Source organism: Triplophysa rosa, linkage group LG22 (genome assembly GCF_024868665.1).
Source record: "Triplophysa rosa linkage group LG22, Trosa_1v2, whole genome shotgun sequence".
NCBI classification, from domain to species: Eukaryota; Metazoa; Chordata; class Actinopteri; order Cypriniformes; family Nemacheilidae; genus Triplophysa; species Triplophysa rosa.
In genome coordinates, this window is record NC_079911.1 from 2,426,784 (window position 1) to 2,544,537 (window position 117,754).

The 117,754-nt window shown below is 39.4% G+C and overlaps 3 protein-coding genes across 5 annotated transcripts in view; 1 reads left to right on the plus strand and 2 right to left on the minus strand.

Moving 5' to 3' along the window:
• Positions 1 to 3,315: 3,315 nt before the first annotated feature.
• Positions 3,316 to 7,721, plus strand: tmem267 (transmembrane protein 267). The gene is made up of 3 exons (XM_057321130.1): positions 3,316 to 3,398; positions 5,049 to 5,459; positions 5,826 to 7,721. The coding sequence occupies exons 2-3, from the start codon at positions 5,088 to 5,090 to the stop codon at positions 6,159 to 6,161; spliced, it is 708 nt and encodes a 235-aa protein (XP_057177113.1). The 5' UTR covers positions 3,316 to 3,398; positions 5,049 to 5,087; the 3' UTR covers positions 6,162 to 7,721.
• A 2,358-nt stretch (positions 7,722 to 10,079) lies between these two features.
• il11ra (interleukin 11 receptor, alpha) lies at positions 10,080 to 61,482 on the minus strand. 3 transcript variants are annotated; one of them, XM_057321132.1, is made up of 13 exons: positions 61,377 to 61,478; positions 27,269 to 27,385; positions 26,213 to 26,309; positions 23,942 to 24,008; positions 23,340 to 23,506; positions 21,180 to 21,294; positions 20,570 to 20,736; positions 19,957 to 20,126; positions 14,660 to 14,807; positions 14,412 to 14,495; positions 13,805 to 13,907; positions 13,423 to 13,502; positions 10,080 to 12,642 (listed from the first exon to the last, which is right to left on the minus strand). In XM_057321132.1, the coding sequence occupies exons 3-12, from the start codon at positions 26,307 to 26,309 to the stop codon at positions 13,424 to 13,426; spliced, it is 1,197 nt and encodes a 398-aa protein (XP_057177115.1). In that variant the 5' UTR covers positions 27,269 to 27,385; positions 61,377 to 61,478; the 3' UTR covers positions 10,080 to 12,642; position 13,423. The 3 variants fall into 3 exon arrangements, 2 of the variants coding, with proteins under 2 accessions (XP_057177115.1, XP_057177114.1); XR_008961740.1 differs by lacking the exon at positions 27,269 to 27,385 and having other exon boundaries at positions 13,423 to 13,546; positions 61,377 to 61,482; XM_057321131.1 differs by lacking the exon at positions 27,269 to 27,385 and having other exon boundaries at positions 61,377 to 61,482.
• Positions 61,483 to 82,758: 21,276 nt separating this feature from the next.
• Positions 82,759 to 117,754, minus strand: part of cntfr (ciliary neurotrophic factor receptor) — a 167,040-nt gene continuing 132,044 nt past the window's right edge. The window contains exons 8-10 of the mRNA XM_057320539.1: positions 88,201 to 88,390; positions 86,144 to 86,261; positions 82,759 to 83,836 (exon numbers count right to left, since the gene is read on the minus strand). Coding sequence (XP_057176522.1) covers position 83,836; positions 86,144 to 86,261; positions 88,201 to 88,390 — 309 coding nt within the window. The 3' untranslated portion in view covers positions 82,759 to 83,835. The remainder of the gene's footprint in view (positions 83,837 to 86,143; positions 86,262 to 88,200; positions 88,391 to 117,754) is intronic.

A 117,754-nucleotide genomic window follows, 5' to 3' on the forward strand; every position in this document is an offset into this window, starting at 1 on the left:
AAAGGTGAATGAATGAGCACGCCGGCTTCCCTCTTATACCCGGACATCCGGGGAGGAGCCCGGCATGCAAATTTCATTCGCCAATTTTCATTGGCCTTTTCTAAATACTCAGAAGATGATAGGTTCTCAAGACAAACCCCATTCTGTCGGTTCGACACAACGTCTCGTTCCCTCCATCAGGGAACCGAGGTTACATCCGTAACCAAGACGTTTTTCAGTGTATCAGTGTGTGGGCCAGATCGGGGCCGGGGACCCAGCCGCTACTGAGCCAGACACTAACATGTTGTGGCCCACAAGTGAGCCAGAAGAACTTTGCTACTTGGGGCAGTATTATTTTTTTAATGTGGTGGTTATTCTATTTCCCGTTCTTTGACCATAAGCGGTTCTTGTAAATAATAACTGCAATATAAATAAAAAACACTGGTAAATCCACCCATCCATCCATGTAAATAAAAGATAAAAACATTCTGCCAACTAAACAAAATGTAAACATTCGAACTACGGGACGCGTGAAGGGACAAACTGATCCCAGCAAACACAGAACGTTCCCCTAACGTTAGTTTTTGGTTCCCTTTTGCTTATTTTTTGGGAATTAAAAAATAACGTTCTAAGAACGTTCTTTTCAGGTTTTATTTTTTTGAAACCAGAAAATAACGTTCCCAGAACGTTGCAGGCTGGTTTTTTTTTAATAACCAGAAAATAACCAGAAAATAACATTCTCTGATGGTTCTTTTTTGGTTCTTTTTTTGCAACCAGAAAATAACCAGAAAGTAACGTTCCCTGATGGTTATTTTCTGGTTATTTTTTTTGCAACCAGAAAATAACCAGAAAGTAACGTTCCCTGATGGTTATTTTCTGGTTATTTTTTTGCAACCAGAAAATAACCAGAAAGTAACGTTCTCTGATGGTTATTTTCTGGTTATTTTTTTGCAACCAGAAAATAACCAGAAAGTAACGTTCCCTGATGGTTCTTTTTTTGGCTATTTTTTATGGTAAAAATAGTCAGAACTGGTAAACGTCAGTGACATGTGCAATACATAAATTATAAGATCACATTGAAAACCAAATGAAATTAATAAATGTGCCCTTTAATGGCTGAAAATAATAAACTAGTTAAGCTATATGAAAATACAATCATCTATATCCATGTGTATTTCTTTAGTGTGGTTTTCTGTTACTGTATGTGTGTGCGCTCGAGCACGTGCATTCTCCGCTCTGCCGCGCACTCCCGTCATATAATAATTAACGGTCATTTCGTTTTACCTCACCGACTAACACATTAGTTTAGCGGTTTATTTATTTTAATTTTTTATTTAAAACCGTGCAGATTTGAGAGTAGACTTGTATTTTCGTGATTTTCGATTGATTTGACACATCTAAATCAACAGACCATGATGAAAGGACTGAAACTCAGGGCTTTTGATTGTTATATCTAAAGACGGAGCCGCGCTATACTTCTGTGGTGAGACAAGAATATTGTTAGCCTGAAGATAATTAAATGTTTATTCTTCTGTCAATAAAAATTTGCTTTAAATATTGTGTTGAAGTCATTGGTTATTTTATTTCGATATCTATAATGTCTGATGTTGAGGTAGGCCTACACACAGTGTGGTTTTATTAGAAATGATATACTGTGCTGTTTAAATCGAAAATTAGGCTACTTCAGTGATGAAAAAGGAATTATTAGGTTAAAAGAATAATCTAATGCATTGATTTCATCCTCCATATTGTGTGGTATGATGTATTTTACTTATTTTAATTAGATTAACGTTAGACAAGTGATGGATAAAAACACAGCATGGATGTATTCATTACTGACGTGTAAACGGACCGAGAAAAATATTTTAGGCTAACGTTCTGGGAACGTTCCCCTAACGTTAGTTTCTGGTTCCCAGAAAGTTTTTTAAGGTTTGTTTTTGGTTTTTGGATCTTTACGGAAATAAAACGTTAGTTTCATGGTTTCTATAACGTTAGGGTAACGTTCCCCTAACGTTAGTTTTTGGTTCCCAGAACGTTATGGGAACCAGGGCCCGGTTTCATAAAGCACCTTAAGTTTTTCCCTTAAGTATGACACTTAAGGGGTGATTTTCCTTTAGCAAAGACAATAGGAGAATAACTTAAGTAAAACTTATAAGGTATACTTAAGGACACACTTAAGGGAAAATTACACTTACGGTGCCTTATGCAACCGGGCCCAGAAACTAACGTTGTATTAACGTAAAGAAAACTTTATTGGAGAACCAAAAACGAACCTTAGAAAATAACGTTCTGGGAACCAAAAACTAACGTTAGGGGAACGTTCTGGGAACCAAAAATTGTTAGCTGGGATCGTACTTTTTTAAACAGCGTTTAGATGTATTCCATTTTTGACTTGTAAATAGTAATTTAAAATTATACCTTGTAGATATACCATTCATAGATTCATGGCCCTGTGAGCTTCATTACAGTCTGTCTTATGTCTTATTATTCTGAATAAACATATTGATTTATATTTAAGAATTTGACATGTAAATTATGTTATGTAAGATACGAAATAATTAAAAGATTTATAACAGAGGGGTACTTACAAATATTTGGTTGGACCACCTGACATTTTGGGGGATTGTCAAAATACCTTTAAATGCATTGAAATATTATTTAACAAATAAGCACATTGTTCCTTTCCCAAAACATTAATGCAATCCATTTTGAAAAGATAAAAAATACATTTGAACCGTTTCTGTCATTCACCCATATAACAGCACTATGCTACATTACCAGCAGAGGGCACTGGAAACCAAATAGCTGTAGTTTCTCGTCTCAAAATTGGTTGTTGTAAAAGCTAAAAGTTATTAATGGTTCCTGGCATGGATCCTCCTCAGACAACAAATACGCTGCTTGTAAATCATGATTACAGTCATAACAATTATTCATTGTATGAATTATTCTTTAATTCTTTAAATTGTTTGCATTATATGTACATACATATTGCATATGTATTGTATACATGTATTTAACACTACTGAAGTGATTTACACTCCTTTATTACAATGCAATACCGTATGTATTGTTTGAGTAAAATATCTAGATAACATATGAATGAACAACCAAAAAGATATGTGCATCAGTATAAATGCCATTATTTTTATTTTAGTTATGTATTTTTTTTGACATGCCATATAAGCCACCGTTTGACATGCCACCGTTTAAGGTGAAAAGATCTAAATAAACGTGAATCCTATGAATAAAGTTTATAAATGTTGAAAAGTTCATGTTGCATGCATACTACGTACAGTTCTCAAGGAAGGCATCGAATCTCACTTCCGACTTGGTTCAAAAGAGTCATTCATTCGTGAATCAAATAGTGGTTCGTAAACGGAACAAACAGTCCGTCAGACCGGTGAGGTGAATGAAATGAGGTGAGCCTAAGATATTTGTGTTTATTATTTGTTGAGTATATTACGCCGTGCATATATCAGAACTGTGTAAATAGTGGTGTATTATTTCATGTCGTTTTGTTTGCTAATAAATATAACGTTAGTCATTTACCATCAGCTGTGGATTAGCAGATGAGCTAGTCAGCAGCTAAGCTAAAGTTAATTTTATTAAATTGAGGCCCTCCAGTAATAAATATTTGATTATAGTATTCACATACTCAAATTATTATAATGTTAAAACTATAGCAGTGCATTTCACAAAATAAAAACCGGTAAAAGTGGAAAAGGACAATGTTCCTTCATGGAGAAACGTAACGTTAACTGTTTTCTAGACTTGTATTGTTTTACTTCGTTGTTGTTTTAACCGTTCACGTATGAATTTGTGGTGTTAAAATGCCTGTATTATTAAAGCAGATGGGTCATTCCGTGTAGAAACTCCACCTGCTCAAGTCCTCATTTAACAAAATCCCTTCTTCCAAATGTCACTGAAACAGATTCAAATAAAAGCCTGTGAATGAATCCTATGTTCATTGCGGTTGATTTGATAGACGGAAAGAAGATACAATTCTAGTTTGAACAGTATTTGTTTTTTAAATGCAATGAGTATCGGCTGTGTAAATTGACCTACATTTGGTTTTCGGCCTTTAAAAGTGGGAAACTGTCTGTGCGTTCCAAACGGGATATATCGCCCTACGAAGGGCCCTTCAGGAAGGGGACAGCATACGAAACGTTACGTCACTCCAAATAAAGAGAAAATGACGTTGTTTTTATTGCTCCCTTTGCCAAGTAAAATTTAATCGGACACTTTAAAAGATACACTTGCGTTTTCCCTCTAGAGTCAAGAGACGGGGAAGGGAGTAGGGCATAGTGATGACCACTTCTGAAGGGAACACAGGGCCTATTGAGATCTTTACTTCTGGGGTTGTACTATACAGGACCTGCGTAATACATGTGGGTACCAAAATATAAGCTTATTAAGAACCAGAATATAAAATGACATATCTTGAATACTTTTTGAAACTTCTGGAAAAATAATAAAAAGGTGCTTTATTAGGTCACCCCATGTAATTTGGCTTTGAATCTGAAATGGTTGGTTTACACCCTGGATTACTTGGTAAATATGCATCCATGGTATTTAATGTTTTTGTCCTTTTGCATTAAGTATTATTTATCCTTTGTCTGTGTGTGTGACAGTTTATTCTCTTAGTATTTTTTTTAGGTCACCCTGCCTCCTATGAACTAGATTCCAGTATATAATTGTATATAATTTTTTTTCCAATCAGATTTTCACATATTTAAGTTTTACTATTTTTTTATGACCAATTTCTTTGGGTGAAAGGTTTGGGCTGAATCTATGTGCAGCAAAACTTGTCTTACTCTGAGGACATGAATGATAGGCCTACTTTAAATAGTGCTAAGATGTTCCTAACTGATCAGATTTGTCATGCTCTTCTGGCAGATGATGAAATAGATAATCATCTCATAGGCTTTCACTGAAGGAGGGATCTAGAGCCCACAATGTCTTAGAGATTAGTCTTTTCTTTTTTTGCAAGAATGACTTACGTTACAATTATGCTGTATACAAGTGAAAGATAATGTGTGATCTTTTTTCTGTCTGCATGTTTCTTCCAGCAAATACAGTTGCTGACCCCCCCATGGAACAGGCCAGCGATGAGGGGCTTTTATTCAAAGCTGGACTCCTCATCTTTGGGCATGGCTATGCCCCTGAACCTGGCCGTAGAGACAGAGAAAGCTCAGGCCCTGCTCCAGACCTTCAGCACTGCCTCTCTGCTGGCCAGCACATGCCTGGGAGCTTTCTGTTTTCTCGCTGATCACTTTCTGTCCCTGCCTTTCATCCAGCAGCATCTATGGCTCAGGGCTGTGCTGGATAATGCGGTCCACAGCGTAGTCGGGCTCTGGTCCTGGGCCATTGTGATTGGTTTGAGGAAGAAAAGTGACTTCTATGAAGTCGTTTTGGCTGGGTTCCTGGCCTCTGTCATTGACCTGGACCACTTCTACATGGCTGGATCACTGTCGCTTAAAGTAAGATTGTGTCCTTGTTCCGCCCTTTAAATATGAATGTATTGCATAACTGCAACTATTTAGTGAAGTTAATTATGTGATCAGCAGTCACAGAACAGAAAACATAAGCTTACATTAGTGTGATTTCAAAGAGCCTCCTTGGAGGCAGCTGTTACTATGGAAACAAGAACGGCCAGCAGCAACCCCATACTCCCACAAAGCATTGCAAGTGACGTAAAACCAGTCCCCCCTATACTCTCAAACAACTTGAAACTCTAAGAGGTTTTTTTAAATGATTGTAAACAATGTTCTTGCTGTACCCTGGTTAAGCCTTTAATAACACATAGATTGTTTAAAATGTGTGCTCTTTCTTTGAACTCCCCACAGGCTGCTTTGAATCTGCCCCACCGGCCGCCCCTGCACTGCTCCACACTGATCCCAGCGCTGTGCTTCTCTCTGCGCTTCCTTATGTGGGCGTGCCGGCTGAAGGACTCGTGGTGCTCCCTGCCCTGGATGCTCTTCATCTCACTGGCCTCGCACCACATCCGGGACGGCGTTCGTCACGGCCTCTGGGTCTGTCCGTTTGGAAACACGGCACCCATCTCCTACTGGCTCTACGTCACCATCACGGCCACGCTGCCCCACCTGTGCTCTGTGCTAATGTATCTGACCGGTACAAGAGACATGATATCCACCAAACACGGTGTCACCATTGACGTCTGATACACTTTGACGGGTTTTTAGTAAAGTTTAACACTTCAAACATTTCCATTCTAGCTCATCCCCACATACAATAATGGCTTTTTATTGTTCCTGCAGTATGTTTGATACTTTTAACTAGTCAGTTAATACAACCTCATTTCACACCTTACCGTGACTGTGAATATTGACTGGGGCTGGGTGAAATAACTAATGATTACATGAACTTATTTTTCAGCTTCAATTTGGCTCTGTTTTTTTGTATTGTTTTTGTATTTGCTCTGAAATGCATTTTTGTTTTTAATCAGAGGAATCAAATAGCTATTGCTGACTACTACTGTAAGTCCGTTTGTAATGTTTGATCTAAGTACTAAAACAGCTTGTTTTAAGCAGCAACAGTGCATATTTTTACTAAAACATTTTACTATGTTAAAAGCAACATTTAAACAGTAACTGTGAGCAGCTTGGAGTGAAGTTAATCAGTTTTGTATTTCAGCAGACAGTTTAACTCATATAAATTAATTTACCTTACACTTGTTTTCGTTTCCAGCGGTAGAATCAGAGATGCTGTAACTAGTCTAGACACATGGTTTTTAAGGAAACTTAAGGGCCAGTCATAAAGGTTTCAATGCATAATTCACTCAAAGCATATTTTATTCACAATGTTGCCTAATATTATATTGGCAACAAAATCATTGTAAGTGTGTAATGAGTATTTGGTATGTCGGCCTAGTGTAGATGGTCTCTTGTCAACTAACATATTTTAAGGCTTCAACACGGTGTTGTCATTTTTAGCTTAGTGGCGTATGTTTTGAACTCGTCTACTTAATTATTGCCATTTGATTTTTTTCCAGATGAAATGACACGAGTCATTGTAAAACTCATATTGTGAAGAATGAAAAGAATGGGTGTATATTGATGCATTGTGAGAGGTGATGCTGTGTTGTATATTTGTGGTTGAAAAATTGCTGCAGGTGTACTTGAAGGATGTTTTCTACTTGTATTTGTTTAACCTTATACAACAGTATGAAGATCTAATCAAATTACTGGACTCTGAGATATTTGCTGCCTTTTTTAAATCCAGGGAATGATTCAATCCGATCACTTTTGTTTTATTTAAACCGCTTGCTAATTCTTACACCATTGTGATACTGCTCTTCACTGTCTTTATACACACTGTAGGTTTTACCGCACAAGGGTTTTTGTGCCATTATAATTATTGCAATGCTTTTAAATGGAAAGAATATTATTGGAGCACGTGCAAGCCATGTTGTTGAAAGCAGACTGAAAAACCAAAAACTGTTGTCATAGACTGCTGATGGGCTGACGTTCTTAAACTATACTCATCTTGGCATTTTCTTAGGTTAAATCAGTTAAGACTGTAAAGCATTAGTATGTATAGGACATGTAGTTGCAGTGCTCACTGTGTGCATATATGACATTATTTATTATTGACATTGTGTTTTTGGAAGCAAGGATCAGGATTGAACAGCCCTGTCAAAAAGGGCTTAAACAATTGAAACTTGTGTGTTAATGTGGATACACAAAACGCCCTTCGCTTTAATTAAACTGCACATTTATTTATCTTACGTGATGTGTGTTTTATTTAGCTGCTACTGTTTTTTTTACAGTTATTTGTTTACGGTGTAAGATTTGTACATATTCTTTTTGTGCATTTTTGCACAATCTAATTTATATTTGCCCGTGCTTATGTTGTCATTTGATGCATTGTCATAAAATAAAAGTCGTTATTTATGCAGTTATCACAAAGCGCCCTTTAGGTTACTCCTGTCATTATTGCTCCCTTGAAAAAGAGATGCAAATACACACGGATCCCATTCGGTAATTACCATGTTTTTACCATAGTTCTTTTATTTAAAGTCTAGTGGACATGTTTTTATTATTATGTAATATTAGTAATGCATCCCACTAACTTAGGTGTGTGTTCAAAGTCCATTGATAAATTACACCATACTTGTCAACACTACCTGGGCTTCAAGGTTGCCCCATCCAATTTGGTTCAGAGAAAAAATGAAAAATGTTTATTTATGTTATATATATGGTCCTATAGCCTATACAATGTCTCTTTGACAAGGCTCTTCATATATGAGGGCCCCCTGGCACTCCAGTTTAGTAACTGTGGGTTCCGTGAATACGTTGTAAAATACATTGTAAAAAACAAATATGATCAACAAGTCATCATGGCAACTTTAACTTATAAAATGATGTTGAAACATGGTTGACTAAATTATACAAGATTAAGAGTTATGTTTTAAGTCAGATTAATGTAATGTAAATTGAAATGACTTGTTAATTTGTCAATAGTCTGTTTTAGCGTGGATGACTAATTTTAACTGTCAAATCTTAGAACAGTTGGTTGAATGTCTAAAGACCTTCCTTCAAGGATAAAAGCATAGCCATTTCAATAGTGTCTATATTTGAAAATACAGATATTCTTTCTTTATAGGGTCCAATCAGATTTTATAGCTAAGGCACTTGAAATTGACGGTCCAATTAGATTATTTTTATCTAATTGTTTTTAATTATTATATATAAATGTATATATATTTGAGAATGCAAAAGATAACAATAGTGCATCTTTTCAAAGACTTGGTTATCTCAAGGCGAGGGAAAGGTGCTTATTTTCCAAACGGTCTCGAGCTAAAAACGAACTGAGAACTGTCGCTTATGGCTTTTGAGTCCGAACTCTTAAAAGAACTCTGTTTTGATGAAGTGGTGCATAACTTCGCAAGCAGTAAGACAAGAAAGAGACTCATGTAAAGAAAGATTTTTATATGCTGGGTTGGATATTTGTCAGGGCACTAATCTGTATTTCACATCACATATCACACCGTACAGGCATTTATTTTCATCAAAATGAAGAAAATATTTAAAAATGGCTTACAGGCGTTTAATAATAAAGTGTATGGAAAAATTGGGGTGTATGGTAAGTTAAGGAGGTCTTTTGTCTTAAGGCTGGACTTAAAAAAGTCTGCAAGTGTATGATGTCTAGTTTTTTTTTAAAGTTTGCAGAGAAAAATGTAAAATAGAGAAAAACTTCATTGTGCATTAACATCCTTTAATGCACGGCTAGCCATGGATTATCCCTTACATAATGCATCACTCGTTGACACTTCATGATTAAAGTTAAAGCCTTAAATCTGTTATTAAAAGTCTAGGATTTTTTATACCCTCGCATGATTTTCATGTCATCAGTCGGCCTGCTGAAACTTTTGCATGATATCGCAATCCGCCGCAAGGTGTCAGTGTAATATAACAGCAACTTCTAAATCAAAGCAACATGGATTTACGTTTTACCAATGATCGTACACATGACCCCTCCATTATGAGCTCATCCAGATTGCAAAAATGATTGATTTAATGTTGAATCAATGTTGAAAAAACGATTTAACTCCGATTCAACAATATATCCAATCATCTATTAAATAAAGGTACATCCACTTATTGCTTTGTTTGGTGATGGGCTTTAAATGATTTCACTGGTTTTCCAGACTTCTAAAGACTTGCCAAAACTACTGATTAGACGCTAACAAAATTCAGACTGGCCTTACTTGACCCAAACCATTAAAACACAGTCTGAAACAGGACAATCACTGGCTTGATTCATATCAAACATTATTCAGACAAACATTTAGCTGAGCCAATATTATTACCTCAAGGAATATACCTGTAAAGCCATAGCTGAATCCCCACAAGCTCTTTACAGGCTTGGATGAGTAACACTACTTTTGCCGTTTAAATTCCTCTTGCATTTAAATAGCAAATTGGCCGATTTTCATGATTAAATATTTGTGGTACGAGTGATTGAATAAACTCTTGAATTTTTACCAAGAAACAAAGTGGCCATATTGATGAAGAGGGTCCTATCACAACCCTGTTTCTATTAGAACTTTATAAAATCATATTTCAATCATTCTTCTGATAAAATACCTTTTATTTCACAAAAATATGGACAGGATAACAAAACAGCTTATGTTGTACAGGAAAATTGCATATAAAAGTTTATTTCCAAAATAACTCACAAATCATGTTTTTTTATTGTGCATTCCAAATTATATCAATCAAACTGCAGTTGGTTTGCCATGATAACGCAAAAAATACAGCTAACGAATACAATAAAAACACGATAATAAAAAACATGATTTTTGAAAAAATTGAAAAACAGAGTTTTCTCATTTTGGAAACAAACTCTTCATATATGTATATACATACAATGGACATGCTTTTTAAACAGGCAACAGTAGTCCAATGTTTCTAATATGCCCTATTTTACATCCTGCATGCAACACGAAATGGAAAAAGCTCACTGTAATAAACTCTTTTATGACCAAAAGTATCTATTGTCTCTCCAGCCAACAGTAGATTATATGTAAATGTTTCTTGTAATTTGGGGCTTGTGATACATACAGTATTTATATTGAACGAAAAGTCTGCTGTACTTCTCCATAAGCAGACACAAATTTCTGTTTCTCACAAACCACAAACTGCTGTCATGACATCATCCATTAACCAACCCAAAACTTTACAAAACCCAGTTCTGAGAGAGGGAACACATATATGACCAAATACACTACAAACTAATACACTGACCACCTGTATAACTTCTGAATTATTGACAAAAGCTTCTTTGCATATTTGCAAGGAAAGTTGCTGGTGATTGAATGTCTAATATTTTAAAGGGTAACATCATTAGAGCACCAATCTTTCTGGCCAGTATTAGCATAAATACTGTAGTCCCATAATACGCTGGTGGGATAGAAATGAGTGAGGAAGGCACAAATACGTGCCAATGGTGCAAATATGCATTGAGAAACAATAACACTAAGCAACAAGTTTTTTTTTATGCTGGTTAAAAGTCTCTTCACATCCTGATTGTAATCGCTGAGTAAAGTGGTCTAAATAAGTCTGTATAAATAAATATTTTCTGTGGAAGGCGCAGCATCAATGATGTTCAGTCATTGCACTCGGTCCTTAAAAGAAGGTGCGATCTTACGCTAAATGTTAGGTTGCTAGATTGTTAGCAAGTTGTTGCAACAACTTCTTAAATTAAAATCCTAATGAAACTATAAAAAAAGAAATAAATGCATAACATTTTGGCTTTTGCCCACGGTTGCTGACACTGCCAGAAAATAAAAAAATTGATGAAGTCAGATCTATTAAAAACAAACTACTTACAGTAACTACAGTATGTTTTAGCAAGAACCAAGAGCCTCATTTTAATTTTTAGAAAACAAAAGAAGCCAAATTCAATAGCTAACATTGTGCAAACATTGGGAAACTTGAACCATCACGATGAGATAATGACCGATGGTTACTGATATGCATCTCCTTTTATACATGTCAACCATAAAGGTGCATAATGTATTTGAATGAACAATAGTAGCAATGTGTTTGTAATTACAGTTCAAATAATATATTTTGTCATTTATAAAAAATTACATAATGCATGCATTTGAGCTTTATATTACTGGGGAGAATGCACACCAGAAAAACATATGCATAGAAATCTACAGAAGATATTAACTGCATGAATTTATAACAATATAAATGTGTAGATAAGCTTCAATAGCATTTCTTATCGTGAATATGTATTAGCTTCAACAAAGAAATCAGATTTCACCTCACAAATGCGTACATATGACATTGTAAGACGGATTTACATTCATGTCTTGATTCGATGCACTGACAATGGCAGTTTTTTTCTGTTGAAGTCATCTGTGCTTTGCTTTGAAGGTCTTTGCCAGCTCACCAACGGTTGTGGTGAATTTGCGCGTCTTCTGTATTGATAATCATGCTGGAATACAACTAGATAACTAGCACATGAAATGCCACGTCTGAGAAAAATGATCAATGAAGATATGTCCACCTGTTATGAAATAGTTCTTCTTGTGAAGACCTCTGCTGGACAAGATACAAAGCAGTCTTGTGTCTCTAAAGCAACGAGGGAAAGAACGTTGTGTCCATCATGGAGTGCCAAGACAGCAAACATTCTGTCATCCAAACATAGCTGCTGTCCGAATGTTACAGAGTCCCGTGTTCAGCCAATGAGGGAGTTTGTCTTACACAGACAAAACTGTTTGCTCCATAATGCCCTATGTGCTCCACAAATCCAACCAACTGCAAAGCCTTTTCACAGCATTCCAAGAGTCACAAATTGAGTACTGTATAAGAAGGCAAGAGTGATAAAAAAATATACTATGCGAAATATAATTTTTCACTGTCCCAAGAATTTGCTTTCAACAGAAAGAAATAAGAAAAAAAGAAAGACAGAAATTGTCATGTTTTTCTATTGCATTGTGCTACATTATCGAGCTGTACGCATTCACAGTTCACGCGACTCGTGGCTCCGCTGAAAGGAGCCCATCCCTTGAGCAGCGAGAGGAGAGGTGGATTGTGGGTACTGTAGTCTGTTTGTGTTGTGGTGACTCCCTATCGTGGTGCCCTATGAGAGCTGAATCGCAGAATTCATGCCAACTTCTCAAATCTGGAAAGAAATGAAGACAAAGTAAAGAAAAATAGTCCATGAGAGTCAAACAACTCCTGACAGTTTTGTGTGACAAACAGATTTTTTTTTCGAATGAAAAATGCTGTTAAAATGCTACAATATGGAAATAAGTCCAATTTTGGCCTTAGTCCTTTTACGGACAAGAGCTACATAAAGATTCCTCAAAATTCTTTTGTTCTTCACAAAAAGCAATAATTAAACATTCAAGTTTGGAACATGAGAATAAGTATTTTCTGAATTGTAAGAGACTCTGAAAGATTCAAAGCTAGCAGGCTAATGAAAAACAGACGGCTGTCATTTAAATCATCATGTTTATATCTTGCGATTCTCCCACTTGAAACACAAATATAGATCTAAAGATAATGACATCGCACTGCACATTCAAAGGAACACATGCTTCTACTAAAAAAAGACCATAAACTAGATTTGACTGTAACTCGACTGGGTACAAACTATGCTATGCTATTAACAATGACCTGTTGTTCTGCTTTGTTGTCACTCCAAAAGTTCTGCAGTGTGTATGCGACCTATAAATGACATCCAATCAGAGTGGACTTCCTTACAGCTAACGTGAAAATACAACACACATTTAGTTGGTTTTGTCATCTTGGGCAGAGAGCAGGTATCGCCATGTGAAATATCAGAAGGTTCTCCGAGTATCAACATTGACAGTAGTCTCTCCATAAATAGAGCGTTTAGCGTGCATTCTCGTTCACAGCGTATAAACAGCGCAGACGCCAGACCTCTGCTCTCACTCACTTTAGATCGGTACGGACTTCATCTTCACCATGGAGGTCAGTTCCTGATTCTTCACAATGTCTTGTTTCTTTTGTCTCACCCTTTAAAAGAACAGTCAAGAAAACGGCAGGTGTCTTATCCAGATCTAAAAAAAACAAAGGTGTTCTTTACGAAATACAGATGAATCGCTGCCCTGGAATTAAAAGGTTCTATCTGCGAGAACGAGCTTCAACGTTTTTGCGTTCTATTTGACTTTGTAGAGAAAAGTCCCACAACAAAGAAAAAAACATCACATGTAAATAAGTTATCACAGAATATGTGAATTACTCAATTTTGACAAAAGTCGCAGATAGAACCTTATCATTCCAAGGCGACGAAATATAAAATGATGCACAGTATTCACCATAGAAGGGCTATGATGGTCAGTAAAACAGCCACCGTGATTGCCGCAAACAGCCCCAGCAAAACCAACAGCCCAAGATTTCCGTTCTGGTCTGCTGATGAATCTGAGGAACAGAAGAATGGAAAAGTGACCAAAAAAACCCAACGTTTTATTGGATCTGTGTTTTTGTAAGTATTGAAAATGTAGTGCTCTTCTGCCAAACTGCTGATATAAAGAAATGTGTCAAGAAAACAGACAACTTATTGAAAAGAAGTTGTAGATGTAATTGATGTTTGTTGAGGCACTTTGAATACAATGTCTCAGTTAGCTAATAAAGAACACAGCAAGTCATGATGTTACATATTGGCAGTTACATATCGATTGGTCAAAGCAGGATGATGGGAAAAGCTCCGCCCCCTACACAAGTCCAAACCATCTGGATAACGTTTAGAAGGAGATTTGGATAAAATCTCAAAGACGGTAGCGCAGTATCAGATGCGTGCAAGTTTGCCCGACCAAGACTTCTCAGTTATTATGGGGAAAAACAAGATCGTATAAGGGAAAATGAAAGCAAAACCTTGACTCGGATTAGTTATTTACAGTGAATGAAATTTCGAGTGGTCTATACCTGGAGACTTATCGGTTGCTCTGACTGGAAATGATTCGACAAATGGAATATCAAAAGGTTCCGCTGTTGGCTCATCCCAGGAGTCTAAAATGACAAAAAAAGTATTTTGAATATAATTTGTTTTGATTAAATATTCAAAATATAATGAAATGCATAATAATTGAATAACTTGTGAATTATTCATGACCAGCTCCCATCTATAATGATGTCAGCATATATTTGTCTGTTTTCTGTGTGGGGTCACTCACCGGTCCACGGGCGAGCTTCTACAACATGACTCCACTCGCTCCACTGGCTGTAGTTGTTTAGAGCATCTTGAGCTTTGACCTGGATCTGATGCAGATGACCCGCCAGAGCGTCCATAATCCTTAGACTGCTGTTCTCCTCTGTTTCCAGCTGAGAAAACACCAATAGACAGATTCACTGAAAACGAACATCACTGTCAGACCTGCTGGAGGTATTGATGGTCTGCTCATGTGGAAACTCTCCCTTGAGGGATTTTAGTGCATAGTAAAGAGTGAAAAATGGTACTTTTTATTCAGAAGAATCACACTGGAACAATAACCTCTGTTAGGCTGTGTTCATATATGACTTCTTTTTTGACAAGCAAAATAGCTTGCAGTGTTGTGGTTACAAATAGCAGCCGGCAATGGTCAGAGGCAGTATTTGTGCATGAAGGCAGCTCAGAGAGACAGGCTTCATATGCAGCGTAACATAATTCTATTTGAATTATCAACGGAGAGCGTCTTTGCAATAACTTATCACATATTTCATTTTCTCTCTAGAAATGCAATCAAAAGTTATTGAAAGTGAATATTAAACATTACATTTATACAAAACTATGCTCCAACCGGCGTTTCGGCCGCCATTTCATTTCTTCGAGCTTAATCCTGCTCAAACCAATCACCTTCCTCGCATGTTGTTATGGAAACGACAGGTCTCGCTACTCGATTGTCATTGGTTAGCTGTGAAAAAGTTGCTTGATGTAGGGCGGTTTTTTTGTTTAGAAAAGTTTAACTTTTTTCAACTTCAAAAGGTGCTCTGAGCTGTAGATAAAGACGCCGGCGCTGGCGTTTAAAGGGGTCATATGGCGCGAACACGTGTTTTTCTGTGTCTTTGGTGTGTTATAAGTTGCCCATGCATGTATTAGACACATAAAATTGCAAAAATTTAAGTGTGGGAACAGAAGATGCATTCTATCTAAAAGCGAAAGTCAGAAGTAAAAAGTCAGTAAAACACATTACTGTATATAAGACATTTAAGACTCCTACAAGCTAAAAACATTATAATATGTTGCCACATTATACTTCATTACAGCACACGAATTGAAAACAAACGAAAACATGTTTTTATGGCTTTCTTGTTCAATCGTCAGCTGAAACTTAAACAAAGATACACACACACAGGTCTGGAGACAGCAACAACTGGTTCTCTGATGTAAGCAGCCTCGTGAAAGAAGATAAGATCAGTCCACACAGGGATCGAGAGAACTCAAGATAAGTGGTGTGAGTGTGCGTGTTACGGTGAATACATCACTGTTTATTAGACTCACATAAGAAAATAAAGAGACTTTATGATGTCTTAGAGACACTACGTTGATTTTAAATCACTTTTGGAACATTAAAGAGATCAAAGTATAGAAAACAGAATTTGATGTACCATGCAGAAAAACACAACATCAGACGTACTTTTTAACTTGAAGTACATAAAACTTCCCCATGAGTCCAATGGGGCTCAACTGGTCTTTTTACATTCTATTAACATAAATGAGGTTGGATGCTGATGGCCACACATATGCCCCATTAAAGTCTTCCACAAGACTTCTGAAGTCACTATTCTTCAAGTGTATTTGCAGTTGTGATGTTCACATAAACTGTGTGAAGAGAAGATGCATGAATGTCAAAGATGCCAAACGTGTCGGCTGTCGTGTGTCTTTTAACAGACTGTTCTGAATATAAAGAAGTGGGAAGAGATATTTAGAGAGATACTAGAGCACTTTACAATAACTCTTTTAGCATTTCTCAGAAGTCTAACTCTAAATACAATTCTTTTGAAGTCATGGTTCTTCATGTTTCAACACCTAATACTAAGGATAAAACATTTTTTAATTTGATTCTAGCTATTGTATATAGGCCTCCAGGGCACCACTCAGTTTTTATTAAAGAATTTGGTGTGTTCTTATCAGAACTAGTACTGGCCGCAGATAGAGTCCTTGTCATTGGTGACTTTAACATCCATGTAGATAACGTTACAGATGCCTTAGGAATGGCTTTCAAAGACACTCTTAACTCCATGGGCTTTAGTCAACATGTGTCAGGACCCACTCACCTTCGTAATCATACTTTAGATTTAATACTGTCTTACGGTATAAATGTGGACGACGTTAAAATCCTTCAGCAGAGTGAAGACATTTCGGATCATTATCTGGTATTATGTTTGCTTCACTGGCCTACGGCTGCAAATAAAACTCATTGTTACAAATATGGTAGAACAATAACTTCAACTACCAAAGATGCGTTTCTCGATAATCTGCCCGAATTGTCTCAAATCATGAGAAATAACGTTGAAGATCTTGACATTACCACTGAAAATTTTAATTCCACCTTCTCGGTAACGCTAGACAAAGTTGCTCCACTACGTTTAAAGAAGATTAAAAATGGCAGCCCCACACCGTGGTATAATGAACACACTCAGGCTCTAAAGAAAGCGGCCCGAAAAATGGAGCGCAACTTTAAGAAAACTAAATTAGAGGTATTTCGTACAGCATGGAAGGATAGTATTCGAAAATACAGGAAAGCCCTAAAAACTTCTAGATCCGCCTACTTTTCATCACTAATAGAAGAAAACCAGCACAACCCTAGGTTTTTATTTAACACGGTGGCTAAATTAACAAAAAATAAATCGTCAGTGACTTCTGATCCTGTATATCAGCATAGCAGTGATGAATTTATGAACTACTTCACATATAAAATCCAAGATATTAGAGAAAAAATTATAACAATGCAATCAGAAGTGAAACCCGCTGAACAAACTAACTACAGCGCCCTTAAGGAGAAAATGCAATTATTTTATACCGTAGATCAAGATGAGCTGTCTAAAATTATTAGATCATCTAAATCAACAACATGCATACTAGACCCTATACCTACAAATCTACTGAAAGAGATGCTCCCAGAAATTATAGATCCTCTTCTTGGTATTATTAACTCATCTCTGACATTAGGACATGTGCCTAAAGCATATAAGGTGGCTGTTATAAGGCCCCTTGTCAAAAAACCCCAACTCGACCCTAGAGAACTAAGGAACTACAGGCCTATATCGAATCTACCTTTCATATCTAAAGTTCTGGAAAAAGTAGTTTCAACTCAATTATGCTCCTTCCTCCAAAGGAATGACATCAATGAAGAATTCCAGTCTGGATTTAGAGCATGTCACAGTACAGAGACTGCTTTGATCAGAGTTACAAATGATCTGCTATTGGCGTCTGACCGAGGTTGTATCTCGTTATTGGTGCTGCTAGACCTTAGTGCTGCATTCGATACCATTGACCACAGCACACTCCTACATAGACTCGAAAATTATGTCGGCATTAAGGGAATAGCTTTGAAATGGTTTAAATCTTATTTATCCGACCGTTTTTAATTTGTAGCAATAAATAATGAGGTGTCACGCAAATCTCAAGTCCAGTACGGTGTACCACAGGGCTCAGTCTTAGGGCCTCTGCTCTTCGCATTATACATGCTACCTCTAGGAGATATAATAAAGCGACACTGAGTTAGCTTTCACTGTTATGCTGATGTTACTCAACTTTATTCTTCCTCGAAGCCTCATGAAACACAGCAGTTCCATCGAATGCATAGTCGATATAAAAAAACTGGATGAGTAACAACTTTTTATTACTGAACTCGGACAAAACAGAAGTGCTACTTATTGGACCGAAAACTGCTATACGTAACAACCAAGAATACTGCTATAATACTATTGACGGATGTTCCATAAAACCCTCGTCGTCAGCAAAGAATCTTGCCGTTCTATTTGATAGTAATCTGTCATTTGAGAGCCACGTCACCAACACCTGTAAAATTGCATTTTTCCATTTTAAGAATATATCTTAAATATACATCAATGTCAGATGCAGAGAAGTTAATTCATGCATTCATGACATCAAGACTAGATTACTGTAATGCAGTTAGGTGGTTCCCCTGCTGGCTTATTACAAAAACTCCAACTGGTCCAAAACGCGGCAGCTCGAGTTCTTACACGTACAAAAAAGTATGAACATATTAGCCCGGTTCTGTCAACCTTGCACTGGTTACCTATAAAGCATCGCGTTAACTTTAAAATCTTGCTTATTACCTATAAAGTCCTACATGGTTTAGCTCCTCAGTAGTTTAATGAACTCCTCTTTTATTACAGTCCTTCACGTGCATTACACACTCAGGCTTCCTGTCAGTTGGTAATACCTAGAATTTCAAAATCAAGTGCAGGTGGTAGATCCTTTTCCTATCTAGCGCCTAAACTTTGGAATAGTCTTCCCTGCACTGTCCGGGAGGCAGACACACTCTGTCAGTTTAAATCTAGACTAAAGACGCATCTTTTTAATCTTGCATACACTACACTTCCATAATATAAATCCTCTGAGGGCTTAGGCTGCATTAGTTAGATCAACCGGAACCAAAAACACAACTGATGTACTTGTTGCATCAAAAAGTGCAGAACAATACTCTACTCTCAGCCAGTCTTGTCTCATTGTTCCAAGGTTACCACAGTGAGCAGGATCCAGTTCATGGCCTGACCTGATGGTAGAGCGGAGAATGGGAAGCGGCTTCTCCTGAGGTTTTTTTTCTCAATTGGAGTTTTGGGTTCCTCGCCACCGTTTGCATACTTTTTTTTGCACTATTTGCTTGGCCGGGGGGGCTGCTTTAGAATTAGAATTTTAAAGTTTTACTTAATTAATATTGCATATAGGAATTTATAGTCTGTTATATTTGACCTGTGCTTCTCTGTCCTTTATCTTAAATGTGTGCTCTCACTGTGCGTGTGTGTGTGCGTGCGTGTGTGTGCATGCGTGTCTGTGTGTGTGCGTAATAACTGATAACAAATATATATTTTTTTACTGCTGAAGATAGAAACAACACGAGGAATAAATAATTGAGTATCACTGGCTTTTCTGTCACATTACTGCAAACACGCAGGTCTCTCGCTCTCACTCACTCACACCCACCCACCACGTGGCTCAAGCGCAGAGTCTGTTCGCTCTAACGGAAATGAGCGCAAGAAAGTAGTCCTACATTAAAAGCATTTTAAACATGATAACATGTGAAATTAAACATTTGAACAATGTCCTGTGGTGTGGTAAATGTGGTATAAGCGGAATAATTGACTCTGGTCCGTTCAATTATTCAAAAGTTAATGCACTGCGGTTCGCGTCGTGGCCGCATTACCACCTCGGGGTGTCCATTAACTTTCGAATACTTGAACGGCCGTCGTCAATTATTCTTTATGTATTTCACTACAGTTATAGATGCTGGTAGAAGTTTCTTACCGATGACCAGAAGCTGGAGCCAATTGGCCGGTATCGCAGTAAGAATTTTAATGGAAAGGCACCCGTCATTTCGTCAGGCCAGGACTCAGGATATTTCCACTGGACCAGTAACTGGGTGGGCAGACCATCCACCTGCACAACTTTAACATCTTCTGGAGGATCTGGTTTTACTAAAGTCACATAAATAGGGAAGTAAAAAGAAAAGTAATAAATAAAATAATTCTGAGAAAGCTACTTTAAATTACAAATTAAAAAAATTAAAAAGTGAAAGTGACCAAATAACCTTTAAAATTATAGCTTACCCAAAAATAAAAAGTTCTGTCATTATTTATTCAATCTCATATGGTCGAACCCCTTTATATGACTGCAGAACACAAAATATATCATGAAAACTTCTCGTACAAAGGAAGTGTTCTGCAGACAAAAAAATAAGTCATACAGGCTTGAAATGATATGAAGGTGAAAAAAAAGTTTTTTAACTGAACTATCCCTCCCTTCGAGTGTTTTCTGGAAGATGGAGTATTCCTAAATCATAATAAGCATTCAAAAACATCCTAATGACATTTTATAGACATGATTGGATTTGTAAACAGCTTGATTGATGTACACGTACAGAGTTTGAGAACGTCTCCTTTGAAGATGGTGGAATTGGATCCCAGCGGGTTGATCTCAGTGACGTTCACCAGGAGTTTTGCAGCCCAGAATGGAGGGTTAGTGATGGAACATTCATTCTCCCCATTGTTGTCCTGCTCGCAGGATTCAACCACTCCTATTTTTGTGCTAAACAGAACAACAGAAGTATGTAAGAGATGTGTTCCCTTCTGGAAATCAACAAAATACATTTTGCCTTGCTAGTGTGTATATTAATTTTAAATAATGAAATATAAGTAAAACAATAATGCAGTTGCTCGATTTAAGAAAAGACTACTAAAAGATCAGAAACTAGTTCTGTTTTGTCTCTATAAACATATTTATCCTTGGTCACAGGGAAATGATACACAAAAGACAATAATAAAATCATTTAATGTTTTTAGTTTTAATGCGCTTAGTGTTTTCCTACTTACAGTACATTTATTTGTCCCTTTAAATTTTATGCATTAATGTCAAAATATTAATTTACTTGCTTATTTTTTGTGAAGCTTGGAGATCATCATCTTTCAGTGGGGAAAATAATAAAAATGTGTATACTAGAATTTTACATTTAAACAATGCATTGACTGTACCTGTAGGAGGAGATGTACCGTGTTGGCAGGTGTGTTGTCTTAGTCTGAGTCCAGGAAAAGTAAATTTTATTATGATTTGGTACACGGCAAGAAATATGGACAAAATGAGGCTGATCTAAAAGAGAGAAAAAAAATCACAAAACCTTAGACACAATTCACTTATATTTACAAATCCAACCAAAACACTGTCTGCACAATTGAGCTGTTTAAGTTTGGCACTTTGTTCAAGGGCATGAGGGTACGTGTGGTAGACTAAACTTAAACACACTCCAGAGTTGACAATCTCACTCTTCCTATCAGGAAACTGTGGAGCAGTGATGTAGTGACTTCCTGTTAGAGGAAGTGGCCTGAGTTAAACAGAAAGGGCGTACAACTACACGCATACCCCGTTTCGCTGCTCCCCGGGCACAATGGTCAAGTGTTTCCTTTTAACTAGTAAATTTCCTGACAATCTGTTCTAGTAAAAGTGCCATTTCAGAAGCCTCAAGCTATTACGAGTATACACTAGGAGACAGGGTTGCCAGGATACCAAAAGTATCAATAACAGCCCATAACAACAGCAGTGAAGTTTTGACACATCAGCAAAATTTTGTTTCATTTAAAAAAAATTAAACAACAAACAAATATATAAATTGAAATGCTGCCTTCAAGTATTTCTCCATTTAGATAGACAGTCAGAAGAGGCAATTGCCAATATAAACATTTATACATATAGCAGATTTATCCGACTGCTTCATAACAAATACAATACAGTTGCCTAATAAACCTAATGAACAGTGTCTCATGATTTTTTTTACCAGTTTACATTTATTTAGGACAAAACCAACTCTTGCCGAAACAGGCATTTTACCAAAGACTTGTACAAATACAGCTTTGTTTGCTGTCAAATGCATCTCTCTTTTATTTTATTTTTTTGCACGGTACTGTTGTACAGTAGTTTTGATACCCCAATTTTCAGCATTATGTCTTGGCATAGTGGTTCTCAACTGAGTTTAGGCAACCTGGGGAGGAGGGTCTTGTATCACAATAAAGGGACAACCGGCTGGCTTTACATTATCCCTCTTATTACATGGCGGATTGCGTCATAAGTAAATTATTACACATGAAATATTGATTTGAAATATATATTAGCTCATTTGTAACCAATGCAGACCTATCGCTAGGTAAACCTTTTGGTTTTAAAGTCACCATGAAATCAAACAGGAAAATTCTAAGTGTTTTACACAGTGTTGAAGTGATTATTATAAATGACTTATCCATGCACACCATCATTTTTAAAAAATTAATTTACACTTGTAATCTTTAATCAAAAACATTAAGCTTCCTTCCCCCTGTCCAATGATCAGGCATTTTTAGCCCTCCCCTCCACAACAGACAGTAAACTGCCATTCAAATCTGCCATCATTTTGTTAGCAACACCCAACTTAGAACAAACCAATCAAAAAGGGAAGGGCAAAATAAAGCCCCGCCCATATTTTCTCATTTCAGAAGCCGTTGCACTCGGACTCGTCATGATACGGAAAAGAAGTCTATCGCAACTTCTGTTTCATGGTGACTTTAAGCTAAGACACAAAGTTCAAACAAGACAAACATATGCAATTTGGTTTCATCCTTTGCAAATATAATATCAATGTTGTTAATTAGCCCTATTTCTATTTAATATTAAACTGCACTGGTCAAGATAACCTTAATACCTGGAAGAGTCTGTGTTGTTAGTTTTGAGCAGCTGTTATCGAGGAATAACAGACTTTGGAATGTCGTGACTGGCCAATCAGAAAAAGCCTATTGAAACAGACTTGTGACCTATGACGCAGAAGAATTACTGTCCCTTTAGAAACACCCAACGGCATGATTTAAAGTGTATTGGATCTGTTGTGACTGTGTTGCTATGACACGTATTTGTGTAAGTTTACAAAAACAATAGCTTTAGTCAGAGTAGATGTCATATTTAGTTTAATGCAGAAGAAACCAAGTTCATAAGGGATATGATAGTGTCTGATTTTTTAAACTAATTTCACTCATTTTGCAAAGACATTAGCTGACAAACTCGACATACCATAACGTTAATTGTTTAAACATCCTACATATTTTATCAAATGAATCACGCTTTTGAGTCAAAACAAAAAACAAGGGACTCTTGTATGGCTGAAGTTGACTTACGTCCCAGCCGTAGTTTGATGGTCTGCAGTAAAGTCCCTCTATCATCGTGGCAGCTGTAGTTGCCCTCCATGGAGTGCGTGGCGTTCAGGAGCGTAAGCGAACCCTCTGAGATCTGTGCTTGCCACGGCTGTACTGAGCTTCCATTGAGCCTCCATTCCACTGGAGACCTGTCGAGCCCATCCAAAACTCACAATCAACATCTCAGTCGAGAACCTTCACCTACTTTCAGTGCAAGCTTGCTACAATCAAAGAAACCCCAGATATACCTGCGACAAAACAACGCACATCTGCGCCAACTGAACCAGGTATCGTTTTACTCACGCAAATCTTATTTTTGGCAGTCGGATTCTCTTGGATAGCATGTGTATTGGCAAGAGATATGGATATTTAACAAGTGCCCTTGCACAAAACACAGACCTGCCAAAATATGAGGCTTGGGAATCAAACCCACTTTACTCTCAGTAAATAGGTTCAATGTGTCCGAACCCTGCAAGGACTGGCCTCGTGCCCCTTCTGCACACTATTATTCCTCCTTACAGGAAAGCTTTGCTTTAGAGTTTACCGGACTTCTAGTATGGCCTTGTGTAGACTAGAGTACATACCCGCCGTGGGAGCCTCTGCATGTGAGGGTGACCCTGGAGCCCAGTCTGCCAAATTGGACATCTGAAACTGAAGACAAGGATCATGTGACCACTGTATTACAGGGATTATTCCAAATGTGATTACGTTATCAAGGCTACAATCATATCAACAATCGAATATTATATAACAGATGAGGTTTTCCATGGACAAAAATATACAATATATAAAAAAGAATACATTACATTTTAAATGTTTACATTTAAAAGATGTTTTTCTGATTCTTTAAATAGCTAACTAAAAAATATCCTGCCCAGGTCAGATAGCAAATTGTAACTTAAATTGTAAACAAAATTCAGTTTACGAAATCAGTAGTATGTCCAAAACCTCAGTATTTTTTGGTTGCTCACTAGGAGACCGTTGACATTTTTCTTCAGGTTATTTTCCATCAATGCAAAACTCTGAAAAGCACTATATAAATAAATTCGATACAAAACTAGCCCAAAAGAAATATACATATGTCGAAAACTGGATAGCAGTTGAAACATCAATCAAAAACATCTTCAGAACAAATACTAAGAAATATAAAACTATTCTGTGTCAGAATTGGAGTCTGAGATATTGTCTTTTCCAAATGTTTGAAGAAGAGAATTAAACCCATTTAGGACCCTATGAAATCTATTTTCCCCAAATCCATTTTTTTTATTTTAATCAAGTATTTATTTACTACAGTTGATCAATTTACTATAGTGCTGAATATTAAAGTATATTTACTGTAATATACCACAGAATACTCCCCCATTTTTAAAGCGGCCCAGCAAAGGATGAATGCCCTGGTGTTATAATGTAGCCGGGTTTCCACCACCAGTTTTTTTGCACATTTTGAAGTTTTGTATCAGAAAGGAATTATGGCCATTTTAGGACTTTTTCAGATGTGGAGATTTTTTCAGATTGCGGTGGATTCGCAAATAAAAAAAAAGTGGCGGGGCAGCTTTAAAAAAATGTTTTAATTGATACTAAGAAATGTACCCCTAATGCTTGTATGTGTTTAACAAGTAAATCATTTTTGCAGTGGTTGTTAGTCTGTCATATAAAAACAAACAGATCACACGACAACGTCAAACAGATCTGATTTGTGTTCAAATCAATACGCTATTGTTGGTGTGACATAAATACAATAAGGTGCTATTTGTTAACAATTAGTTAATGCATTAGCTAACATAAACTAACAATGAAAAATACTTCGACAGCAATTATTCATATTAATTCATGTTAATTTCAGCATTTACTAATACATTATTAAAATCAAATGTTGTCACTGTTAACATTAGTTAATGCACCATGAACTAACATGAATAACTGTATTGACATGAAAGAACATTAACAAGGATTAATAAATGCTAAAAAACGAAATTGTTCATTGTTAGCTAATGTTAGCTAATGCATTTAACAAATAGCACTTTATTGTAAAGTATTACCAATAAATCAAATCTGATCTTCAATTTAAGAGGTATATCAGCTACATGATTATTATATCATCGTGGTTAGCCATTCTAAAATTGCTAACTACTTTTTCATGAGAAGAAAAACAACTTGAACTGAGAATCTCGTAGACTGGAAAGCAACAGTTTTGAAGTAGCTTCTGCGCAGAGATGCAGAATCTGTCTGCAAAAGAATTTGCGTTACTATACTTTTCTGCCTTGTCAGATTTTAGTTTTTATATCAGGAGAGAATAACAGGCAATTACTGCCAAGTGTGGAACAAAGAGTGGCAAACACACACACACACACACGCACACACACACACACACACACACACACATGCACACACACACACACACACACATACAGTGGGCGTGGCTTCCCTGCATCGCCCAGGGTCTAAGTGTACTCCAGAAATGGTCGTGCTCAATGTCTGCTTTCAGGAACTATTGGCAAAAGCATATTATTTGAAAACCCACCACATTACTCAGATTTCTCCCCTCCAGCCAGCAAAACTGGAGCCACCGCACACATACGGACTGTACTCGCTTGCAATAATTGTGCAATCTATATGCAAGGCTGTAGAGACCGCACTCGACTTGAGTTTTAAACAGAGACGTTTAATGTTCTACGAAACCGTGGATGCGTTCCCAGTATGGATTAACAGAAATTCTGGCCTGTAAATCATAAAATCATAAATCAAAAACTGGTTCATTTTACCATGCTTTGTCTAAACCAAAACACGCTACAGACATTTTGAAGTAGTCCCATATGCTGGTCTGAAAATAGATTAGGCAACAAAAAAAACAGTACCTTCATTGGTCCATATCTCCGATTTGATGTTGACAGAGAAGAGATAGATGACACCAATGACTATTAGACCACCAGGACATGACAATAAACTGGGCATCTGTAAGAGACAAACATCAATAAAGGCTGTTAGAGTTGCTAGAGTGGATGTTCCATTTCAAGTCTAAGAGGGTATGTGATTCGGTGGGTATCTGACATTCCCACCTGCCTAGCAACCAATCAGGCTGTCAGGCAACAGAACGATTAACCACTCGAATTTCCATAAAGACAAATAAGACACCGTGACATACGTGTGCTATAGTCGGACACTTCCATATAAACCGACCAACAGTGCATACAGTTGTTTCCATGAATCACTGTGGGCTGCCCCACAGGATTATGGGAAGTCAGTATTCTGATACATCCTCATTAATTTGCCGATTGTGGAAAACAGCACTGACGTCAAATGAACATGGTCTGCTATCTGAAATATGACCCGGAGGAGCCTCGTATCAACACGCTGTAAATATTATAAACAAACAACTGACAGGAGACGTCTGTCATGTGAGCTTCTGGGACCTGTAGCTTCTGTAGCTTCTTGCTTTAAAGGCTTCTGTATAGCTTCAGGCGTAGTTAGGTGCAGGAAATATCTGGATGACTCAGGAAGAGTCATTTATCAACTTGTGTATGCAATGTTACGTATACACATGAAAGTGAAATAGCATCAGATTCAACTAATTAGCTAGATTTAGTTTAGTTTGTTCATTATAAACAGTAGGGATGGGCGATATGGCCCTAAAACTCTATCACGATAATTCCTGGTATTTCTTGCGATAACGATAAAAATGACGATATATCCATAACGCCATCCACCGCTGTTTTTTGCATCAAGTGATAGTAGCTGCATGTAGTCTAGACCCTCAGAAAAACAAAGTAAAACTTACCCCAAATCAAACAGCTCCTAAAATATACCTACAGTATTTTTGTAAATATAAAATATAATAGTGAGATTCGACTTCAAAAGGTTGTAGTAAAGAAAAGTTAAATGAACTAAAGCTCAATAAACACATCATGTCATACCTAAAACTGTATATATTCTATTGTTGGGAGGAAACGATCGATCGCATCACGCTGTCAATCACTCTCTCTTGAACTGTGTGAACCTTCTCTTCTCACAGCAACATACACTGAATCTGTCTACAGAAAGAGAACAGAAAAATGCAGATAAAAGAAATCTAATAGAATAATCCATGCTTTTATACTCTCATAAACGTATTTTAAATAACATAATACAAACTCGCATTTGTACTGTATGTAAACAGGCAGCAGTGCTGTGCACGCTGTGTCGCTATGAAAGCGCATGTGGGCGTGAGCTGCGCACGGGACGCTCCATTCATCCTGTATAGAACAGGCAAGAAATCATATTAAACAATTTGCGCACGCGCGCATAACATCTAACGAATGTTTAAATAAATACTTTTAGCCAAACTAAATGTTGTGGTGTAACTTATTATGACTATCAACGAATACTTAAACTAATTAAATAAAACTAAAGTGAAACTAAACATTAACTCGGATGCATCTACAGTGCCAACCTAAACAAGATTTAGAGCTCGTCTTTTAGTGCAAACTCTTTCTCAGCTTCACGTCCGCCCTCCGCTATACCCGTTTTCGCTTCACATATGAACTGTGAATGGGTCTCACAAAGAAATACGTCATCAACTAGAATTTATCGTTTATATCGGAAAGACTAATTCCTATCGTGTGGGGAATTTCTACCGGTATATCGCAAACAATATAATATAGCCCATCCCTAATAAACAGCATCATGAAACATTTTTGTTGATGACTTCCATTACAATGATGCTTTAAGAAGTGTCGGTCTGGCCATTTGATGTTTTAAAGAATCACAGATTATGTCCAAAATAATAAAAAAATACAAATGATAACATTCAATCTGATTTTCAACCATACATAAAAACCACCCTAGATATGCACCAATATCACTTCAGTGTAAATCAGGTTCTTGCAGCGAGTATTGTGCGATTTCCAATATTTAAGATGTAAACAAGATAAAAATGTAAAAAATATCATTCGGATCAAGCTAAATCACATCAATGAAGGTGTTTTTTAAAGGCTGATTAAAGTCCTATTCGCACAGGATTAGTATTATCTGGGGACCTCTGGTCATTTGTAATAATCGCAGAGATTGTCTGTGATCTTAATCCCGTGCGAAACGGCCATGTCTGTAATTTGTCAAGTAAAAATTCCCCCACAAATTACCTACCATATTTTGACGAACACCGAGGTCCTGTGATAATATTAGTCCAGTGAGAATCGGCATGTCTGCGATTTGAAATTTTGAACAGTTAGCCTTAATATACATCCCATGAAAACTTTGATACACAGCGCTTACTAGCATTATGAATAGAACGGTCAGAATACAAATTTAGACAATTTAAAGGAACTTTCAATATTTTACATTGTATTGAGAAAACGGCAATAATAGCATGTAATTCCGTACAATTACATCTTCTCTTTTGTTACTACTGTCTATGTAAAACTGATTTCTCTCTAGCTCTATAAAAATCAATTTGAACTGAATTGAACTAAATATTTATTGCATGTAAACAGATAATGGGGTCTTACATTAGCATTCATTTTGGACACCAATGTGTTTAACTGCAAAATGAAAAAAAAAGACAATTAAACATCATTTTGAAATTTAAATGGAATAAATTGTTATATTATTTGTTGTTTTTATTTCACATCTATATTTGTATTATTTATCTTTTAGTTGTTTTTGTGAAAATTAGCTTTATTTTTAGACTTATCTGACTGTGATCAAGGAGGATCCCTGTAAGCATCCAAAAAGTGTAAGACTGCATTGATATTCTGGGATGTTTTACATGCAAACCAGGAAGTCAGTTTAAATATGTTGAATGACTTTGTCTTACCTTTTGCTTACCAGCATAGATTTTAGGGATGCACCGATACCATTTTCTGGTACTCGCCGATACTGATACCTATAACCGATGCCTGTATAATGTACAATAATGTTAATAAACCAGTATCTTACTGGTACATTTTCTTTTTTTCTTTTGTTTTTAGGTCTACTTAAATTTAAGTACTATTTTTTAATCAAGTTCTATTTTTTATGATAAGTAGTTTTACTAGCACATTTACTTCAGTTTACTAAAGTAAACAATATACTCTGTGGTCAAATTATAAAAAATTTAAGGGGGGTGGTATGGTAAAATGTGGGTGTATTATAACTTGTTCAAGTCAACCGGACTTTTATTTTGACGGGACGCCGCAAAGAGCATTTGTTTAAGTTAACCGGACTTTTATTTTGACGGATCGCCGCAAATGGTGTTTGTTTATGTGTTCGTGTCCTCGTGCAGTTAAACGCCGGCACGGAAAGCTCCACAAGCACAATGCGTTCAGTACACGCAACTGCACCACTCTTACACACTCTACACACGGTAACGCAAAACAAGCAGAATACATATTTAAATAGTATCTGAATATTTCGTTAACGGTACATTAGCTGTTCAGCGCTAATTTCTTGTTAGGAAATGCCTGGATTCCTCGATTCCGTCCACGTTTTCCGCATTGCGGAAATCATAGGGCTCTATGTATGTCACGTGAGGTATCGGTCTTTGGTATCGGTGTGTCATTACAAGTACGAGTACGAGTACATGAGCTTGGTATCGGTGTGTCATTACGAGTACAAGTACGAGTACATGAGCTTGGTATTGGGCCGATACCGATACTGGTATCGGTGCATCCGTAATAGATTTAAACTTATGGTAACTATCACCCCAGCTGTGGTCATATTAAAGGGACACTTCACCCAAAAAAGAAAATTCTGTCATCATTTACTCACCCTTAGATTGTTCCGAACCTGTATACATTTCTTTGTTTTGATGAACACAGGAAGAATTTTGGAAGAATGTCAGATTTTATCCACCATTTACTGCCTTAGTAAGGAAAATAAATACTATGGTCGTCAATGGGGGATGAGATTTGACAATCTTCCAGGTATCTTCCTGTGTGTTCAGCAGAACACAGAAATTCATACAGGTTTGGAAAAATCTGAGCGTGAGTAAATGATGACAGAATTTTCATTTTTGGGTGAAGTATCACTTTAACTTAATTCCCACATGTATTAATCTCAATGACATTGTGTGGAGATAGAAAGACCCAGAGAATCTTGTGTACATGTATAGGACCAGTGGTCAGAGGACAGTGTTGGGTAAGTTACTCTGAAAAAGTAATTAATTACTAGTTACTAATTACATATTCAATAGTGTAATTAGATTGCTGTACAAATTACTCTCTCCAAAAAGTATTTAGTTACTTATTACTAATTACTTTCTATATCCTATATCAACCTTGATTAGTTAAGTGAGTCAAGGATATGCATGAAAGGGCTCTTTTAATTCATTCAAATAAATAATATTAAACTACATAAAGTACTCTTATTAACTGACCAAAGTATTACAAATGTGAGAATTATACATTAAAGCACTGATTTTAAAGTTAGACTTTGAATTTTAATGTCAATTCCACTATTGCACACACATATTACACAAAGTATTTAGTTTAATTACATCAGAAGTAACTAATTAAATTACAGAAAAAATAACAGTAATCCCTTACTTTACTTTTTCAAGGGGAAAGTAATTAAATTACAGTAACTAATTACTTTGTAACTAGTTACACCCAACACTGTCAGAGGATGGTTATCAACATTAACAATAGAAAGTTCAGTGTAAAACAGTAAGGGAAACATGGTACATATAACTATCAATTTATCGGTTCTCCGCAGTAAATCAGTTTTTCTGGAAAAAAGTCAGAATGAAGCAGAATACTTCATTTTCATTTCCATGTGGTTTAGATGTATTATTAGCAGACATTTCTTATACATTGGAAACATTCTTCAACACATCAGACTGTCTGAACAGTTTGACTTCTCAAAACCGCAGATTTCAGTGGGTATGAGATGTTATTGCTATCGCAAGGTTGTGACAAGCAGAATATCTAATTCCTTAAAATTCTTATAATGTAATTTTTCAGGCACACTATATGTAATAAACCTTGCGAAGTGTGCAGCTCACACCTAAAGGTGAGCAGCTGTTTTTTGACGTCATTATTTTGGATGCCCTCCATGTTCTCCGCTCTCAAGTGACTGTCAAATTCAGCAGTGAGGTGCAGCCCCTCACGTGTCTCATAAAGACTTTCTGTGTGTTATCATCCAGAATCTGCGACAGTTTCACCCCCTTAAAAGTCAGCTATGTCATGAGAGGCACTTATAGACGCAATTATGAAGATTACAATAACTGTGTTTTGGACTTCAGCGGCCTACAGTAGATTGTTTCAGGGATGCACTGAAAAACCGTCTAAAACAGATAGACTGCCAAAAAGAACATAAAAAAACTCACTAAGGCCAATACAATCAGGTCACTGAAAACTTGTGCATATGGGTTTTGTTTTGAAGTGACACACAAATGTCATAAGACGCAATGGACTGCTTTTGTAAAAAGATGAATTTGGGTCTGTTTGGGGTTTTAGGTTTATATATAGGCTACATAAAACTCAAAATGGCTTTCTTGGGTCTACTCAAAATCATGGAGCATGTCACGTTTAAACATACACAATGGATTTATGTGTGACTTTAGTCAGTTCTCTATTGTAAGCTTATGTGACTGCACCAGCCAGTCTTCTCGCATAAATGTTCGTCTTTTGGAATGTTTAGAAAGTGGATGCACCTGTGGTTCTTTGCAATGGAGCCAGGCGGGGTAAAACTTCATCAACCCCCACCCAAAGGAATGCTCCTAACCACAAAAATGCATCTCCTCACAAGCCCTCAACCTACCAAACCCACAGCGATAAAAAAAACAGAGCGGATTTTGACCGCAAGCTAGTAAATTACATATCAGGACCATATAGCCATATATATTATTTTGATTGTTTGGGATCGGCTGCATGGCTCTAATACACCAGAACAATGGAGCATCTGGCGAAGATAAACGCAGAGCTGTTAATCCATGTGAAAAAAAAAACCTTCCATCCCCATAACACTCTATATTGCCCCCAACAACATGAGCAGTCTGACAGATCTAAATTGTGTCTAAAAGCCTTTAAATAAAAAACTTATGAAAGTTACTACTGGAAAATTGCACCAAATTAATACAAATTGCTGCCATAAAATACTCTATTAGGAGCATACCGCTGGCGCTTTATTTACATATTTAAATTTAGGTTTGCAACTAACAAAAATCACTAATGTTTCACATTTGCACAATGCATTAAATGTATTCATAATACAGGTTGTGTCATAATAATAATACTATAAATTGTGCCTACATACTACATGTTCAATATCAATACTACTATATCTATATTACATTTTCTATGTCACTTCTAAAAAATAATCGAATTTATTTAACATTTGTGCTTATATGGCATCGCAAGACACCCTATTGCACAAAGGATGCAAATGTTCCTAATATTACCATTTATGAAAATTCGATGGCTTTGGGAAGACTTTTCCGACCACAAGACTTCATATTTGAATATTCCACGCCTAAACACACACGCTGTACATATGCCAACCAGATGTTGAGCTTGCACATTCAAGCCCGAGTAAAAATGAAAATTTACAAGCGAGATGCACGAGCAGAACTCAAGATTAATGGCAACTATCAGGTTGTGGAACACACACACACACGTGGAGAACCTTCCAAAACACTGACTCATCAAAGAGTCGCTATGTGCAAGTGTAGTGCTACTCATCTGCCAGAAATCAACCTCAGCAACTGAACTATAAAAAACTATAGTCTGTATAGTTTCAGTTAGGGAAAATCACTGCACTCTACCAGCGCAAGAACATTGTTTTACTTCATTGTTATTTTTTATAAATTTTTCACAGATAAAAACACACAGGCGACCACATGAACATTGTCACATTTTATTTATTGTGATACCTTAAAGCAGTGGTTCTCAATGGGGGGCCCCAGCTGACTTTCAAGGGGACCTCAGAATAACTAATAATTTAAAATTAGACAAAATTAGCACTAAAAACTAAAAACCAATATATTTCTTATTATTTGTCATTTTTTATATTGAATGGAACACTTCTTCCAGTTAATATCAGCTCCTGAATGTTTTATTGGGTAGAAAGTTTTAGTTTTTGTGAGCAGGAGGGGGGCCTTTAAATATTATTGAAGTACGGGGGGGGGGGATGGGGGGTGTGGGAAGGTGGACTGAAAATGGTTGAGAACCCCTGCTTTGGGTGCCGTTTACATTACCTCGTTGTCATACGAAAACGGTGTTTTAAATCTAAAACAATTAAGGGTGGGAGAAAAAAATTCACAATGAATATCGATTCAATCTGTTAGCGATTTGAATCTATTCACAAATTTCAAAAATCTATTTTAAACTTTACTAAATATAATAACGTGACGTCTTTGGAACAAATAAGGCAGAAGTCAACTGCAAGAGCGGTGCAGCACCCGGACCTTTTACAGAGTGCACACCTCACGCACAAACACAGCAGAGCATATAGGAGCAGTAGAGAAAGAGAGAAAACCAAATACATTCAGCCCTGTAGGAATAAACTGCAAGATAAACTAAATACATTTTAAGGATGGTCTTTCTCTGCATCTGCTCTGTGCAGCGAGTGAGTGGCAGGGAGAAACAGTGCATTCAATTTACTAAACCGCAGCTGACTTGTCAGTAAGTGCAAAATAGTATTTCCCAAAACCTGTCACTGTTTAGACTTAAAAACATGAATATACTTCTGTAATGTAAATATGTACAGTTTGTTAGCCAGACGGATGCGCTGGGTGCTCTGCACGGGACTAATACACTAATATTGGTAAAATAACTGCTCTTTTAATGTATGTGTATGATGATTTTGTCATACCATGTGGCAATGCATGGAAGTGACTGTCGTTTAACATACAGCACTAATGAGTCGTGTTTAATTACTATTATGTACTTGTTTTAATGTCTGACAGCAGAATATGTCAATGAGAATGGCTTTACTGAGCACTCAGTTGCATTAAAATACACACTAGTCTGACTTTGAGCGCAAACGTGACGCGATGACATCTTAAAGAGTACATAACTAGGGATTTTTAAGGTTCTACTTTGGTTTATGGAGTGTCCAACAACAAGTTTATGAACATAGAAGGTGTAAAAACACTATTACTTCGTAATAATAGGTAATTTTTCTTACCTTACTTCTTGACTAACTCGCAAATGGTTCGTTGCGCGATTCATCTGTCTAATCCCGTCCTTTCCGCTGGTCTAGTCTGCTGTGATTGGTCTACCGGCTCACGAGGCTCACGAGCTACAGTGTTTGGGGGAGAAGAGTGAAGTTTTCGCGGGCAGTCCTAGCAAAACGTAGGTGGGGACTATATGTAGTGACGTAAATCCACGGCGGTTCGCGAATCGAACTAGAGACGACTCGTTTGCATGATTCAGAGTCGACTCCCTTTTTTCCAAGCCAATAACTTTGTTATTCATTCACCTTCGAATTTACAACTTGGCAGACTGCTTACTTTCAAACACGGAAACATTACACACTGCATGAAATGTCATTTTCATGATCTCATGTTATGTACTCTTTAAATATGCCAATTAGTACATTAAGAATTGATTCTAAATCAAATCGTAACCCTAAGAATCGTTTCTGAATCGAATCGTGACTGAGCGTTCCCACCAAACGCGACTTACGCGAATGAATGCTTGAACATTTTGAGTTTATTTTGAGCTTCATTCGCGTGTGAAATTCACTTCATTCGCACGTGAAATTCACTTCAGAACAGACGCGAAATCGCGTCATGGGAAGGGCTTCTGCCAGGCAGCTCCAGTCTCATATTTATATAGCTCAAATTGAGTAAAGATAGTTTTTAACAATTTACCAGATTGTCCGACCTCACTCACTTTCTTCCAAGCAAGATCCTTTTTATTCCCTTTTCGATAAAAGTAAGATGTATCGTACAACTCCTGGTATCCACATACAGCAACGATGATTTTGTCCTCCATTGTTCTTTCAGATTTCTGCCTCTGCTCGCTACGTCATAAACACGTCACTATTAGAGCAAGCTCCTGATTGGTTAGCGCGGAGCGAATTTTCGCCAAAGTTCAGATTTTTCGATTCGCAAATCGCGTCATTCGCGCCACAGGATGTACTATCGCGTCTTTGCATTGACTTAACATTTAAATCACTCGTGCTTAATGCTTCATTCGCGTTTGGTGGGAACGCAGCTTTTGGGGGTCCAAACGATTCCCACCCCTAAAAACGAACCTCGCTTATACTGCCGTTTCAACATGCATTTCAGAAAAAAAATCTGCGTTTACACTACACTACCGAAAACGCATGTCACATGACCATTCAGACATGCTGGGCATGTGCACACAAATGTAAACAGTTTTTATGCGCATACATACAAGTTGGTTGTTGATGACAGTTGGTTGATAGTCACAGACCGTCCAGTACAAAATGTACATGATGGCGAAGAAAAGCAAGGACATCTTTGTGGGGATAGATGAGGAAATCCATGTTATTAGGCTTATTTAATTTCATCCGGTGCCACGCAGACCTCTTAGTACTGAGTGAGCTATTTAAAAGCATACGGCTCTCGATTCTCCATTGTGGTGCTGTAATGTCTCCGTGTCGATCAGTGTACGCATCGCTGCTTGAAGTCAAACAAGCCTGTTGTTTACACGGTCCTTTCGAGGCTGGTCATATTGTCACCTTCAGGTAGCGTAATGGCTCATATGTAGGCTTGTGCCGGTGTTCTTTAATACATTATACCACGTTAGAAAAAAATTCACGGTAGTGTTACCGCAGGCACTTCAAATCACCGTGAAGAAGAACGTCCCTTATTTTTTCCTTTGATTGGTTAAAATAACACTGCATGCGTTTATGCTGTGGCGTCATACGCACGCGCACTCTGATGTAAACAGCCTCATACTGTGTTCACACCAAACGCGAGCAATCGCGTTCCACGCTCTTTATTACTTGTGGGACAAGTTCGTTATTTTCGTGTGGGTGACGCGAAAACTCCTTGCGCAAATTCATAGCTCGAGTTTAAAATATTCAACTTGCACGGAAGAACGCCTCAAACGTGCCGCCCGATTCGCGTCATTCGCACCGCCTGCCGCGAGTTTGTGTCTATGCGCACCTTTGCATTGACTTTGTATGTAATTGACTCGCGCCAAACACTTAATTCTCGTTTGGTGAGAACACAGCATCACGTGGAGAAGAATGGCGGAAGGCACGTGTTTCTGAATACTACATAGAAACAAATCGCTGAACTAAAATGCCAAAATTGCATGGATTATTGCCATCTGCATTCCTGACAGTTGAAGAGTTAGCTTGGTCCGCTAGCTAAGTTAAAGTTTGCGTCTCGTAATTTAAAAAATAATATACTGTAATCCGCTAATAGCAAGTTATGTAGTTAATAATGGCAGTGTTGCAGAACAATTATTTTGATTTCAAGTTGAAGATGGAACTCAACACTATCGTATCTTGCTGATTCTAAATGTCTTTTAAACTATATTAGCTATCCTACGGCTTGCTATCCGGGAAAAAAACATGAATTAGCACAGTTGACACTGACAGGTACTGTAATTATTTATAGTGTATAGTGACGTGTCAGTAAAATGACCTTTTAAATCTATATCAAGCCATGAATATTATGTTAGATTTGTATTTGACTTTGTATGTTGAATTCACTATTGTACAGTAAATGTGAGTACATGTAAAGTGGGCATCTTTAGCTTAATCAACACTATTACATGTGTTCCTCCTATACTAAATTCTAGTATGGAATCAAAGATATATTTATCATTTAACACCTGACAAATTATTAGTAAGCTTTACTTTTCATTTATTTCTTATTATTGGTTGATATTTGAAAAAGTTATTAAACTTGTTGTTGACACTATAACACTGAAGTTTGCTTATGTTTTCGACCTATTTTTGTAATGCATTTATTCACCGTTATAATACAGACCACTGTAATAAAAGCTTCATCAATTACCGCAACATAAAAATGTATCACCGGCACAAACCTACTCATATGACAGGGGCTTAACGAATCAGGGAAACAAACACAATGTTACAGATGACCTAATCAGTAAGCGAATGTGGGCAACCACGCCTGCGTCTTCTAACGTCTCTGTTTCCGTCCGTTTACACAGAAACACAACTCCGGAGTTTTCAAACTAAAAAGGGTCTGAAGCGTTTCCAAAAGTCTCTGTTTTTGGGGGTCGAAAACTCCGGAGTAGTGTATAGGCATAACCGTAACAAGAGTTATGCATTTTTAAAGGAAAACACACTAGTATAAACACCACCTTTAAGGGATAGTTCCAAAAATACATAAATAAAATTTCTGTCATCACTGATCCAGCCTTATCTCACTCAAAACCTGTATAATACTTTATGGAACACAAAAGATATTTTGAGAAATGTCTCCAATGTGTTTCTGGGTTTGAACCCACAACCTTTGCCTTGCTATTGTAATGCTCTACCAATGAAAACAAATACATAAATAATAACAACTTTTGACAATAAAAGACTATATTTTTAAGTGAACTATTTTTAAAAAAGGCTTTTGTAGTCCTTAAAATTAGCAGGCAGTTAGCTTTAAATCACAGTAGGCCAGCTAACGGCTAACTCCATTGCAAGAAAGACATTAGAGCAGAGGAGGGGTAAGTGAGAGAGGATGGAGAGTAAAAGGACCTCGGGGGACGCAAGCTGCCTCAAAGTAGGACAGCTGGCCAAGAAATCACGAAGGAATGTGTGAGTCTCGCCAACTTTTTATGTTTCTTTCCATTGAATTCCAACGCGTGCTCTGTGGGGTAGCTACGCCTGCCAATGGTGAGGCCAACTCTCCACAGCGCTGTGATAACAAGAGATAAGATTTTCATAAATACTCTTTTCTGATATTATATCATTTTCAAGCGTCAGCTGTGCTGCAACAATTGTATCTCGTACTTTGCGAACTTATCGTACGTCATCAATGTTTATGCATGGAAAATGAAATAGGCATTGTTGATAAAGCCTACAAGTAAAGATATCCCGAGGACTTGTGTGAGGTGTTGCACTAAAGAGAGCAACGCTGCCAAAACGCTTTCAAAAGCCTCTGATTTTCTGGTATGCTAACAGAATAAATAGCATCTGCATTCTGAGGGCTTCTTTGACCTTAGGAAACAATTCCCTCATTTTAGAGCAGTTTGACATTTTTTCCCGCACTAATTATTAGAAGCCTTTCAGGGCAAGTCTAAGCATGGATCACAATGATGAGTCACTGAGTACCATGAAGTGGTTTTTACAGGGGAAAATGCAGAGAAGAGGCCTGAAAATAGACAGCGTGTCCTCTTTGGCACATTCACATTCCAGCTCATCAACACGCCCGAGTGGAAAAAAGAACCACTTGATAAATGCATATCTGCCTGAGTTTTGATAAATTCTTCAGTGACAGTTAATTACTTCCTATACTTGACACATACAGGCAGGGGCATCATGAGGAGTTTGTTTAAAAGAGTTATGTTTGGGCATATAGTAGTTTTTGATTATAGCATGCAAAGGGACTTGGGTTAAGAAAAAACTGCTTTGACATTTGATAGCACCTTTTGTGTTCCACAGTGAAAGTCAGTTTGGTGCTACACAAGAGTGGGCAGATGACGACAGAACCTTCAGTTTCAAGCAAATGATGTGTGGAAAGTTTGACTCAACTGGACTGACCAAATTAAGACATTTGAACGGTCGATTTCTGCTACAGCATTTAACATGCATACAGTTGTGCGGTAGAAATCCTGTTGAGCCATGAGGCCTCTGCACACGGACAGAATAATACAACAGCACAAGTGGCGTTCCTAGATTATCCCCCCCCCGTAAAAGGGCAGTGCGAGACAACAATAAAATAAAGTCAGAGTTCATGGTGTGCTGGACAAAACTGACATGTGTTCATCTCATGTGCTTTTCTCCTGAAAACAGAAGGTGTTTACAGTTTGACACGTAAGGTGGCAGTAACTCATTTTACCAGTTGACGGTAGCATAACTGTTAATGCTTTTCTTACACATGAAAAAAAGCTTCCTTACTGTCTATTATCACAAGGTAACAGCACCCTTCTTTGAAAAAATACAAATTTGATTTCCTACTCATGTCCTTGTAAGTTTGAGATAAGATGCGCTTTTCCCAGAGTTGCCTGCAGTGCAGGGCCACTACAGGTCTTTGAAAAAAGACAGTGGATCAGCACATCTTCACAACGTAAGACTTTCAAGGGATTCAAGTAAAATTAAGCTGTAAGTAATCTTCCCTGTTGTTTGGATGGGCAGAGCTTGCTAAACAGTCCAGGATGTGGATACACAGGGGACTGTGGCCTGTGTTCTCTCTTCGTAACTTGAACAAAGACCACCCAGACCCCTTCAGATAAAGGTATGGTTGCAAATAATTGACTGGCAGAGCTTGCAGGTCCTCAGGCCAAAAACACAAGTCTTATCCCAGAAGAGTAGAGCGGTTTGGAGATTTATTGGGAGACAATAGATTGCTCAGTCCAGTGAAAATTTGAAAGATTTTCATTGAAGATATGGACTTTGTCCAGATATGAACTCTGGATAAAATACAAATCAAGTTGGGCAATAACTAGCATTTCAGAGTCTTCCAAAGACAGACTGGAATTTTTGTTACTATGGGAATAACACAAAAATTATGTGGTGCACATTATCAGCTTGCCTAGGGCAAAGGCTTTAATGAAACTTAGAAGGTTCTGGAACAAAAGTTGACGTAGTTTTGAATATCTGCAATCAGACCATCAATCTGCTCACAGAATTTATTGTACAAATAAAAGAAAAACATGTGTGGACTGTTGTACTGTCTAAATAAACATCAAGAATGGTAAAACCTCATCTTTTCCATCAACACTTGACAGGCACATTCTAACTGCACTTCTATTTGATAAAAAAAAACTATGTTGAATCGCTTCGTTGTGTCCTCACTCTTGTAGGATGCTTTGGATAAAAGTGTCTGCTAAACACCTAAATGTAAATTGCATAATCTATGTGCGTCGTCATCTACAGTATGCTCAAAATCACCAACCTTTTTGCAATGTTCCAGTGATTTCTAGTGGAGAAGTAAATTTAGCCTGGGTAATGATACAGCAAATAAACAAGCAAACCAAATCAAGGCTTGTTGGAGTTGCCCAACCGATGCCTCTGTGATGCCCTTCTACAGGAAGCAAGTTAATGATCTAATAAGTCCAAGAAAAAACAACATCTGGCTTCAGTTCCCTTTCATGCAACGTTTGGGCGGTTTAACAGATAAAGACTTTGAAAAACGACAAATTATCAGCGTTTTAGAGCTGGCTGGATGACATCAGAAATCAATCTGACGTGAAACTGGGATAAGGGCATGGATCGGTACATTATACAAGAGCTATCATAGGCTCTGAAGGCTGGAATTTTCTTAGGCACTGGCCAGAACAAGATGGCTACCAGATGCCAGCTATTGAATGAGCTTTTGGCTGGTTTCCCAGCTAGAGTTGCAGCCTCAGCTCGTTCTGCTTGATGGTAGACTGTGCAATGAACACTTAACGGAGGATTAAACAACAAGACAAAAGTGTCCTCATATGATTGACTTCCTTGTTCTGTGGTTCCCTACATGGTCTGGAGACTTGATTACAACTTGGTATGGCACAAAGTTTTCTTGGGCGCAGTGCCTTTCATGGAACTAGGGTTGTACGGTGTACCGGTGCTACGGTAGCATTGCGATGCTAAAGCTTAAAAATTCCCGCGATGCCGCTCTGTTTTTTAAACGGTAGCATCGTAGTGCCGTAACTAATGTTGCATATGAGCATTAACGTTCATTTGAACACTTTCATCTGTCTTTTTGTGGTGTTTCTCTCCTAAATAAATCCATGTTTTGAATGACTCGGACGAGATAAAGATTCAGTGAGTCATTCATCAAAACACTTGCTTCGTTCTTGAATGAATCAGCTGTTTTGAACAAGTTGGTTGAATGATTCACTGACACAAAAAATTGGCGCCACCTACTGGCCATTTTAGTCACATTTAAAGTAATCCTAACATTTTCCTTTATAAGCATTGCTATAAATGCAATTTGTCGCAAATTGATTGAATTAGATCCAATGTTAAAATAATGTTCTTTAGTAGTTACTACAGTAAACATTGCTAAAATCACTAGACACTAGTGTTTTTAAATCTTACCACAAAAAATATTATAGTATACTACAGTATTTGTTAAAACTTATCCAATTACTACAGTTAATACTACAAATAATGTAGAGTCCAGTATAATACAGTTCACTAAATATGACATGTTTCATTTAACTCAACTCAACTTTATTTATATAGCGCTTTTTACTATTTTCATTGTTACAAAACAGCTGTACATGAGACTTATTGACTATAAGCAAACCAATTAAAGTTGTACCTGCAAAAACAAGAAAAAGTTGAACACAGAAGACAGACATACCCACATACAAAACACTCCACATACACAATATGCACACGTACTAACACACAGACGCACACACACGGACGCGCACGCACACACACACATACACAGACAAGTACGCGCACGCACAAAGACACGCACACGCACGCACGCGCACGCATGCGCACGCGCGCACGCACACACACACACACACACACACACACACACACACACACACGCACAGTGACAGCACACATTTAAGATAAAGGAAAGAGAAGCACAGGTCAAATATAACAGACTATAAATTCCTATATGCAATATTAAGTAAAACTTTAAAATTCTAAAGCAGCCCCCCCGGGCCAGGCAGATGCAAAACAGTATGCAAACGGTGGCGAGGAACCCAAAACTCTAATCGAGAAAAAAAAACTCAGGAGAACCCAGGCCCAACCAGGGGATTCCAGTTCCCCTCTGGAAAAAGCTGCTGCCTCTGCACAAGCTCCAGAGAGCTTGCACAAGGCTAAATAAAATAAATAAACTTACTAATAAGGTAAATTATAGTTTAAGATTATCATTAATAATCTAATAGCATTTGAAATTTTGTGGTGAGGAGGTGTCAGGTGACCTCGTCCTTCTTTATCCAGCTCTATCATCTCAGCTCTTGTCAGGTCTCCGCTCTGCCATCAGGTCAGGCCATGAACTGGATCCTGCTCACTGTGGTAACCTTGGAACAATGAGACAAGACTGGCTGAGAGTAGAGTACTGTTCTGCACTCTTTGATGCAACAAGTACATCAGTTGTGTTTTTGATTCCGGTTGATCTAACTAATGCAACCTAAACCCTCAGAGGAGTTATATTATGGAAGTGTAGTGTATGCAAGATTAAAAAGATGCGTCTTTAGTCTAGATTTAAACTGACAGAGTGTGTCTGCCTCCCGGACAGTCCCGGACTAGGAGAAGGATCTACCACCTGCACTTGATTTTGAAATTCTAGGTATTACCAACTGACAGGACGCCTGAGAGCGTAATGCACGTGAAGGACTGTAATACAAAAGGAGTAATTCAAGTATTGAGGAGCTAAACCATGTAGGGCTTTATAGGTAATAAGCAAGATTTTAAAGTTAACGCGATGCTTTATAAGGTAACCAGTGCAAGGTTAACAGAACCGGGCTAATATGTTCATACTTTTTTGTACGTGTAAGAACTCTAGCTGCCGCGTTTTGGACCATTTGGAGTTTTTGTAATAAGCTAGCAGGGGAACCACCTAACTGCATTACAGTAATCTAGTCTTGATGTCATGAATGCATTAATTAACTTCTCTGCATCTGACATTGACAGCATATGACGTAGTTTAGATATATTCTTAATATGGAAAAATGCAATTTTACAGGTGTTGGTGACTTGGCTCTCAAATGACAGACTACTATCGAATAGAACTCCAAGATTCTTTGCTGATGACGAGGGTTTTATGGAACATCCGTCAATAGTTAAGCAGTATTCTTGGTTGTTACTTATAGCAGTTTTCAGTCCAATAAGTAACACTTCTGATTTGTCTGAGTTCAGTAATAAAAAGTTGTTACTCATCCAGTTTTTTATATCGACTATGCATTCCACTATTCGATGGAACTGCTGTGTTTCATGAGGCTTTGAGGAAATATAAAGTTGAGTATCATCAGCATAACAGTGAAAGCTAACTCCTGGTTGCTTTATTATATCTCCTAGAGGTAGCATGTATAATGCGAAGAGCAGAGGCCCTAAGACTGAGCCCTGTGGTACACCGTACTGGACTTGCGATTTGCGTGACACCTCATTGTTTATTGCTACAAATTGAAAACGGTCGGATAAATAAGATTTAAACCATTTCAAAGCTATTCCCTTAATGCCGACATAATTTTCGAGTCTATGTAGGAGTGTGCTGTGGTCAATGGTATCGAATGCAGCACTAAGGTCTAGCAGCACCAATAACGAGATACAACCTCGGTCAGACGCCAATAGCAGATCATTTGTAACTCTGATCAAAGCAGTCTCTGTACTGTGACATGCTCTAAATCCAGACTGGAATTCTTCATTGATGTCATTCCTTTGGAGGAAGGAGCATAATTGAGTTGAAACTACTTTTTCCAGAACTTTAGATATGAAAGGTAGATTCGATATAGGCCTGTAGTTCCTTAGTTCTCTAGGGTCGAGTTGGGGTTTTTTGACAAGGGGCCTTATAACAGCCACCTTATATGCTTTAGGCACATGTCCTAATGTCAGAGATGAGTTAATAATACCAAGAAGAGGATCTATAATTTCTGGGAGCATCTCTTTCAGTAGATTTGTAGGTATAGGGTCTAGAATGCACTAACTGAGAAACCTGCTGAAAGTGCCCTAGTTATCCTTGATTCTATTGTTCGGAACGTTAACATAGAGGCACCAGCCACCATAGTCCAATGTTTACCGGGAGCCAGAGCGCCTGACATCAAGTGAAATTTAAATGTGCTGGCTAAGGCTAATCGTAAATTCAGTAAGATTGACATTCCCGAAAAATGGAGCGCAACTTTAAGAAAACTAAATTAGAGGTATTTCGTACAGCATGGAAGGATGGTATTCGAAAATACAGGAAAGCCCTAAAAACTTCTAGATCCGCCTACTTTTCATCACTAATAGAAGAAAACCAGCACAACCCAAGGTTTTTATTTAACACAGTGGCTAAATTAACAAAAAATAAATCGTCAGTGACTTCTGATCCTGTATGTCAGCATAGCAGTGATGAATTTATGAACTACTTCACATATAAAATCCAAGATATTAGAGAAAAAATTATAACAATGCAATCAGAAGTGAAACCCGCTGAACAAACTAACTACAGCGCCCTTAAGGAGAAAATGCAATTATTTTATACCGTAGATCAAGATGAGCTGTCTAAAATTATTAGATCATCTAAATCAACAACATGCATACTAGACCCTATACCTACAAATCTACTGAAAGAGATGCTCCCAGAAATTATAGATCCTCTTCTTGGTATTATTAACTCATCTCTGACATTAGGACATGTGCCTAAAGCATATAAGGTGGCTGTTATAAGGCCCCTTGTCAAAAAACCCCAACTCGACCCTAGAGAACTAAGGAACTACAGGCCTATATCGAATCTACCTTTCATATCTAAAGTTCTGGAAAAAGTAGTTTCAACTCAATTATGCTCCTTCCTCCAAAGGAATGACATCAATGAAGAATTCCAGTCTGGATTTAGAGCATGTCACAGTACAGAGACTGCTTTGATCAGAGTTACAAATGATCTGCTATTGGCGTCTGACCGAGGTTGTATCTCGTTATTGGTGCTGCTAGACCTTAGTGCTGCATTCGATACCATTGACCACAGCACACTCCTACATAGACTCGAAAATTATGTCGGCATTAAGGGAATAGCTTTGAAATGGTTTAAATCTTATTTATCCGACCGTTTTCAATTTGTAGCAATAAACAATGAGGTGTCACGCAAATCGCAAGTCCAGTACGGTGTACCACAGGGCTCAGTCTTAGGGCCTCTGCTCTTCGCATTATACATGCTACCTCTAGGAGATATAATTAAAGCGACACGGAGTTAGCTTTCACTGTTATGCTGATGATACTCAACTTTATATTTCCTCGAAGCCTCATGAAACACAGCAGTTCCATCGAATAATGGAATGCATAGTCGATATAAAAAACTGGATGAGTAACAACTTTTTATTACTGAACTCGGACAAAACGGAAGTGTTACTTATTGGACCGAAAACTGCTATAAGTAACAACCAAGAATACTGTTTAACTATTGACGGATGTTCCATAAAACCCTCGTCGTCAGCAAAGAATCTTGGCGTTCTATTCGATAGTAATCTGTCATTTGAGAGCCACGTCGCCAACACCTGTAAAATTGCGTTTTTCCATCTTAAGAATATATCTAAACTACGTCATATGCTGTCAATGTCAGATGCAGAGAAGTTAATTCATGCATTCATGACATCAAGACTAGATTACTGTAATGCACTGTTAGGTGGTTGCCCTGCAGGCTTATTACAAAAACTCCAATTGGTCCAAAACGCGGCAGCTCGAGTTCTTACACGTACCAAAAAAGTATGAACATATTAGCCCGGTTCTGTCAACCTTGCACTGGTTACCTATAAAGCATCGCGTTAACTTTAAAATCTTGCTTATTACCTATAAAGCCCTACATGGTTTAGCTCCTCAGTACTTGAATGAACTCCTTTTGTATTACAGTCCTTCACGTGCATTACGCTCTCAGGCGTCCTGTCAGTTGGTAATACCTAGAATTTCAAAATCAAGTGCAGGTGGTAGATCCTTTTCCTATCTAGCGCCTAAACTTTGGAATAGTCTTCCCTGCACTGTCCGGGAGGCAGACACACTCTGTCAGTTTAAATCTAGACTAAAGACGCATCTTTTTAATCTTGCATACACTACTCTTCCATAATATAAATCTTCTGAGGGTTTAGGCTGCATTAGTTAGATCAACCGGAACCAAAAACACAACTGATGTACTTGTTGCATCAAAGAGTACAGAACAGTACTCTACTCTCAGCCAGTCTTGTCTCATTGTTCCAAGGTTACCACAGCGAGCAGGATGCAGTTCATGGCCTGACCTGATGTAGAGCGGAGACCTGACAAGAGCTGAGATGATGGAGCTGGATAAAGAAGGACGAGGTCACCTGACACGTCCTCACCACAAAATTTCAAATGCTATTAGATTATTAGTGATAATCTTAAACAATAATTTACCTTATTAGTAAGTTTATTTATTTTATTTAGCCTTGTTGTGCAAGCTCTGTGGAGCTTGTGCAGAGGCAGCAGCTTTTGACAGAGGGGAACTGGAATCCCCTGGTTGGGCCTGGGTTCTCCTGAGGTTTTTTTTCTCGATTAGAGTTTTGGGTTCCTCGCCACCGTTTGCATACTGTTTTGCATCTGCCTGGCCGGGGGGGCTGCTTTAGAATTTTAAAGTTTTACTTAAAAGAGTACATTCCTCGAGATCATAAAAACTACATTTCATGAAGTGTTTAATTTTGCCGTGTTTGAATGTAAGCAATCTGCCAAGTTGTAAATCCGAAGGTGAACGAATAACAAAGTTATTAGCTTATAAAAAAGGTAATCGACTCTGAATCACGCGAACAAGCCATGACCTGTCCGAATCTTTAACCACAATGTACCTACGTCACTAGAAAAATCCCCGCCTACTGACTGCGAAAATTTAACTCTCTCCTCCCCAAACACTGTACTAGCTCGTTCGTGACGTGTGCATCATGTCTAAGAGAAGCTGTGTTCTATGTAGTGAAACTAAGTCAGTCTTATTTTCACTACCAAAGGAAGAACTTCTGAGGAAAAAATGGTTACTATTTATTTTTCAAACGACACCAAAGGAGTATAAACCGAACGTTTTACTTTGCGCGCGTCATTTTACCGAAGATTGCTTCATCAATCTTGGCGCCTTTACTGCAGGATACATTAAACGTCTTTCCTTAAAAGATGTTGCAATACCAACTTTATTTGGACCTGTAAGCTCCACCGAATCACAACCTGTAAGTGTGACTTTATTTTTGTCTTTACTTAAAATTCAATTTGTGTGACGTTATCTCATGTCTGTGTTTAGCTAACGTTACCGTTATTTTTGGGGTTGTTACTGTTTGTTTACCTAACGTTAGCTATAAACTCGTTGCGCTAATGTAAGTGTTCAACCATATTAACTCGCAAAGTCTTTATTTCAAGAACTGCGTGGTGTACTATAGTTATAATAACATCTGAAGATACGAACACCGTACACTGTATGCCGTGATAACTAACTGTTACAAGAGAAGTGTCTAAAACAGTCCTTTTTCTTACTGGCATCTGTATAAGGATTAAAGAATGATTCGTCAGACTCGGGCTCGAACTGGTAAGGTAAAATCGACGCCATCTCTCTCTATACACTGTTAATATCCAACCACCTGCAAACCGTAATACAGCAGTAATGATAGGCGGTCCATTTGCGACACATGCTGAACGCGTTTGACCAATCACAGCAGACTAGACCATTTGACCAATCACAGCAGACTAGACCATCTGACCAATCACAGCAGACTACACTATCTGACCAATCAGATCAGACTACGCTGGCGGAAAGGCGGAGATTACACAGATGAATCGCGGAACGAATCATTTGAGAGTCAGTCAAGAAGTAAGGTAATAAAAACTGCTTATTATTACGAAATAATAGTATTTTTACATCATGTATGTACATAAACTTGTTGTCGGACACTCCATAAACCAAAATAAGCCCTTAAAAATATTGAGGAATGTACTCTTTAATATTCGCAGAATATAGGAATTTATAGTCTGTTATATTTGACCTGTGCTTCTCTTTCCTTTATCTTAAATGTGTGCTGTCACTGTGCGTGTGTGTGTGTGTGTGTGTGTGTGTGTGTGTGTGTGTGTGCGTGCGCGCGTGCGCATGCGTGCGCGTGCGTGCGTGTGCGTGTCTTTGTGCGTGCGCGTACTTGTCTGTGTATGTGTGTGTGTGCGTGCGCGTCCGTGTGTGTGCGTCTGTGTGTTAGTACGTGTGCATATTGTGTATGTGGAGTGTTTTGTATGTGGGTATGTCTGTCTTCTGTGTTCAACTTTTTCTTGTTTTTGCAGGTACAACTTTAATTGGTTTGCTTATAGTCAATAAGTCTCATGTACAGCTGTTTTGTAACAATGAAAATTGTAAAAAGCGCTATATAAATAAAGTTGAGTTGAGTTAAATGAAACATGTCATATTTAGTGAACTGTATTATACTGGACTCTACATTATTTGTAGTATTAACTGTAGTAATTGGATAAGTTTTAACAAATACTGTAGTATACTATAATATTTTTTGTGGTAAGATTTAAAAACACTAGTGTCTAGTGATTTTAGCAATGTTTACTGTAGTAACTACTAAAGAACATTATTTTAACATTGGATCTAATTCAATCAATTTGCGACAAATTGCATTTATAGCAATGCTTATAAAGGAAAATGTTAGGATTTCTTTAAATGTGACTAAAATGGCCAGTAGGTGGCGCCAATTTTTTGTGTCAGTGAATCATTCAACCAACTTGTTCAAAACAGCTGATTCATTCAAGAACGAAGCAAGTGTTTTGATGAATGACTCACTGAATCTTTATCTCGTCCGAGTCATTCAAAACATGGATTTATTTAGGAGAGAAACACCACAAAAAGACAGATGAAAGTGTTCAAATGAACGTTAATGCTCATATGCAACATTAGTTACGGCACTACGATGCTACCGTTTAAAAAACAGAGCGGCATCGCGGGAATTTTTAAGCTTTAGCATCGCAATGCTACCGTAGCACCGGTACACCGTACAACCCTAGTTCCATGAAAGGCACTGCGCCCAAGAAAACTTTGTGCCATACCAAGTTGTAATCAAGTCTCCAGACCATGTAGGGAACCACAGAACAAGGAAGTCAATCATATGAGGACACTTTTGTCTTGTTGTTTAATCCTCCGTTAAGTGTTCATTGCACAGTCTACCATCAAGCAGAACGAGCTGAGGCTGCAACTCTAGCTGGGAAACCAGCCAAAAGCTCATTCAATAGCTGGCATCTGGTAGCCATCTTGTTCTGGCCAGTGCCTAAGAAAATTCCAGCCTTCAGAGCCTATGATAGCTCTTGTATAATGTACCGATCCATGCCCTTATCCCAGTTTCACGTCAGATTGATTTCTGATGTCATCCAGCCAGCTCTAAAACGCTGATAATTTGTCGTTTTTCAAAGTCTTTATCTGTTAAACCGCCCAAACGTTGCATGAAAGGGAACTGAAGCCAGATGTTGTTTTTTCTTGGACTTATTAGATCATTAACTTGCTTCCTGTAGAAGGGCATCACAGAGGCATCGGTTGGGCAACTCCAACAAGCCTTGATTTGGTTTGCTTGTTTATTTGCTGTTTCATTACCCAGGCTAAATTTACTTCTCCACTAGAAATCACTGGAACATTGCAAAAAGGTTGGTGATTTTGAGCATACTGTAGATGATGACGCACATAGATTATGCAATTTACATTTAGGTGTTTAGCAGACACTTTTATCCAAAGCATCCTACAAGAGTGAGGACACAACGAAGCGATTCAACATAGTTTTTTTTTTATCAAATAGAAGTGCAGTTAGAATGTGCCTGTCAAGTGTTGATGGAAAAGATGAGGTTTTACCATTCTTGATGTTTATTTAGACAGTACTACAGTCCACACATGTTTTTCTTTTATTTGTACAATAAATTCTGTGAGCAGATTGATGGTCTGATTGCAGATATTCAAAACTACGTCAACTTTTGTTCCAGAACCTTCTAAGTTTCATTAAAGCCTTTGCCCTAGGCAAGCTGATAATGTGCACCACATAATTTTTGTGTTATTCCCATAGTAACAAAAATTCCAGTCTGTCTTTGGAAGACTCTGAAATGCTAGTTATTGCCCAACTTGATTTGTATTTTATCCAGAGTTCATATCTGGACAAAGTCCATATCTTCAATGAAAATCTTTCAAATTTTCTCTGGACTGAGCAATCTATTGTCTCCCAATAAATCTCCAAACCGCTCTACTCTTCTGGGATAAGACTTGTGTTTTTGGCCTGAGGACCTGCAAGCTCTGCCAGTCAATTATTTGCAACCATACCTTTATCTGAAGGGGTCTGGGTGGTCTTTGTTCAAGTTACGAAGAGAGAACACAGGCCACAGTCCCCTGTGTATCCACATCCTGGACTGTTTAGCAAGCTCTGCCCATCCAAACAACAGGGAAGATTACTTACAGCTTTATTTTACTTGAATCCCTTGAAAGTCTTACGTTGTGAAGATGTGCTGATCCACTGTCTTTTTTCAAAGACCTGTAGTGGCCCTGCACTGCAGGCAACTCTGGGAAAAGCGCATCTTATCTCAAACTTACAAGGACATGAGTAGGAAATCAAATTTGTATTTTTTCAAAGAAGGGTGCTGTTACCTTGTGATAATAGACAGTAAGGAAGCTTTTTTTCATGTGTAAGAAAAGCATTAACAGTTATGCTACCGTCAACTGGTAAAATGAGTTACTGCCACCTTACGTGTCAAACTGTAAACACCTTCTGTTTTCAGGAGAAAAGCACATGAGATTAACACATGTCAGTTTTGTCCAGCACACCATGAACTCTGACTTTATTTTATTGTTGTCTCGCACTGCCCTTTTACGGGGGGGGGATAATCTAGGAACGCCACTTGTGCTGTTGTATTATTCTGTCCGTGTGCAGAGGCCTCATGGCTCAACAGGATTTCTACCGCACAACTGTATGCATGTTAAATGCTGTAGCAGAAATCGACCGTTCAAATGTCTTAATTTGGTCAGTCCAGTTGAGTCAAACTTTCCACACATCATTTGCTTGAAACTGAAGGTTCTGTCGTCATCTGCCCACTCTTGTGTAGCACCAAACTGACTTTCACTGTGGAACACAAAAGGTGCTATCAAATGTCAAAGCAGTTTTTTCTTAACCCAAGTCCCTTTGCATGCTTTAATCAAAAACTACTATATGCCCAAACATAACTCTTTTAAACAAACTCCTCATGATGCCCCTGCCTGTATGTGTCAAGTATAGGAAGTAATTAACTGTCACTGAAGAATTTATCAAAACTCAGGCAGATATGCATTTATCAAGTGGTTCTTTTTTCCACTCNACTGAGCGGGGCAAACCTGTTCGAGACTGTAATCGGAACGGTAGAGTGATGTTTTGTCCTGCGACTACGCCGTCTCACAGTCACAAAGTTTCCCAGCTGCGGGGGATTTTCAACCGGAACCGAGCTGTGTGCCCAAATGTTGCTCGCATCCAAAGTGTTTTCTATGGTCCCTACACTCTTACTATCCTCAGATAACGATTGGATACGAGACTCTAATTCTAAGATCTTCTCTGTCAGCCTATTTCCCTGCATTTATCGCATATAAAACCCTCGCAGCTGACAGAGAAGGCTAAGCTAAACATATGACATGAGGAGCAAGGTGCATTTAGATCTGTGTATTAAGGAATTTTGGTCTATTTTGTAGATTTAAAAAACAAACATGACACAGCATCGCAATACTACTTGGTATCGTGATATTTCATAAAGTATAGTGTCGTAAGATATGTTTATGGTACCGTGACTATCCTACATGAAAATTGCACCCAACTGGAGCCCCAGTCTATTTTAAAGAGGTTTCATATACTGCAGTTGTGAGTCATGGTCATAACTAGACATGTGCACGATTAATCTCGGTTACCACTAAATCCTGCTGAAATCGATCTGGCTGTGATTATGCAAGGTAGGGATGGGCAATATTATATCGTTTGCGATATACCGTTAGAAATTCTCCCCACGATAGGAATTAGTCTTCCCGCGATATAAACGATAAATCCTAGTTGATGATGTATTTCTTTGTGAGACCCATTCACAGCTCAAATGCGGAGCGTAAACGTGCATAGCCGAGGGTGGACGTGAACCTGAGAAAGAGTTTTCAGAGTGCACTAAAAGAGGAGCTCTACGGCAGTGTTGGGTGTAACTAGTTACTAAGTAATTAGTTACTGTAATTTAATTACTTTTCACTTGAAAAAGTAAAGTAAGGGATTACTCTTATTTTTTCTGTAATTGAATTACTTTTGATGTAATTAAACTAAATACTTTGTGTAATATATGTGTGTGCAATAGTGGAATTAACATCAAAATTCAAAGTCTAACTTTAAAATGAATGCTTTCATGTATAATTCTCACATTTGTAATACTTTGGTCAGTAAATAAGAGTACTTTATGTAGTTTATATTATTTATTTGAATGAATTAAAAGAGCCGTTTCATGTCTATCCTTGAATCACTTAACTAATCAAGGTTGATGTAGGATATAGAAAGTAATTAGTAATAAGTAACTAAATACTTTTTGGAGAGAGTAATTTGTAAAGTAATCTAATTACACTATTGAATATGTAATTAGTAACTAGTAATAAATTACTTTTCAGAGTAACTTACCCAACACTGCTCTACAGGGCTCTAGAGTGCGACCTAATTTCTCAATGGTGCGACTAAAAAAAATCTGAGGTCGCACCGGTGCGACCAGCCGTTCGAGGGTAAAAAAAGCCTCCACGAAAGTCTCCCTGTGGTTCAACAACAGACACATTAGGACCATATCGTGATCTAAACCAATCAGAGATAGTGAAGGGCGGACTCCCCTCTGATTGGCTCTGATTGTTTGAAAATGCGTGTGCTGCAGTCAGACAGAGAGAGGTGAGTAGCCTAGGCCCGTCAGATAAACAGAGTGGATGTAGCCACGGATGATGAGAGAAGATGAAAAGAACGATTGACAACTTTTTCGTTAAGAATGTTACGTTAAGGTCTGATCCGTTCGAAAATCATAACCAATGCTCCGACACGCTAGACTGCGACTAAATGGTCTCATCTTGCGACTATTTTTCCTGCCAGTGCGACAAGTTTTTCTTAATGGTCGCACCGGTGCGACTGCCAAACTGATCAATATATAATTGTTGCGTATTATAAATTTAATGCGCAGAAATGTTATTTTGCGCAAGCGGCGCATTCAGTCACTCATTTTTGTCTCCCCTCCTTCAACCATTCACTTATCTATCAGTGCCCCCGCCCCCAAAGACGTAATTCGCGTGTAAGAGGTGAAGGACCGAAAGAGCAGACGAGTGAAGCGCTCAATCTTGCAACTGAAACAAATATGCAGAATACAAGAATTTCCTTGGCTAAGGAACAGCAAAGATAACGAAATGTGTTGCGAGTATTATATGCAGCTGAAGCTAATGCAGGAAACATGTTTAAACTTTAAGCACTAAACTATTGTATAAAGCTCTCTAACAATACTGCAAAGCATACAAAATGTTATACATCACGCTAAATACTATTTATTTGTAAGTCACTATTGATAGAAGCCAAACGTGTATCAATGCAGCTTTCATGAAGAATAATCACTAAAAGCCTTCTGGTTTCGCGGGTTGTTTGAGATGCACGCGCCCAGAGAGTCACAAAATACTAAACAGAGTTCTCTTTCGTGCCTTCTTACTCTGAAACGGACATATAAACACCAAATAACGTCAAAATTCCCTTATTAACAAGAAACCTTAAGGTATTCAGTTTCGTGACCAAACAGTTGGGAAACAAAACACGTGTGTTCCAGTATATTGCGTAAGCTCTTAAATGGCTAGCAGCATAATAAAGATCTCTGTTTATAATGTTCATCAAACAACAAAGGACGGGACCAAAAACATTCACTGATATTAAAGGCGGGGTAACCGATTTCCGAATTACGCTTTAGACAACTGAGTCGGGCCGAGTACCAAAACAACCTTGTAGCCAATCAGCAGTAAGGTGCACAGTGCACAGGACGGACATTAGCCGAGCCGAGCGCTGACGAAAGCGACAGATGGGGATAGGGGTGTGTTTGTTTTGGCGATTTGAACATCAACAATGGCTAAGAGAAATTGGACACCTGCCTTTAAAGAGTACATTCCTCGAGATCATAAAAAATACATTTCATGAAGTGTTTAATTTTGCCGTGTTTGAATGTAAGCAATCTGCTAAGTTGTAAATCCGAAGGTGAACGAATAACAAAGTTATTAGCTTATAAAAAAGGTAATCGACTCTGAATCACGCGAACAAGCCATGACCTGTCCGAATCTTTAACCACAATGTACCTACGTCACTAGAAAAATCCCCGCCTACTGACTGCGAAAACTTAACTCTCTCCTCCCCAAACACTGTACTAGCTCGTTCGTGACGTGTGCATCATGTCTAAGAGAAGCTGTGTTCTATGTAGTGAAACTAAGTCAGTCTTATTTTCACTACCAAAGGAAGAACTTCTGAGGAAAAAATGGTTACTATTTATTTTTCAAACGACACCAAAGGAGTATAAACCGAACGTTTTACTTTGCGCGCGTCATTTTACCGAAGATTGCTTCATCAATCTTGGCGCCTTTACTGCAGGATACATTAAACGTCTTTCCTTAAAAGATGTTGCAATACCAACTTTATTTGGACCTGTAAGCTCCACCGAATCACAACCTGTAAGTGTGACTCTTTATTTTTGTCTTTACTTAAAATTAAATTTGTGTGACGTTATCTCATGTCTGTGTTTAGCTAACGTTACCGTTATTTTTGGGGTTGTTACTGTTTGTTTACCTAACGTTAGCTATAAACTCGTTGCGCTAATGTAAGTGTTCAACCATATTAACTCGCAAAGTCTTTATTTCAAGAACTGCGTGGTGTACTATAGTTATAATAACATCTGAAGATACGAACACCGTACACTGTATGCCGTGATAACTAACTGTTACAAGAGAAGTGTCTAAAACAGTCCTTTTTCTTACTGGCATCTGTATAAGGATTAAAGAATGATTCGTCAGACTCGGGCTCGAACTGGTAAGGTAAAATCGACGCCATCTCTCTCTATACACTGTTAATATCCAACCACCTGCAAACCGTAATACAGCAGTAATGATAGGCGGTCCATTTGCGACACATGCTGAACGCGTTTGACCAATCACAGCAGACTAGACCATTTGACCAATCACAGCAGACTAGACCATCTGACCAATCACAGCAGACTACACTATCTGACCAATCAGATCAGACTACGCTGGCGGAAAGGCGGAGATTACACAGATGAATCGCGGAACGAATCATTTGAGAGTCAGTCAAGAAGTAAGGTAATAAAAACTGCTTATTATTACGAAATAATAGTATTTTTACATCATGTATGTACATAAACTTGTTGTCGGACACTCCATAAACCAAAATAAGCCCTTAAAAATATTGAGGAATGTACTCTTTAAAGGAATTGTGTTCTTTTATAGGAGTTGTTCACAATAAATAAAGGAAGAAAGTATAGAAGAGAGTTTACTAGACATGTGCCCGGTTAACTGCGGTTACCACCAAATCCTGCTGAAACCGAGCTGGCTGCGATAATGCAAGGTATCTTTTATTTTATTTATGCGTAGCTTGTCCGTGAAGCACGTCTCTGGGATCAGTAGAAAATGCTGCTCGATCTAAAAGCAGTGCGAGTTTGGGTCGCTTATAACGTGCATTTAAAAAAGCAAGACCCGTCAAACATGGTCATTATAAATATACTTTATTATCATGAAAATACCTGATGAGGCTTGAGGAACAGTGATAAAAACATGTCCTTAGGCATTTCCTAGAACTACGTGTGTTATGGTCTTCTTCTGCAGTGCGTATTTGGAGTTTCTGCATGAGAAGCGCCCTCTGGCTTTCGGATGCAGCAGCATTTTTCCGTACTTCACTCACAAGTTGTGCATAAATCACGTGATATATATTTTCGGTTAATCGGGCAGATGTCTAGTCACAACCAAACTTGGAAACTTGACCCAATGACATTAGCCCCAGTCGATTCGCTACCTGCTTCCACGAAAGCAGGCCATAAAAGCACTGAAAGAATTACAGGATATCTCCGCGGCAGGGCCTCTTGGACAATGACAGCGGTCAACACCAGCCTCAACTGCTTGGCATTTAAAACGGCGCCACAGTCCCGCTGCATGTAATTACAGTGGCTGTACGGGCCAAAATTCACTTCGATACGCAACCACATCACAAAGTGCGCAAAAGTCCGAAACATGTCATTTTATCCGGCCAATGTGTATCTATGTCAGCCAACATTTATGCACCTGGCAAAGTTTAGACCAGAAGAAAGATGTAAAAGAGCATGTTGCTTAAGTCCTGTATCTGTCGTGAGGAGTATGACGTTGGCTGTGGAGTCTCATTATATCCTATCATAGCCAAATGAATCATGGGTAGTATAAACCCGAGGAGTGAACAAGTGGTCTAAATAGGTTGTTGAATGCTCTACTGTGTTGTTTATCATGTGAATGACGGTCTCAACGCTGGTTGAAAATTGACACAGCTCCCCGTGGGGGAGATACTCACCATTTGACCTGCTCTATGTGATACCGAGCTGAAGGGAGAAAAGGTCACACAAACAACCGAAGATGATCCAGCAGCCAAAGCTTTGCAAAGCGTCAAACAGCAAGACAGCCAGAGTATCAGATTTAGCCTGCAGGTATATGTATTTGTATACACTTCCCAAACAGAGGGGAGCTCTCTCCAGAAGATAAAGTAGTTTGTGACTATGACTCACACCTGCTGGGAAACGGCACATATACTGTTCCAACATGCTTTGCTCATAGAGTCCTTGTCTCGAAAGAGAGAAGAAAAAAAACACAGCATCCAGTACAATCAAACCTTTGGCAAACAGATCTTAGCTTGAACGTCCTTACCGATAGCAGTCACATGTCTATCAAACCATGTTCTTGCATTGTGTACACAGTGTGGCCGTTCCTCAGACAGAACAAAAGTGTTTGAAGCGCCTTATTAAATCTGAGCAACAGGGAGAAATCTTTACAGATAAAAGGCTTTGCTGAATCAAAGCAAGTTACTGTGACAGGCCTAAGCCAACAGAATTCATACTGCCTAAAATCTAATCACCAACTATTACAAAGAAGTCTCAGGGGAAGATAATAATAGGTGTGCATATTCTGGTTATTTTATTCCTCTCAGTGATTAGAACACTAAATGTGACATCTGAAAATAGTACGCAGCACTCCCATTAGCTGAATGACTCCAGATGCAATTTTAGGGAAAAATCTTGCTATTTTATTGATAAAACCTTTCAAAATAAATTTTATAAAAGCCCCTAAGTCTTTCTCTTGTGGAATCATATCGATATACGTATATGCCCTTGCGGCCAAGTTTTTTTTTACTTTATCTAAGAAAAATGACCTTACAGTATTGTAATATTGTAATGTGGTCATTAATTTAACTTCTTTGGTGTTATATCTGTTTTTAAAATGCATTTCATCTAAAGTCTTCATCACATTTTTAACACTAGTGTGTGTTATCAAACTACCTAAGGCCACATTCCTACTGGTTTCCAACTGGTCTTCAACACATTATATGAGTTGAAGCCAAGGACTGTTGAAACCAATTAACATTACAATCTAAACTTTATATCACAGATTTGTCACACACAGTACACTGTGAAAGAATCACCACAGTGTTATGCAGGTTAAGCACACTGAGATCACTGTTGTTGAAGTGAGAGAAGTGCAATCAAATGGAAACCATAAGCTCTAAATGGCAGCAAGAACTAGGGCTGGGCAATATAAATGGCATACTAGATATTGTCTAGACAGTTGTCCTGAATGTCAAATAATGTTGAAAATGAATGTGCCAAAGATGGCACCAATACCCAATTTCACTAATTTCACTCCCACTTTATGTCTCATACGTAGCACAAAACAAGACACAGGTATGAAAAGAAAGGTGGAAGTTAATAGACGTAATATTAGGATGTTTTGGTTTTCAGAAAAATTATTTACAAAATTCCATTTAATTTGCCATAGGATAATTGTGACAAAGGGTGGTAGAGCAATCGCTTTCATTACCTCATGCAGCATTTACATGTGTTCCATTAATAAAAAGTAGTAATTGCTCACTAAGTCAACATTTTGAATATGCGAACCAACAATGCATTTTTTGATAGGAAGAAAAGAAAAATACATTTTACATTATTCTAAAGCAAAAGCAAAAAAACAGGTAAATATATAAAACTTTGGGGCATATTTCATAAATTCCTGTTGTCTTGGTTTTGGTTTGAAATAGGGATGCACCGATAAGATACCTGAAATCTGAGTATCGGCCGATACCAAACTGATGCTGCTGTTTTTATCAATGTAGAATTGCATTTGTTTCTATAAGCCAATAGTTTAACAACAGCCGATGATCAGGGCCGATATATCCTGTCAATCAAAAAAGGACAGGAATATGCAATATATGCTTTTCATAAGGGTTGGAGTTTTGGCACTTGATAGAATGACTACTTTTAATAATCTGTATCAGGACTCAATTATCTGCAGATGCTGTCAATCTGTTTTATATATCAGAATATCATACATACTGCGAAGTGTACAGCCAATCTCAATGTGCCGTTTCATGAAATCCAATGGCAAGATTTAACAGAGTATGTGGGTAGCCTCAGGAGCTTTACCAGGGGTCGAAACGTGTGAACTGAGAGAACGTAAACAAAAAGAATTTCATACCCCTTGCACAAACCGCCACTTTCTCACATTCATCAAGAAAGCAGACTTCAAAGACCAGGAAATGTTGACTGTATTTTAGCCTAATTTCCTATCTGTGGGCGTCAACAGAACCTGACACTTTCAACTTGTAAACAAACCCCCACCTAACCCAAACTTTTCCTCAATGACTCGCCCCGCATTTCAGTTTTATGAGGGATGCCAAAAACTCAAGATGAGTGCTATCACCTTTGATCAGAACGCAATTTGAGTTTTTTTCTTAATTTGACTGTCCTACCTTACTTACTTAGCAACATCCACATAATGCCTTATGTTTATTAATCTGTTCCTTGTACAAATCGATCTTTTTGCGTTGGTACCCTTGGAATATCTGTATTTTTGAACGACAACTGCTTGTATCTTGTGTTTTATATTACGATAAATAAACTGTTACATTACTTGTTCAAACTGTCTGAATAGCATCAGGCAATTATCCTGGCCGTTCAACTTAAATCAAACCCCGAAACACCATTATTGCAATTTCATAGCGACAGTAAAATTTGCGTGCCCTGCACGTTGAAAAACGATGCTAAAGGGGTACCCTGCGCATTAAAAAGTGACGCCGAGGGGCACTGACCGAGCGTCAATATGTGTTGGCAAAAATAATCAGTCAGACTGTCAAATCTTGAGTAATATGCCCGTTATTATAAAAAACTATGGTGACTCATAGTTTTACCCCTTAAAAAAGTTTTAGGAATTTTCAAACTTCGTTGTATTTCTTAGTTGCTAGTAAGGGCCGCGTGTATTTAAACTCTGTCTGTGCTGATTTAAAAACAATGATAGCCTACATACATCTGAATATTGCTTTTCCAGCATGTCACATTGTAAATGTTTCATTTTTAAGATTTTGTGTCACTTTGTAAAACGTTTCTTTTAAACATTTAAAATCATGATCTGACTTCCTTACGCTTCCTTAAGACCAACTATTCGATGTGAGAACCCACAGACTAGTCCTTTATGAAAATATGTTGTCTTCAACAGGCATAACTCTGGCTGCCAAAAAGATCGTTTTCAGTGTATAAAATCCCATTTAAGGCCTTGGAGCTGCTCGAAGCCCAACACACCACCGGCATGCCAGTGAGATAGTCGACTGGGTCCCCTTCGTGAGGCCCTGTTCCCCTGACAGAACACAGAGCTCTCGACTTTAATTTGAAATTGATTACAGCCACTCATAACGTATGCTGAAATATGAGCTCAAAATGAGCGCTCTGAATGAGGAACAGAACTTGGCAAGTCAGAAAACCAGATTCAGCTCTGAAATACAGAGAGGGGGTGGGGGTAAGAGCTATGGATTCCAACCAACTTAAACTCCAATACTGTGATTTTGCTATGCAGATATATTACTTTTCTCAATATAAAGTTGTCTCAAAAACATGTTTTTTTCTTAAATGTGCATTCCAAACTCTGACGCAGACGTTCTTAGCCTAGGGTTCAACGGCACTGTGATGTTCTCAATAACAGGTTTATGTCTGTTATGGTAACTTAAAAAGTGATTTGCATCATCACAAGAGTTATTTCAAAGTTAAAGTCTGAGAGTTTAAATTGTTCAACCAGCATGCAAAGGATTCAACGTTAAGATTTTGACACAAAGTATAGACATGTTGTCACAAACAATAAAAATTGAAATTTAAAGCAAGTGCGTTTAAAGCACACTTTAAATGCAGATACAAGTTGAAATGTGTTTATGAAAGTACACCACATAAGCGAGAACAATGCATGCATTTAAACCTGGCACAGTGTATGCTTGGATAAAACTGAAACCACATAAAGCCAACTTCTTGCGTGCATCCTGCTATGCTAGTTAATAATTATGAGATTAAAACATATAAATATTATGCAATTTCCCAAATATATGGTGTATATTCAGACTAGAGATCTACCAAAGACAGATCTCACATATTTGCTGCCCCTAGAATCTCGATTACTTACTACATACATTCTTGATGGGGATGATTACTTGCATATGTTTTCTATTAAAAAAACTGCAACAATAATTGTAACGACTACTTGAAAAACAAAAGCTACTATAAAAATAAAAAACACTATTTATTGTCAATTAGCATATATCTTTTGAATAATTTCAATACTAAGAATAAGAAAAAATACCTAAATTACCAGATTTTAGATTAAGTTTTCTCACTTTTTAATTTCTTAAGAATTGACAATAGACAATGTTGTAAATTTTCTCATACACCACCGGCAGTTTTTGACAAGAAAGCGTATGGGTTAATCACATACATAAGACATTATCCTGCACAACATGTATAAACAACATACAGCCAAATAACGGTGATGTTCGTCAACTGCACAATGCATTTCAACCAAGAAACCAACATAATCAACAAGTCCCTAAGCTGCATGTTACGTACTAAATTTATATCAGTACTTAACATTTAAAGAGGGAACGCATACAGTTTTAGACATGCGATACAGCTTATCCTCATTATTATCCAGGCGCAACAAACAACATGACCTTCCTTCGGTCGCAAAAACTTTCCTCTTTTAATATCATGCCGTTTCTAGCACCTTTAACATTTTCCCGAAGCTTAGCTCTTCGTGTCTTTCTGGTTAATCCTTACCTTACTTTTCTTCAAACATTAAACGAGCATTTTGAAGCGGTTCCTCTCCATTGCTTCGCCTGCGCTTTAACTTCGCAGTAAAGTCTGTACAGTGTTGCGCTGTTCCCATTGGAGAAGCGCTCCGTCACTACACGCCTGGACTTCCTGTCCTGGGCGTGTACCCAATGGCATACTCCATGCTTATAGATCGTACTATGTAAGTATGCATTATGTCTACTGCCTGGAATAGCTTGAGTTATGGAAGTGCAGTACATTTTCACCAAAATCATGTAAATGTCGATACACAGTAATAGCATATAGCAATTTCAAAAAATCACATGGAAACCACAGTTTGCAAAAATCTGTGAAAATCGAGTTAAAGTATTTTTTTGTGATTTATTGCTTTCTACATATAATAATCCTACATAATGTAAAGAAGATTCTGTGAAAAAGTTTGATATCTTTTATATTTACTTTTTACACGTCTCGTTGGAATGCTTGATTCTGATCGGCCAGTCGCAACATTTGCAGGTTCGTTATTCCCAGATAACAACCTTTCAATCTAACAACACATGGTAACCTGGATGCAGCAAATCATTTTGACAGGTTTTTTATCACACTGTCTGAGCATATTTCTGCGAGAACCACCGGCTGCCTGTACATTATCCCTTACTGAACAAAGACATGCTCATAATATAATTTTAACACTTTAGCCTGGTTTTCACAGACAGGGTCATAGATATTATATATTACAGTGGTTGCTACAACAATTGAACTACTGGCCAATATTAGTTAGGCTACTTACATCAAAACAAAAAATATAATGACTTTGGTCAAGAAAATCCCATATTAATTTCTTAAGATTTTATAATATAACAATAACTGTGTGAACTATTGTATTTTTAAAACAATGGTTACAATATTTTGTAGTTAGAGATTTTTTAAAATTCCAAACATTTATGCTAATTGAATTAAAATGATGAAGAAATAGACTTCAGATAGCTTTCTATATCTGACTGGCATTTACCGTAGGGCTATCATGATATCCAATTTAGGCTACATGGTTATCATGGTCAAAAGACGGCATGAATGATGCTATCATGATATGTTTATTTAAAAAAATCATCAAAATTAATTTTGTCAAATTATTGTCTAAATTTTGTAAAACTATTCTCAAAATTAATCTTAAATTTCATTTATTTTGTTTTTCTCTCTTTTTTTGCCAATAAATCACACTCAAAATATGAGTGTAGTGAGGAGGAGAGAGTTTGTAATTATTGTGGCTCTTAAGGCAAAAGATTAAACAATTGCTGAATTATCTGCAGTATATTATCATGTGTAAAATTAACACATTATCAATAATCATGCTTTAATGTCACTATTATTGACAATACCTACTTGCAATAGTGCTCACACACACCTTTCAGCCAAGCATTCACTTAATGCAAAATATGCTTAATAATCCACTGGTAGACTGCATATTTTTACTAGAATAATCTTGCTTGTTCTATAAACACCATGCACTGTGCTGTGTTTTACCTTTTTTTGTGTTTTTCAGTTTTTCTTATTTTCTCCTGTAAAGCTGCTTTGGAACAATGCACATTGTAAAAAGCGCTATATAAATAAAATTGAATTGAATTGAACCTTTCACTTCACAAAACATGTTCTATTTTATGTAATGTTTAGGATAAACCTGAAATACCATTACAAAGGCAAGACAACAGAACATACAGTAAAGTCTGAAAAAGTTACAATTTATTCCAAGTCTTGAAAATTTCTAACCTTTGTTCATCTATTTAAAAAAACCTTTGCACATGTGGGACATTCTAAAACTTTTTTGATAGTTTAAAATAACTTTAAATACGTGTAAGTGCCTTACAGAAAAATGCACAAAGTCAGGCCATTAAACATACTGTATTGTTTATTTTAATTTTCAGCACTGCAGCTTGCAAACACATACAGTATCTTCAGGCTTTGAAAAGATTGTATCAGTAAATTCAAGACAGATTTTTGGATAAATTGACAAACCATGAATAACCTCAGCTCCACCCTTTGTAAAAATGGGTGGAGTCTTGACTTAGAGATTCTGGTCTTGATTTGGCTGGTGAACAAGAGCTGTTTCTAGTCTTCTCGGTTGTACACATGTTTCTAACAAAACCCACCAAACTTCTCCGATAATACTTAATTTTACCATTTTTAGTAAAGCATACTATAACTGGAACAGTTCTTGCAAACCTGTTTTCAAGACTTACTGTAGATGACTGTCAGATAAGAATCAAATCACCAGCTAAGACTAATGTTTCATTTGGTACAATTATAAGCACTCTGTGACCACCAAAATCTGCCCATTTCCGTTGGTTATCCTATTGTGTGCTCCATACTTAGAAATGGCTCAGTCTATTTAAAGGCACTATACCCACAGGAGGAATAATAAACCAATGGGAACTAAGTGTGGTTTTCCTTTCTTTAAACCATCAGTATTAACTTCGTTCACAGTGCCAAGATGAAATATAATGGAATACAGTTTTAATTACCATCAATCAAATTCTTAGTTTGTCGTTGAAATGTAATTTAGAAGATCTAAACCAAGTGTTACATTTGCTTTAAAACATGTTAAGCATGGCTAAATTCATGCACACCATATCTACATCACACATAGGCAGTGAAACACAATGACCCCCAGTGTATTGAACATTCGCTTTCTTTTAGACACTATGATGAAATATTTACTTTATCTCTGTGTTCTAGCTAAACACATTACATGCATTTACACAACAAACACAATTCTTAGAAATAGTATATTAGCAAATGTCAAATGCTTCAGCAATATTTCAGTTGTGGTCAGGAGTTAAATTGGGCTGGCGGTCTCGCTCCCACCAGTGTGCTGCTCTTCTGATGTTATTGAGATGTCCTGCCTTATAGTAAAAATTTGCTGTGCCCCAGTATAAATATCAAGTTTAAGTAACAATTTACCTTTTTGTCAGTTTATTCATATACACCGATAATCGCGGAAAAACGGATCTATATGCAACGTATAGAATTGGGTTACCAATTCGCAGTCGCACATCTGCGCGCTGAAATCCGTGGTTATGCGCGCATGGCTGTGTCCGAAATAGCCCCTTATAGTTACCCTAATATAGTGCACTATATGAGGGCACATCCATTTTTAGTGGTGTCTGAATTCACAGTGGACATTATTGAGTGCACTAATACAATCCCATGATGCATCATAATAACGAGTGTACAACCGACGTACACTCACGGCTAGCTGCTAGCCATTTATCGTGATGCTCGCGCTGAATGAATTACCGCGTCTCGGCAGAAGATGGCGCCCGCAGCATTTCCAGTGCACCGAGTGTCCGAATTTACTCACTCGTTTTCACCCGCTCCTTAAAGTGGACGATATTAGTGAACTAATGTAGGGAATAGTGAATGAGGGTATAATGGGAGATTTCGGACAGCCCTTGTGTTTCTTTCTGCAGCGCCCAGCCGCGCACTGCCTATTTGCGAGTTGTAAACATGAAGCGTGGCGCCGATTCTCGTCCGGTGCGCACGATTGTTTTAACATTTAAGTCATAACGAGCTGTTTCTGAAGAAAGGCTCAACTTCCAAATGATGTCATTTTAATCAAATTCAAGCAATAAAAGCCGTTTTGTCCATGGTGTATGCCGCAGCAACGATGCACAAATTAATGGATCATCTCAATCATTGTGAATGTTGTATGAAGTTCAGGCAGAAAAGTACTGGAAATACACAGCTCATACAGTACATACAATAACAATATTAACATACGTTAATAAATGATAGACCTATGGTAATAAATAGGGCACAGGCCCATACAAAGATTGTATTCTTATCTCATGGCTTTGTACACTGCTGGCATCTAGAATGATTTTAATCAGAATTTTATTGTTCATAGCAGAGGGCTCTCTCAACTTATATTATAGCTTGCAAATTGTCAATTACTACGATTCTAAACTTTGTATACGCACCCCTCAAAATCCCTTACAGAGTCCCGCCACATAACGAATCGCAATTTAACCTCTGTAGACCAAGTCATTATAAGTTGGCAAATCAATTTGAGGGAAAAAATATTGGCCTTTAATAGAACGTTAATTGTTGAAACTTTTTAATGCTATTAAGTTGTATGTTTGGGGAAAATGCATCTATAAGTGAAATTAAAACAAGTCAACTCTCTAACGTAGGCCTGTATGGCATTAAATAACTTGATTTCATGATAGTTTGCACTTCCTTCTCTATAATACAGCCATAAAATATTAACAAAATCTAATACAAATTCAACATGATACCCTTATGATTCTTACTTTTTTGTTCAGTAAAATAAAAGTTAACCATATTTATTTTCAATTATGTAGTATTTTATCTTCTTATTTTGGTTTGATTTTATATTTAATAAATCATTACTGCACTTATTTACACACTCAACAAATATTTGTTAATGTACAGTATGTTATAATAGTAATAGTACTTTATTTCCAAGTGCCCTTTTTGGTCCTTCCGCCCCTGCCCCAGAGGTCTGTGCTCACCACTGCATCTAGTTGTCCTTGATCTTATAATCACAAGTAAAAGGTAATGGGAGAGGCCCTGGAAATGTTGCGTTGGTTAGCACCTGTTGATCTGCAAAACTTCTGAAGGATCCTAATGACAGAATAAGTGGCGGAAGTTTATTTTTAACAAGATCCCCATTGAGTTTGACCTTGCCACATTGTAAACCTGAAACAACGTAGTAGATGTTTTGCAAAGCAGTACATTATAAAAATGTGACCAGTAGGTCATGATAATGTATGTTTTTACATAATTTATTAAGTTTACAGCAATTCATCATTTACAATGATACATTTTGGCAGACGTTTTTATCTACAGGAATGCTGGATTTTCATACTTAATGGGGACTTTCCATTGACATAATAAGTGTTATACTGTACAAACTGCATATTCTGTCCCCTAACTCTACCCCTTAACTTAACCATTACAAAAAATGTCTGACAAAGCATAAATTGTACTGCATCTGTACTATAGCTACATAGCTGGTTGATGGATCCTGTGTCAGTGCCCTGTGTGTGCTCTTCACAAACAATTATTGTTGTACACAAGCAGCTCTGCAGTGAACAAATTCATACACTATAAATCAGATTGCATCGTTGGAATTAAAAGTTTAACTGAACAGAGAATTAAATTGTTGCTGGAAATTCACATACAGTAGCAGTACAATATGATTCACACCACTATATATTATCTATCAACCCTAAATGTCAGCTGCAATAATATTATAGAATTATGCAGGACTACCGAACGCAATGACATAGCAGCTCTATTTCCAAACAGTATGGCTGCTATATACTTTAACAGACCATTTCATTTGCACAGCATGTTGACATTAATGACAATGCATACACAGAATGAGGTCATTACTGTTTTCTAACAAATTCTTGTGTAAGTGGTTGGTATATTTTATCCTTTCAAAGGTGTGTATTTAAGGACACAGGCGTCAACATGTTGTTTTGACGTCTTAATTTGTTCCAAGAAGGCCTCACCCCTTAAGGAAATACATTTAAGCAATCATGTATCAAATCACAGCTGTTGTAATAATCATTAGCACAATCATTCTCATATTAGACGGCACAATACAACACTCAATTTAGAACAAATTAGTTCGATTTTCCTTCGAAGGCATATTTTGCCTGGTCCCTTATACTGTATGTTTTCTCTGAGCTAATAAGAATATAAGCTAAAGCACTAAGCTTTGCACTGGACGTAGCAATGCACAAACCGGAACTGCAGTAGGGGAAATGTTCTTTCTTTTGAGGAAATTTGATCTTCCTCAAATCAGTAGTAATCACTCCAGCTCCATTCCGGATTTTCACATTTTCACTCCCCACTCGCTGGTGAAAAGAGCCAGTCAGAGTGAAAGGAAATTCCATGATAAAAAACAATAATGACAGTAAAGACATCATTATATTTATTTCAAATATTTGGTGTTCCTCAATTGATAAAGCAGTCTTCCACATTCTATTATTTCTCATGGACATTATAGGCTACAATCAAACTGTTTCCACAACAGCTCTTTGTCTTTCGGTTACATTTATGGGTAACACTTTACATTAAGGTACCCTTTATGAAGCATGTATAAATGTGTTCATTAATGATTAATAAGTCATTTATAAAGCAGTTATAAAGCAGTTATAACTGCATGAATAAAGGGGAATTCTAACGAAATACTTGCCAAATAGCGAGCAGGTATAAGAAAAACAACATAACACCCTACAGTGTCCAGTCTGACAGCCTATATTGCAAACAACATCAAAATAATAATGAATCTACTTTCGAGTCAAATAAATAGTTAATAAATACATTTATTTAGCATTTATAACATGTGAGTTAAAAATTGCTCACTATTTGGCAGGTATTTCTTTAGAATCCCTCTTTTATTCACGCAGTTATAACTGCTTCATAATGCATTTGTGAATTACTTATTAATCATTAATGAAGACATTTATAAATGCTTTATAAAGGGTACCTTAAAGAGTACATAACATGAGATCATGAAAATTACATTTCATGCAGTGTGTAATGTTGTTTAATGTTGGAAAAAAGAGAGTCGACTCTGAATCACGCAAATGAGTCATCCCTAGTCCGATTTGTGAACCGCCGCAGATTTACATCACTACATATAGTCCTCGCCTACGTTTTGCTAGGACTGCCCGCGAAAACTTCAATCTTCTCCCCCGAACACTGTAGCTCGTGAGCCTCAATCGTGGTAGACCAATCACAGCAGACTAGACCATCTGACCAATCACATCAGACTAGGCTAGTGGAAAGGAGGGGATTAGACAGATGAATCATGGAACGAATCATCAGTCAGTCAAGAAGTAAGGTAAGAATAACTACCTATAATTATGAAATAATAGTGTTTTTACACCTTCTATGTACATAAAATTGTGGTTGGACACTCCTTAAACCAAAGTAGGACCTTAAAAATCCCTAGTTATGTACACTTTAATGTAAATTGTTACCCATTTATGCAGGCAAAGGCTTGAAGCATCCTAGAGTTTTTCCTCGCTGTTGCAGATGCAACTATTTATTTGTGCACAGGTCAGAGAACTTTAACATATATTTGAGCATCAGTCAGGTGGGTCTGTTTCGCAAACTAAAGCAGAGACATCTGATCTACCAAAACACATCTTTATACCAGGTGAAAACAGGCTTAGTTGATCTGGGTTGTCCATTTGTCCTGCTTGTATCTGGTTTACATTTTGAAGGCAAAGGTGCATGCATAGCCCCTATCTCTCAAAAGAGCAACAGACTGATACGTTTTCCAGTGAGATGTATTTGTGTTCGGCCACTTAAAAAATGACTCACGTGTAAAAAACAGTAATAAACTAAATTAAACTTTAGCAAGTAAAATCACCCTGTATTCAAATTTTCACACGTTATTAAGCAGCAAAACCATTTTTAATGGTGAATGTCAGGAATGTCAATGACTGCTTGAGGGTTTGCCATCACAGGTGAAATGTTATTTTAAAATCTATGAAACTTTTCACGGCTGTTTTCAGGCTTTTGAAACTGTGTTTCTTGTAACATCCAGATGATGCAACTTTGTGTTTACAGGGTTTAGATTATTGTCCTTGACCAGAATCATTTTTAGTCTCTAATCTACAGAGGTCCAGATGCACCGACAGTTTACCACATCAACATCGCCACAAATATGTTGCTCATTTTATACTAATCCTCAGATGGTCATGTGGTCTCTAACTTGAAACTCATAAGACAGCACATAAACATCCAGCCACAATTTAACATCTTCGTCCTTTCTGGTTTTCTTATAGGGCAAACAATATTTAAATACGAACCATCGTAATAATGATTTATGTTGTTTTTTACTAAATGGTTTTCTAAAGGAATAATTTAGTTTCAAGAATATGTGGCATTTTAAGAAATTAAGTTCAATTCAATTCAATTTTATTTATATAGCACTTTTCACAATGTGCAGTGTTCCAAAGCAGCTTTACAGTAGAAAATAAGAAAAACTGAAAAACACAAAAAAGGTAAGACACAGCACAGTGCATGGTGTTTATAGAACAAGCAAGATTATTCTAGTAAATAATATTGTGACGAGAGCTGTGGGGGAACGACGCTAGGCCAGTGGCGTGAGTGATAATGAGTGTCAGCTGTGCGTTACACCGGTCTCGCATCCCTCACGGAGGAGCTCCGGAAGCATAAGAGGAGGAGCGACAGGCGTGTACAACGAGAGAGGACCGGGCCCGGACATGTGTTAAGTTGTATTTATGTTTGTGTGGCCAGCAGTCTACCGTGAGGTGGCTGTCGGCCCTTTTATTTCCGTGTTATTGTTTGTTTATTTGATAAAAAGTTTGTTTAATGTTCGCGGGTTCCCGCCTCCTTCCTTCCCTACTTTGAACTGTGTTACATTGGTGCCGAAACCCGGGAGGAAGGAGAGACATGCTGTCGGAGAGCCCTCGCCGCCGGGCGGCATCACGGTGCTGAGGAGTTCGAGGCGGTGGTGCTGAAGCAAGTATGCGTCGGCTGGGACGGAGAGCTCGCTGCCGTGCTCCTGGGCCGAGGTGGGGTGGGGTGGCGTCCGGGAGGGAGGGAGCGGAGGAGTCCTCGCCGTTGGCCGTGGGCCGAAGCCTGCTGCCATCCGCCATGAAGGGGAGTAGCAGGAGACGGGAGACTCGCTGCCGGCTGCCCTCATCCGGAGGAGCCATCGCCGGCCGCCAGGGCGGAGGAAGATCGAGCCATCCACCGAGCGTCCAGTACCACCGCATGGCACCGCGAGGAAGAGCCTCTCGGCTGGCTGAGGACCGAGCGACAGTGTGTCGGGGAACCGGACCCAATTTTTTTTTCCCTCTCCGGACCAAATTTTTTTCCTCTCCACTCTCTCGTCCCTGTCGCTCCTGGTGCTTCCGTCTCCGTTCTCTCGTCTCGACTCATCTCGTCGGTGCATACCCCCAGGGACTGCGGACGCCGAGACTGGCTCTCCGGGGGGGGGGGTGGGGGAGTAAGCACAGTCTCGGTGGTACCCCCGGCCTGTGAGGGCTTGCGATGGGGGTATGAAAGCCGGGACGAGAGCCGTGGGGCAACGAGGCGGGGCCGGTGGCGTGAGTGATAGTGGTAATCAGCTGTGCGCACACCGGTCCCGCATGTCTCACGGAGGAGATCAGGAGCATAAGAGGACGAGCGACAGGACTACTGACGAGAGAGAACCGGGCCTGGACATGTGTTAAGTTTTATTTATGTTCTTGTGGCCGGCAGTCGACCGTGAGGTGGCTGCCGGCCCCCTTTGGTGGATTTAGCTATTCTAGGTGTTATCAAAAGTCCGGAGTTATGAGATCTTAGAGAGCGTGATGGGTTGTAAGTGTGGTAGAAGCTCTGTTATGTAGGTAGGTGCTAAACCGTTTAAGGCTTTATAAGTGATTAAAAGAACTTTAAAGTCAATACGATACTTAATGGGTAACCAGTGAAGGGATGATAACATTGGGGTTATGTGATTGTATTTTCTGGACCTGGTTAGAACTCTGGCAGCTGCATTCTGAACTAACTGTAGTTTGTTTATTGATGATGCAGGACAACCACTAAGCAGTGCATTACAGTAGTCAAGTCTTGAGGTCACAAATGCATGAATAAGCTTCTCTGCGTCAGCAACACATAGAATATTTCGCAATTTGGCAACATTTCTAAGGTGTAAGAAGGCTGTTTTTGTGACATTTGAGATGTGATTTTTAAATGACAGGTTGCTGTCTAATATTACGCCTAGGTCTTTAACTGTATTTGTTGGAGTAACAGTGCAGCCTTCAATTTGCAGGTTAAAATCCGAAATATTCTGCTCACGTGTCTTTGGTCTGATAAGTAATATTTCTGTTTTATTAGAATTTAAAAGAAGGAAATTACAAGTCATCCAATGTTTTATATCTTCGATGCACTCTGCCAATTTGGATAGCTGGAAGGAATCATCTGGTCTTGATGAGATATATAGCTGAGTATCATCTTCATAACAGTGGAAGCTAATTCCATGTTTTCTAATAATGTTTCCAAGGGGCAGCATGTATATGGAGCATGTATATAATAGCAAGGGTCCTAAAACCGATATCCCTGAGGTAATCCATAATTTACTTGTGTTAGATTTGATGATTCCCCATTTAAATGGACAAATTGATGTCTGTCTGATAAGTAAGATCTGAACCATTGTAGTGCCTGTCCCTGAATACCGGTATAATTGTGTAAGCGATCTAGAAGTATTTTATGGTCTACAGTATCGAACGCAGCACTAAGGTCAAGCAGGACTAGGAGTGAAATGTTACCTTTATCTGATGCTATAAACAGGTCGTTTGTACTATGATGCGGTCTTAAGCCTGACTGAAATTTTTCTTGTATGTCATTATTTTGTAAGAAAGAGCACAACTGAGTGGACACTACTTTTTCTAGTATTTTAGACAGGTAAGGGAGATTTGAAATCGGTCTATAGTTTCCTAGTTCATTGGGGTCTAAGTTTGGTTTCTTGATAAGAGGCTTAATGACGGCCATTTTAAAGGGTCCTGGGACATGGCCTAGATTAATTGAGGAGTTGATAATGTTATAAATGGGCTCAATTGCAACGGGTAATAACTCTTTTAATAATTTAGTTGGTATGGGGTCTAATAAGCAAGTTGTAGGTTTTGATGTTGCAATAAGTTTAATTAAATCTTGCTGTTTTATAGGGGAAAAACACCGTAGCCTTTCTTTTGGGCGATGGTTGGTACTAATTCATAGGACAGTTGAGTTTTTACTGTTTTGTCTCGTATGTTATAAATTTTCTCTGTAAAACAATTCATGAATTCATTGCTACCAAGGTGCGGCGGAATAACCAGGTCAGGTGATGTCTGTTTATTTGTTAATTTAGCAACTGTACAAAATAAAAACCTTGGATTGTTTTTGTTAGTTTCTATGAGGTTACGGAGGTGCTCAGCCTTTGCTGCTTTTAGTGCCTTTTTATAACAGTTTGCACTCTCTTTCCACGCAATTTTAAAGACCTCTTATTGGGTTTGTTTCCATTTGCGCTCTAGTTTACGTGTTTCTCTTTTAAGGGCGCGAGTGGTGCTATTGTACCATGGTGCTGCGTTTTTCTCATTAATCCTTTTTGACTTCATAGGTGCGACAGCTTCTAATGTATTAGAAAAAATAGTGCCCAATTTGCTGGTCATGTCATCGAGCGATTCTGTATTTATTGGTATGGTTATTAAAGGAGTCAGATCTAGCAAGCTCTTTGCGAAACTATCTTTAGTAGTCGAGGTAATTGTTCTACCCTGTCGATAACGAGTTAAACGGCTGATTTCTGCAGTGCGCAGTGTACATGTTATAAGATAGTGATCAGTGACGTCGCTTTGAGGTATAATATCTATATTGGTTAGATTCGCTCCGTGAGATATAATTAAGTCTAGTGTATGATTAAATCGATGAGTGGGTCTATTGATGTGTTGTGTTACTCCAAAAGAGTGTAGTAGCTCTGTAAACGCCACTGCTAATGCATCGTTAGCACTATCTACGTGGATATTAATATCTCCGACAATTAGTACTTCAACGTTAACCAATAGTTCCGATAAGAAGTCTGCGAACTCTTTCAGAAAATCAGTGTAGGGACCAGGGGGTCTATACACATTAGCCAATGTAAAAGAAAGCAATGGATTTTTACTTTCCTTTGGAACAATTATGTTAAACGCAAGCACTTCAATTGATTTAAATTTGTGCTCTGTTCTCTGAGTTACAGTAAGAATAATTGAATAGGCTATAACTACAATTACTCTAAACAATTTAAAGACATTTTCATAGCAGGCTTGTGTTGTATAGTTGGAATTGTGGTAAGAAAATCCGCAAGTGTCTGTTTTCTACATCAGACGCGACTCTTAAAATGGAGCTCTTAACTGATTTGTGGCGACATCTTCTGGATTTATTGTGAAAAACAAAATAGATTGTAGAACATTATTTGCAAAGAATTTCATTGTTACAGGTTAACTATTAAAAGTATTTTAAAATTCCTTTAAAATTGGCTCCAAATTATTTTATTTTAAATTCACGAGGTTCACAAGGTTCGCAACCCTGTTATCAAAAATTTGCGCCTTGTCTATATGAAGTAATGTCCTGATTGAAGATTTTATATTTATAGGTTTTATATCAACTTAAAGATTTGACAAAAAAAAGTTTGACATTTTTGCATGTTCCTGCAGTATAGCAAAATGGCAAAAACACTCTATATGTGTCTACACTGTAAAACCCCCCCGTAAAAAACAGATAAAGTACTGGTCGAAAATTACCAATACATTTTCCATTATTTTACAGACATTTCCGTTAATGCTAAAATGCAAATGAATGCAGTGCAAAATGTAAAATAGGTAAAAAAAACTGTAAAAATGATCACGGAAAATTCCTTTGCCAAGGAATGCGGTCTTCTTGACAATGCCAAGGCAACGGTCTTCTTGATTGTCATTTTCATAATGCGTCCAGCAGGTGTCAGTGTTTGCTTATAGAAAGTTATGTCGCTTTTAATGGGTCCGAAACGAAACACTTTCGACAAAAGGAAAATGAAAACCTTTTAATATGAACACAGAATAGTAGACTAAGACACACAGGTTAGAGCAATTCACCATGCCTGAAGACTAGAAGAAACAAAAACTATTATTTTCTACTTGGCATGATATGCATGTATATCAGTATTAGGCCAATGTGATATTTATTTGTCATTTATTTGCCTTTTATGTCTGACCCCCTTTCTACAGAAACATGAAACTAGACTAATTTGAGTGATATGATATTTAACATTATTCAAAATCTACACTTTAACTGTGGGATACAAAATTGAATAAGTATCTTTAAGTATAACATGGTAAACTAAAAAATAACCACATTAATAAAGCGAACTCTTTAAACTCTCTAAAGCGAACATGTGAACTTTTTTATTAAAAGGTCAAATTAATTTAGCTTCTATTGATGAACATCCTCAAATTATACTGGTATTACATAGAGTAGATAAGCATGCCAAACTGAGAGCGCATACTGCGAAAAGGGGGCATTTAAGAAATTCAATATTTTCGTTTTTTATCCTTTTGAAGACCTAAATAAATAATGTTATACAAACACCACTAACGCACCAGAAAGACAAACTTTTTCATATTTTGGACAACCCAATGCATTTTAAGTTTAGATGTGTTGAGTGATAATTATGGGGTGCGATGTGATTTGAAAGTCTAAAAATAAAAGATATCAGTGCTAATGGCCACATCAACTGTTGCTGGTCCATTTGCTGCTTGATAATGGGTCAGCAATCAAACTTCATCAGGCTCAGCGTCTCTGCCATATAATTTCATCCATTTTTAAAGCATCATCTTCTATTGCTAACAGACGGGGTGAACATTCAAATCTTCTTGCACTGATTTCTGTTTTGGAATTTCTTAGAAGAAACCTATGTTCACTTTAAGGAACAATTCACCCCCCAAAACAATGATATTAAAATCAAATATTGTATGTATTTTATGAAAATATGTATGGAAATAATTTGATCATATAATTATTATAACGTTTATTTCATATACAATATTTCATATGGACTGTTAAAATCATTTTATGTTATCTATTACAGAGCACAAGGGATTCACAATACAGTTAATTCATGAGTGCAGTTTTATTTCTTAACATAACTCTTTCTCCCATTCCATTAACATGTATTGAAATATGCAGATATTTCCAAAGTGCAAATCTGGTGTTTAAGGACGTCATGTCAACTGGAATCTTAACATGGTAAAGGTATGTTTTCTATTAGAATCGGGGGTTTGAGAGTGCCTGCTATTATTTGTGTCTTATAGCCTTGACAGTGACCGTGAATCAGACACACCTTAAACCTTACAGATGAGTGCTATATCCACTCTTGACAGTGGCTCTTTTTTGCCAAGTCATAAAAGTGCCAGTCATGGCTCGCCTGCCTGGCTGAGGAGAGTCTTTGAAGCCTGTTACGGGACACCCCAGAGGCCTTCTCCGCCTGCTGGGTGTCGGGCTACACCGCGGCCCCTTGAGCTCCCTCTCCGCTCCGGTACCAGATACAGACATCACAGCCGTGAGTCGGGCCGTTCTGGCGGGGCTGGGAATGCCAAACGCAGTTCGAGCAGATGGAGCGGACTGTAAATCAGTCTCAGTAACAGGAAAGGGAGGAAACCGGCTATTTTTTCTGTTGACTGTTCTCGTTTTGGCCCCTCTAACCTCATGACCCCGGAGCGCTCGTGATTTGCTTGCCCCTCCTGCCGTCTGCCTCTGGTTGGCCAAGATGTTGATCACCTGGCCGGGACTGAAATTAATTAGCGCCTTCCCACCTTAACCCGCCTTCCCGCTCCAGACTTGGTGCTCAACACGGTCTTGAAAGGGGGCCGCCTTTTCCGCATTGGGAGAGAACCAATTCATCAAGGTCCGCTTCAGCTGCTGCCATCAGGAGGTGCAGGAGTCACAGGAGGAAGATGAACAGGGCCCTTCTCAGCTGTCCCAAGATGTCTGTGGGGGTCAGGATCATCTGTCAGGTGGGCGGCAGGGCAGATGTGGGTTCCTCTTCTCACTGCTGCCGGTTACACAGCGTCATTCACGCATGATGTGCATCAGATGTGCTCCGTACAGATGCTCGGAAGGTCTGAACTTCTGCCAAATCTTTCAACAAATGCAGGGGAGTCGTCTGAGATCAGACATATTTCCTAAGCTAAATCTTCAGGGACTCAATAGTCTTGCCAGTGCTTTGACACACAGCATGAGGTCTGATCCACAACGCAACTTATTTCAGCTATGATCTTAAATATAGATTGTATCTGACTGATGTTCAAAGCAACCAACCACAGTTTGTTTGTGTTTGTCTGTATATAAACTAAATCAAGCCTAAAATGTTTACTCGTAAATGTCTCCAGTATTACTTTATTTTTTATTATTACAGTAAAAGTGCAGTAATGGTTTCTGGCAGACTTTGTGCACAGTTATACAGTACTACATATTTCATGTTTAAACTGGGGTTAATGTAGCTCTGTCAAAAGTGTTCTTCATGTGTTTCAGTCATTTGAATGTAAAATAATGAATCATATATATCCTATGAAACGACCCTGAATATGCCCCACCTAAATTTATGGCCAGAAGCTGCTACTTGTTTTGAGGCGGGGATATATGAAATAATAAACCACATGAATCCAAAGAATGCCATCGCTATGTGGCCTTGTAGAGAAAACACAAATAAATAAACAAACTAAAAATGCCATTTGACAGAGTGTTTGCCATTTTTGCATGCAATATGTATCTGATGGTCAGACTGCGAGAAGCCTGAGGGCCACTCATGTTAAGACTAGTAACCTGAATGTCACAGGTTCGATTCCCAATCCAGGAAATTGACTGAGGTGCCCTTGAGCAAGACACGTTTCTTCCAGGGCGCTGCAGTGATAGCTGCCCACTATTTTAGATGTGTGTGAGTTCACGGCTTACAGTGTGTGTTCACTATTCACTGTGGAAGGGTTAAATTCAGAGATCACATTCCAACTATGGGTTGCTACCTTGACAAATACATCACTTTCACTTAAGGCATCATGTGCGTACACAGCTGTTCACAATGTAAAGGTTTCAAAAGTTATGTATCATACAGTTTCATGAAAGATGCATGTCACACATATTTTTCATTAAAAAGCAAACCAAGAATGCACCGCAGTGGTCTGTCTGCTACATGGTAAAAGAAACAGAATTTTTAGTTTTTGCAAATTTTCACGTAAAATGTAAAAAAGTTAACAGTTTTTTTTTAACAGTATTTATGTATTTTTGAAATACGGTCAAAAAACATAAATTACAGCAAATTTACAGGAAAACATGTAATTTTACAGGGAAAAACGTTATTTTACAGATTATTTCTGGCGCCCCAGACAATTTCCGTTTTTTTAACAAGATTTTATCTTTCACAGTTTATTTTTGAAATATTGTCAAAAACTGTAAAATTACAAGAAAAATGGGGAAAACTACTTATTATTTTCCTCATATCCTGTAATTTTACAGGAAAAAAACTTATTTTGAAAGCATGTTTCTGAATTTCTGACAGTGTACAGTATAAAATAAAATATAATATATTTTTTGCAACACACTGCACTCACTCTTTTGAAATCAAGCTGCATCGTCCGTCTGGTTAAGGTGACAAGCATTAGAACTTTATAAATTATATCATTTATAAAAACTTTCATTAAGAAATAATGAACAAACTTTATTTAAAGAGTAAATATTACAATGTCCTTAAAATTACATTTCATACAGTGTGTAATGTTGTTGTGTGTGAATGTCAGCAGTCTGCCAAGTTGTTAAGTCGAAAGTGAACGAATAACAAAGTTATTGGCTTGCGAAAAAAGGAGTCGACTCTTAATCACGCGGACGAGTTGTTTGTCGTTCTAATTTCTGTTCTGGGTCAGATTTGCAACACTCTGTGTAATGCCGTCTGCGTTCCATATGTGACACTGCATGCGGTAGACCAATCACACCGGACTAGACCATGTGACCAATCAGATCAGAGTAGGCTGGCAGAAAGGAGGGGATCAGACAGATGAATCGCCGAACGAATAATTTGAGAGTCAATCAAGAAGTAACTGCCTATTATTAGAAAATGAAAGTGTTTTTACACCGAGTGTGTACGTAAACTTGCTGTTGGACACTCCATAAACCAAAGTAGGACCTTAAAAGACACAAAATCTTTACTCTTTAATCTCTAACAGCAGTTCATACAAATTGAAACATTACTATAAATCAAGTACTTCCAATGACACTTGGTTGGATATTTTGTTATTATGTGTAGTTAGTTTTAAAGCTTTGTTTCCTTCCAGGGTTGCTGCTGATTTCATCCCAGAGAGTTGATTTCATCCCACTGTCGCCTTGGCCTGCTCACTGGTAGATCAGTTGGGCACTGTTTTTTCAGTTGCTTTGGAACAATGGGCTTGGATATGCATATACATTTTACTTAAATTAAATTAACTTGAAAATATTCAAAATTCAGAAACAGCCGCTTAATAACCTTTGGATCATCACAGCATATAATCGACTGATGCGTCTAGTGAACCGACTATTAAAAGAAAATCATGAAACATATTCCAATAACCTTCAAATATAAACCTACAATTAGGAAAATGGCACATCCTTCAACCTCCAATACGCCCACCATGCAACAATCAACAAAAGATATCAGCATCTCTGAAAACAGTTGGCTGTGCTCTGCATGAGAAGGAGCTTTCAGATGGGCACAGCGTTTATGAGGGCGTGCCTGCTGGGTCCTCATCTGCCAGATGAAAGTCTCCAGGAGTAAGAAGTTCAACAAAGCAGCTTTTTTTCTCTAAGTTTTGCACTGACAATATCAGATCAAGGTTTGTTATTTGAATGCACTTCTTATCTTCCTACCTTCCCCTGTCTCAGATTAATGTGCAAAGAAAAGTCTTAAGAAATCATCCACTGGATTTGTTCTCTCTGGCATCATCAGACTTTGCTCTGTTTGGCACCTTAGAGGGGGCTCAGCCTCGGCAGGGGGTGTTTTTTTGGGGGGGCTCTGTCCCCTATCAGGGTTTTAAAAATATTGTGGTCTGCCATCTTGTTTTAACCGTTTTGGTTCTAAACCTGCTGTGTGAAGGAAGCATGTGTAGAGAGAGAGAATTCTTGCATAGGTGTTCTCAGCTAACATAAAGAGAGATTGCATAATAACAGGTCATTTGAATACTGTAAGTACAATAGAAAAGAACACACTGGAAACATGGTGTTCACCTTGTATCTGTTCCACACCACCTGCAGTCCCTTTGCACACCCCTGACAGAAATGCGAGTACGAGTGCAGATTTTTTTATTTCCATTTGGAGGTGCAGACACACATCATAAGATTCAGTTAATAAGTAACATTTCAGTTTTTCACGTGAAAATGCATGGGTTTGAATGTCTAGGTACACCACTTTTATTAATAAAAACAGTTATTACAAACTTTCCCAAAGTCATCCAAAAATATGAATATGGAGATTTATTTTGCATTCACTTAAAAAAGTAAATATCCTATCTGTTCCGCTAGATGATAGGCCACGCTGTGCTGAGCAGGAAATATTAAAGATCAGCTTTAAAGATTATCCTAGGAGATTAAGATTGTATCGTCTGTATTCCCAAACTGCTGGGAAGGAGCTGGGCCAAAATGAATTTTCCCTGCAGTTATTAGGTGTCATTCATACAGTTAGCACCTCAGAAAGGGCAAGATTGTCATTAGTCGGGCCGAAGTGCAGACAGGCGTGCAATAGTCTATTGATTTTCCCAATGCACCATCAGGCTTAAACTTTACATCTGACAAAAGATGTCAAACTAGCTGACTGGTTTAGCATGAGCACTTTGAACATTTGACAGTACAGGAACAGACTGCAACGATAAAGTGGAATTTTATTATTATCACAATCATACCAGAGTGACGTTATGTGTACAGTTCACAAATTTGAAATGCATATTTTAAAGAAGGTTGGTAACCAAACAACGGCGGCACCCAAGGGCGGCACTATTGCATGGGCACGAAACCAATGCAAGTCAATGGAAACCGCTGTTGTCCGGTTACCAACATTCCCTTAAATGATCTTCTTTTGTGTTCTGCAGAAGAAAGAAAGTCATACGGGTTTAAAATGACAGTAATGATGAGTAAATGATGACAGAATTTTCATTTTTGGGTGAACTGTTGCTTTAAGCGAAAGCGTCCATTTGCTCTCTTTTTAATCTCGTTTATGTCTGGGAGAAATAAATTATTTAGATTTTTCTTTTTTATTGGCAAAAGTATTTCAATCCATTGAAACCTTGTGTTCAGGTGTCACTGTATACTCGCATTGAATGGCCACTTTTAATTCAATCTCAAATCTCGCTCCTTCCCAACGCCTGTTTTACTCAGAAACAGACACCATATTACAGATGACGTCCAACGCTATATACTACCATATAATGCACACTTCTGTTGTGTTGTTATGATCAGGTATAAGAAATTACATTTAGATTTACTGAGGTTACAGTTATTTCTGTGAAGATACAATGAAGTTCTGTGTATATACGACAACTTGTCTTATTGACAAAAGGTTGAAAACCGATGAAAAAATCCTATATTATGCATCACTGGATCAAACGTTAAACTCCAGCTTTGTGCACAACCACTGTGTTTTCACATCTCTCAAAAATCTCTCAATCATTTCTATTCACCCTACGGGCATCTTGATTCAACTCTTCTACACCAAATAAGTGTTATTTCATCTGTCAATCAAGGTGCCAACAGTGAGAGTCTCGGCCCCGTGGGCAACAGCCGTGTCAAAGACTTCCTTCTGTGCAAACCACCGTTATGCTTAAAAGGCCAAAAAGCTTCTTTACATCATGTACTGGCAGCTGTCCATCAGTAATCTCAAACCAAGCCCCTGTACCAAAACAAAGCCTCTCCCACTTTCCAGAACGCCATAGACCTGGCATGGCTGATCAGTCATCGTAATGCCTGGCTAGACGGCCATCTGAGACCACAAGCCTGTGAGCCATTGATTTTCCAGCAAGCTTCTTTCCCTTGCCAGTTAATAAGGGGTCTTGTGTCTGGAATTTAGAAGACTGTAAGTGAAGGGTAAGTCAACAGAGGACCAGCGAGCATATAGGTGGAGGGAGATTGATGCTTAGTGAAGGGTTCAGATTCTCCCAGAGATAGTGACTCTAATCTCTGCAGTTCATGAAAACACTTGGAAAGGAGAAGTGTTGGCAGGGCCAACTGCTAACTCTCTTCTGTGCAACACATTAAGGAAAATGTTTGAAACACTTCATCTGTTGCATATAATGGAAGTAAATGGGGACGGGGCAGTCAAGTTCAAAAATTACTTAAAAGCACCATAAAATCTGTCCATATGACTTTATAATAAGCATTATTCCAAGTCTTCTGAAGCTATTGAGTTGTGTGTGATGAAGACACAGAAACATTTTCACTCTCGAAAAACCATTTTGGCAGACGATTTTATCCAAAGCGACCTACTGTGCATGCAAGGTAGTCGTTTTTATCAGTATGTGTGTTCCCCCTGGGTTTGAACCCATGGCCTTTGCTCTGTTAATGCATACCAAACGAGCTACAGAAACAATAAAACATTCATGGCATTGCTGCAAGAGGAGGGGTTGGTGTGCACATTTGATCATAGTATGGTTATTTAATTAATTTGGACTTGACGGCCTCCGTGATTGTTGAATTTAAACAAAATTGCATCAACGTAAAAGACGGACAGAATGACAAGACACATGAAAACGGTGATAATATCACATAAAAAAATAATATAAATATTACTGTTGTATTTCTTAAAAGTGAAGATGAACTTGTTTTCTTTGCAGTTTTTGAGGTCTGAACAAATATAGATAATCTTTTCTGTAATTTTGACCCGTTTCTCCAGTTTTCATTTTCTGCAGATTAATGCAAATAGAAACAATATTTTTATTTGAAATTGGAGAAAAATATTGTTAGTTGTTGACAGAATGAAACAAAAATGATCATTTTACCTAAACACTACCTATAAATAGTATTTTAAATACTTAAATACTTTTTTTTTAAATCAGAAAAACGGTCTCTTAATTTTTTCCATGGCTGTATTTTCATGTTCTACAGAAGTTTAACTTTTAGTAGTTTAGAAGTTTATTTTTAGTAAACTTTCCTTTAACAAAATGCTATTTGCAAGAATCCACAAAATTACAGCTTGTGTATGAAAGATATGAAGGAAAATGCAACACGAGCCACTTATATAAACGACCGCAGTGCACTTTATGTTTTTATGGATGTGAGGCCAGTTTAATTGAAAGTTTCAGATGTAATCTTCTGTAATCTCCTTTAACCTCATCTTCCAATGTTAGCTCAGATGTGCATATTAGACAAAGGAAAACATCTATCGTGAGAAGTTATGCACACCCTATCATAAAGTTAGTCATAAAGGCGGCTTACATTGCATTAGTGTGTCTCAACTGGCATCACAGAAATGGGTCAGAAGTCTGTTCTGCAAAATATCGCAAGGCAAATTACCATAAACAAAACTCTTCCTTATATATTGTTGTAGACATTACAGGCTGTGTCTTGAATCTAACTCTATGGTAATTTGGTGCTACTGCTAGAATGGCTAGATCTCAATCTACATAAGAGCTTGCATCTTGACATGCTGATGATGTAAAAGTTTGTGTCCAGTGGAAAATGTGTTATGCGTAATGAATTACTAGCAAAATTACTATTTTTGTTGCATCGCATCGTAACACAATATCCAATATCAAATCAATGCAAAGCAGTGAAATAGTTGGAAAAATGACTGACAGGTTCTATTCATTGTGAAATGGTCACATTTAATGAACAACTTCTCATTTTATATACATCTATAAAAAAAACCCAGATACAGGTTACAAGAATCTAAAGCTAATACATACATTATTAAATAATAAACTTTTTCTCATGTTAAAGATACATATCATAGTTTACAAAATATGGTCAAAGAGAATTAAGCAGTTATGAAGGTCTGAAAAAACAAACTAACACAAACAAACAAAAACTAAAGTTCTAAAATTATATTTTATTTAATGATACAAAAAACCTTGAATAAGGTAGTATTAAATCGTGATGTTGACTAGAAAAGTCAGTAATAATCAGATAGTCGGAGAGCGAAAACATGGTTCAGCAAGGTGCGTAATCTTGAGATGGTCTGACACAACACACTGTTCTTTCTGTTTACAAAAGGCCATCCAGAACAGTCCAAACCAATTTATATTTACAGTCTCAACTTCTCTGTGTTCAGGGGCCAAAAATGATAAAAGTAAAATTGAGAACCAAGTAAAGAAACACATATCAAATAATGGCCTTCAAGCTTAATTTGTTACTCCTCAGTCTTTGAAGTATGTGAAGATGTTGTACTGCCAGCTCCAATCCCTTACAGACACAGGTTTGGGGAAGCTAGGGATTATGGGAAAAAAACAGTCCGAGTCTTTGGCATGATGAATTAGCTGTATGTTGCGGAAATCGATGTTACACAAAACACATTTTTTCTGTCTCTGGAACAGTTTGAAGAATTGAATGAAGTGGAAAATTTTGTGTGACGAATAAAAAGGAGGGTAAATGTTTTTTTCTGTTTGTTCGTTCATTCGTTTGTTTGTTGTGCTGCCAGGCAGGTGAATCTCGCGTACCCCAAATCTTTTGCTTCCCTGGGGTTCAGTTCCTGTGTCTGTATCCGTTCCGTCTTCCATAAGCTCTCATCGTCAGTGATGTTGAAATATTCCATTGTTCTTTTGTCTTACTTATGTAAATGTCACCATTTATTAATCTTTCTAGTTTTTTTCTTTTGTGAGAAAAAGAACTTCAATTAAATTATCAATGCACGATATCTATTAACATGTGCAAAATAGAAATAGTAGACTCCTCGTTTTTCCACAGGAATGACGCTTACACATCTAAAAAGAAGAAAATATATATGTTAGTTTTGAGGCTCCTGGTAGTGGACAAAGGTTCTTTAGATTATGAAAAGGTCTTTAAAGAACCCTTGACTGAAAAGATCTTTGGGAAACCAAAATGGACATTTTGTTGCAAAGAACTTGTTATTTTTAAGGAGTGAATATACACAAATGCCACAAACATGCCCCCCCAAACTTTTTTAATACACTGAAAAACGTAATATTACAGAATTTTCCAGTTATTTTTTTTACAGACTTTCCATGTAAAATGTAAGTAAATGGAATTTTACAATTTTTAATGTGTTTTTGAAATACGGTCAAAAAACGTAAAATTACAGAAAGAGTTTCTAATTCTAAAAAAATTCAGAAAAAAATTCTAATTCTAAAAAAATTCAGAAAAATTCTAATTTTACAGGGAATAAAACATTATTTTACAGTTTATTTCTGGCGCCCCAGCTGTCAGAAAACGTCCGTTTTCAAAACAAGATTTCTTTTTTAAGAGTTAAATTATGAAAAACGGTAAAAAACTGTAAAATTACAGAAAAAGACAACCAATTTTCAAGAAAAACGGGGAAAACTATTTAATATATATCCTGTAACTTTACAGGGGAAACAATATTTTCTCCATATTACAGAAAATGTATGTTGTTGTTTTTTTACGGATTTTTCTGTAGTGTGACATAATCCAAAAATGACTATACAAATCGTTTGTTTACCACAAATTATAGCTCTAAATAAATAATTCAGGCCACCTCAGTCTCCTTTAAAAATATTGAGCTCCCACTTGACAAGCTACTACAGCATAAATCACTGCGCTATTACAAATTAGAGCAAACAGAAACCATTGATGACAGTTTCCACACAGCTCCCAACTCATGCCAGTAGGAAGGTGTAATTGGTAAGCAGCCACCCGTGATGTTGCCTTTAATTTTGTCTTGGCCTATTATAGACTGACCAATTAAATCTCAAATCTGAGAACGACTCACAGCAGATGCATAAGGCAGAGGTAATTCTGTGTGTACGTGGCCATCTCAGGGGGAAAACACATCCGCTATCGTACAATTCCTCCTGGGTTCCAGCTCCAAGCATGAACTTGCTTTAATTAGAGATAGGCTCGTTACGCCGTGTTGCTGAGTTGAAGATAACAGGCGGGCTGTAAAGAAACCCGCTCGTTACTTGGCTATCTCGTCCGCTTTCCTGCCTCATGCCGGGGATCGATGAGGTTTATGTGTCTGTGAGCACCAGTGACCAGACTGGTCCCACTGTATCTCTGGGGTTCCGAAGATGAGAAGGTGGCTTGTGTGGTTCTAATGAACAGATTTTTGGGTTTGGGTGTAGTTATTCAAACACAGTCAACTAGAGCCACAAATTTTTTCCAGGTTGATCACATAAAAAATGTGCTCACTTCATATAAAAATGCCTAGTATCTAGTCCGTTATGTGTTGACTCCAGAATGCTCCAAAATTCTACACATGTGACTATTCCTGTAAAGATCCAGCTACACTCTTAAAAATAAAGGTGCTTAAAAGGTTCCTCACAGCGATGCCATTGAAGAACCATTTTTGGTTCCACAAAGAAGCATTCAGTCAAAGGTTCTTCAAAGACCCATCTCTTTCTTACTTTTTTATAATCTGAAGAACCTTTTTTAAAACAGAAAGGTTCTTCAGATGTTAAAGGTTCTTTATGGAACCTTTTGAAGCACCTTTTTTTAAAAAAGGGTAGTCATTTTTTTGGTGATTTACCGTACATATAATCATCCTATGTAGTGAACTGTAAAGCAGTGGTTTTCAAACTTATTCGTTGTAAGGCCACCTTTGTGTAGGGTGCATCGCTTTATGGCCCCCAAATAAAGACTTATGATCTTACACCTAAAATTTAAATATACCAAAAACATATTCAGTTCTACAATGCTGGAACATGAATTCTTTTGGTTGGTGGTCTTATTTTTCTGATGTTTGATTGCACAAAATGTATGATATTTCTATATTTCCAAAAATGCTACAAAAACTGTGGCTCCCAGATCCATCTTGGGGCCTCCAGTTTGAGAACCACTGGTGTAAAGAATGTTCTGTATGAAATATAACCTTCATATCTTTGATATGGCCTGTGTAAAGCCAGGCAGGGTGGTCACATATATCCAGCAGACCTAGGAACTCAATATCTGAAGCTACGTTCATACATTCTTCATTGTGCACACATCCTGCATTGTTCATAAACTGAAAGCATGTGGTCCTGCTTTGAGCATGAACTTTCAGGGATGTACTGTATAAATTATTCAGCAAAACAGGTTTTGATGATGTCACGTACCACATGATGGACAGCAGCACACAGGCCAAGAGCAGGTGGGTTGACCAAAGAAGCGTGGAGCAGGCCGCTATGGGCTCACCCGCTCGCGGTGCAGCTGAGGGTGGACCCGGGGTGGTTTCTGTAAGAGGAGAAAAATTGGTCACTAATTCTAAATATTTAGACACATTTAAACCTCTCTCATTTAGAAGTTAACCGTAATTTCACCTAGGTAACTCATATGTGCAAAATGGCAAGAGCTGGCTGAAAATACAAGTCAGATATATCAGAATTTCATATTTCTCAAGTTTGTTTCCCAAAACAAAAAGCTGAAGTGATTGCTTTAGAAAAAGAACTTCTTACTGGAATGCAAAATGTTGCCAGGTGAGCGGCATCACATTCAGTACAGCATATGGTAGCAGATGAACTAGACATCCACTATAGAGCTGTGTTTTGTTTTCCACATGAGCTATCACAGGTGCTTGTTTGTTCTGGCGGATTCTCTGATCAAATATTTTCCATTATTAGCTCCTCAGTATTATCTCAAACTTTCTTCATGTTGGTCTATTATTGTGGTCGCATCATATTAATATGAACCTAAACTGCACAGATTGTTGAATGTCTGGCAACACAAGAATAGATAAAAGAAAATCCTGCGTGCAAGGTTTAATAATATTTAGATCTTTGAACCCACTGCGGTGGAACATAAACGCGGCAGTACAGGATGCTCCACTATTTATTGAGTGTGTTTATGCTGTGCATTGTAAATGTGTTTGAAGTTGAAGATCACATTTACGCTATTATTTTTGATGAGTGACGATGTGTGAAATGACTCTCCGGAAAACATCTCAGATAAAGCGAAAGGCGCTGTCTCGTGACACGCCCCTCATCTCAATTTAAGCAAATAAAAACGCTGAAGTAACACAAACCAGATAAAATAAGAAGAAATTATTGCAAAGAAAAGCTTTTAGAGAGAATATTTTGACAAGTGGCTCACAAAGGCAGCAGGTGCAGAAAGCGTGCGATTCTGCTGACTTCCGTGATTCTGCTGTCCGTTCCAAGTATAGTGCGGATTAAATACGCTGAGTGCACGCATGGGCTGAAACTCAATACTAGTCAGCCGGATCAAACGGATCAAGGTAGCCGTCACTAGATATCACTTCTAATAACAGTTATCAAGTTGTCAGTGCTATTTTAAAACAAAATGCCTGTCACTGGGGTTTTCAAGTTTCTGCCCCTGAAACAGTCGATGTATCAATACTTTTAAACCCCAAAAGTGAGCAAGGGAAAATGTGAAGGAAATAATGGCAGGCCTTTGTCGGTTTAAAGGAATAGTCAATGAGGACAATTTTGTGTTCTTCAGAAGAAAGAAAGTCATACAGGTTTGAATTGACAAGAGGGCGTGTAAATAATGACAGAATTTTCATTTTGAAGGTGAACTATTCCTTTAAGCAGGTCGGCAAAACTTTTCTCGCATATGCTGTAGACATGGCGACTTATCAGCTACAAGGTTGATGTTGAAACTTGCAATAACTTTGTATCCACAGTATTTGAAATGAAAATCAGCATTTTAAAAAAACAACTGAAATATCACAAGACTGATGTGATGTAACAGTCCGAAGAAAATACGTGACCAAAAAACACGTAGAAATGTATTTACATATGAATTAGACATCTGAGTTTTTAAATCAAATGTTGTGTCTGTCTTATGGTGTATCTCAATCTGTTTCATGTATTTATTTAATTATACATAAAAGTATTTGCCGAACACCCTCGATTTGTTTCCATCAAATTAAGTACACCCTTTCCCCTGACTGAGGTCTGTTTTGCAGTTGCATTTTCCACCAACTTAAAAGAACCTGACGCCAATTCCTCACTGTCCTCCGTTTACATCAACTATTCGTATGTTATTAACCCTCTTTGACAGCAGAGGGCAGCGTGACTTTGAGGTCCGGGAGCTTAGACACTCGCTCCTCATTATAAACCCCAGTTACAGTTTGATGAGAGACAGGAGATCACTGGGGACAGACAAAGGAGCGTTAAAACGGAGAGCGGACGTACGGTTGACGGCGCAAGCGTACCTGGGATAATGTCGCTCTCAGTGGTGGAGGTAATGGGCTTGGGTTCTTCCATCCAGGGGGTGGCGTGGACTGCCACGCTCCAGTCGCTCCAGGTGCCGGTCTCCATGTCCTTGGCCGCCAGTTGGATGATGTACTCTTTCCCAGCGTAGGCGTCGGTAATAATGTGGGAGGTACTGTCAGAGAGCTCCACCTGTCAATCAGTGACAAGAGAGCCAATCAGGCATATGGAACTTATGGGAATCATGCGTGCTGTTCAGATGATTAGATACAGTATGTGGTGAAAAATGTTTCATTGGAAGTGTTCTTATTGAATGGCATGCTGAAGGTGGAAAGAAAAAAGTAGCTGCCACTATTACCATCAGCTACCATGACCCAGCAATGCGTTCAACATATTGTGAAACAAAGTGCAAGCAAAGACTTCTTCTGATTTAAAGGAACTACTTTTTTGTTTAGCAGTGTAGTGCTAAAGTCATCCGTTTATGGGCATTCACAAACAATGACATATGAACAAGCAACGTCTTTAAATACATTTGTAGACCACTTTCTGTTTGTGCAGGACACATCTTCACACCTGAGGGCCACCTGTGGGTAATGAGGTTGAGAGGGTCGCTTTACTACGGCACAAGAGGCTGGGACGCCCCGTGCATGTTTTTGCCGCTTTGAGTAAGGGGGAAATTTCACTAATGCACTGCAGCTGAGGCCTGTGGAGGGAGATGAGTAATGGTCCAGCATCGATGACTCATCTCGCACATCCATCACCGGCCTGTCCTGCACCTCTGCAGCTCCGGTCTGGAACTCAAATCCAGCGAACTCACACGTGAAGAGCTCGGTCTCAGTTGTGCTCTTTCTCGCACTATATATTTCTCAGGCCAGGGTTGGTTTCACTTGCAAATGAAGGAATTGGCTCCATGGGCCGTCATCTGAACTGGCCACACCCCACACGCTAGAATTCAATGACAGCACGAGAATAACAATACCGAGAAACAGTCAGATGCAAACGATTTTTTTACGAGAAATGTCATATTTTAAATTCTAATTATGACTCTAACTTTAATTATGATTGATTAATCCATAATATGAAATTAGCATCTTTCCTCAGATCATGTAGTCATGTAGAGTCATCAAACAAACTGTAACTAATAGCGTACATTACAAACAGTACATACAAAATGACCATCATACTGTTTTTATATTATTTCAAATTGACAATCAGAATTTAAGAGGCAAATTAGAGCAGAGAGCAAATTTCTTTCAAAATGGTCTAACAAATAAATATCATTTTTTCGTTAAATATAATTTATTCATTGAAATTTGGGGATCATTATTATATCATCTAATGTTTAGGCAAATAATCCATGTTTTGTAATTATGATGCATGATTTCATTTATGATAAGAGTCATTTACACTAAAAACGAAACGTACAATAATCAAGTTAGATTCAATTTAGATAACCTCTTAAATTCAAAATTTGAGTTCCAACATTCTGTTTATAAACTCAGAAACTGAGCTAAAATGTCAAAGTTGTTCTCAATTCAACTCTGACTGGCGCACAACCCTAACACACGGTACAGGTAAAACAGAGGAACAATGAAAATGACTTCACTCTGTTTACAAAGCGGCAAGCGTACTTTCTAGAATTTGCTATTACTTCACTGCCTCCCGGGTCACCTAACCGCTGTTGTATGTTGCAGACAAAAAGCAAGCCGGAAAATTGAAGTCTGTATGCTGCGAGACCAAAGAATGCTTCATCCGCACCTGAGCTGCTGTGAACAAAGATGAGCAGAGCTTTATTTCTATCCGCTAGTGCTGTCTGCACGTCTCACCATCTAGTGTCTAGTGACAGACGCAGCATTGAGTGTCGGTTAGCCTCTGCATTTACATTTTAATTGAACTTTGCTCATTTCCCCAGTGCTTCCTCAAAACCCACAAAACAAAAGCTGCATCCTTTTAATTTGAGATTAAACCACGTTCGCTGCGCTTTCACCCGCGGTTGCCGTTGAGCACCTGAGCTGCGGCATCTTTGATGCCATCGAAATTCATCATCTTTTTCTCCTTTTACTGTCCTATATTTCAAATAGAAGCAGACAGAAATGTCATTGAATTGTAAACACATGGCAAAATCCCTCACGTCACATTAAATCATGACTTTTGCTACCGTGCGACACAAAGGTTATCAGTCTTTAAGGAGGACATAAAAGCACCCTAAATGTACAGTACACTCTTAAAACTATAGGTGCTTAAAAGGTTTTTTCACAGCGATGACATGGAAGAACCGTTTTTGGTTCCACAAAGAACCACTCGGTCAAAGGTTCTTTAAAGAACCATCTCTCTCTTACTTTTTTATAATCTGAAGAACCTTTTTCGCCACGAAGAACCTTTTGTGAAACAGAAAGGTTCTTCAGATGTTAACGTCTTGGTTACGGATGTAACCTCAGTTCCCTGATGGAGGGAACGAGACGTTGTGTCGAACTGACAGATTGGGGTTTGTCTTGAGAACCTATCATCTTCTGAGTATTTAGAAAAGGTCAATGAAAATTGGCGAATGAAATTTGCATGCCGGACTCCAAGCCGGCATGCTCATTCATTCACCTTTTGGTCTGAGGAGCCTGAAGCATCCCCCCTGACCGCTGGGGTGGGCGGCCAGCATTGTGGCATAACGGACACAACGTCTCGTTCCCTCCATCAGGGAACTGAGGTTACATCCGTAACCAAGACGTTCCCTTTCTGTCGGTCTCTCGACGTTGTGTCGAACCGACAGATTGGGGTTCCTATGGAAAACGCCACAGCGCTGAACCGCGTCACAATCTCTAGCGGAGCGACGCTGACTGGCCTGGGCGAGTCAGATGTGAGTGCTAGCCGAAATTGTAACCATCCAGTGGAGAGGTAGGGGGTCCCAGAGCTTTTTCAAAAAGTTGGGAAGCCCCTGCCACTGGCCGTCACGGGCAGAGGCCTAATTCTCCGCGAGGTGTCGACTGACGAGAGAGCACATCGGCTGTCTGGTTCAGGACGCCTGGGATGTGTGTGGCTCGCAGGGATCTGATCACCTGCTGACTCCAGAGGAGGAGGCGGCGGGCGAGTCGTGTTAGCTGCCGTGAGCGAATGCCACCCTGACGATTGATATATGCCACATCCGGACAAGCACGTGCTTGTCCTGCACGAGAGGTAGTAGCCTCCTCAGTGCAAGTAGCACAGCCAACAACTCTAGGCAGTTGATATGCCAACGCAGGTGGGGGCCCGTCCACCGCCCCGACACTGCGTGCCCATTGCACACGGCACCCCAACCGTGCAGGGAGGCATCCCTAAGGGGACCCTAGTCCGCAGAAGGTCATGGGAGACCAGGGGGTTAGGGTGCGTCGGCAGAAAAGCGTGATGACCATACGCCTGCTGCCTGTGTGCCACGCTCTCCAAGGAACCTGACTCTGTAGCCAGTGTTGGAGCGGTCGCATGTGCATCGACCCGAGGGGGGGCACCCCCGCCGAGGATGCCATGTATCCCAGGAGCCTCTGAAATAGTTTCAGGGGGACCGCTGACTGCCAGAAAGCTTCAGGCAGTTCAACACTGACTGGGCGCGCTCTGTAGTCAGTCGCGCTGTCATGGGGACAGAGTCGAGTTCCATATTGAGAAAGAGGATGCTCTGCACCGGGGAGAGCTTGCTCTTTTCTCAGTTGACCTGTAGCCCCAACCGATCTAGGTGCCGGAGCACCAGGTCCCCGTGTGTACACAACTGATCTCGAGAGTGAGCCAGGATGAGCCAGTCGTCGAGATAGTTTAGTACCCGCACACCTCCTTCCCTGAGGGGAAGGAGGGCGGCTTCCACGACCTTAGTAAAGACCCATGGAGACAGGGACAGACCGAAGGGGAGGACCCTGTACTGATATGCCCATCCCTCGAACGCGAACCGTAGGAACGGCCAAAGTCGAGGGAGGATCGAGACATGAAAGTACGCATCCTTCAGGTCTATTGCCATGAACCAGTCCTGACACCTGGCGGACGCCAGGATGCTCTTCTGCGTGATCATCCTGAAAGGCAGCTTGTATAGGTGCCTGTTCAGAACACACAGATCCAAGATAGGGTGCAACCCCCTGCCTTTCTTGGGGACAATGAAGTACGGGCTGTAAAACCCATTGAACATCTCGGCTGGTGGGACGGGCTCGATCGCTCCCTTCGCCAGAAGGGTGGCGACCTCTGCCCAAAGTACGGGAGCATCCTTGCCTCTGACTGAGGTATATAGGATGCCCTGAACTTGGGCGGGCGAGTGGCGAACTGGATCGCGTAGCCGAGACGATTGTCTTCCCTAGCCAGCCTGACAGTCTGGGAAGCCGGTGCCAGGCTCCCAGAACTGTGACAGGGGGACTAAAGGTTCGACCTTCTTCATCGTCCCCCCGGGGGGTGGTTCGATGGCATGCAGTACGGATTCCTTGCCGGAGGAGGACCCCCGGGGAGGAGATCGGCTCTGCTGTTTTTCCTGCCTGGTGACTGCGCAGCTCAACGCACTGTCTGACTGAGAGTGCTGAGGGCTGGTGTTTATACTCGACATTGCGCTTTTCCGTGACGCAACATTGAGTTGCCGTCCACCGTCGTGCCGAGGGTGGGAGCTGCTATGATAACCCAGAGAGAGAGGAAACTCTCTTTTTCAGAGTAAGTGGGCGCTAGCTCCCCGGAGGGGGCCAGCAGATGGTGAGACGGGGCAGGATCCTTCCCTATCCAATTTCCCAGCGATGTGGCTGGGGTCGGGCCCAATGGTAGCCTCGATCCCCCTGAGGTCTTCCCATGAGGGCCGCTTCTGCTTTCGCCATGGCTGCTGATGGGGCGATGGTCTCCTCTTTGCTGTCTCTTCCAGGGGGGCCGCCTGAGTGGGGGCGCCAGAGCTGGAGCGCATCGAAGAGGACCAGGGCTGCTGGGAAGCAGACGGTGCACGGGACTCGGCGGCCGAGGCGGCCGAGTCGCAGCACGGGAGGACTGCTTCTTTACTGTCAAGAACTGTGGCTCGACAGTATCACCAACCAGACCCCCCTTGCGAGACGGGTGTGTCGAGAAAGCGGACCTTCTCGGCATTACTCATCTGCGCAAGGTTCGGCCAGAGGAGTTTCTCATGGACCATAAGTGTGGACATTGCCCGACCCAGGGCCCGCGTGGTCACCTTGGTCGCCCATAGAGCGAGGTCGGTGGCGGCACGGAATTCCTGCATAAGCGCTGGGTCAGTCTTACCCTCGTGGAGCTCTCTCAACGCCCTGGCCTGGCAGGAGCCATAGCGTGGAGAGAGGAGGCAGCTTGGTCCGCCGCAATGTAAGCTCTCGACACCAGAGATGCCGAGACCCTACATGCTTTGGACGAGAGTCTGGGTCGAGCCCCCCCCCAGGTGGCCGCCGCCTACGGGCACGAGTGCACCGCGGCGAAACCACCAGGGGGACATCGACGTATCCTCTAGCTGTCTCAACCTCGAGGGAAGAGAGGGTGACAGAACTTTGTTTGACATGAAACGTGCCGGAAAGGGGGCGTTCCAGGTCTTACTAAGTTCCTCATGCACTTCCGGTAAACACGGCACTGGGGCGCAAATCCGAGGCGCCATGTAGCCAGCCGCGAGCGCTGGGAGAGGCAGTGTGGGCACTGCAACCCAACATTCACGGCGGCCCGGGAAAGCATGGCTGACATTTCGACGTCCGCTTCTTCCTGGGCTCGACCCCCCGAGGGAGAGAGCCCGAGGAATTGTCGGAGTCGGATGGCAGTACGTCACCCCCCGATGCTGCAAGAGACATCTCATCATCACGCATCGTGTCTGAATACGTGATTGAGGAATAAGACGGTGGGACCGTCTCCTGGGGAACGGTTAGACGAGCGAGACGAGGTGCGAACGGTCCGTGAGCCAGTGGCTGGCGGATTATCGCTCACAGTAATCCTCATATCACCCTCGCTGCTTGCTGTAGTGGACGGCAGGGCCGTAGTCCTGCCGCCACGGAACTGGGAGCAAACGAGGTGGTGGCTGAGTCCCGTGGGAACACAGCCACCCGTGACGCAACGTCTGAATCGTCACCGCCCGCAGTGTGGGCAGGACGTATCCACAACGTGGATACAGGGGAGAGTCACTGCAGGAAGGGACCGTCCGCTGCACCACGTCGTAGATTCCAGCAGAAAAATGATCAACAAAGATCGTAGAGAAGCTCATCAGATGCGTAGGCTCTGAAGAACAAAAGGTGAATGAATGAGCACGCCGGCTTCCCTCTTATACCCGGACAACCGGGGAGGAGTCCGGCATGCAAATTTCATTCGCCAATTTTCATTGGCCTTTTCTAAATACTCAGAAGATGATAGGTTCTCAAGACAAACCCCATTCTGTCGGTTCGACACAACGTCGAGAGACCGACAGAAAGGGAAAGGTTCTTTATGGAACCAAAAGGTTCTTCTAATCTATGGCATCGAAGAACCCTTTAAAGCACACCTTTTTTTTAAAACTAGTCCACATAGGATTTTTGAAGTATTTTGTATGTCTTTTAAAGTCTTGCAATAGTTAGAACATCAGAATGTATCTAAGCATATTCGTGCCAGGTTTGGAGTTGAACGTGAGTAGTTGATTTGACTTTCCTCCAAAATCAAAGAGTCTTACAAGTTTGGCTTATATCTTTATCAAACACAAATGACCAGGCTAACGAAGGTCAAGATTACTTGAAAATTACAGCTGGTTTGTTCGCTTAGGGTTGTAGATGAACTAGACAGCGGCCTTCCAAGAAGAGGGCTGGACACCCCCTCTTTAAATGTAAATTGATTTTATTTGGAATGTTTCTTTAAAACCAAATGGACAGACTAAACTTTGCTCATCCAAATCAGGGATCTGCAGCTCTGATGCTCAGTTTCACCTTTAATTCTGTTCCACAAATCAACTTCCAATTGCTGCCCTCCTGTGAAAGCTGACAGCCCTGAAGATGCCACAGGAAGTCAAAAGGCCCTTTGTGAAGTGCTGTAATTTTAGGATACATAAAACCTCAAATAAAACACTATCATCTTGAGACCGACATGGAACTTGAGTTGGTGGATATTGAAAAAAACCCTGCCTGAAGTCTTTAAAACATTAAAGGCTAGACAATGTTATCAACAGTCAACATGAGACAGTACAGACTGCTTCCTGTTTGTCTGCTTTTGGATCAGTAGTGCAAAAGGAGAGAGAGAGAGAGAGTCAAGACATCAGATGATGTCTGATGTCTGAGACGTGCTATTAGAAAAAGCTATTTATATAGGCGTATCATTATGAAGCAAACACGTTCTGACCCTTTTACGTGGCCATGCCCTAAAAATCTCAGATGCTTCAATGCATTCTGACTGCCTTTGTAATGTATAATACACATCCTTAGTCTTATTGTGAATGTTTCATCTGTGCATGTTATACAGAAATAAATTCATAATGTTTCAAAAACTGCTGAAATGTGGTTGATTATGTGGCTTAATGCATTATACTGTATATACTGTATTGTTACTGTTTGGTACATCATCATTACCTCTATATGAATGTAATAGATATTAAGATACTATAATGAGCCATGCAGATATTAATCACATCAAGTACCAAGATAAAGGTATTTTTAGGGCATGATTACGGTTTAGCATATTTTAAACCTTCTGTCTACAAAGCCTTTTGTCTTGCGACAAAATCTCTCATAAGTATTTCAGACAAAGCTACAAGAACTCTAGTTTTCTGAGCAGAAAATGGAGCCGGCAGACCGTCGGCGGTGACTGCTGGGTTATTACCGTGATCATGCTGTGATATTTTCTCAATTCTGCCCACCTCCCGCATTCCTGCCTCCAGCCCAGCTGTGTTTAAAGCTGACAGGAGTGCAGTTCAGCTCACCCCACCTGATGCCTGCTCGACCAAATACAAAAGGCCACGGGCAGCTTCTGTTACATGCAGTTTTCATTCATTCAGGTGATGAGAGAAACGGTCAAAATGATCAATTTTTACTCTTTAATGACTTTCGTTGTTCAGCATCAAATGTTACATAACGTGAAGCTGTTTTCACACAACCATGTGTTCTTGTTAAGAATACAGTCAAATTTAACCAAGTACAAAATATTTTCAAACCCCAGCGTTGGGTCAAAAAGTGACGATCCGAACTGCTGGGCTGTAAATTAGCCTGTGCTGCATTGTTGGGTTGCTTTAACCCATTATTGGGTCATATACAAGCCATTTTAACTGGAGATGCACCTATACAACATTTCTCCACCGATATCGATTTTTCAGAGTGATATCTGCCAATACCGATTCTGAAGATTAGATTAATATTTCTTAACTTTCGAAATGCTATTAATTCATATAATGACTATTTGTATTGAACATTAAACTGGTGATATTTCTTACTACTTTCTATATACATGGCACAAATTCATTGCATTTTTTTGTCCTCTTTTGATTGACTGAATATATCGGCCCTGATCATTGGCTGTGGTTAAACTATCGGTTTAGTTGCCGATAGTGTGAAAAAATTTCAGATAGTGGGGAAAATGATAAACTATTACCGATTATTGGCCGATATATCGGTGCATCTTTAAATTTAACGCAAAGACTGCAGGGCTCCGGACTCCAACTTTTTTTTACTAGGAGCACTGTAGCCCCTGACTGAAACTTTAAGGAGTGCAAGCTAAAAATTTAGGGGCACACCTTAAATCAGCCTTCAATGCAATTATTCACATTTCCCCCCAAAATAACTGTATTACTGATACTACCAAAAAGTTACTTAATGACGGCAGATTTGGTTCTGCTTATTTAAGAAGATGCAGAGTCTAGAGAAGCTTTGTTATTGATTGGTGCTAAATAGAGAGAATGTAATCTGAATTCATTTGAACCAACAGAAATAGTGCTTGTCAAAAAGTATATATGTAATGGTTAACAGTGTTACCCATTAAAGCAAAATGAAAGGTCTCGTGTTGTTATGTTCTTACGATGATTTTATTGTGTATTAAGGACACTTTTCGTCATGATCACATCACATGTAAATATAACGTCAAAGAAAAATTAACAAGAGGATTCGCCTGTCGTTCGTTCTTGCTGTGAACGGATTTGAAATGATCCAGCGCTGTCTCAAGTAATCAATAGATAATTGACGTTTCCTGAACTCCTCCGCGGTTAGTTTTGTTTTAAACGTCTCATATATAAAATAGTTCGTCCTCGGTCTCAAGAAATCCATCACAGCAAACAGCGACTTGTAGTAATGCGCTCACGTTGTGTGTGTGTAAACTTGTCAATGACGACCTGGATTGTGCGCGGCAGTGGGAAACATCAGTTACGTGTGTCACCACAGCTTGCACTGGTGGCGGGTCGCGATCCACTCGTCTTTCCACATGAAATAACAACTAGAAGAAATTGCAAATTTCTCCTATATCATTACATAACAAATTTCTTGAAGGAAATTGGTAGGAATAATTTGGTAGGTAAAAACCCTTCCCATTTTGTCAACTAGCTTTCCTTGTTTCTCGAAGTACCTATTCCAATCACTATAGGAAGTCTAGCAGAACAGGAAGTGTTACCATCACAGATCATTGATGACTAATTTCGGCTGATGGTTTACAGCTCCCATGTTCCTCTTCTCCAAACGACGTCTCACATCACCAAGAGTGCAAACAAACAGCGTTAATTCTCAAAGTAACTGATCTAGAAGTTGTGGCTTGCCAAGTATGCGCATTAAGCTAAATCGCTGGGTTTGGAATACATGCTGAGGGAAGAGCTCGTGCCGTGCCAAGAATACACACAAATGCACTCTTCGAAAGAACAGATGGGAAAAACCTAGCGAATCAAGTCATTCCATAGGAGACTATACAGTTTTCTACACAGGCTTTACTCTGTAAACGAGAACTATAGAAACAAATGCAGAGTTAGGGGATACCAACCCAACTGACACCATGTAAATAAAACAGATAAGACTATCTTAATAACAGGGGTGTTAATGTGCATTTCTGGTCCAATTCGGCTTAATCCCTGAGTAAACACAAGCGGTCGGAGGTATTCCTTAGTTCCAAGTTGCTAAATCCAGGCAAAGTACCAAAACATAGTCTCCCATTTGTCTTGGGCTATTCATGCAACATGACTACTTATAAAATATGCAGAAGATCTGAACAGCATCCCAACAAATCAATTATTTATATTATCCTCAGAATGGGCAGAACAAGAGATACAAAAAGTATTGATGTTGTTTAATTGAGTCTAATGTCTGTTTACTTTTATTTCTGGTTTTATTATCCAAATCACATTTTTTATCAGTGTTTTTACACAAAAAGGTTTTAATTAACGATTCAGTTTACGGAATTTTACATGAAAGCAAGTGAATGCACTTAGCTTGTTGTTCTAGTGCTGGCCCTTGGCAAACTTGAAATGAGTCATAATAAATTGCGCACTGCAATGTATTCATCAGTAATTCAGGACTGGATATCGAAAGAGAGATGTAAACAAAGATGACAGGGCCAATTAAATAATGTGTTTTAGAACAAATTGTGAAATACCTAGTGAAAATATGTATACAAATAATGTAACCCTCAATTAAAGCCACAATATGCCACAATACAGTTTGTTATGAAATTTCCAAAAATCACTTGCACAGTGTGATATATTTCGTGCAGCTGTGTATTTACATAATCCCAAATGTTCCCAAGAATGTGCAAATCCAGAGAAATTCCTATTTAAAATAATGGCCCGTCCCTTGTCTCCCTTGTATTTGTCGCATATCAGTGACTTAATATCCGCTGCTCCGCACTACCCTCAGTTTCCGGTTGTAGAAACTATGGCAACACGCAAATGCAGAAGTGGTTATACAGCATCTGGGACGCAGCATCTGTTGTTCTGTTATTATGGATCACGATTACTCTTTGGTGAGTAAAGGAAACCCAAAAAAGCGTAAACGTAGGCCAAATGAGGCAAGCAGGCTTATGGACAAAAAAGAAATAAAACAAGGATTAATATCGGCATGGCGTTTTCTAAATGGAGAGAGCTTCGCGACCTACTTGGACTCGACAGACTCCGCTCTCGCATGTGTTTAATAGAATTTTTTTATTGTACACGAAATACTCATACACAGATTATTTGAATAGTTATGAATGCAGTTACCCTATGAAATACAGTATATGTCGCACAAAAATATGTACCCAGTAACGTTACTTGTAAATATTGTGGGTTCGTTCCAATTTACTTTTTAAACGATGACTGTATGACTGTTTTAAACATGTAAAACTGTAGCATTACGCTACCAAATCAATTGACAAAGTCCAATATCAATCACGGGCTAACGTAGCATTACATTCCACGTTTCTTGCAAGCTAATTCATTACGATGACATAAAATAAAATGAATTCATTACCTCATCCGTGAACTTGATGGGCGATCTCCATACGCCTCTGGATGGTGAAAACGACATGTCCCATAATTCCACTCTCCTACATAACGTCATTTAGCTTCGCCTTTTGTTGTTGTTTCGAAAGTGCACCATCTAGCAGTCCAAATATTCCATATTGTGGCTTTAAGTAATCAAATTACTTTTGGATTACTTCAAGGTTGTGTATGCAAACAAGGACTAGAGAAAGTCGACACATTTTATTTGAACTTATTTATGCAGACAAAAACAATGTTTAAAAAAAACCCTACATTTCAGAAAATAAAACATCTGTTTTTAGCAATGTAAGTGTTTTTTTTTCCGGTGTTGACCATCACATCACTGTTTTTGATGGGAATGTTGGGCAAAACAAAGAGCTTCCATAATTCAACGTAATTCAATTCCTATAGCTGTAGTTTGCTACCCGTTGCAAGAACGCCTATGTCCTGTATACCAGCGCTGTCTCACATGCGCTAATTCTTTTAATAACATAAAAATAAATTGTAGTGTATATCAGAATACGCTATCACTAGTATTCCGCTAGATCCCAAGCCTGGCCAAAAGAAAAAGTATGATTGAAATGCGCTTGAGTATAACATCGTCTCTTGATCTATTAATTGCATGTGACGGCTCCATCTTTCAAGCTCCCCCAGGCATTGAAGGATTCATAATCGCACCTTCCTTTTTCATCTGTTCAACTATATCAGTGGGGACATTATAAATTCATCTTATTTCTGAAGGTGCGAAGAGGTGCTCAAAGCCGACAGTGCTTAGATCTTTCGCTCATTGTGTATTATCTACGGGCAGTATTTTAATCTTCGAATCAGAAATGGCTGTTGAAAACAGCTTAGCCTATACAGTGGGGTGGGGGGGATTTGTACATTCTTGAGAGATTACATAAGGGAGGGCAACGTGACCCCATCCTCTTGCCAGTATCCTGTCCCATTTAACTATAACACCCTGTACTGACTTCAGGCTTTTGGTATGGAAATCGTGGCTTTAAGGGATGTAGATTCTTTTATCTGGCACTGAAATTCTTGGGCTTTCTGCTTCCCGGTGTGTATCCAAGGACAATTCAATATAATTCTCCTAGCAAATGCTGTAAACAATTTTAGAAAGGCGAATCCCCCCCCACTTTTAGACAAACACAATCCATAACACCAACACAGGACTAGTATTTCTTTCATTCATCCCAGTGACCTTTTGATTGAATTTTTGATTTGATAAAATCAAATGATAAAAAAATTGACTTTGTGTAACATACAAAGAAAGGGTGACATCATGCATATTATGTGATTTCTTTTAAAATCCCATTGCCAACTAGTGGCCTGGCATGCATAATATGGCATTTGTAGTTGTTTAGGGGATATAAGGATTGTTTTTGACAATGATGTCATCTGTACGTGAAACTTTTGAAAAACACAAAGGAAAAATGTTTTTATTTTTGGTACATTGTGGTCATGTAAAAGTACCCTTAAGCCTGGCTCAGACAACAGGAGTTTTAAAATCCTGACAGATTTTAAATTCTGGTTGCAGCACACACATAAGGAGAATCTTTACAGATTCTCTTATTTAAAATCTTAAACCTGGCTCAGACTACAGGAGTTTTAAAATCCGGAAAGATTAAAAATCTGGTTGCAGCACACACATAAAAAGAATCTTGACAGATTATTTTATTTAAATTCTTAAACAAGCTCACACTCATCAGTGTACAACTAAATTACACATATTTTACATATCCATAGGATATGCAGTTTTGTAAAAGGAGCTAATAGTAACCGTTTTAATGGGTTTACTAATTTTAGATGTTGACATCACATATACATTTGAATCTCTTTTTCAAGCACTACAAAAATAGGTTTGCCCTTTGTAAACTTGCATTTATGAATGTGAAATGTCCAGATATGAAAACGTTGGGGGGTAAAGTTGTGTTTATAAATAAGACTAAAGGTAGCAAGTGCAAAAAGAAAAATTTAGAAAGTTTGATTGGAAGTTTTTTTATTTCATAATTGCACATCAAAAGACATTCTAAGACACCCAAACTACAGGATAATATTTTTATTATCATACCAGAGGACGCCTCTTACGTCATCTCACGGGAAACAGAAGTAAACTAAGGGACATCGCAAAGTTAATTTCACGTGATCTCACCTGGCAACGGTTGTGTAACGTCTTTGTCACTCTCTGAATGATTCTCTGTCTGTCTGTCCAAAGCCGCGGGAACGTATTTTGAGCAGGGGGTGCTATAATGCTTTTTGCTAGGGCTGAAGTTATGACTGTGCTTTGGGCAAGCCGCTGTAACGGCCACTTACAGCAGTTACGGTAGAAAGTAGAGGTGGGCGGATCGATCTAAATATCGATAGTATCGATGCCAACACTGGTATTGGTATCAGATCGATACAATTGTAATTGAATCGATATTTTAATTTAAATATCTCACCTCTACGTTCATTATACTTTGCTCGTGTCTTCTACCTCTACAATCCTGAGCACCACTTGCTGCTTTCACATCCTGGCCCACTTTGCTACTCCTCCCCCCCTGCTGCGATTCGTTGTTGTGTCGTCACGTGACTCACTGACACAACGCGCCGAGGAGCAGCGAACTGAGTGAGCGAAGCTGATAGCACATTGAATGAGAGATCAGGATGGCCGAGAAGAAGAGAAGCGTTGTGACTTCAATACATTAATAAAAAATATTGTCTAAAGAATTGATCATTCATTCACCTGAGAAACAATGACATACTGCTCGCCCCTACACAAAAGTATTTTTTTTAAGTAAAAAGTATCGTATTGGTATTGGTATCGGCAATACTGACCCTATATGTATTTGGTATCGGATCGACACCAAATTTTGCAGTATCGCCCACCACTAGTAGAAAGGACACTGCGCATGCGTGTGGCGGGTGGTACAGAAGCAGTGGGGGAACACGAGTGAACCGCTCTGCCGACTTCTATCCTTTTTCTTTTGTTTACCAACGTGAGGATGGTTTATGTTTTGTCGCTCAGCCCGCATGTATGCTGACGAGCAGACGATGTGAGGACTTAATAAACCCGTGGAAAGTAAAACAGCATTGTTTCTTGTTCATATTTTTTCCTGGCAACGTTAACTTTTCTTCCCTCGTTGCACAAGGCACCCTTACGTTGCTTTACACCGCTTAAGTTTAATGTTAATAAATAACTGAAGAAAAAAAATCGCTTTCTCGCTGCCGAGAATAAAGATGAATGCCAATGTGATTATAAGACACAGCATAAAAACAAACACATAAACGCATGTTATATGTATGCCTATAGCCAAATAACAATCTGTTGAACGAAATTACAAGCTGCGCGTTAGCAGTTAATTTACCCGGTACATTTAAAACCGACGCGACTTCTCCCCAGCTCTTTTCCTTATCTGTGCGGTTGTGGTATGTTTTGCAGGATACATTATATAGACAATCATGTTGTTGCCACAAGTTGTTCCTCCATCTCCGCTGTCCAACATTCCCTTGCAGGAGCTTTCGCGGTCGACATTTTTAAAGGTCTGTCAGTCACCTCCGTCACCTTGCAGATGTGCCTCTCATTGGCTGTTGCGAAAGTACCAACGTCATCACCCCGATTTAAAATCCTAAATATCAAACATGTTTGATATGATCGGGGCGGCCCCGATTTCTCTCGGAGCAGATCGGGAGGTGTAAGATTCGATCTGTGAACGCCTCACATTACGTGATAATCTGGGCCGAACGTCGGACCCTATCGAGGTTCTGGACCCGATTTTTTCAAAGATTCTCGGGAGGGGAAATCGGGGTAAAATCTGGCTGAGAATCCTGTAATCTGAGCCAGGCTTTAGACTAGTAATTGATCAGTAAGTCTTTTGTGAGTCAATGTATCATTCAGTTAGGTCTTAATAACTCATAACATTAGTTTATGACTGAAAGAAATTCTAACGTTATTTTACACAATTTAATTGAAATAATAGGATTATATTGTGTTTTGATTGGCTACATTTAAACAGCTTTTAGATGCCCTTGCAAGAACGCCAGAGTGCGTCCCGTCTCTCACTTGAGCATAGGTAGCGAATATAACAGCCCTCCTCACCCCTCACGTCAGGGAGTATAAATACGCCAGGCCAGTCGAGCCAGTGAGCGTGTCTACTGTTGTGGAGAAAGAAAGCAATTATGTGCCACTTCCAAAATTCACATCTAACTTTCTACTGATGGGTTAAAAGAGGCCTGGCAGTGAGGGTCTGTCACTCAAGCTAATGAGGGCTTTTCCCTCAGCCCCCCTTCTGCGGGAACACTAGAGCCAAACCAACAGGTTTAATAGATAATTGTCTAACACGTTAGTCCCTCTTTGATGGCCAGTCACCTGCAGTGCGATTAATATCAAAGGTAGTGGCAACACCTCAGCGTTTATCGCAATGAAACGGCCGGGAAACTCCAGGAATTCCTTCAAACGTTTCCAAGTCATGAAGCGGTTTATGGTATTTAAGAGGAAATCATGCAAAGTAGTCGCTAATGAGATGTGTCTCGGTAATGGGCTGAATGTCAACAAAGGAAGTGAACCAGACCGGTTCAGTCAGATATGAACACATTCCAGGAACTTTTTTACACTTTTTTTCAAAAAAATTGGATGAGAAACTATTTTTGACGAAGATGACGCAATAGAAATATTATGATGAATGAGTAAACCCCTTGTTTTTGTTAAAGAGTTGCCATTGAACAATGTCCAAAGGCAACAAGGGAAGATAACGTGTCTCTCTTACTTGTATTGAGTGTATCATGCTCTCATGGGATGGGGTGACATGTATGTTAATGTTTTACTGTATTTACTATTAATCAAACTGTCGTAAAAATGTTTCAAAATGTGTAAGCTTTAGTCCTTGACTTTAGGTTATTTAATTACTGACTGGCTGTATACAACATATCCCACATCATTAATTAATTTACGTTCAATTACTTTTACTTTTTTCTATATGATTGATGCCCTTATTTATTTTAGCAGGGCCAACGGTTCCGTTCTGTTCTATGTGATTTCAATGACGTTCAGAGCTGATCGCAATACCCGTTTTAATAGTGATCATTTAATAACGATATTTTCAATTCCCTTATCCTTAACCTAACCCGCTCTCAAAGCTTTTGACATTTTTACATTGGCAATAAAACTTGTTCAGTATGTTTATTAAGTCGCTTACATTACAGGCACATTCGGGATGTCCTCATAAACCACGTTTGCGTCATAATGCCCTTAACAACCACACACAAGGTTTTAGCAGAGCATTTTCAGTAAATAATGGAAAAGGACCTGCAATTTATTTGCGAATCAAACCAAGGTTGTTTAACACAAGTAAAGTCATTTGCACTGAAGCTCAACAAGACTAATGCTACTTATGTTCATGTAAACACCAACGGAGCGCAGCATTTCTACACATGAAGTATTACCTCCGTAAAGGTGTAAGGACAACACTCCCGGCCAAGTTCAGTACATTGCGCCCCTGATGGATGTTCCCCGTGCCGGAAAGCCTAGGATCATAAGATATTGGTCCTCAGAGGCCTGTGACACTGAATAAGGTGTGTGAATACACAAAGCCTTATCCATCGACATCTCAAGGATGCCCCCGCTGATCCAGCAATCGATATGGGCGGCAGAGAGAGAGAGAGAGAGAGAGAGAGCCAACAAGCATTTTTCAATCTCCACGCTCAAGGAATCAAGAAACAGCTTACAGTGCCCAAAGGAAAAATAACCTTAGAGCTGAACAAACTACTTAATCATAGTGTTCAAGTTGTCAGAGGTGAATTTTAATGTCTAATGCACTGTAATGCAATACGAGAGACATGTAACGGATGACTAAAGAGCTATAATTCTGCCATTTGTTCAAGCATTGTTTTTAACTCTTGACTCGCAGAAGCATTGCATGAACATGTAATATAGATAATACTTTAGAACAGGTTCATGGTTTATTCAGGGCTTTCATTTATTAGATATGACCAAAATGATTGCTTATCGCAAGGCGTCTGTGGAATCCCAGAGGGAAGACAAATCACAAATGATATTCTTATTTATTTCTCTTAGACAGCAATACGATTTAAATGGAAAGAAAACGGAAGCTTAAGTGTCCAGTTTCTTAGATGTTTCTCCTGATCGCGAACGTGTCTCATCTAGAGTTTCAGAGGAGATTTTATTTTTCGTTAACCACATAAATGTGGATATTGAAACAAAACTTAGCTGTTATGAGCCCTTCCATGTTTATTTGTGTACTCGTAGCTTCATTTAAAGGGATACTTCACCCAAAAATGACAATTCTGTCATCATTTACTCGCCTTCGAGTTGTTCCAAATCTGTATAAATTTCTTTGCTCAGATGAACACAGAGAAAGATATTTGGAAGAATGCTTATGACCAGACAGATTTAGCCCCCCATAGACCAACATACTGTCCTACATTCTTTCAAATGTCTTCTTTTATGTTCAACAGAACAAAAAAATGATAATGTAATTGTTCCTACTATGGGAGTCAATGGGGGGCAAAATCTGTCTGGTCATAAGCATTCTTCCAAATATCTTTCTCTGTGTTCATCAGAACAAAGACATTTATACAGATTTGGAACAACTCCAAGGTGAGTAAATGATGACCGAATTTTCATTTTTGGGTGAACTATCCCCTTAATACATACTGTACATTACCACAACATATAAATATATAGTTTCAATCACCATTATACAATGTACCAAATACACAAAAAATGGTAGAATTCAACTTATTTCGCAAATACAAAAGAAAAAAAACATGATCAATAGCTTCAAAATAATGAAAAAATATGTGTTTGCATGTTCAGATCAAAATATTATTTAACAACACTGAATCAACCAGAATACATCACACCAACAAAATGAATGGCTTTATTAACGAAAGGTACTACTTCAATGTTCAAATCAGTCTGAGACAGAATAGATCTGGACATGATCCAAAGTTTAGATTGAAAAATGATTTAAACAAGCCATGAATAAGCACTACATAAATAAAGGCTCAGAGTGCAGCATACTTAAGTTGGTGAATTTAAAAAAATCCACTCTACAGGCACCTGGATAGAGCATTTTTTACAAATTATAATTTACAAATTTTGTTTGTTTCTCTTTATGAATAGTGCTGATGTATGGATGGTGAATGGTCTCTTGAATGAAAAGAAGAAAATAATGGTTTAAGTGCAAATGTTTTAAAACCAGCTATGAAGATGATGGATAATGGTGTCTAATATCACTTGTCTCAGAAATAATAAAAAGTCCGGCATCTCTGATGACAGGCCTGCAAGGGGGCAATTATGTCAAATGACACAAGGCAGAACTTGGTGACACAGCACACCAAGTGATGCGACAATGCAAATCAGCCGTTTAATCGAAATTGTAATGAAAGGGTTCTAGATTCGGCGCACCTCTTGTTTGCGATCTGGAGTGAGACCCAGAGTGAGAGAGAAAAAGAGCAACAAAGACAAGAAGTTCATAAATGTTTCATTCACGTGTATTTGCACGGCAGAGGTGCAGACGGGGTCTGGGTGGGGTGGAGGACGGGACTTTGGTGAAAGATGGCTGAATACCCTCTTTTCTCCCTCTAATATCCTTTACCATGCTAATGGTACTGCAATGCCGGGGCTATTGATTAATCTAAGTGCGGGCCGGAGGATGAGAGACTCTTTTGGCAGATGCACAAAAGGCCATTAAACGCGGGGCAGCCGGAGGGTGGGGTGAGGGGGGGGGTGCAGCGTGTCAGGAGAGGAGAAAGAGAAATCAGGGAGGGGACGAATGAATGAAGAGAATTGTGGGGAAGTAAGCACACGGAGACTGGGCAATGGGATTTGAAGTCACGATGACACATTTATTTCTGTGGGCAAGCATGAAAATGACACTTCTCTGTGTATGTAAAAAACACAGAGTACTTTGAAGAGTGTTTGGGTGAAACTCATCAAGAATCTTTTTAAGACCACTTAAAGGCGAAGTTTTCGATGTAGCAGGGGCATTACCAATCAGAATAAAAAAATGTTTTAACTGTTTTTAAACGATCTGCTGCTGCCATTGGATGAGCCAGTGTTGCTGTGTTCCAAAAACTAAATAAATAAATGAAAATGTTTTCACTGTTTTTTAACATTTGATTTTGGGGGTGAAATATGACCCATAAATGCTCTTCACAGACTTCGTTTCAGTCTGTGCCTCTGCAACGCAATGTTCTCAGTTAAACGAAAATATAAACGACAGCAGAGTGTTTCAAGGCTGATGTTTCCATTAAGGGTCCCTTTAAACTGCAAATCAAACAGCACGCGCAAATCCACTGAGAAATCTGTTCCACGTGAGGTCACAAGATGGCAGTTTAAAACAAATAAAAAGCCTGAAATGAGACACATGAAATGCTTGTGAAAGTAAAAGATGCCGTGAAAGCCAATGTTTTTGTGGAAGTGAACTATCTCAGTATTAGAAGCACATATGCGTCTGCTTGGGGAAATGGCACATATTTTGTAGTTATAGACTCTGAATTTTGATGAGATCCATAAATAAGGATGGAAATGCACGGGACGTGACAGGTCATGATAGCGTCCCACCAGCTGAAACATCTACAAACAAGACGCCGGCCCCTTGGTTGTGCAACACCGTGACTGAGCATAGTTTTAAAAAACGTACATGTCCTGGGCTTTCCAAATACACCCAAACACACACTCATTTTGTATCTGTGACCTTTTTTCACCTACACACTGCTGCTTAATTTGCTTGTAGCCGCTAACGTGCTATTAACAAAGACTTGAGACTGTTAAGAGGGCCCTCTCACTTCATGATGGCGTGCACACATACATACGCACACTCAAAGGCAGAAGGCAAGAGGGCAGGCATCTCATTTCCCCCGGCACAAATCCGTGACTCACCGCCGTCCGATATCTTCAGCATTGGCGCAGAGAGGCGTAGAGTGATATCATAACTGTGACTGCTAACTGACATCACAGGCTAATGGCTAATGGGTCCTATGAAACATGGTCCGCTAGTCAATAAATCAGCATTAGTGCACTGATATTTGAACCTGTCTCTCCATTAAAATAAAAAAAAACAAAGGAAAATAACGACGAGGCAATAATTGCACCCTGCTCTTGTGTATTCTCTCGGGTTTGTTAGTAAAATAATATGTAGGAAAAAGATACACGATTACGTCAAGAAAGTGAAATAATTGCGAAACATCCTCAAACTTTTTTTGTTTACAAGATACCAGAATACTACAACGAGCGCTTGAGAGAAGGATTTGTTCACTGGATTTGACTGTGTTGGTGGCATCAACTCTTTGATAAATATTCATTTAGTTTAGTCATTTAGTAAACAACACTCTCACCTGGACATTTTTTGTGTTGTGTCTATAAAATCGTAGTAATTATGAAGTACTTATTATAAAAATAGCATGCTGTTCTTAGCCTTACACCGTGTCCTAACCAAACGCAACGCGACGCGCGATAAAAGGCATCTTTTCCAAAATCAAAGAGGTTTTGCCCTAACCAGCCGCGACAGCGCTGCGCAACGGCCCGGTTTCTATTTCTGCGACGTCGCGGCTGACAGCTCCGCCCACACAACGGTCTCATTTAATGTCAGTTCTGAATATTAATCGCCAAACATGGATGAGGACAGGCTATATACGTTTGATTACATACGTTTAGATTCTAAAATTATAGCATAGCGTCCGGTGAGGCATTACTGAAGTCATGAGAACAGGACGCATCTCTCTGCATGTGCACATGTGTGGACAGAGAAAAACTGTTCTGATTGGCTGTGTTTTGTGATTGATTGTCGCGTCCCGCCCCTTTTTCTCGTTCGGTATGGACAAACAAATTGCTTATTGCAGGAATCTCATCGCGTCGCGTTTAGTTAGGATGCGGTGTTAGACCAGGGATGCTCAACCCGATTCCAAAAAAGTTGGGACACTGTACAAATTGTGAATAAAAAAGGAATGCAATAATTTACGAATCTCATAAACTTATATTTTATTCACAATAGAATATAGATAACATATCAAATGTTGAAAGTGAGACATTTTGAAATGTCATGCCAAATATTGGCTCATTTTGGATTTCATGAGAGCTACACATTCCAAAAAAGTTGGGACAGGTAGCAATAAGAGGCCGGAAAAGTTAAATGTACATATAAGGAACAGCTGGAGGACCAATTTGCAACTTATTAGGTCAATTGGCAACATGATTGGGTATAAAAAGAGCCTCTCAGAGTGGCAGTGTCTCTCAGAAGTCAAGATGGGCAGAGGATCACCAATTCCCCCAATGCTGCGGCGAAAAATAGTGGAGCAATATCAGAAAGGAGTTTCTCAGAGAAAAATTGCAAAGAGTTTGAAGTTATCATCATCTACAGTGCATAATATCATCCAAAGATTCAGAGAATCTGGAACAATCTCTGTGCGTAAGGGTCAAGGCCGGAAAACCATACTGGATGCCCGTGATCTTCGGGCCCTTAGACGGCACTGCATCACATACAGGAATGCTACTGTAATGGAAATCACAACATGGGCTCAGGAATACTTCCAGAAAACATTGTCGGTGAACACAATCCACCGTGCCATTCGCCGTTGCCGGCTAAAACTCTATAGGTCAAAAAAGAAGCCATATCTAAACATGATCCAGAAGCGCAGGCGTTTTCTCTGGGCCAAGGCTCATTTAAAATGGACTGTGGCAAAGTGGAAAACTGTTCTGTGGTCAGACGAATCAAAATTTGAAGTTCTTTTTGGAAAACTGGGACGCCATGTCATCCGGACTAAAGAGGACAAGGACAACCCAAGTTGTTATCAGCGCTCAGTTCAGAAGCCTGCATCTCTGATGGTATGGGGTTGCATGAGTGCGTGTGGCATGGGCAGCTTACACATCTGGAAAGGCACCATCAATGCTGAAAGGTATATCCAAGTTCTAGAACAACATATGCTCCCATCCAGACGTCGTCTCTTTCAGGGAAGACCTTGCATTTTCCAACATGACAATGCCAGACCACATACTGCATCAATTACAACATCATGGCTGCGTAGAAGAAGGATCCGGGTACTGAAATGGCCAGCCTGCAGTCCAGATCTTTCACCCATAGAAAACATTTGGCGCATCATAAAGAGGAAGATGCGACAAAGAAGACCTAAGACAGTCGAGCAACTAGAAGCCTGTTTTAGACAAGAATGGGACAACATTCCTATTCCTAAACTTGAGCTACTTGTCTCCTCAGTCCCCAGACGTTTGCAGACTGTTATAAAAAGAAGAGGGGATGCCACACAGTGGTAAACATGGCCTTGTCCCAACTTTTTTGAGATGTGTTGATGCCATGAAATTTAAAATCAACTTATTTTTCCCTTAAAATGATACATTCTCTCAGTTTAAACATTTGATATGTCATCTATGTTGTATTCTGAATAAAATATTGAAATTTGAAACTTCCACATCATTGCATTCTGTTTTTATTCACAATTTGTACAGTGTCCCAACTTTTTTGGAATCGGGTTTGTACATTCAAAGATCCGAATCTGAATTCTCATCAATGTCAAAGGTCCGGTACAAATGTTTTTACAAAACGTGCATTTTATAAGCATTAAGAACAACTTTAAATAACAAATCAACTCTATATGAATAGTTTATTAGCAAAAACAGATCATTTTTATTAAATCATGTTTTAGCTGTATTTTATATTATTACTTAATCAAAAGAACTCAACTGCAGTTTTATTGATATTAAATTGAATGCACAATAAAAACATTGTTTTTGAACATCTTATGAACAAGTTATTTTTTGCAAATCAACTCTTCATATGCTAATCATCATATTCATGGCGTCATCTAGTCGTACTGGTGTTTACTGTCTCAACTGTTACAGTACATTTTTTTACAACAAAATGCAAAAAGCTGTTCTCATTTACATATTTTCTGTTTATGAAATAGTACTTCAATGTAACTTTTAGTGAATCATGCAGCACAAATGTCCGTCTGGGCAACAAACTATGCGAATATTTACAGAAAAACTACATTCATGTTCATATGTCCAGGCAGTCCTGTAACAGTGACAGAGTTTTGGAAACACCGTTTTGTTCAGTCAGTTGAATGTGCGTTTTATGCCCGTCACTGCACAGATAGACCATCGGCAAAGCAAAACCACGCGCTCGCGGGGCTGTACCTGCAATAATTTATGAAAGTGAAAGTGACCTATTTGTCAGATATGGTGACCCATACCCGAAATGTGACCTCTGCATTTAACCCATCCAGTGAGTAGTGAACACACGTACACCCGGAGCAGCGGGCAGCTATCACTGCAGCGCCCGGGGAGCAAGTGGAAGTAAGGTGCCTTGCTCAAGGGCACCTCGGCCATTACCCGCCGGCCCTGAGAGTCGAACCGGCAACCTTCTGGTCATCGAACCGGCAACCTTCTGGTCACGAGTCCGACTCTCTAACCATTAGGCGACGACTGCCCAGTTATCTACGTGCTTTACCTGAAGAAGTCGGTAAACACCGCTAAAGGCGGCAAAAACATGAGGCATCCGGCGCGCATAAGCAGCGTGCAAAGCAAATGTGGAACGAATTACCTCCCGGAGTCCGGACTTTGAGAAGTGCTGCCTAAAGGGCTCGGCATAGTCCAGGCGAATTGTGCTTTCGTTATGCGTTTGAGGGTAAAACAAAGGTCGAAAACGTTGAGAGACGGTATAGTGTTTTCGAACAATCCCACACCCCTTTGTTTCTGGAGGCGGGGTTTACATGATGTATGCAAATAAAATGACACGTTATTTCCCACAGACCAGGCGGCGCTACATAACACACCCACCTATTACGTAATGGCCATGTACCAATGGTGGCTCGAGGGTGTTTACCGGCCAACACGAACTTTCCCGGAGAGAACTAGTGAAACGAATTGTCGTTTGGACCAGATTTAGTTCAAAATCAGGTCAAAGACGGTCGTTTTTCGATTTCGAATGTAGTATGCCGAGCCCTTTAGACAGAACCCCCACGGACCATTTGAGGGACATCTGATGCATGCTGCTGTCTGAAAGCAAACAACGTGTTGTTTTCAAAACTACAGACTGCTACCATGAATGCTTCAAAAAGAACTTGCCACAGGATTTTACTTAAAACCTTTGAAAAATATTCACGAGTACTGTTTGATGTACTCAGAAGCAAGAAAAAATAAATATTCTCCATGAGAACAGCAGATTAGATTTTTTTAGTAATTGCATTGGGTGTCTGTACAACTTTCAATATAGTGGCCGTTCTCAATATGCATTCTTAAGCGGTCTTGCATCCTCATGCTCTCACTCTACGTCATCAATAACCGTCAAAGTCCGGTTCCAATACTCAAGAGCACAAGAACAGAGAACGCACGAAAGTACCCAGATGTGTTCTCGATATCAAAGATGCATCGAATGCAGCCTTGCACGCTTACGGAACCCGCTTGAAGTCCCAGAAGTCACTGCGGTGCGTCCATCCAAGTTCGTTCTTCCGAGGCTGCCTCGCAGAAATGCTCTTTTTGTGAAATTAAGTAAGTTTGGCTTAACAATTCTTGGCAATGGAACTAGAATGGAACCTCAAAAATATTAACGATCAACATCTCTGTTCAATGAATCGCTTTGTTGTTTTTCTCACTTTTGTATGTCGCTTTAGATAAAAGAATCTGCTAAAAGTATAAATGTAATGTACATTTTTGTCAGTTCATTTGCCAACATCTGCATATTTTGGGATTCCTTTAAAAAATAAGGTGTTATTCTAAAAATTATGCTACACTCTTAAAAATAAGGGTGCTTCAAAAGGTTCTTCGATGCCAACTCTAAATGGTTCCATAAAGAACTTTTAACATCCGAACAACCTTTATGTTTCACAAAAGGTTCTTTGTTGACGAATAAAGGTTCTTCCAATTATAAAAAGGTAAGAAAGAGATGGTTCTTTAAAGAACTTTTGACTAAACGGTTCTTTGTGGAACCAAAAAATGTCTGTTCTATGGAATCGCTGCTTTCTACGAACAGTTTTCTTGTTGAGTGAATGTTTACTGTAACACCCTAAAACACCGTCTCTGTAGGCAGCCCACTAGGTTATGGACCACAGCACGCCATATGCTACAATGTGGACCAGACCTTATGCTGATGGTCAAAAGTCTGGCTACACCAGACTGCTACCATGTGCTCAAATGAACTCCAGTAAAGCAAATAGAAAACCCATCATCTCACAGCAATTAGAATGCCGTGCAAATTCTGCCGTGCATTTTGGCATAGCTTTTTATATTATTTTCAATTTTGCTCACCAAAAGCAACAGCCCAAATACTATGAAATCACGCTTCAGTCACCTGAAGCTGGGTGATGCTTTATGGAGCTTGTTCTCTAACAGAGTAGATTCGTTCTGAGCTACAGCTCCCAGAAGCCCCCACTGGTCAAGAGCAGATTGTTTCTCATTTGGCTGAGTGGCACCACAGCGGCTTGTTAAAGCGCAAGTTTAAATACATCATTTCTGGGAATGAAAGGAGCGCAGAAGAAAAATGGCCCGCCGCAACATTTTTCCCCCTCGCCCCCCCCAAGCCTCTGTTCTTTTGCACTCTATCCTGCTGCTTTCCTGAACAAGAGACAGAGCGTGAAACATATGCAGTCATTTCACAGCTGTCTCGTGCCTTTTTTTTCTCTTATCCTTTTCAATCCATCATGCACGTCTCTCTTCAGGATAGCTCACGAATAACACGATTTTAACGCCAACTTGAAGGTTAACAAAATGCACTATTGCATTTCTGTCTTTAACTACAATGGTCACTCTTTGGAAGTTGTGTTGCATCTCGCACATGTTCTCAGAAAAACGTTCTTATAACGTATCTTTAGACCCTGCATTCTATTCCATGAACCCAATAAGAGCATCTGAATTGACCGAAAACTAGACTGTCTATAGAATTCTGTGCAAAATCTTTTATCTTACGCTCCATTTCTAATAACACAAAAGATAAGATGTGTATCATGCAGAGCACTATAATGGCATTTACATCCAGTAACGCTGCGTGATGTCTGCCTTATTCTTATAGCATTCATAACCACCCTGTAAAAGGACAATTTCCTCAGTGAACTGGATGCTAAAACAGCACAGACAACATGCGTAAATAAACAATCCTATCAGAGACAGCTGAACCATTCTAAGTGACTTTTCTTGTTTAAATACAAAAGGGTTTTGAAAGGGAAGGTCACTGATTCCCGTTTTGAATACATCTTTTAAGCTCACACCTCTGAGGAAATGAAAAGTTGCAAATCTCCTCACTCGGCGGGTGTGAACGTATGCAAATCTTTCGTATAATTACTCCACACTTCGGTTGCTCATGTGGTAAATGTCAATGCTTTTTAAAGCTCCACAGTAACATATGTCTCTTCATCACAGTTCAATCAAATACAACTGAGGAGAACGTCTTGGTTACGGATGTAACCTCGGTTCCCTGATGGAGGGAACGAGACGTTGTGTCGAACCGACAGAATGGGGTTTGTCTTGAGAACCTATCATCTTCTGATTATTTAGAAAAGGCCAATGAAAATTGGCGAATGAAATTTGCATGCCGGGCTCCTCCCCGGATGTCCGGGTATAAGAGGGAATCCGGCGTGCTCATTCATTCACCTTTGGTCTGAGGGCCTAAAGCATCCTCCCCCGACCGCTGGGGTGGGCGGCCAGTGTTGTGGCATGAGGGACACAACGTCTCGTTCCCTCCATCAGGGAACCGAGGTTACATCCGTAACCAAGACGTTCCCTTTCTGTCGGTCTCTCGACGTTGTGTCGAACCGACAGAATGGGGTTCCTATGGAAAACGCCACAGCACTGAGCCACGTCACAATCTCTGCGGAGCGACGTTGACTGGCCTGGGCGAGTCAGACGAACACGCTAACGCGAAATTATGACGTTCCAGTGAGAGGAAGGGGGAGGCAGAGCTTTCCACAAAAAGTTGGGAAGCCCCCTAACGCCGGCCGTCACGGGCGGAGGCCTAATTCTCTAAATGGCGAGAAGCCGCCCGGCACCGTACGGGCCACTGGGTAAGCATTATTCCCTCTGGGGGAAAAACGCTGCAGAGGCCACTACCTACCGTAGGGAGGAATTAGTGGAGACACCACATGGTCTCACCAACAGGGGAGAACTCATGGGAGGAATGTGCGGACTGCAGGAGTTAACCTCAAGGTGGGAGTCCACCTGGGGAGGTCATGGGTTGCCAAGGTGGGAACCATACATGAGGATACATCAGACGGAACAGCTCACGGAGGGGGTGTTACCACGTCTGGAGCACTAGGTCCGGTTAGAGCTATGTGGGAGATAACTCAACTGTTCCCCGGCCTAAGGGGGCAGGGCTGCTCTGCCCAGCCTGTCCCCTGGAAGTGATGGATGGAATGCCTGTTCTTTACCCGAGGGGAAAGAAGTGAGGCCGGATCGCCACTGCTCCCCCCGGAGGGGGAAGGGCTTCCGCAGGCGTATGCCCTACCGGCTGCCGGTCCCACACCTTGCCAGGATGCGGGCTGACACCGGTTCCGCGTGTAGGTATTAGAACCTCATGGAGTTGTTAGGCATAGCCCAACCCGCAGCTCTGCAGATGTCTGGCAGAGAGGCGCCCTGAGCCAGCCACGAGGGGTGAGCCTCACCCCCAACGGGCAGGGGCGAAAGAGATCGGTATGCCCTAACGAGGGCATCCACGATTCAGTGCGCCAACCTCTGTTTGGAGACAGCCCTCCTGCTGACCTCCGAAACAGACAAGAGCTGCTCAGAGCTTCTGGGCTCTGCGTCCGGTCCAAGTAGAGGCGCCGTGCGCGTACTGGACACAACACGGATAGGTTGGGTCTTCCTCCCCGGTGGGGAGCGCCTGCAGGTTCACCACCTGGTCTCTCGGGAGAGTGGTGGGAACCTTGGGCATGTAGCCGGGGCGGGGTCTCAAGATCACGTGAGAATCCTGGCCCCGAGTTCTAGGCAATCTGTGGACACGGAGGGTGCTTGCAGATCCCCTACCCTCTTGGAGGTGAGCGCCATGCGGAAAAACCGTCTTTATCAAGACTGAGAAAGAGCAGCAATCCCGAGAGGCTCGAAGGGGGCGGGGCCTCTTGTGGCCCGCCACCTAGGTCGCAAGAGGGTACGGAGCGCGGAAAGGTGGTCACCCTCTCGCGCCCCTTAGGAACCTAATGACCAGGCCGTGCTGTCCCAGAAGCTACCCAGCACTTGGGTCATGATGAGCGGCCGTAGCGGCTACATACATTCTCAGTGTGGAGGGGGAGAGGTTACTTCCCCGCTCTCTTGAGGACGGGACAGCTCGTACCCGACCGAGCAACTCCGCGGGTCTTCTCGGTGAGAAGAGCACCAGGACGAGAAGAGGCGCCACCTATGGGCGTATAGCCGCCCAGTGGCCGAAGCCCTAGCCTGAGTGACGTCCCAACCGGACTGGGGGTGGGTCACTCAGGATCTCCTCGTCCCGTCCAGACATGGAGACCAGGTTTTGCCTGGGATGCCGTAACGTGCCCCTTCCCCTGGGGAAGCTGTTCGCCAGGGGGAGCGGCCAGGGGGGAGTTGTTGTCAGAGCCTCAGCTCCGAGAACCAAGTCCTGGTTAGGCCGAAGGGGCGTAACTAGTACCACTTGATGCTCCTCTTCCCTGGCCTTGCACAGGACCTGTGCAATGTGGCTCACTGGGGGGAAGCGTACTTCTGCTTGTCCCGTGGCCAGCTGTGCGCAAGGGCATCCGTGCCGAGGGTACCTCGGACAGGGAGTACCAAAGCGGACAATGGGAGGAGTCCGGGGAGGCAACAGGACCACCTGTGCCTGGCCGAACTGCCCCAAAATGAGCCGGCTGCGCGGGGAGGGAGTTGCCACTCTCCGCGAGGCGTCGACTGACGAGAGAACGCATCATCTGTCTGGTTCAGGACGCCCGGGATGTGTGTGGCTCGCAGGGAGCTGATCACCTGCTGACTCCAGAGGAGGAGGCGTCGGGCGAGTCATGTTAGCTGCTGTGAGTGAAAGAATACGCCACAGCAGCTGTGCTGTCCGACCGGACCAGCACGTGCTTCCCTGCACGAGAGGTAGTAGCCTCCTAATGCAAGTAGCACAACCAACAACTCTAGGCAGTTGAAATGCCAACGCAGGCGGGGGCCCGTCCACCGCCCCGACACTGCTTGCCCGTTGCACACGGCACCCCAACCTTGCAGGGAGGCATCCCAAAGGGGACCCCTGTCCGCAAGAAGGTCATGGAGACCAGGGGGTTAGGGT

What these genes read in the sequence shown, in the direction of transcription:
- tmem267 (XM_057321130.1), top strand. Translation starts at nt 5,088, where the DNA reads ATGAGGGGCTTTTATTCAAAGCTGGACTCCTCATCTTTGGGCATGGCT. An exon ending in CTGGATCACTGTCGCTTAAA is followed by an intron (nt 5,460 to 5,825) that starts GTAAGATTGTGT and finishes AACTCCCCACAG; the next exon opens with GCTGCTTTGAATCTGCCCCA.
- il11ra (XM_057321131.1), bottom strand. Translation starts at nt 26,309, where the DNA reads ATGCCCAGTTTATTGTCATGTCCTGGTGGTCTAATAGTCATTGGTGTC. An exon ending in CGGTACATCTCCTCCTACAG is followed by an intron (nt 20,737 to 21,179) that starts GTACAGTCAATG and finishes TGTTCTGTTTAG; the next exon opens with CACAAAAATAGGAGTGGTTG. An exon ending in AGAAGCTCGCCCGTGGACCG is followed by an intron (nt 14,496 to 14,659) that starts GTGAGTGACCCC and finishes TTGTCATTTTAG; the next exon opens with ACTCCTGGGATGAGCCAACA.